The following is a 103,515-nucleotide window of genomic DNA, read 5'->3' as shown; positions in this document are numbered from 1 at the left end:
TGTGAGCCGGAGGAGCCGCCGCACCAGAGAGCCCCGCCGTCGGTGAGTTTCGATTTTTTGTGTTTTTTCGACAAATCGAAGCCTTTTAACGTATTTTATCACAGGGATCGATGCAGAATCGGTCAAAAATAGCTGATCCGAGGTGGACCGCCGCCGTGCCGGAATTTTAAAATTGGTCAAGTGGGCCATGAGACTGATTTTGGGTTTGTTTGGGGCATTTATAGGTACTATTAGCGCGTTTTAATTCCCAAAAAAAAAATCAAAAAATCCGTTCCCGCAGTACCTACGGACACCCGGTCAGTAGCTCCGATCAATGAGGACATGCCGTGTGGCAGCAGAAGCCGATGCAGTACCATAAGGGAGGCCACACGGGCAATCCACATGCCCGCGATCGAACGGCCCAGATCCGTTCCTGCACACACGGACAGATTCCTTCCCCAAACACAATCGGGCGGTCAAATTTGAACACGATCGAAAGGTCCATATTAGATCTTGATGGATGGTCTAGATTAGATCGCGATGAACGGTCCAGATTCACTCTCTATTTAATCGCGATCGGATAATTCAAATCAAACGCGATGGACGATACAAATCAAAAGTGGACGAATATAAATAACACTTATTCGCACTAAACCCTAACTCTAGCTACCAGAACCCCTCGTCGGAGAAGAAGACCCAGCCGCCGGGAAGGACACCGCCGCCACCCACCACCGCACCGAAGCTTTTTCCGACCGCCAAAGAAGGTAAAAATTTATTCTTTTGCTCGAAATTTAATTTTAAGCGTGTCATGGCCAAATCAAAGTTAAAAAACCGATCAGTTGGTTGAAAAATACCGGCGAAGCCCGGCGGCACCGCCACGGGAAATTTCAAACGCCTCCCATTCCTGATTCCTGTTCTGTATAATTTTTCTACCATTGTGATCACTATGTCCTTCTCTATAGGTTGACCAGACACCCAACCGCAATGTGAGCCAAAGGAGCCGCCGCAACAGAGAGCCCCGCCACCAGTGAGTTTCAATTTTTTGTATTTTTTTGACAAACCGAGGCCCTTTAATGTATTTTTTTGCAAGGATCGATGCAGAATTGGTCGAAAATAACCGACCCGAGGAGGACCGCTGCTGTGCCAGAATTTTAAAATTGGCTAAGTGGGCCTTGAGACTGATTTTAGGTTTATTTGGGACATTTATAGGTACTATTAGCGCGTTTTAATTCCCGAAGAAAAATTCAGGAAACTCAAAAATCGCCCGTAGGCGCAGTTGAACAGTTTAGTTTTTCGGGTATTAAATCGAGTAAGGATTCCTCACCCTATTATCTATCATAGAATTGAAGTCTAAATAAATAATAATACGATATTTGTATGAATTTAAAAAATGTGCATAATTAATTACGGATTGCTAATGGAGCTAGAACTTTCTACTGTTACTTTATTGATTGTCTTACAGTTTAAATTCATGATATTACCTTATTAATTGATTTTATCGCTTTAAATGCATGTATGGTTTATCAAGTCTCCATACCCCGTCTGGTATGAGACAACGTTCACAGTAAGATTTTCTATGTACCTAGTCCGTCCACCATCTCTCAGGGTATCCGCTTCACCCTCATACCGGATAGGGTATTGAGGTTTGATAAATTGGTGCTCATACTAGACGGGGTATGGGTATAACCCGTAATTAAGAATGTTAAATGAAATGATTCACGTATAGTAAAAATATCCCTATGAACCTCCATGGATACCAACAGACTGGTAAAAATAGTGACAGTTATTGTTTGATTCATTAATGATGGATATAGATTTATCATATGTGTTATGATTGCTGATTATACGTAGAATCATGATCTGTATAATATTATTATCTGTATAGATTGTTTTTATAAATCTCACTACGATAAATGAACGGTAAATAATTATTATGATTAATAAATAAATTTGCTAAATTTAGTGCTCCATTAATGGTTTTTGATTTTATACTAACTTTTACTTTTGTGTTGGTGATATAGTGTGATATCCTTACTGGGTTAGTGTAGCTCATCCCTTATTTAACCATTTCAGATCAAGAGGACCAGGTTCCAAAGCCTGATCTGCAAGAGGATTGCGAGTAGATGCTAGATTTCTTTATTTTTCGTTTATTTCCTTATTCTTTTGTTTCTTTCAAAAGGGTGAATTCTGTAACACTGTTTGGTATTTAAAGTTATTTGTGTAAGAAATATAAACCCTAAACATTTATTACGCTTCCGCACTTTAATTATCTTTTATTTCCTTTGAATATTTTCGGGGTTATTACAATTGGTATCAGAGCCGCGTTCCTCAGATCCACTCGTTACATAAAATCCTTAGGGAACACCAAAATAATAAATTATCACTCAACCTTCCCTTATGAAATGCAAATACAGATAGATGAGGAGAGGAAGATCCCCACTAAACCAAGTAGTCCGGGATGGTTCGCTTAGAGAAGATGTTGATCGGATATTTGAGATGCTGGAGAGACTCATTACCACCTAGCAAGGCCAGGAGGAAAAAAAGGAGCTACCTTATCCTCCCCTGCTGTCACAGGTTGAGCCACCCCTGCAACGAGAGGATCCCGAGCCACCTCGGTATGACCCTGCTCCTCCACAGTACCACCCGGCACCACCACAGTACAATCCGGTGCCCCCAGTGTACCAGCAAGTACCACCACAAGGCCACCCAGTCCATCCTTAACATGGCCTAGTCCCTCTTACATGGGACCCAGCTCCTCCCATGATGGACCCAGGCTACATAAAGAGATATAAAAGATTAAACCCATCTACTTTTGCAGGGGTATCCTCTTTTGAAGATGCTGAGTACTGGTTAGCAGAGACAGAGAAGGCCTTCAAGACCCTAGGAGTGACTCCCGAACACAAAGTCACCTTTACTACCTACATGCTAGTGGGAGAAGCAGACCGCTGATGGAGACTCAAACAAGTCACCCTGCCTGTTCTAGTTACTTTGGAACAATTCCTGGCGGCATTTTATACAGAGTACCTTCCAGAGCATCTCCGACATCTGAAGGAGATAGAGTTTGTATAATTGGTCTAAGAGAATATGACTGTGTCAGAATATGCTCGCAAGTTTCTAGAGTCGGACCGATATTCCCCTGAGACATTGTTGGATGAAGGTAGAAAAGCTAGAAGGTTCGAGTGGGGTCTCTGCTAAGAGATCAGACAACAGTTGTTTATGCTGGAGCTCAGGACTTATTTGGTTGTTCTGGTCAAGGCACAGTTAGTGGAGAGGAGCTTCCGCACCTTCTCTCAGGCAGCAGGGAACCTCAGACCCTCAGGTCCACCCCGCAGACCAGCACCTACTGCACCTGTTCAACACAACAAGAGACTCATGCTAATGATCTAGGCTCCCTTTCAGGCTACAGTGGCAGGACACAGTACGATCTGTCAGCATTATAACAGGGATCATGGGGACCGACCCTACTATCGCATCAACAACACATGTCGCATATATGGTAGTGCCCAACATTATGCAAGGGAGTTTCTGAAGAACCAGAATCAGGCCAAACCTCCTATCTATGGTAGAGCTTATAATCTCACCTAGCAGGATGCAGAAGCCAACTCGAACGTGGTACAGGATATGTACACTATCTGTAACCATCTTTCTCATGTTTTGATTGATACTAATGCAACGCATTCATTTATTTCACCTATTTTTGCATCAAAATTTAATGTATTACCTGATAAATTTGATTCTGTGTTGTTTGTGTCTACTGCTGGGAGTATGACACTATTGGGAGAAGTTGTATACAGAGCCTGTGTCATAGATATAGCAAATAGGAAATTGAATGTGGACCTAATAGAATTAGACACGGAGGACTTTGATGTAATTCTAGGAATGAACTGACTAACGGCGTATCACGCCACCATAGATTGTTTTAGCAAGAATGTTGTATTTAATCCTTCTAATGAAGAGCCATTTACAAATTAATTAAAAAATTTGTTTAGTATTTATTCCCTCACGATAAATTTTCTTATTATCGAGTACTTTAACCCTACTATTTTCTCTAACTAGGGAAACCCAAGAAAAAGATTTATATTCAAGAGATTCTAATAGTCCGAGACTTCCCAGATATGTTTCCGGATGAACTGCCCGAACTACTAGTGGACAGAGAAGTCGAATTCACCATAGACCTTCAGCCAGGTACCCAGCCCATTTCAGTTGCTCCTTACCGCATGAGTCATGTTGAGATGGAGAAACTAAGAAAATAGATCACTAAATTACAGGACAGTGGGTCTATCCGATATAGTGTGTCCCCTTGGGGTGCCAGAGTCACCTTTGCCAGAAAAGGAGATGGGACGTTGAGGTTATGTATTGATTAAGAGGTCTGAACAGAGTCGCAATCAAGAATATGTATCCCCTCCTTAGGATTGATGACCTCTTTGATCAGTTGCAGGGTGTCCAGGTCTTTTCTAAAATAGACATGCGTTTAGGTTACCATCAGGTAAAAATTAGGACAGAAAACATCTCCAAAACAGCCTTTCGAACTAGATACGGACACTATGAGTTCCTAGTCATGCCATTTGGACTAACTAATGCCCTAACCACCTACATGGACTTGAACAGAGTCTTCAAAAAATTTCTGGATCAATTTGTTATTGTATTCATCGATGACATCTTGGTTTATTCAAAAAGTAGAAAGGAACATGCTCACCATCTCACTCAAGTTTTACAGGTTCTTAGAAAAAAGAAGTTGTATGCAAGGTTGAGTAAGTGTTGGTTCTGCATTGAACAGACTACCTTCCTATGACACATCATATCAAAGGATGAAGTATCAGTGAACCCCAAAAAGGTTGAAGTAGTGTTCAGTTGGAAAAAATTAACATCAGTTAAGGAGATTCGTAGTTTTATGGGGATGATGGGTTATTACCGCAGGTTTGCGGAAGGGTTTTCTAGTTTAGCTGCTCCTTTGACTCAGCTCACAAAGAAGAATGTCAAGTTTGAGTGGAACGAGAACTGTGAAAGAAGTTTTTTTGAAACAAAAGAAGCGGTTGACTATTGCACCTGTGTTGGCCTTGCCGAGTGGATCGGGTGGATATACAGTTTACAGTGATGCCTCCTATTTAGGTCTGGGTTGTGTTTTGATGCAGTATGGGAAGGTCATAGCTTATGAGTCTAGATAGTTGAAGAGTCATGACAAAAACTATCCCACCCATGACGTAAAGCTTGCCGCAATCATACACACCTTGAAGACTTGACGTCATTATTTGTATGGGAAGATCTTTCAGATGTATACTGATCACAAGAGTTTTAAATACATATTCACTCAAAAGGATCTCAACATGCGTTAGAGAATGTGGATAGAACTTCTCAAAGACTATGATTGCAACATCTTGTATCACTCGAGTAAGGGTAACGTGGTAACTGACGCACTCAGTAGGAAAAGTGCAGGTACATTACCCCATTTGATGGTTTCAGAAAGTAGAAAAATAGGGGTCGCACAACAAGTACGACTTCAGGACCTGAGAAGAGTCACATGTTTGGGCCACTTGGCTGTTTAGCCTGAGTTAATCCAGAGAATAAGGGAAGCTCAGTTCGCCGATTCCACCATAGCAGCCCTTAAGAAAGATGCAGAATAGGGAGTTAACTCAAAATTTTGAGTCTCCGCCAATGGGTTGCTCAGATTCCAAGACGGGGTATGTATTCCAGGTGATAGTGAGTTAAAAAGGGATATTATGACAGAAGCCTATAACTCAAAGTTCGCCATGCATCCCGGAAGTATTAAGATGTACCAAAGTATGCGACCCTAATTTTGGTAGAATGGGATGAAAAGGGATATAACTGACTTTGTTTCTAAGTGTTTAGTATGTCAGCAGGTCAAGACATAGCATCAACGCCCATATAGGCTACTTCAGCCATTACCAATCTTGGAGTGAAAGTGGGAACATATCACTATGAATTTTGTGACAAGATTACTTAAGGCACGCTTAAGACATGATGTCATCTGGGTAATTACCGATCGGCTCACCAAGTCTTTCCACTTCTTGGCCATCAGGATGACCAATCCCTTCGATAAATTAACAAAAATATATATCCGAAAAATAGTCAGATTACATGGAGTGACAGTAACAGTAGTGACAGGGACCCTAGGTTTATTTCTCAGTTTTTGTATAGCTTTCAACAAGGCACGGAAATGAAGCTGTCCTTTAGCATTGCATTCCACCCTTAGACCGATAGACAGTCAGAAATAACAATCCATACACTTGAGGATATGCTCCGAGCTTGTGTTATTGACTTTAGGGGCCATTGGGATGACCATCTATCCCTTAATGGAGTTCGTCTATAACAACAGCTACTAAGCGAGTATTGGCATGACTTCATATGAGGCGTTATATAGACACCCATGCAGATCATTGATTTGTTAGGAAGAAGTGGGTGATAAAAAGTTGTTCGGCCCAGATTTGGTAGAGGAGACTACATCAAAAATAGTTAAGATCAGGAAGAATATCCAAACGGCTCAGAGCAGGCATAAGAGTTATGCGGACACCCGAATGAGGGATTTAAAATTTGAGAAAGGCGATGGGGAGTTCTTTAAGGTCACTCCTTTCAAGAAAATCAGTAGGTTTTGCAAGATAGGGAAACTGAATCCTCCCGATTTATTGGACCATTTGAAATCTTAAACAGAATTGGTACCTCCACCTACAGACTATCACTGTCTCTAGAACTTTTCAACGTTCGTAATGTATTTCATGTGTCTATGCTACGCAAGTACAACCCAGACCCCTCTCATGTCTTGACCTACGAGCCTCTTCCACTCCAGGAGGTTCTGTTCTACTAGGAAGTACTGGTCGACATTGTGGATCGAAAAAGCATATTACTGCGCAACTGAAAAATTTTCTTTGTAAAGGTCATATGGCATAACCACACACCGAGAGAGGCTACATGGGAGCTAAAATCAGACTTTATAGTCCAATATCCCTAACTATTTGATTGAGAGTAAGAGACAAATTCAATGGATTAAATTTCTTTTAAGTGGGGAGAGTTGTAACACCCCAAAATAAAATTGTATGTAATTTAAAATTTATAAATATAATTTTTTTACTTATTTTTCATTTAATTTAGGGTAAAAATGAAGTAAAAATTGAAGGAGGATGAAATTGAAAATAATTTTAGAAAAAATGGGTAAAAATTTAGGTTCTGTGGGTATTTTGAAAAAAAAATAAAAAATCAGAGGTCAAACTGGAATTTAAGAAAGTTCTACCACATGGGACGCCCGGTCAGCAGCTCCAATCAATTAGGACGCACCGTGTGGCAGCGAACGCTGACACAGTGCCACACGGGAGGCCATGTGGGCGATTCGCGTGCCCGCGATCGAACGACTCAAATCCGTTCCTGCGCACACGAACGGCCCAGATGCATTCCCTCCCCAAACACAATCGGACGGTTAGATTTGAATGTGATTGGACGGTCCAAATTAGATCGCGCTAGATTAGATCACGATGAACGGTCCAGATTCACTCCCTATTTGATCGCGATTGGACAGTTCAGATCAAACGTGATGGACGGCTCAGATCAGAAGCGAATGAATATAAATAACCCCCATTCGCACCAAACCCTAACCCTAACCGCCAAAATCTCTTGCCAGAGAAGAAGACCCAGCTGCTGGGAAAGACATCGCCACCACCCGCCACCGCACCGAAACTTTTTTTGACTGTCAAAAAAGGTAAAAATTTCTCCTTTTGCTCAAAATTCAATTTTAAGCACACCCATGGCTAAATTGGAGCAAAAAGACCAGCCAATTGGTCAGAAAATACCGGCAAAGCCCGGCAACGGCGCTCGCGAAGAATTTTACAAAACGCCTCCAATGAGGCCCCTCTTGATGCCCGTTCTATGTAATTTTTCTACCGTTGTGATCACTGTGTCCTTCTCTATAGGTTGACCGGAGTAAAACACCCAACTGCAATATCAGCCGGAGGAGCTGCCGTATTGGAGAGCCCCGTCGCCGGTGAGTTTCAGTTTTTTATGTTTTTTCGACTGACCGAGGCCCTTTAACGTATTTTTCGCAGGGATCGATGAAGAATCAATCAAAAATAGCCAAGGTGAGGCGAATTGCCGCCGCGGGCGGCGGTTCTGTCGTCGGAGCACAGTGGAGCTGCCGTGCTGGAATTTTGAAATTGGCCAAGTGGGCCATGGGACTGATTTTGAGTTTATTTGGAGTATTTGTAGGTACTATTAGCATGTTTTAATTTCCGAAGAAAAATTCAGGGAACTTAGGAATCGCCCATAAGCGCAGTCGAACAGTTAGCTTTTCGGGCATCAAATCGAGTAAAGATCCCTCACCATATTTTCTATTATAGAATTAAAGTTTAAATAAATAATAATACGATATTTGTATCAATTTAGAAAATGTGCATAATTAATTACGGGTTGCTAATGGAAGCAGAGCCAAAAATTCTCTATTGTTGCTTTGTTGATTGTTTTACAATTTAAATGCATTATAATACCTTATTAATTAATTTTATGGCTTTGAATGCATATATAATTTTTTCTATGTATTTACTACTGAATCGGAAAAAAATAAACGTTAAATGGTAAAAATTATATGATGAAACGGCAGCCTTACATGATATCTTGGGAGATGGTGGACGAACCGGGTACATAAGAAATCTCACCGTGAACGTTGTCTCATACCGGAGGGGATATGGAGACTTGATAATTTGACGCTCATACTGGACGGGGTATGGGGACGACCCGCTTCACCCTCATACCGGACGGGGTATTGAGGTTTGGTAAATTGGTGCTCATACTGAATGGGGTATAGGGACGCTCCGTAATTAAGAATGTTAAATGAAATGGTTTACGTGTAGTGAGGACATCCCTATGAACCTCCATGGATACCAGCAGGCTGGTAAAAAGAGTGACAGTTGTTGTTTGATTTATTGATGATGGATATAGATTTATCATATGTGTTATGATTGCTGATTATACGTAGAATATGATCTGTATAATATTATTATCTGTATAGATTGTTTTTATAAATTCTACTACGGTAAGTGAACGATAAATGATTATTATGATTAATAAATGAATTTGCTAAATTTAGTACTCCATTAGTGATTTTTGATTTTATACTAACTTTTACTTATGTGTCGATGATATAGTGTGATATTCTTACTGGGTTAGTGTAGTCATCCCTTATTTAACCATTTCAGATCAAGAGTACTAGGTTCCAAAGCCCGATCCGTAAGAGTATTGCGAGTAGATGCTAGATTTCTTTATTTTTCGTTTATTTCCGTATTCTTGTGTTTCTTTCAAAATGGTGAATTCCGTAACACTGTTTGGTACTTTAAGTTATTTGTATAAGGAATGTAAACCCTGAACATTTATTACACTTCCGCTCTTTAATTATCTTTTTTTTTTGGATATTTCTGGAGTCGTTACATCTTATATCTAAGTAAGAGCAAAGCTTATCTAAGTGGTTGGAAATCTATACCCTTCTTTCATGAAGATCATGATCCATAAATCAAAGCCTACCATTAATGTCGTGCCAACATATACTGTCTTTTTTTTTTTTTTGCTTCAATATATCTATTAAAAATTTGATTGCCTAGTATAATATCTTAATATGATTCAAATTAGATTTATTTTGATTTCGTGTCAGTTTAGAATTACATTTACTATCATCAAAAGAAAAAAAAAAACGAGAAAAAAAATATCATTACTAGCCAAAAGTCCAAGGTGACTGATAAGCAATACCAACTTAAATCTTCCCCTTTTCTAAATTGTTACTAGTATAAGAAAACATTTTCTTTTCTTCCTTCATTATACAAAAAGAAATATATGATAAGACAGAAAAATAAAATAAAGACGATATAACAAAAAAGAAAAAAAAATGGCATACAAGGTATAAAGTAGAGGACTCACTGCTAGCTCGTATGCGAAAGAGAGATAAATAAGTAAAGCTCCATACACTACCACAATTATAAGCGTGAGAGCGTTTGACAAAAACAAAAGGTTGATGACGTTTAATATCGTCCATCATATTACACTAATTGACATAATTTAGTATACACATTAATGCAATTAGGTCTTTCATCTATTAAAAGATTAATTCGAACATAAATCAAAAGTTCAAGGTGTATGTGATTTGCAAAAGACAAACATGGGCTTACTTGAAGATTTTTGAATAGTAGAAGAATGTTTCACCTATTCACCTATTCTTTTTTTCTTTTTTTTTTTTGGTTAAATGAAATTAAGATTTCATTGTATTTTGTAATATCATGCATAAAAGATATTTTTATATTTATTAATTATTTATTATTTTTGAAGCAACTAATAATTACTCTATTGAATATTTATACACAATTAATATTATAAACTAAGAAGAAAAATATGTTGATAGACTTTATAAATATGAAAATTATATAAAAATTTAAAATAAATTAATAAAGCTCTTGAATTGAATTATTGGTTATGATAATTGAATTTACGTTTCCCCATTAATGTGCATCCTACTAGGTTTAACTTTTTTTGGACAAAGAATGCAATTGGGTAAAATGACTACTCCAACTTTACACGTACCCAATAATTTATCTTCTACTAATGTCCACTAGTTATTAACACTACATCTATCCACATCATTACATACACAAATGAGGAATTCGTATGTAAAGAAACTACATGCCAACACTTTTTTAAAAAAATTATAAATTATAAATTCTATTTAAAGTTATAATTTTGTATGTTTGTATTAATAGTAATTGATACATAATATTTAATTTAGTAAAATTAAAAATTTATTTTATTAATTTGTTAGTAAGACTATAGTAACTAAATTAATCTAAACAAATTTATATTACGTTTTTGAAAAGAAAAAAAAAAATCATTATAACTAGATTTTTTTAATTCAAAATAATTATATGAATTAAAATTTTGATTTAATATTTTAATTAAAACAAAATATAAAAGTTAGGAGATTCTTAAAAGAATATATATATATATATATATATAAAAGTTGGATCGCGAATTTCCAATCAACACGTTTGTGCGGTCTTGCATGGTAAAAAAGATTAATGTTATGCTTTTTTTTTTTTTATATTTTTGTGGATCAATTAATCATCTATCACGAGCTCGGCTTTTAGGGGGTTGACAAACAAGTTATGAGTTCCATAATTTTTTAAGGAATTAAGAGTATTATTGAGTTAGTTTTTTTATAATTCAATTATTATTATTATTTTATTATTTGAACAATTTAATCTTTATATAATTAACTCATTTATCTACTCCAATTAAATTGCTTCGTGTGGTGGTTTTTGACCGTTCCTCCTACCTAGTCATCCAATATATTTAAGTACTACTTCGTTTTATTCTATTAAAGACTTGATAGGTACATTAAGGTTGGTACCTAATGTTATTCAATTATCTATAATACTTTTGACAGAAAGATGTATAAAAGTGTGTGTTCAAAAAGCTAACGTTTATTGACTTACTAATTGGAAGAATTTTTTTTTTAAAAGTGCAACTTGGCGTATTTTGAGATCAATGAATGATTTCATTTATAAAAAGATGTGAGAGTTATGTCGTCCCCATCGAGTATGAAAATCCTAAGGCTCACTTTGAAATTCAAGACGACTCATGCTAAATACAGTCAATGTCCTGTTAGTAGGAGCCATATTCATTACCTAGATATTGGTTGGAGTGTCTCACTAGATGGTTGGTTTAAGGTTAATATTGATGCATCTAACTTTGGTGGTTTAGGTAGAGCAGTTATTGGGCAAATTGTGTGTGTTTCTTGTTTAGTTTCAATAATGTTTTGTTTGGTCGTAAGATTACATGGGATCAGGAAGATTGTTCTTGATATTAACTATCTTGTCATTACCTAGATATTCTAAAAAAGAAGATAATGAATCTACCTAGACATGCACCACAATAAAAAATTTTTAAATATATTATATTTATGACTCAGAGGTTAAGACTATCCATATAAATTGGGAGGACAATTGTTGTATCGACTACCTCGTCAATTGGCATCATCATCTGCCCACGGGCATTATAAGACTTCCTCAAGCTCGAGAAGAGCTCAATTAACTCTTTTATCTAAATAGTCGAGACATTGTATAGACCAAATTAAATGTATAGCTCATTTAACTTGTTTCTTTTTCCTTTATCTAACTATATATATCTAGAACACCCTCGTGACTAACGCTACAAAATCACTTATTTAGCACTTATTATTATATAAGTATTTAAGTAGCATTTGATGTTGCCTAAAATAGTACTTAATGTTAGATAAACAAGTTATCATGAGAATGTATGAGATTATAAAATATATATATCTATATATATAACCACTATTTTTTTTGTCTCATCATCTAACTGTACATAGTTTTTATTTTCACTTATAGTTGTCTTACACATTCTCATCTTTAGTAGAATCAATAAAAACTATTTATGTTATGCATTTTGCATCTTTTGAAGTGCTTCCATATATTTAAGAAGCCAGGATTATATATTTTTCTAAATTTATTATTATTTGTCATTTTTAGGAATCAACGAGTCAACTTTTTAATCATTTATACTATATTGTCATATTACCATGGAGAAACACCATGATATGATCTATTTATGAAGTGTTCTCTTGACTAGTGCATGTGTTTCTCTTAATTATAGTGTTTGTTAATTGGTTTCTATAAAAATATGAAATAATAATATTAAACTCGTGACAAGAGGCTAATTACATAAATTAGGCTAAGTCTAAAATTGAGAAGGCTTCGTAATGTTTGATTTAATTTTATTCGGACATGACTGAGGCGAGCCCCATTAATGCTAGACCTAAATCGAAATTATTTACCAACATAATAAATGGTAATGCTTAGAACTTATTTTCAGAGAAAGTATGATATTCAAATTATTAAGATATAAGTAAAAGATAACAAACATTTTATATACGTTGAAAGTAATAAAATTGTAATATATATTATATATTAATTAAAAAAATTAAATGTGTCAATTAATCCCCTCAAATTACAAAAACCCAAATCTGAAAAATTATAAAAAATTATAAAATATGATTTTCTTGATTTTTTTTTTTTTTATTAAGAACCAAAAAAAATGGGAAACAATATATGATATCTTTACATTTTGGTCATAAGATAATTAGATTTCACTAATTATTACAGTAAATTTTAGTCAAAAAATTGTTAAAAGTAATTAAATCGAATACAATATTCAAAAAATCAGACAAAAAAAGTTTCTAAACAAAAAAGGAAACAAATCATGAGAAAATAAACAATATATTTAAAACGTGTATCCAATATTAGATAAATATATATATATATATACAGAGGGACAAATTTGGAAAGCCAAATTTATTATGGCAATATTGTAATTTACGTCTCGAACAGACGTCCGTAATTTTTGTATATAAATGACTCTCTTTCCCTGCTGTATCTACCCCAACCCGTTTTTCCTCTAAAACCTCCATTACAGACACAGAGAGAGAGTATCTTTCTCTTCCTAATAGCTCTGATTTAGGGAGAGAAAGATTTTGAAACAGAAGTCCAAACGTCGAACGACTGCAAAGCTTTCCTTCACTCTCTCTCTGCAATCGAGCATTCTCGTAATTTCGGTCCAAAGGGGGGAAAAACGAGGGAGAAGAATGGGGGGAAAGAGGTACGCTGTCCTGTTGTGCGCGGAGGATTCCGATTATGTCAAGAAGAAATACGGAGGATATTTTGGTGTGTTCGTGAGGATGCTGGCGGAGGAAGGAGAGACTTGGTTAGTTTATCGCGTGGCTTCCGGCGAGTTCCCTGAAGAGGATGAGATCGATAGCTACGATGGATTTGTGATTACTGGAAGCTGCAATGATGCTCACGGCGATGATCCTTGGATCTGCAGGCTTATCACGCTGCTGAAGAAATTGGACTCCATGAAGAAAAAGGTTCTCGGCGTTTGTTTCGGCCATCAGGTATTTCTTGTTCTTTTCGGACTCATTTTCCTTCTTTTTCCGCCTTTGTTTGTATATATATATATATATAGATATATATCAAATTTACTGTTTAGTATCCATTACTACTTATACATGTCGCTATTTTGTGTATAGCGACGAAATCTAGTTAGTGACGAGGATGGGTTCGGTTTAACCAGAGAAAATCTGCAGTTTACAATAACATTTGAAAACTGTGTTTTAAATTAAATGAAGATTAAAATTTCAAGGAGATCAGATCATCAGAATCTGAGAACAGCAGAATATTTAAAACAAAAAAAAAATCAATTTCCAGAAAATTACTTGATAAGTTTGCTTCATGTGCTTAATCTTTTTCTTTCTTCTTCTTTCCCGAGGAGCAAGCTGTCTCAGTCCTCAAACAAATTTTATAAAATTGTTAACAGTGAAAATGATCTTATACTTCACTTTTAAAAAATTGTAAGTTCTTAACAAATCTTTTTGTTTAAGTGTTTTTCACTTCTAAAAAATATTTGTTAGAAATGAATAAAATGCTTTCTTAATTCACTTTTTTTTTTTTTGTGAGATTCAAAAGTAAAATCCCTTATAAGTCATTGACTCATAGTTTAATAATAAAAAAATAAAATAATTTTTTAACAAAGGAAAAGAACCCGAACCAAACAGACCCCAACATATAATCTTATTTCTGGCAGAACGCAGGACAGCCAGCTGTTCTCGTCCCAATTTGACTCTTTCTTCGAAATCATCCAAAGTGATAATATAATCACCTTGTAGGTCAAATTACCACTCAGGTAAAACGCCAGCGTTTAACTCTGTAACAACAAAAATTCCGGAATCACGTGTTTAAATTCTCTCATAATCCTGTTTGCGATTGGGCTGGAGTGGCTCGCTAAGTGTTCCATCGGGATGCACTTGAAGAGCTGCGTCAATCACAGGTGGAAAGTGTTTGTTAAATTGTTAAAAGCTGGCAGTGAGACAGCATGGAAATGGATGCCCACCCACGCGCCTGGTCATACAAAAACGCTCCATTGCGTTTTGTAGACTTCTCCTTTTTTCTTCAGTCTATAGACGATTTGAATCTCTTTTTTGTTGACAGAAGGCTGCCTTGCAGTCGATCATGACGGGTGGGTTACCCTAGTCTACGGTCAAATCCCATATGATACATATGCCGAACATAGAAGGGAAATTAGACTCGGAATGTTTTATGGGATAGCGGAGACGTATGTCCCGGCAACAAATTTTTTGATCTTTGATAATAATATTTTGTCTAATTGTTATATAATAGTGAGTAATTATTATAGAAAGGTGACTATTTCGAAGCGCCATTTTAGCATCACAATGAGTTAACTTTTTCAATTTGGAAGCAAGTGGGACCGTCGTCCATAGTCGTTTGATCTGTCTGTCAAAGCTCCATTTTTCCCTAGAAAAAGTCTTGTTGGAATCCATGTCGGTGCTATTCCCTTGCTAATTTCCCGTTATCTGTACTTGGTTGCAGTAAAATCTGACCAGCTATCATTCTGCAATTATTTTACAACATATAAAGTCCTCAAATTAAATTAGATGGTTTCCTTACTCTGATATCGATCACGTTCCAGATTGTTTTTAAGTGGTGGGACTTGGGTCCTAGTTGGGGACCATTTGTTGAACTTGATCCTTATTAGCATAAACTCTAGGAACGGAGATGCCATATATGTGATGCAATTTCTTTCTAGCAGCCTGTATAAATGTTGTCTGTCAGTAATCGAAGTTAACTGGGGCCTGATACCCTCAAAGAAAAGACAAACTATAGGATTTTTCTTTCTTTCCTGCAGTGATGTGGCCTTGTGGCTGATTTATTCCGAATCTTGTCCGTCCGTTTGTCATGTCTATTCTTCTATAATCATTTAATGTTATGCGTGCGAAGTTGGACGAAAGAATATGATTATTAAAATATGTTGATAATGTTTCAACACAATGCTGATATGGGTATTCCACCACGTAGGAGTATATTTTGGTTTCCTCCATCTGTGTTTCTCTTTCTTTGATAGATGTATATTGAAAACAACCTAGTTTGCTTTGTTCGTATGCAGCAATATTGCTTATTTCTGATAGAACACGATAGATTTTCACGTGAACGGCACGCCCCCTCACTCATCATGTCTGGAATTTATACAAATAAACATGATAAGCATGATTTCAACCTACATGATTGAGCGCTAGATTACTCGATTATACTAATAATTTTAGTATATTGTATGTCTACAATTGAACGTTGAATAAGAGGGCACATGTAGCTGAATATGGTAAGGGTCTGCACAGCCACAATTTTAATATATTATAGCAGTAAGCAGATAACGATTGTTGGTAGGCAAGTCCCATATCATAAAACACGTGGTGCCACTTCATTTTGTTTGTTCTCTTTTAAAAGTACTTTTTTATTTCTGCATGATGCGAAAGTGTGTGTCCTGCATTTATATGGTCAGAACCCTTTGGTGCGAATTGATGATGGTATCATAAACATTCATATACTCATGCATTTGTACATGAGTAATTGTGGATAGGATAGGTAAATTATTTGATCAGCGATATAACTATGTTCTAAGTGCAGAGATAAAAAGTCTCGTCTCCCATAAAATCACGGGGCAGGGCTTAAGCTGGTGCTTCTGGCGCTAGCGAGACGAGTCACATGCATGCATCATACATATAGACTCAGTTGTTTGTCCTTAAAGTAATATGTCCCAAATAAACGATTGTCTTTTTCATATTTGTCTTATAGCTAGTGTTTTTTAGTGAATAGTCTTTTTCTTTGTATCAGTACTCATTACTTCTTTTATATATATATGTATATATTTTTTACTTTTTTGGAGAAAATCTTTTATGTTTTTTGTTTTTGGTTATTTGTGTTTCCTTGGTAAAGATATGATCCATACGCCATTTGAACTTATTCTTACTTGGACAGAAGAAATCAGTTGGGTTGTGTGTATTAATATACAGCTCAGAAATTGCTTTAAAAGTCGAAATGATGAAAATGGGTTGTAAATAAACCAGGTGATGGCGCGTTCTTTGGGAGGAAAGACAGGCAGGGCTGAGTCGGGTTGGGACATTGGAGTGACACCCATCCATTTATCAGCACCAGCAGTGAAGTTATTTTCGTCTCTTCAAATACCAAGTGTACTCTCTCTCATCGAGTGCCACCGAGACGAGGTTTGTCAATTACTCCATACAATTAGCTTGGTAATGCTTACATCTATATTAAAGAACTGGCAACAATAAGTTTGCAATTTCCTGCAATTAGCAATTTGCGTTGGGTTTAGTACAATTTAGTTCTCTTCTCGTTTAATTAACGAAACTCGACTTATCCTAGGTGTTGGAAGTGCCTGCTAAAGTTGAGGTGCTGGCATGGTCAGATAAGACTGGTATTGAGATGATTAGGTATGGTGACCACATGATGGGCGTGCAGGGTCATCCGGAGTACAGCAAAGACATTCTTCTAAACCTGATTGATCGTCTTCTGCAGCGCAAAGACATTGTGGTATGTATATATATATATATATATATATATATATGTATGGTTGTTAGAATCTTCGGATCATCTTACTTGTTTCATTTCTTTGACTCAGACAATTCTCTTCTTTGTATTTATAGGAATCTTATGCAGAGGAAGTGAAGGCAAATGTAGAGAAGCTTGAGCCAGATAGGGAGGCATTGAAGAAACTTTGCATCAGCTTTTTGAAAGGTAGACTATGAAGGAAAATAATTAAAAACTTCCTATAAGTTAGAACTGAGCAGGAGTGAAGATTGTAAATAGGAACACTTTTTTTTTTTGGTCTAGCAACTTGAATTATCAAATGTGCTAGCACCAATTTCAACAAAAAAAAAAGGTGCTAATTTGTTCTGGTAGGCAGTATTAGATATTGGTATGTTTTCTATTCGGGTAAGGGAGTCTTTTTATGAACAATATTTTTGTACTACTTTTATTTGGATATATCTATCAAAGGAATTTTGGAAGCTCCACTCTTATGATAATTAAATAGCAGTTTCGCCATTGGCAAGATCAATTTTCCCATTTCATGTGTGAAGTCAAGAAGTATATCTAATATTATTTATTCATGACTAAATTAACAAGGCAACCTGACTTATATATATATATATATATATACATACAGAAGTATATATTTGAGTGGTGTGTTACCTACCTATATATATATAGGTACAAATTGCTATGATGACTAGTTATAGAATTCATGTAAAATATTTACTCATGCTGATAATACTAACTCTCCAACTCCGTAATAGTTGTTTGTTAATTCATAGTCTCTTGTTCTTCACCATATAACTTTTTCACCTACCAAGTATCTTGTAGCTTTTCAAGTCTAAGAGATCCAAAAGTACGTCAAGTAATCCAGACATTCTTGTCATCTCCAAATCTGTTTAAAACACCAAAAGGAAAGGTACATATGCAGGTAATACTCTTGTGTCTTATAGCTTTAGGCTTTTCAAGTCTTAAGGTGAGATTTCCCACCACCTGTCGTGTGCGAATGACCTCCTAAATTGCTTCGATTTCCAGCTAATTTATTTACATAAGTATATACCATATATTTATATTACAACATAATATATATCATAGATATGTATATATGACCAAATTAAAATTTTCCAATCCCACCTAGACCAGATCAAAAATAGCAAATAGTCAACATGTTATTCTACTCAGTTTTCAGTAGAATCCCAAGTGATGAACACCTACATTAAATAAATTTAAAAACTCCAATAATCTCCAAAAAGATAAGGAAAACAAAAAAAAAAAAAAGAAACCCACACCAACTTTCAGACTGGTCATCCCTAGTTTCTAATATTACCAAAGAGAAAAAATCAAAGTAGTTAAAAATTAGTTAGAACTAGAAATAAACAATCTCAAACAGATCTACATAAGCACTACCACCATCAAAATAAAGAAAGCCAGATCATGTAAAAGCCATTTGATTTGGGTTCAAGACGCTATTGACAAAACATTCAAGTCTCAGTTTAAAATCAATGGAAACCAGACTTCATAATCCATGTAGCACCAGTTTCTGATTCAAATTATTGATCAATCTTTAACTAATACACAGAATTCGGCTCAATTATAATCAACCAATAAACCAAAGGCAACATATCAAAGCTGATTTTTCCAATTGAATGTCAAAGACTAAGATAGGACTTAAGCACCCAACATAGAGCTTGAATTCTTCCTGCACTCCGTCAACATGTCCATGTAGAACTGACACTTGCTGAGGTCATTTCCATAGTTGTTCAGGCACTGGATGAAATAAGAAGAACAAATATCGGAAGTTAGATATCATACATAACAGTACTCAAAATAGCAAAGAATGAATAAGAATCGTTGCACCACAAAGAATGGATAAGGTATAGGTTTTCTACACAGTAACTAACCTATGTAAACAAGAGACACATTAATCTCAGGCTAATTGACAGATGCTAGTGGATGCCATTAGGTGCTTCACTACCATTAACTCAAAAATCTGTTTTATATAACAATCTACAAATCACAAACTCCAAACTTGTGGTCTTTCTAATTTTTCTTTCTTTAGAAACAATGATCCAGAAGCCAGAAATTTTCTGAATACATTTGATATTAAGTAAAAGAAACCCAACCAAATTTCTAGCACATTTCTGGTTTCTTGTTTTGCTCTTCAGTTAAGCGAAAAAAGAGAATTAAGGTCGGTGAATATTTTAATCATTACTGTTTGCCTACCAAAGACTAAATTAAAAAATAAATGGAGGATCAAGTGGGGAGGAGGGGAGTGGGGCCATTACATCTTGGAAGGCCTTTGTGTGAACACCACAGGCATCAGACCCGAAATTATTTGCAGAAGGGGCTGCAGCAGCAGCCTCAGAGACAACACTTTCATGTTGAATGGTACGAGGACCCATAACAGCATCAACAGCTCTATGTGCTATGGCACTTCCGGTACCAAATGCCATACCTGTAACAAAAGAGAACCAATTTGAGCCATATGCTAATATTCAGTAGACTATAGGCAACCCATTCATAGGAAAATATGGAAGCTCCTATCTTGACAATAGTATATTTTTCCTACATACCCTGAGCTATGGTTGAACCAATGCCACCCAGCATTGATCCACCACCACCTTGAGCAGGAGCTGGAGGAGGAGCATGGTGAACTGCACCAAAACAACACTATTAGATAAATATCATGATTGTCTGAAGTCAAACTTTAGTATATTCACACTTCTTGATGTATGAACTAAAAAGCATCCATGCCATGATACATACATACCCATCTAGCTACTATAGACCTAGTACCTATCTAATATGCATATACAGTCAACATACATATGCATACTCCCAAAGTATAGAGTTCAAACATCATCACCTGGTTGAGGAGGGGGCCTACGTGGAGCAGGACGAGCTGCTGGGCGTGGGGCAGGTCTTCCTGCAATTTAAAATAGAGCAACATTAAAGCCCATGGCTTTCCCTAATAAACAAAATCCAAATAGGTCCATTCTTATTTAACATAATGGAATAGCTTAATCTAGTCAGACTTCTTTTAAGACAGACTTGTTGATCCAGGAAAGATATAAAAGAAGCAGGAACAACCCAGCTAAGCATTTTCAAATGATACACAACGCTTTCGCCAACATATAGTAATTTCACAAGCTTAAAAAAAATCCTTCAGCATATTCGCCAAAACATCAGACCCCAAAAACACAACTAAATCCCTATCCGTGGACAAACATGAAACACCTAAAAATTTCATACAAATAGAGTTGACTAATTACTATTTTTCCTAATCCAAACGCATCAAACGACTTCAAATCTAGATTATTTAAGCCAACCCTTTCAGGTGATGCAAACATGCAACTCCTATGAAAATCCCAAAACCCTAGCCACCAAATGAACAAGAGTAATAAATCGACCGTGTAAACGTATTCTACATGTATAGATCCCAAGGAAGAAAATGGAATATCTGAAGGAAAACAAACCTCCAGAGCTCCGGCGAGGCATCTTCAGAGACTAGGCGGCGAACAGATGAGAGTTTGTTTGACGGAGAAGGAGAGTTTCTACAGTTAAACGCGTCGAGTAGAATAGTCCAGAAACCCTCAAAGCGTTCGTATCTTATAGGACGGACTCTGAATTCACACGTGTCGAAAAAGTAGTGGACTGATAAAGTTGACTTCGTATCATCCAGATCTAGTGTAAACTCAAACTTCGTAGTCTTGAGAATACCAGATCCTTACCCCTATTTTTATGGAGATCTGTATTTTATTTTCGTCAAACAAAAAAAAATTCTAGAGAAAATAAAGTAATATTCGCCATTTTCCTGGAAACGGTCCCGAAATGGCAGTTCAGCGTGTATTTCAAAAAATAAAGCATTAAACAATTCTAGCCTACCACTGGGTCTTTGTTCCTCTATATATTATATTAAATTAATATTTTGGGAGTTAAAACTATTTGCCACTTGCAATTAATTTTTTTTAATTTATAAAATTACTTTAATCTATAATTTTTATAAATATATAATAAATGTTTACAAAACATGGTAATATTTAGTGAAAATTTATTTTAATTATTTTTTTAAAGAGGTAGTGGAAGAAAAATAATAAGGAAAAGAAAAAAATAATATTTAGTGATTCATTTTATTTTTATTATTTAGGGTTAATTTAAAACATTAAATTAAAAAATATTACAAATGAGCATGTTATATCGGCACTAAGTATAAAAAATGACCAAGTCAATAAAAATAAACACGTGTGAGATGTTTCTTTCTCAAAATTGATTCAAATATAATTTATAATTTCTAAACTTAATTGAATATAAATTTTGTATAGAGATTAATATTATAACACTCCGTTTATTATTGTGCTAAAATGATAACTCTATTTATTCAGGGATTTAGTCGCATTAAACTTAATTAATTTAGACTGCTTAATATTTATTATAATTCGTAATTTTAGTTGATTTTTATTTATTTAATTTTATTTTATTTTATTTTAAGTCTAATTCATTTAAATTAAATATAAAAATTAAAAAACGACGAATTTGGAAGAAAATTCTACAAGAAAAATCCTACAGGGAGTCAGGTTGCCTGTGCAAGTGCTGGTCAATGTGCGCGCGCGCATGCCCGTATAGTAGTCGCGGGACGTACGTCCAACGCGTAGTCCTGTTCGCATGCATGGGACGCGCGCACAACGTGCACGTCCCCTCCACCTGCCTGCACATAAGGGACGTGCGCCCAGCGCACATGATGCGGGGTCAAGACCTACGCGCATCCTATCGCACACAGACGGGTCGTGCACGCGTCACCTCGCGCACAGACAGGCGTCACACACTGTGCGCATGCCGTTTGCATAGCATGCATTCGCTGATAGACCCTATGTGCCTAGGGCTTGCGTGCACAACGCCCAGCGCGCCTAAGCCTTGCACGCACAACAAGAGGCTTGTGCGCCTGTAGGCTAGCCTGTATTGTGCCATTGCTGCCTTGGGCAGCGCGCTGCCGCTGCCCGTGGAGGAGGTCCTCCTCTTTTGTTTTTCGTGCTGAGTTTCTTTTTCTTTTCTCTCTTCACCGGATTTCACCACTCAGTGCGAATCAAACGGTTCCACAACGCTATAAATTGTCTTCCCCCTTCCCTTCCTCTCCATACTTTCATTCTTTTATTTTTCAAAGATTTAGAGAGAGAGAAAGAGATAGTAGTCTACTAAGAGAAGAAGAAAAAGAAAGGAGAACGCCGAAGGAGAAAACATCAAAATTTCGATAAGAAATCTAGTATTTCTTTTGACTTCTTAATGAGTATTTTTAGATAAACTAAATTAATATAATTGTTATTTTACCTGTTTTGTATGTCTATGTGTTCATATGAGTCGACTTGTTCTTATTTTCAAGTATATTATGTGAATTGCAGATACTTGATAAATTTGTATATAATAAATATAATATGTAGTCGGTAATAGTAAAAAATATAAAAGAAAAGAAAAAGAAAAAAGTGGAATGAAGCATGTATGGTTCGAACTGTATCTATATTGATATGCATATTGCTTCAAGTGTCTCGTTAGACTTTTTATCTTTGATGAGTATCTGTTCCCCTTACCCTTCGGGGTATTTGCCTCCTCCTCCCCTATTTGGTCTAAAAAAATATAAGAGTATCACTCTCAATGGATAACGGCGTACCATGTGACGATAGTGGTGTCACACTATCTATAGGGGTCACCCGTGGCTAAGTAATGTCGTGACTGTAGATATCTGTTAAGGCCACTACTATAGTACGACCATGGTCATATATCGTACCATGATTTGGCTAGCCGAAAATGAGCCTAAATAAATTATTGTATCTGTATCTGATCTGCTTATTTTACTTAGATAATTAAAAATCTGTGTCCGCCATCAGAGATAGAAGTTGTAACGATTTCGCGAAGAATAATACAAAAATCTGAACATTTCATTATTTATTTGATTTTCTCTATTATCTGACATGATGTATATTTGATTGTTTATATTAACGTATTGTTTTCTTAATAAATAAATAATTTTCTAAAATTTGAGATAGATAAACGAGAAAGTTAAATGGTAAGATAAAATAATTAACTTTTAAAATCTTATAATATTAATTTAATAATATTTTCCTTACTAAGTATATAAAACTCATTCTTTCCATGCCCCCCCTCCCCCAAGTAAGGAAAAAAGTGAGGAGCCGCAGGTTGACCTACCTTTGACAGTCTTTGAGGATCCTGTGGATCCACAAGTCTGAGTGCATGACTGTTCCCGCACTCTGATAAATCCAATAACATAATGAAATAAGTGACCCTTATGTTTTTTTTGCAACCACTTCTTGCATCAGTATATGTATGTATTAGAACTCATATGTATTTATAAGGAATTTGTAATGATTTTGTTCTACTACATAAATTTTATCATGCACTCGTTATTCTGAATCTGTATATGATACACATTTGTCTTAGTTAACACTTGGGATATCACAGATGGTATCAGAGCAGAATTTTGTGGATTAAATCTCTTGCATTGAGGCTTTAGGTAGATGAACCTTTTAGAATACCTACGAAAGAAATAACTCCTCTTTTCGAAGATTAAACCTCCAACTCGTGTCTTCCTTTATTTTGTAGGAATGATGCGAGGAACACCATCTGTAGAGCGTACTAAGCGACCTGAAACTCTGATCATCGGACCAGGGCTGAATTTGTAAAAAAATTTTGAGCCATCCAAAGATTTACTGCAGCCATAGGATATAACCAGGCCAATCCTTGTCCACCCCTATCCCTGAATTCTGAAATACAGATCGATTTATCTCCCACAATATAGCAGAGTTTAGGAAACTTAACATTCATACTTTGAAGGTGGTATTGATCCTTTAGTAGCCGAAGTCTGGATCCTACAAATAGAGAAGATATTATCTGTCTTAGATCTGATCGAAGAATAAAAAGTCCATTTTGTTGCTTTCATGTTAAACGGTAAAGCTAAATACTGGTGGCGACTTATGAAAGAAATCACATCTACCCTTACTACCTGGGAAGTTTTCAAGGATGCTTTCTTTGATAACATTTTTCTTGCCTATGTTCTAGAAAAGAAAGATGAAGAATTTTAGGACCTCCGCCAAGAAAGTTTATCTGTAGCCCAATATGCAACTTGTTTTGTTCAACTGTTTAGGTTTGCCCATTTGATGGTCACCATTGAAAGCTAAAAAGCTAGAAAACTTCTCAAGGGCTTTTGTACCGAAATTTATGACCGGGTCGTAATGCTATGACCCAGATCGTATGCAAAGGTGCTCGAACATACCCAGTTGGTCGAAGATCTTATCTCGGCCAAACACCAATATATTGTTTGAGTCCGTACCCAATAACAACTCTAACAGCTTAGAAGAAGATTGTTTGACCCAATAAGTAACCCTCTAGAGAAATGAACCAGAGTTGCTCTTCTTCCAACCTTGCCCCCACCTACAGCTCCACCTGTCCAAGCTAACCAACCTTGTCAGCATTGTGGCTGCTCGTATGATGACCTGCCTTGTCGGCGTATCAATAATGTATGTTATTAGTGCAGAAGCACCCAACACCTTATTAAGGACTGCACTCAGCAACCAAATGATGTAGCTCGATCTGTAGCATAAGGTCGAGTATAGCACTTAGATAAATCTGAACCCCTTCTTGCTCTTGTTCTCATCTAGGATAGGACAATCTCCCAATAATCTCCCAAACCTCGTCCAGTATAGGACTTCCTAGCCTCGTATGACTGAGGATCGTATTCATGATAGGGATCAACCTATTTATTCCCCTTTATGACATCCGATGATAGCTTTATTTACCTCATTACCAAAATTTATTTCTATTTATAAACTTGTCCTGTAGTTTGCATATTCCTAAGATAAGCCTATATCACCTTTTATTCTTTAATATTTGCAACACATGAATGAACACAAATATTAGTGCCAGAATACGTAGCCTGTAAAATAAAGTATCTTAAAAATACAACATGACGAGATAAGGTAAACTAATTTAGATTCAAATAAGGCAAAATAAAGTGGAACAAAATAAAGTGAGGTTGATTCGGGTGAAATACAATATATGGAATATCATAGTAAAATAATGTTATGTGAAATAAAATAAAACAAACAAATGAAGATAAGATAAGTATATACATAAAATACGTGTAAATTAAATTAAGAAAATGGCAAGATAAATCAAAATAACAATAATAATTTTATTAGCTCCATCGTCAACTTTATAGATTAAATTTAGCGACACGATTAGATTTTTGTTTCTGCTAAGTGTGTTTATACATATATCTACCTACATGCATATCACCTTATTTTGTTTCTATCTCTACCATGCTTCCATTATCATTATTATTACATTTATTATTATTATATATATATTTATTATATTAATTTTAATTTTATTTATTTATTTTACTATTATTATTATTTATTTATTTTCCTTGTTGACCTTCGGTCAACCGTTACAGAGAGAAGGGTTCCAACATCCTTACCCCAAATCGGCCGCTAGCGGCGTGGGTCCTCGAAACCACTGGCCGTGGTGATTCCCACCTTCGGCTTTCACCTATCTCCTCTCTTTCTCTCTCCTTTCATTGCTAAATGGAAAAAACAACGTGTTATTAGTGTTTACAGGAGGGAAAGGACCAAAGGAAGGTGGACGACTTATCGAAATCAGGTCCAACTTTCAGTCACGGTGCGCATCTCTCTTCCTCGGCTTATGGTGCTCTTTGATGGATCTATGGTGAAACTTACAAAAAAAAAAGATCGGAAATGAAGAAAAATGAAGAAAATCATGTTTACCAGTGTTAGTTTGACTTTCAGCACAGTGGCACCGTCACTCTTCGGCATCCGAGCTCCTTCCAACGTCCCGTGTTCATCTTCTTTTTCGGTCAACCTAGCGGCTAGGGTTTGGAGATCGGCCGAAATGAGGTTTAAATACCTTTCATCTTTTAATCTAGGTCATTCGTGTGGGTCTATGTGGCGCGACGATAACTGTCCAATTGCGTTCATTTAGGAAACTAATATGAACCATCCGATTGGAGACACACGAACCGTTTGATCAAGCCTATTCGAGAAACTAATCTAGGTCGTTCACGCGTGTGGGAGTGGCCCTGAGCCGTTTGATCAACCGGACATGTAGATTGTCTGCATAGCTTCTCGTGTGGAGCTTGTGTCGATGTGTCTACCATGCGACGTGCGGCGACTCGTCGTGCTGTTGACTGGGCATCCACATGATCTGTTTCTTCCTTTTTGCAAGTTAACCCCTCCTTTTTTAATTTTTTTTAAAATGGATTCTCTTTTATTTTCAGTTTGACCCCTTTTTTTGAAATTATTTTCAAAGGTATCTAAGATTCATATATTTCAAAGAAAAAACAATAAAAATTAAATTTACACATTTTTATTATTAGAAAATATTAAATCTCATCATTCCAAGCCTAGTTTTCGGGCTCGAAGTGTTACATATACAAGAAATGATATTGTGAGATGGCTAACATAAAGTCATGTTACATGTGAATTCAAGCTATATTTCAAAGAATTAAAAATAAAAATATATAAATTACTATAGCCATAAAATTTTAGAGCTGTGTTTGTAAAACATTAAGATTTTTATTGACAAAAATGTCTTTATATATTCTTCCTATGACGTGGTCATTTGTTAATTAGTTTTGAGATTATTTTTAATCATTTATTATATTGATATGATATTATTTAGGCCTTGTAAAGGATTTTTTTTGTGAAATTACTTTGTGCTGCAGCTTGTTTCCCAAGGCCCATATCTTGAAAAATCTAGTATGGATTCATATCAGATTCAAAAATCTAGAAATGTTTATTGCTCAAGTACTCATTTTTGAATCAATCGATATTATGTTTGCCTATTTATAGTGATTGTTACTCTTGTTTTCTTTCAACTCTCTCCTTTTTATTATTGACTTGTTCATTTTACAATTTCGTGTATGTGTTGTCATGTGTACAACAGTGCTTTGCTAGTCATATCTTCTAATCCAAGGTTAGTTCCCTATTCTCAAACTCTTTTAAAATATCTCATGTTTTTTTTGTTATGGTTTGCTTTTGATTATGATTTGCATCAAAACTTTTGAATACTATTTGTTTATATTTTATTGTTATCTTATTTTTTAATAAAAATTTATACATTTTAATAATTAAGTGTCATACGTATACCAACGATAATACAACTCTTATACTCTTAATACAATCTCTCAACTATAACACACAGAATTCAAAACCCACAAATCAAACCCACACTATTATAGAAAAATGATAGAAGTATCCATCAATCAAGGAATGACTGGTTAATGTTCTATTTTTACTAATTACCTTGTTGTTCTACTAATAAAGAGTACATATTATTGAATGTTTTCTTCTAAGTACTATTTCATTTCATTTTTAATTATAGACTAAATAAAACACTAAAATAATCCTTCATTAGTCCTCATATTTCAAATTTTAATTATCCAACGAAGAAAATATGTTTTTTTTTACAGTTAATATTTTCATTTCATATTTATTCTTTTGCTGATATTTACCTAAACATTGGATAAGCTTCCACATGACCACCTTTGTTTTTCTATCATTGTTTTTGTTCTTTTTTTTACGGCATGTGATTTTATGCATCCATTATAGTGACCCTACTAATTTCATTTAAATACGAAGTAAATAAACCCTAGCTCGATCTACTTATACTCTCTCTACCCTTTGTTATGACAAAATTAGGAATGCCGCAACTTTTATTCAAAGATGAGCATCCTCCAGATCTCGAGCACATACATTTTAGCTTCCTCATCTAATATGGACTACAAGAGCTCTAATGTTTTTTAAGCTTTAACATGCTTTTGTATACTAGATACAATGTAACCAGACACTCGTATAATTAACATAGGATTAAATTTATGTGCTTATTAAATAATTAATTTATTAAATTAATCCATATTTATCACAAAAGATTACTCTATTGTTAAATATAGGATATCTATTACAAGAGTTGTGTCGAGTAATTATTGGAATTAGGGTGACCATCATTATTTTCTGAATGTTGCAACATATCCTGATACAACTAATATGTGGGTATTTGCCACCATACAACTCTATTTTCTCCAGATAGTTTAGATAATTAATTATATTCATGTACAATATTATTTATTTAAGAACTATAGTTATATTTAGTTATGTCTTTAAATATTTTAAATTTTAAAAGATGATCATAAGTATCTATTCATGTTACCTTTCAAAAAAGAATTCTCAATCATTAAGAGTAATAAAATGGTACTTCATCAAATTACATCATTACAAAGAGAAAGGAGAGTTGTTAAGATTGTTTTGCTCTAAAGTCGATTTTATGATCCTGACTTCATGTGATATGCCAGAAAGAAAATAATATAAACAAAAATTAGAGATCATAAACCATATAGTGAAAAAAAAATTGAGTGAAAAACTTCAGCAACGTGACGTATAACATAATTACATTTAATGTCAATAGTTATTACCAGCAACGTATAGTGTATAACGACACATATGACCTTTTTAAGTGGTCTTCCTTTTAGCTTTGTGAATATTGTTTGGTTTAAAATTTTATAGAAGTGTTTTTTTGTTAAAAAATTGTAAAATATTTTCCATCTCATTAGAAAATAATTTTAAATTCATAAAACTAATTTTTTATTTCTATAAATTCCATAAAAATGACTAACATTCATAATTATCATTCCTTATTTAGAGTTAAAAACCGAATAAGAATATATATTATATGAAGAATAAATTTTTTTTTGCTTTATTAAATGTATAACATATGATAATCTTATATTTTTATTCAAAAGTTTTATGAATTGAGTTTAGCTCTTTGTTTTCTTTTGTTAGTTATGTAACTTTTTGATTATTGATGAATTACTAAAGTTATTCTCTTTTTTTTTTTTGTGAGTGTAGTCCATTTGAAGCTTAATGGCACGTATTAAGAGAATAAAATACACCCTTATGGGAGTTAGTGCAAGGCAAATGAAAGAAGTTGCAAAACAAAAAATCAAAGACTTGGAAGCATACTCCATGACCCAAAATTATGATATCATAGCACACATTAAAGAAGTGGACAATAGGTTGAAGGAAATCTATTATCTTGGCTATTATCTCACAAATAGTATGAAGATTTACCTCTTGCTCAAGACCTTGCCTAAGCCGTGGAATCAAGCCGTCACTGAAATTCTTCAAAATCACCCTTTTGCCTTTTATAAAACTGTAATAAGGCTCCTTAGGATAACATGGTGCAGGGAAGTAATGAGAAATGCAGGACGCACAAATATTTTATCGATGAACACTAGTCTTAAAAGAACTCAGTTCTTAAAGGGCAAGACCGCACAAGGTTACCCATGGCTTAATCAAGTTGTAAGACGTGTTGTTAACAACGTTATTTGAAGAAACTCCTAGTTTCTAGTAGCTTAAAGGGTGAAGACATAATACAGATTATGGAAACCTTTTCATTTGTATTTATCTTATTTTACTTTGTATTTAATTATGAAGAAATGTTTGCAAGTATATTTTTATTTATGTATGAATAAATCTTTTATGGATATAATTATATTTATCGAATGCATGTGTTCAAAACTTATTAGAGTTACGATTTACATGTAATTTCTAGATTAATACATTGACACGACGATGATAATGTTGTACACAAACAATAAACTCTATTTAAATCGTAAGTTACAAATTCAAACAAAATCACCCATTTATATCCAAATTCTCTCATTGAGTTGCAAATTTTCATACTCAAAATTCAAAAATTTATGATACAACCCAAAGTTCAACAATAATTTGAAGCTTTGTTTCATAAATTCAAAACAACTACTGCGATACATCTTGCAAACAAAATTCTTCAAACCTTTAAATCTTCCATCCATAGCGAAGATTTTCATTACCTTCATTCACTTTTTAAGAGTAAATTTCAATATTATCTTTTGTAGTTTGAGGGTTTTCAATTGAAGACTTTGTAGTTCATTTTTTCCCCCCCAAATTATACACAAATTAATTTGATTTATTAATATTCATATATATAATAAATATATACATATTAATAATATATATAATAAATATATAAATACTAGTGAATTAACACACCTTCGATAATTCGACGGAACGGCCCTCATCCCTCGACTAGTCATAAGACAATCTCCCCCGTCGTTGTCGAACTATTGTCACTTCAACCTCCCTCTTGGCTGCACTGTTGCAGCTCGTAGCTCGGCGGAGGAACTAAGATGACGCTAGAAATCGAAGCTCGAGAGTAAGTTTTCTTCATCAGAATGCTTTGATTTTCTTTCAGTAATTGTGCAAAAAGTTTCTACTGCCATCGCCTTTTATTCCTTACAGCTACCATTTTCATCTTCTACCCTGAAAATCTATTACTTGCTTTCGCCAAGCCTATTGTCAACACTCTTGGCTATAGGCGATTGCAGCTGCTTCTTTGCTTTTATACATTTGAGAGGAAACTCGTGTTTATCATAATTTTGCAGCTTTTTTTTTTTTGTCGATTCCTTTTGTGTTCTCGGGAATTTAGTTGGTTTGGTTTTCTTTTTTCCGTTGTTATTGTTATCCTTTCAGTTTAAGCTAGTGATAGGGAAAGTCTCTTCAGGTGCTAACTGATTTTGTATTTCTTAATAAATATATTGTTATAGTGGTCATTATATTCATCAAAGTTAGGGTTTTCCATCCGCAGTGATGTTTATTAAACATTTGAATTGTGCGGTTCCCTTAAGGCGGTGTCAGTTGAAGGTTGATGGAATAGCAGTTTTGGTATTTAGCATTTAGCTTTTCTTAACTCCTATATACTGTATAGGTGGGCTATGTGGTTCTCACATGAATAAGCTTGAGGAATGCTATCTATGCAAAATGTTACCATAAAAAATTTATTGTTAATGTTTTGTCTGAAGAGCAGACAGGGATTTCATTGTTCATCAATAAGAATCACATTTTATATGTGTGGTTGGTCAAATTTTAAGAGAGAGGATGGTCCACCAGAATGGCATCAAGATCTTATAATAAAAGTGTGTGAAAAAAGATAGGAGCAGTACAGGAGAAGTTCCAAACATGCATTAGATGCAATATTGGTAAGGGATAGAGTCAGATTTTGGGAAGATCAATGGATGGAAGGAGGCACCCTCAGGGATCAATATCCTCAAATTTTTGCTATAACTCGACAGAAAGGTGTAAACATGTGCAACTTTTACATGAAAGTTGGGGAGGGGGGAGGAGTAGCAAGTTTTGGTTTCGAGGAACCTGAATGATTGGGAAGCAGGCGATTATGAGAAGATGTTAAGCACCCTTTCTTTACTGACATTGGATAGCAGTAATGATAGTCCTTACTGGAATCTTACTAAGAACGGATTCTTCACGGTCAAGTCTTTCTACAAGCAGTTGTTCAAGTGGGATGGTAATGATGTTGGAATTCTGTACAGACAAAATTGGAAAGTAAGAGTCCTCCACGAGTATCATGTTTTACGTGGGAGGCTATTAGAGAATGTATTTTAACAATAAACAAGCTGAGGAGAAGGGATAAGATTTTGGTGAATGCTTGTTACTTTTGCAAGAGGGCATAGGAGAGCTGTAATCATGTATCGCTGGGTGTCCGGTGGTGTACAAGTTATGGATTATGATTTATGAGCTGTTAGGTATCAGTTGGGTGATGACAGGATTGTGAGAGATGAGATTTGGTTGTGAAGGGGCATCACGAGTAGGAGTAAATATGCAGATTTGATACTGCTCACAATATTTTTGACAGTGTGGAAAGAGAGGAGCAGAAAGGCTTTTGATGAGTTGGATGATGTGAATGAGTTTGATTTACTTAAAAACAGATGGTTTCAGATCATTGATTTTTTTTTTTTTTGTTATTGGGTCATTCTCCACAGTTTGGAGGATTTAGAGGACCTAATTAATAAGTTGATAGTTTTGTAAGTTCTTTTCTACATGGATTGGCATCCCTTTGGTGCCCATATTGATATACCACTTTAGACTTTTTATTTCAAAAAAAAGAACTTTTCAATTATGCCATTCTTTATAAAACTATTTCTCCAAACCAAACAGTCCCCATGTTATTAGAAATTCTGATTTAGTTTATATTACTTTTCAATGTTTCAGTGTCATAAAGATAGTGCTTCAATTTTGCAAAGAGAACTCATTGCACCAGACATTTCAGACTCTACAGAATGAATGCCAGGTTTCTCTGAATACTGTAGACAGCATTGAGACATTTGTAGCTGATATCAACAGTGGCAGGTGGGATGCAATATTGCCTCAAGTGGCCCAACTTAAGCTTCCCCGGAATAAATTGGAAGATCTCTATGAGCAGGTGAGCAGTATCACTTAAAATATATATGCTTTGTAAGAATTAATCTCCATTGTTACTCGATCTCATTGATCTCTTTTGTAAATGCCTTTTTGTGGTGGCAACCTATTGCTGCCTTGTGAATGTATTATTCTTCTCATTTTCAAAAAAAAAAAAAAGAAAAAAAAAACAAAAATTGCTGTCTAAATGAGAACTTCACTGTTGTATAAAGAGATTCTTGAGAGAAACTTCTTGTTTACTAGATAAGCATTCTAATGTAAATATGTATATCGACATGCCACCGGAAATATCCAATGCACGAGTTTATTTTTACTAGTTTGGAATGACTGGGTCAAACTCATTTTCTGTAGGCTTCCTTGAGAAGGAACCTTATATTTTCAAGGTATAGACATTTATGTTGCTATTTGCATAAAAGATATATAAGTTATTTTTTTAAAGATAAAAAAGATATGTAAGTTATTATTTGTTTTAAATGCACTTTTATAGTGAAGTTTTTTCTTTAAATGTAAAACTTCGAATATTTTGGAGAGGATGGTAACTTTGGCAAATTTTTGGGCAAGAGCACATAGTTTCTTCAGGAGGGATTCCTTTACCTACTACATGAAGGGATCAGATGCATTTTTGTATTCACTTTGCTAGTTTTTCATTTCTTTGCTGTTTTTTCTCTCTTTCTGTCTGACAAAATATCCTCCTTTAGATTGCATTTTTTGTTCTTTCTTTGTCTAGTAAATTTCCTCTTTGATCATAAAAGAGAGGCTAGAATCAACTCTGTCCTTTGAGTTGGAAATTTACCTTAAAACTTTGTAACTTGTTCTTTTTATCTTGAGTTTTGCAGATAGTTATAGAAATGATTGAACTTCGAGAATTGGACACTGCACGAGCTATTTTAAGGCAAACTCAGGCAATGGGTGTTATGAAGCAGGAGCAACCTGAAAGATACTTGAGGCTGGAGCATCTCCTAGTCAGAACTTACTTTGACCCCAATGAGGTTGGACAAATAGCTTTAATGTGATTGCTTGTGGGTCATTACTTTATTGTCATGTTGAGAACCGTTTGCATGCCGTGTTTGTGTTCCAATTCTGCTCATTCTATTTTGGACTTTGATATATGTTCTTAAAAAATAATGCTTGTCTTTGCTTATTCCCAGCTCCTCCCCCTTCCCCCTTTGCACCCAATCAAGAAAAAAAGAAACCACGATGACTTGCTTGGTGCGTAATTCTAGTTTTCTTTTGGGTTTGAATAGGGCACATCAGTAGTGGCGGTATCAGAATAGTGTTGCAACTCTAGTTTTGTTATTTCTTTATGTCATTATAATTTTAATAACATTAAGTATTTCAAAAAATAAAAATTTAGTAGCATAGTATTTATTTATGTTTTGAATTCCTCTAAATATCCTATGAGAATTGATAGTTATAGTTAGATTACTATTAAATTATAAGCACTATAAATGCCTTTATAATTTCTTTATGATCAATCTTTAATTTTATTTCATAGGAAAAGAAATCAATATTAAGAAAGAAAGAGATTTTAAAAGACACTGATAAATTATCTTCTCAAAAAAAGGATTATTAGGACAAGTTTACTGATCTTTGTATTAAGAAAAGGTCTATTCCTTAGCAAGATAGATGAAGGTAAATCCCAGAAAAAATCACGTGTCATTGCCCATAAACCCCAAATAACATGAGTTTGATCTTTATTAAATAGTTATCCTGAGACTTTTCTCAATATCCTGCTTTTGGTGCTGCAATCAATTGCTAAGTTTGGTGCTTAAGGAATCCCCATGCACTGATGCTTAGGGGATTCTATGTGTGACTCTTAGTTAATTTTCATTATCTCATCCCCATTCTTAGATGTGGTATCTGATCCCATTTCTGGTTGGCAAATTAATCCATATATCATGTTTTTGAATATCAAGTATTTTGATCTCTTTTCATTATGTTCCATATCATGCTAGTGTCAGATTATGGCTTGAAAGGTATTTCATTTCTTTTGTAAACTGGAAATTCATTGTAATGCATTTTGGTCATTGGTCATTTTCCGTACACTTCTAATAAATTGCAAAGTTTACTGCAATGGATTTTGATTTAATTCTATCATTATCAGTGGTATCTGATGGCACATCTGAGCTTATCTGAAGCTCTGCATCTGACATTTTTCCTGTATCGGTAACATTGGGGAAAAAATGGGATTATATGTGGCTTGATTATTCCAAGTGTGCCAAATTTATGTGGCTTGTTGTGATTTATGACTTGCGAGTAGCAAGTATTATGAGGGGAGTTTGTGATGCTTGATATTTCACGTCAATAACCTTGAGGAAATTGATAGCATACATATGTGGCCTGAACCTGATAATTCCGCGAGTACTATCAGATAAAAATTTTAGGTGACATGTCCTATGGCTGTGTGGCATAAGCTTTCATTTACATTTTCTCTCAGTAATCTAAGATTTGAGTATGTTATCTCTCTATCGGTAAATCTTTTCATGTGATCTGGAAAATTTTTAAACAAAAATTCTATTAGAATGGTTATGTTTTACATGGTCAGTGACTTGCCTTTGAAGCATGGTTCCATTTAAGTTATATGCCTTTCCACTAATTGCATCTTATTTGACAGGCTTATGGAGATTCAACTAAAGAGAAACGCCGTGCACAAATTGCTCAAGGTTCATCACTCTTCTTTCATACTTTCTCAGCAGGCATTGTATATGATTGTCTGGTTGCTAATTTTTTTGTCTGTTTGCTAATTTCATGAATTAGTTTATCTCCATGTTTTCTGATCGTCTTCTTTGAGTATGTGTCTGTCTTTGTCTTCTACTTCTGTGCCTTTTTCTTTTCTTTGACAGTTTCAATAAATTCATTATTTGTGAGAAGAAAATAATGTTTTTTAAATGGACAACTACAACTAAGAAGTTTATTTGGGTTATTTTTGTTGGTTGAATGGTTGGGCCCAATTAGCTGGTGTCTAAAGTGAGAAATTTCTTTCAGCATTTTGAAGGGCTGAAGACAGCCAATATATACCTAATTACAATTAATTACTTTCCTTTTGGAGGAAGATTTGACAATTAATTTACAGAATCTAATGCTATCAATAGCAAAAGGTACAACTAATAATAACTGGATTTTCGACCCAATCAAGAATTAAAGACTGAACATATTTCTATTATAATGAATTAAATTCTGAGAATATTCCCACAAGTGGCCTGTCCCACCTAATATGCGAGCAGGTGTTTGTGCATACAAATGCATTCGGATTGACACATAAGAGGTAACGCACTTGCCATTTGCTAGAGAATTTTATGATGGCAAAAAATTCTAGAAGTGCAGAGGATGTCATTTCTTTCTCTCGGAGAAAAATTCAGCAATGTCAGAGAGATAACCCATTTGCTGTTTGTCAGAATTTCCCAGAATTATTGGTTAAATTACTGAGTCTGCTGTGCAATCTAAGTAATATTTATTAAATGGCTGAAAGTAGAAGATCTAATTTTTCAGTTCTTTATTTCTCTATCCTAATATCAACTAAGTAATATATATTAGATGGCTGAAAGTGGATGATCTAATTTTTCAGTTCTGTTTTTTTTCTCAACACTAATATCAAAGCTTGCTCAAGGCATTCATTTGGTCATTGCTGTAGAAAATGGGAAATGGGGGAAATTTAAGGTCTTAAAATGCTTAGTTTTAATGTAAAATGTGCATTGCAATGAACCTTCATCACTTTTAACATCAACATGTATACTTAAGAAGATTTTCTTTGTTCAGCTCTCGCTGCTGAAGTTACTGTTGTTCCACCTTCGCGATTAATGGCTCTAATTGGTCAGGCTCTAAAGTGGCAGCAACACCAAGGTTATCATTTACAATTATATTGTACAGTCAATATGAATATTTGGTCCAGGACTTTTATTGAGTTTGTTGGAAAAGCTTCATCTCTCTCTAATGTTCTATAATATGCTTCATTTTCTATGTTTTAATTTGTTGGGTGACAATATAGAGGTCCAGGACTTTTATTGAGTTAATTGGAAAAGCTTCATCTCTCTCTAATGTTCCATAATATGCTTCATTTTCTATGTTTTAATGTGTTGGATGACAATGTAGACGAGTTCATGTTTTTAGAAAATATTGGTTTTTACATTTTATTACATCCACCAGCAGTTATATCGAGTAATAATATAATACGCATATGTGGCAACTATATCAGTAATGATATGCATCTGCACATATAGGTGTAAGTACTCATTTTAGTGATTTCTTCTTATTGATTAAGCTTCTCTGTTTTTCCTTATCTAGCTTTGAAAATTCCAGTGTGTGTCTTTCAGGTTTGCTTCCTCCAGGAACACAGTTTGATCTATTTCGAGGAACAGCTGCTATGAAACAAGATGTAGATGACACATACCCGACAACTCTTGGACACACCATTAAGGTGAATTGCGACATCCCTTGGATTATTTTCCTTCGGTGGAGCAGCTTTCCACCTAAAAGGAAACTTGTCCTTACGGCATATTGCTTTTTAACTCATTTTGCTTTTTATCCAGGTTTTGCTTTGTACCTTTTTCTGATAGTTGTGTTATTATTTTGACTCCAAAATTGAGCATCTTCTGTCTGATGTTGTTCTGCTACAGTTTGGTACAAAGAGCCATGCTGAATGTGCTAGGTTCTCGCCAGATGGGCAGTTTCTTGTCTCCTGTTCTGTTGATGGATTTATTGAGGTATTTATAAAGTCATCTCGCAATTTTAAAAAGTTTCTTTAAAATAAATTGAGGAAACTTAGGGTGTGTTTACATAATACTTGCAGTGTTTTCCAGGTAATTTAAAAGCTAAAAATAATTTTAAATTAGTAGATTTTTTAAAACTCAAATTTCATAAACAAGGTTTTCCAATATGCCAAAATGGAAAATTTACAATTTTTTTCCCAATGTTATCCACAAAATTAAGAGACAATAATTTGTCTTGCTTTTGATTTAGTTAAGATAAAATTACCATTTCATACCCAAAAATTTAGAGAAAAAGAAAGCAATATTGACAAGGGCACTGGGGGGTACTTATGCACAAACATAGATTGCAAGAGAACCAGACAAAATATTTTAAGTTTTCTAAGATCTTTATAGAGGACATAGTGACATTTAAACAAAATACTTGAAGGTATGGAATTGATAATCTCTAAAGCTAGCAAAATTAGGAAATACTGATTCACCTGTTCCTTAATCTCCAAATATTTGAGAAAATAGCATGAGGAATAGAGGATAAAAAGAAAAGCTTTTGATAGCTGGGATTTTATAGGAGCTGATAATAATTATCCTACTAAACTGTTATGCAAATGGGTGGTACCCCTTTGGTACCAATGAATAGACAACACTTTTATTTCGTTCTTCTGTTCGGGAATACCAACCCATACAAACAACTCTCCCTAAATTGTATCCACTTTGTCACCCACTTGATGCCTAATAAACTATGAGCCAAATCCCATAGACTTCTTCCCTCTGAACACCATTTTTTCTGAAATAAAAAATGTTAAGTTTAGTATTAATATGGACACCAAGGAGGTGTCAACCCATATATAACAAAATTTACATGTCTATCAACTTGTCAATAAGGTCCCTTAAATCCTTTTATCGACTGTTGAGAATGACCCAATAACAAAAAATTAAGGATTTGAAACCATATGTTCTTGAGCAAATCAAACCAATTCACGTCATCCCCCATCAAAAGCCTTTTTGTTCATCTTCTTCTGCACTACTCAATATATGGTAACCAGTATTAAGTTGGCTTGTTTCCTCCATCCCCTGATGCCCCTCCATGCCCAAATCTCATCTCTTACAAATCTTGTCATCATCCAACTGATGCCTAACTGCAGGTAAACCATAGTCCAAAGCTTATACACCACTGGATGCCAGAGTAATATATGGCAATTCTCCTCTGCCTTCTTGCAAAGATAACAAACATTCACTAAAATCTTGCCCCATCTCCTCAGCTTGTCAATTGTTAAAATACATTCGCTGCTAGCCTTCCTCACAAAAAATGATACATGGGGAGAAACTCTTACCTTCCAAATTTATCTGTCTGAGAATCTAACACTATTGCTATCGTGTTTAAATAGTTGCTTATAGAAAGACTTGACCATGAAGGACCGGTTCTTAGTAAGACTCCACTGAGGGCTATCATTGCTACCGTTCAAAGTCACAAGAGAAAGAGTATTTAACAACTTCTCATATCCGCCTATCTCCTAATCGTTCAAATTTCTCGAAGCAAAAACTTGTCATTCCTTCTCTCCCCCTCCCACTTCCAGGAAAGAATCACAGATTTTGCACCTTTCTGTTGAGCTATGGCAAAAATATGAGGATACTGATCCTTGAGACTACCTCCTTCCATCCATTGATCCTCCAAAAATCTGACTCTATTCCCCATGCCAACCTTCCACCTAATGCATGCCTCGAACCTTTCTTAACTTGCCTCGATCTTTTTCCTCACACTTTTCCCATGAGATCTTTACTCCATTCTAGTAAACCATTCTCTCTTTTCAATACCAAATTTAGGCACCATACAAAGGGATGGTTAGGGGATTTGTCGTAATACAAACACATTAGGCACTGGTCATAAAGTAGCCTACTCTTCTGCAAGTTATCCATATTGAAAATATGAACAGGGGGGTGGGATGCTTTCATTTCAAAATAAGCTTATATGAAAAACTATCCGAAGTTTGCTATCCACACAATTGTGAAGAGTAGAAAGTTTTAGATGAAAAAGGTGTCATTCTTGGCAAGATTCCATACTTAGAGATCATCACTACTTGGGATCACTGAGGAAGAGTTTAGAAATGCAACAAGGTTCACATACTCCATCTCTCAAATTTTGAAACATCTGGAGATATTAATAATGATGTCTTGTTGAAATAAAAGTGTAGAATAATATTAATGTGTTGGTGCCAAGAGGGCATGACCCATGTACAAAAGATTTATAGGTCAATTAGTATATCTACAATAAGATCCAAGTCAGCCACGTTATCAAGATTGTGTCTTAAAACAATAGAACCAAAATAGTAAATCCATCTATCCTTGATGTTGACAAAGTTATCTTCTTTATCTTCAAAAACCCTTTTGTTTCTTGTTGATGTGATGAAGATTTCTTGTTACTTTTTGTTGATTTTGTGAGAGGAGCGAGTTTGCAGGCTCCCTGAACTACCTTTCTTGTTTTGATTCCCAAGGTAGGTAGAACTATGGATGTCAAAGATTTCAGACTGTTAGCTTGGTGATAGTATCTACAAATAGATTGCTAAGGTCTTTGCTAATTGTTTGAGCCCTGTTATAGGACATGTGGTTTGCAAGAGTCAATATGCATTTGTGAAAGTTGCCAAATTCTTGATGTTGCTTTAACTGCTAATGAGGTGGTGGATTTCCTTAAATCTGCTGAGTTACCTTGTCTAAGTTGGGTATAGGAAAGGTTTATGGTCATGTTTCTGGTCTTCTTGTTCTATTTACTTGACTGGGTGGGTTTCGGTGAGAAGTTGTGCACGTGGATCTAGAGATGCATCTCTTCTTCTTATCAATGGGGGTCCTATGTATTTCTTTTCCTCTTCCAAAGGTCTGAAATAAGGGGATTGCCATTCCCTGTTTCTCTTTATTCTTGTTATGCCCTTGCAGAATGCTTCTGAAGGCTATGTGGCAGTCTTATCCTATGTTTAGGGGTTTGGTAGTGGATCTTTTTGAAAGGAGATCACCCATTTATTATCATTGATAATACTTACTATTTTGCTGGCCAAAGAAGAGTTCATAATTAATATTAGGTGTATTTTGATTTGCTTTGCGGTTGTCTCAGGGCTTAGAATTAATCTATGTAAGTCTGAGATTGTCTTCTTTGAGGAAGCTGTTGATGTTGATGAGCTGCCAAGATTTTAGGATGTAAAATGGCTTCCATTTCCCTCGAGTATCTCAGCCTACCTATAGATTTGAAGCCGATTGGTGAGTTGTTGATGAGCATCAGAATCCCCCTTGTAGCACTCAAAGCCAATTGATCACGCCAATCCCTTGCCCCAAACCAATGCCTTGCCCCCCAATCTTTTGGCCACACTGTCATACATGCTCCAGATTGTTTCTTGTGGACAAGTAACCTCACCACCCCATTTCTGCAAAGTCCCTTTTAATGACTGCTCTATGTCCATAGCATTAATTTCCCACCGATTTTACAATTGGAAACAATAGAATTCAAAACTTTGGCACAAGCTGAGTCCCCCTCAAAACTCTCTCATTTCTTATAGTTGACAGAGCATTTAATTGCTCTTAGTCGGCAATTTCTACAATTTATTCCCTTCCTAGGAGTGGGGATCCACTGCTCCTGTCGTTCTTGATTTGCTTTTCTTCAACTTTGAGCAACTCCATCACCTTTTCCTTAAAGCCTTCAAACTGCACCCTGATGGCTTGCTTTCTTCACCATTCTGAAGGTCGTTGAGTTTCCACACACAAAGGGACAATGTAGGCTGGGTTTTTGGAAACTATTTCTCCACTAACCTAATGTGATATATGTGCATTTATCACAGCTTGTGTTTCTCCATTTTGGTAGGCCCATCAGATCACTCAAAAAACCAACCCAGAAAAAAGAAGCAACAGATTGGGGTCCATTTAGGTGGTTGGGGGAGGAGTCTGCAAATGGATGATGGCAATATAGAACTTCAGGAAGAGCCTCATTCTCATAGGAACTGCCCAAGGGAGATTTGCAACTGCTTGAATCTCCAAACTGGAAACAGCTCCAAACTGGAATCTCCAGGCACCTTTTAAGGGACAATCAATCATCAGATGAAGAAGTCTGTGAACAAGAGCCCATTCGCTGAGAGAGATCCTCTTCTTGCTAGCTAAATTGGACTATCCAGAGTCTTTTAACACTGGATTCTCAGCCCTTTTGAAGAGCCCAGACCCATCACCCTATTGCTTCTTATTAGCTAAGAATTTAGCAGTGGAGGTTTTGCAAGTGTCAGTTAAGACATTTAGAAGCCAAACTGACTACTTGGAATAACAGGCTGGGTCTGAGGCCCACTGCAGTGGCGCTTCTTTTCAGACCCAACTTTCCTCTTCTGACCATTTTGAATCTTGAAACTCGATTGAGGCATATATTTTGTATCAGGCACAACGAGTGACAGGTCTTCAGCATAAGAAATAAAGATTGTTGCAGCCTTGGAAAGAAGTTCCAACTCCATGATGAAGGCAGCTTCATAGGCTGGGCAAGCTGCACTATATCTATTATTATTATTTTTTGAAATAAAAAGTGTAATGAATGTATTGATATGGTACCAAAATCAGGAGTACCGCCCGTGTACAAAAATATTTACAGCGAAATTAGCATGTTAATGACAATCCCAAAATGCACATCACTATTAATATCATGACCTAACAATACTGACCCAAAAGTATGTAACCACCTATCTTTTAATCTATTTAAACTACTCTGAACACTATCAAAAGCTCTCCTATTTCTCTCTTTCCAAATGATCCAGAAGACAGTTAATGGGATAATGTTAACAAAGCTTCTTTTTACATGTAGACCCTTCCAAGCCCAAACTTCCTCCAAAGTCTATATTTATTATGTTGTTCATGACTACTTCTCCTATTTCTCTCTTTCCAAATGACCCAGAAGACAGTTAATGGGATAATGTTAACAAAGCTTCTTTTTACATGTAGACCCTCCCAAGCCCAAACTTCCTCCAAAGTGTATGTTGTTCATGACTACTTCTCCAAAGTCTTAGGAGAAGAGGGCCTTGGCTAAGAAATCACTGAAGGCAGCCATTATTTCCAATATACCTTTGCAAAGGTGAAGATGACAGACCTGATCCCCAACAAGAAGCAAATTCAATCACCTTCTGTGCCCTATGGAAAAAGGATTCTTCTTCTACATCCTGAGTTCTCTTCCATTAAAGTAGTTACCCCTAGACCTCCCGGCCATCCCCTTGAAGATTACCCTGCTAGGGCATAGGTCCCTTCAATCATTAGGTCCCTGCCATCCCCATGAAAAATAAAAAAGATTCTAGGTTGAAAAGGTAGAGAGAGAAGCAAAAATCTTACCCATTTTCTGTTGTCTTGAGGATATTGTCAGATTCCTCTTTATGGATGACACTGAAAGACTTCTTCTCAATTACTAACAGTTTCCAAGAGAGAGGAACAGAAAATTAGCCAACTGAAGAAGAGAAGCCTTCTAGGCCAGGACTTTCTCTCTCTAGGGAGAGAGAGAGAGGGGAAAGAAGATTATATGTATCTATGTATGTATATATGGAAAATCTTCTTAATCTCAGCAACTAAACATTTCTTTTTGTTTTTCAAGCATAAAATAAAATTGTGTTAGGTAGGGAAATATGCATCTTTAAATGCTCTTGACTCCTTTATCTTTTCCAGGTCTGGGATCACATAAGTGGAAAGCTCAAGAAGGATCTTCAGTACCAGGCTGATGTGAGTAATTTATCCATTTTGTTTAAAGTTATTATTTCCTTGATTGATCACCTTGTTAGATACTAAAAGGGCTGAGAAAACTGATAATATTCTTGTATATTTTGGTGGTTAAGTTAATTGGAATTCTTGTTGATAACATGATATTATCTCACTTTACCTGACGGATGTGGGCTTTGGGGTCTACATTTTGTTTTTAACCAGAATCCTTATTATTCATATCATTAACAACCTACAGAATCAACCACATTACTTGTAATCTGTAATAATATTACAATATATGAAGGAATTCCAAGTAAGACATGACATAACCGAATCTAAAATTTCTTCAATGGCCAAACGTTATGGAGAAGACTGCAAGGTTTAAGCAAAATGGTGTTTAAGGCTGGCTGAGACAAGCTGGCAAGAATGAGAGAATTGTTACTTTGTGTGAGCATAGTGCAATGCATCAATGTTCTTTTGAGTAATTGCATCTTTGTTGTAACAGTCAGCAATAATTGCTGCTTCATGTAGATGTAAGCAACTACATCATGCATGAGTCTACTGATGTGGTTCGTAACAGCATATCTGTAAATTCAACTGCAAAGATCCTTCAGCGAATATTGTCCATGCAGATAATTTTTTGAAAGCAATTGCCTCTTACGATGCTGATGCCAATTCTTTTTTGTTACATAGAGAAGTTAGTTATATATTTGGGCACCTAATATGCAAAATTTGATCTCCATCTATTCATTAGAAATATTTTGGTGCTGCAATTTTGGTTGTCAAAATCTTGGATAGGATGTGAAGTTGCAAGAGGAAGAAAATAAATAATGCAAAGACAGTTAAGCAATTTCTGTTAACTGAGGACATGTCTGGCGTGACTTAATTCTAAGTAAAGCAGGCGTCTTTCATTTTGTGTGATTATTGACATACTGCGGAATTTTACAGGACATTTTCATGATGCATGATGATCCTGTCCTTTGTGTTGATTTTAGCAGAGATTCAGAAATGCTTGCATCTGGGTCACAGGATGGGAAGATCAAGGTAAATGTTAGCTGCATGTGCTAGGACTAATATTCTAATTTTATATGGTTGAATAATTTAGTATCTGCTCGTTGTTATCATCCCTTAATTATAATATTTAATTAAGATATTGATGTGGCCTCCTTTGGCCTGTATATAGTGCTGGGTAATAAAAATTAGTTAAGGAATGTGTTTGGAGGAACATGAGAACCCTATTTATGAGACAACATCCAATGAATTCTGGTCTCTTCAGGACAGTTTAAAAAATCTGCCTATCCATGTATTTTTCTTGTTGCAGTATGCATGTAAATTTCTGATTTTTTTACTATAACTTGAATGCTTTTTTTTAGTCCCTGGTTGAATGCATTTGCTATTGACCTGTCAAAAATTTTGTCTCCTCTTAGTTTTAGTTTTCTTAAGCTGGAATTTTGCTTGATGTAATCGAAAATTTTCAGTTATTTTTGTTAAATATTATTAAATTTAACCTGTATGCTTGACAAATAATAATGGTGTAGGAAGCCTCTAAATTCTGATACTGTTCTCAGGTTTGGCGGGTAAGAACTGGTCAATGCTTGCGTCGTCTGGAGCGTGCTCATTCTCAAGGTGTCACGAGTCTTGCCTTTTCTCGGGATGGAAGCCAGTTACTAAGTACATCCTTTGACAGCACTGCAAGGTTTCATTGAGTTCATTGTCATTTGTTGTAGCATATTTTCCGTAATCTGACACAGCCATGGTTCTCCTGTCACTGTTGCCCTTATCTGTTGTTTTGCTTTATCTTTGGCTTATTGCATAATTTGGTTAACAAAATGAATTCTTCACACCACCAAAAATATATTTGCCAATTAGTGCCTGCTAACAGCTTGAACGAGATGACATTTGAAGTTTGGTAAGATTTTTATTTTCTAACTTATTTTTGGTGCAGAATCCATGGATTAAAATCTGGGAAGTTGTTAAAGGAATTTCGTGGCCACACATCTTATGTTAATGATGCCATCTTTACAAGTGATGGAAGTCGTATTATTACTGCTTCCAGTGATTGCACTGTGAAGGTTAGTGACATAGACTTTTTGATTCTTCACCGTCTGTTTGTTTCTTATCTCCACTAGTCACTTAATTTTTTTTTTCAATCATTATGTGTGAGATACATTTTCGTTTCCTGTATGATAGGTCTGGGATGTGAAGACCACAGACTGTCTACAGACTTTCAAGCCGCCTCCTCCTTTGCGAGTATCTTCTTCTTACATGGAAATTTTATCTCATTTGTTCTGCATTAAATCTTCTTTATTCATAACTAATTGCTATTATTCTTTTCAACGTAAATCTTTGATCATTAGGGAGGTGATGCTTCAGTCAACTCTGTTCATCTTTTCCCGAAGAACACTGATCATATCATTGTATGTAACAAGACATCATCGATATATGTAATGACACTTCAAGGACAGGTATATATCTCCCGTGTCCATGATTTATTATCCTCTATTAGTCTATCATTCTGTTATATTTCTAGAGCACTGTTTTCTAAATTTGAGAAGGAAAAGACAAAACAAACACCTGAGGTCTTGAGTACTGTCAAGTCTATTTTACGTATATCATACATTAATTAGTTTGTGGCCCACTAGTATGACACCTATTATCCTTCCAGAAGTATACCTTTGTTAAATATGTACCAGTTTCGCTTGGTATATTAATTGATTTGTATCTCTGGTTTGAATTTGTTTGAACCTTTTTTTCCCATTACAAGAAAAGTTTTCTTTCCTCTTTTGCTGTTATATGCAAGCTAGAAACCAGACTTCATATCATGTGGGCGCAAGACATGATACTAGATTCTTGTGCATATTTTGTTTGGACTTCTTAGAAGAATTGGAACTAAAATCTTCCAAAATCAAAGTTATCCTTGACACCTTTGGACAGGGAAGTGATGTGGGATTGGCTAGGGTTTTTGATGTGTCAGAATACATATGTTTTCTAGCCCATATAAGGGCCACATTTAGTGCTTGTGGGTTAAAGATCTTAAAAGAACCAATAACTGACACTTTTGAGTGATGAATCAGACATGTGTTTGGCTTGTGGTTTTGCAAATTATATCAGAACTGACACTGGACCCACAATCATGTTGGATGTACAAGTTCTGTTTAGATTGATTCTGATTTTATGTTTGGTTCTATTTGTTTGAGATTGCAATGACATTGAGCCATTTAGCAAGAAGACTTTGTCACATGCATCTGATATTGGCAGTGCTATGAGGAAATTATCTATTTGTAGTTTAAAGATCTCCAATGCAAGGTAGTACTCTTGAGGATATGTCAAATGTTAGTGGACTTGTGCTTTTACATGTTTATCATTCAATTTGGACCAGAAAACCAAAAATTTTGGTCTGGTCCAGTCTTTGATCTAGACTGAAAAATTGAATTGAATTTTTTAAAAGTGTAAGTTATGGACTATAATATTATGAAAGTCCTAGATTTTGATGATTCTGAATATAAACAATTATGGTTGTGTTTATATTGTTGAATTTATTTTGGATTAACGTAAATTAGAATTGGATGAATAATCAAAATGGATTTAATTTGAGTATAGTTTGAGAGAATAGTAATTATAAATGTAATGTAAAAGTAATTATGGTTTTATTATTTGATTGAGATAATTGTAATATATATATTAATGTGGATGATTGATTTTATGAATTTATTAATAAATAAATTATATATATTAATTTGGTTAAATTTTAACTGGATTCAGTCTAATTCGGTACAAACCAGACTGAACTGATTGAAAAGGGTCTGATCCGGACCGAAATTAATATGGTCTGTTTTCCGGTTTGGTTTGTATCCAAAGTAAATGTTATATTCTGGTCCCATCTGGTTTTAGACCAATGAATACCCTGCCATTAAATTCCATTCTGTTCTTAATGTGCTGCCTGATCACCTTGGTACAGGTTGTGAAGAGCTTCTCATCTGGTAAAAGAGAAGAAGGAGACTTTGTTGCAGCTTGTATATCTCCGAAAGGCGAATGGATATATTGTGTTGGTGAAGACAGGTATTAATACTTCATTTTCTGATGAAATTTCCTTTTATGCATTCTCATGCTACTGGCAGAGACTTTCTTTTCATTCATAAATAATAAGAATTAAATCTTGAGACAACTGGACATCATACTTTTTGCACTTGAACTGAAGCCCAGCTTCAACAGTTTATACTTGTATGGTTATAATTTTTTTCTTTTTACTGAGAGTATAAGGTAAAATAGTATTTATAAGGCATATAGGTGGTGCAATCAATATACAAATATCTTTACTAATCTATCAGGAAGTTCCAAAGTCCAAGTACTCAGAAGTATAAAGAGGATGACATTTAGTTACAAAATCCAATGTTTATAACCTTATTTCCTTAAATCTATCAAAAGTTATTCCTATGCGTTGAAAGTCCTTTATTTCTTTCCTTCCAAATCATCCATAAGGTAGTCAAGGAGGCAAGACATAAAGTCTGGTTGTAACACTTATTCCCCACATGCCTCTCCATGCCCATAACTCCTCTTTGTCAAAACCAACCATCAACATTTCATCCTCAAAGGACCATAAACCATCATCCATAGCCAGTAAGAGAGAAGATACTGAAGGAGAAGATGATTGCTTGACTCTGTCTCTTGCAAAAAATAGCACCTTTTCATTTTTTCCTTTTAATCAGATTGTCTATGATCACGTACTACCCTTGCCGCACTCAATGTAAAAGAGTCACTCTAGAGGTGTTAATCTCCAATATATGTTTTTGATGTGAACTTCCCACTAATTATATTATACTTCGCCGAATGAAAGTAAGAATTTTACCCAATAGGTCCATTTGACCGGCTCGTTCAAGACCTCATGTGTCTTGCACACTTGGAAAGAAAATGAAATAAATTAGCATGTTCATTAACCTCTCAATTTTCGGTATTCCTAATCAGGTCCATTGTGCAAATACCATTACTGAAAGCACAGGAGAAAAATACGCCAGCATTACCTCGTTATTGTCAGCTAAGTAATTAATTGTGGAAAAACTTTGCTCAGTTTTCCTGCCTTCACTCCATTCATCCAGCCAAAACCTCACCCCCTAACTCGACCCAGATTTTCCATCTAATGCAACCATGAAATTCTTCTTTCCTGTAGGAATTTTTCTTCCAGAGCTCCACACTACATCTAGAATAGACCACAATACCCGTTCCAAATTTTGTTTCGATCACTCTAGCCCAAAAATCGCCATCGTCCTTCACGAATTTCCAAGGCCACTTGCTAAGAAGAGGTTTGTTAAAATCAACCACCAACCTGATCCCAAGACCACTCTTCTGGAGAAAACGTTTAAGCACATTGTAGGCTACTAAGTGAAATCTCCTTTTGTCAGCAGAATCTCCCAGCAGGAAACAACGTAAATAGATTTCAGCTTTTTCACCCCACTGAACAAAAGGATCAGCAACGACAGATAGTATATTGGTAAATTAGCAAAACTACTATCAAATTAATCTCCCTCCTTTTGAGCAAAACTAATTTTCCACTTCACGAATCTATATTCAGATTAGGTTCTAATCCCATACAAGGACATCTTTGAACTTAGATCCAAGGGGCGATTCCAGATACTTCAAGGGTAAGCTAGAACTTCACCCAAAATTCTCGCTAGAGTAGCCGAGTCCCGCCCATCCCCAATTGAGACTGGCTTTTTGCTTTGCCAAATTAATCTTGAGACTGGATACAGCTTGTTATATTTTTTTTAAAAGCCACTGGATACAGCTTGGAAACACCAAAACACATCTAATGTTTGCTTGACGATTAGATTTGCGGAACAACAAAGTTTAATCAGCAAATAATGAGTCACCTCCGCTGCATCCTCCCGCTTCCTAAGCATTAACCCCTGAATGATTGATCATCTCTTCCTCTGATAATCAGTATGTTAAGGGCCTCCATCACAATTGTAAAAAGCAACGGAGAAAGAGGAAGTAATGCAAAAGAAGAGGAAGTAATGCAAATACTCATGTATGCGCACCCTTTGTCACCAAAACCAATCACTGTAGGATGTAAAATAGGAAATTCCAAGAAACATGATCGTAAGCCTCCTCCATATCAAGCTTATAAATTCTCCTTGTGCCACCTCTTCTTAGTAAGCTATTCACCACTTTGTTCCAAATTAAAGTAGCATCAAGGATTTGTCTACCTCAAGAAAGCATATTGACACCCCCCCACCAACCTTCCCTGGATGCTATGCAACCTCCTAATTGGCACCTTTGCAGTGAGCTGTAGATGTAGCTCGCTAAGCTACGGGTTTGAAATCCCTTATGTTTGAGGTCTCAAACAATTTTTGGTATAGACAAAAAAAATTGTGTTGAAGCTGGATACAAAGGAACCTCTTTCAATAAGTTCTTGAATATTGTCATGAAGTCCTCCTGGATAAAATTCATGCTGAAACCATTCAACTCAGGAGCCTTGTCACCCTTACAACTCATATGAGTTCAAATCTCTTCCTTGGAAAAAGAAAACTCCAACTATGTCTGCTTCAGCTCTTCCAAAGCGTTGGACTCTGGACCATCCTGAGTAGGCTTCCATGAGAAGGCATCAGCATACAGCTCCTCAAAGTTAACTCCACCTTTTCCCTCAGTTCCCATTTCCTTTGACAACTTGGACCATTAATCTCTAACTCCTTATGGTTGCATCTTCTATGATGAGTAACCATGATGTGAAAAAATATGGTATTTTTGTCCTCTTTCTTGGCCAAATGGCCCTCAATATCTATCCCCAATCAATCTTCTCCATGAGGAACAAATTGACCAGATGAAGACAAACGTTGATCTGCCTCTTAATGTCTTCAGTAATTTGATAAGATGGAGTCTTGCTTTATGTTAGTCTTCTGAACCTTCTCTAGTTTACCCCCTGACATTTACTTAACATCCTGGGTGATATCAACTTTGCAGTTGCTTATCTTGTTATCTGATAATTAGAGTTCTGGTGGTGTACTAAGCCATTGCACAATTTAAAAGTTCTGTTTCGTATATTTATTAGAATGGATATTTGCTTTATTTTAGTCTTCCTCATTTCTTTCATCACATTAATCTCTAATTTAAACAAAACTAAATGTGGGTTATTTTGTTAGCTCAGTTACCGGATTTCCATAAAAAATGTTTGATTCCAATAGAAAATTCATTTTTAGTTATGTAACTTCGAATTTTTTACAGGAAATTGTACTGCTTCAGCCACCAAACTGGTAAACTAGAGCATCTGATGACGGTAAGTTTTGGTTGGTTGAGGCTAGGAGCATAAGAAATTAGGTTATCATGCTATATTTGTTATGCACTTCCCCTCCACAAATCAAGGGAGACAACCTGGATCTAGCTACTCCTTTTCTCAAAATATTTTGGGTTTACCTCTTGTGGATTGACATACTTCCAGCAATGTTTTATAACCTTTCAGTTTCTGGCCCTTCTACGATTAGACAATATGGTAAAAACACAAAGCTTGCCACACTTTTAGTTGCAGGATGTGTTTATACAACTTGTCAGAAAAAATCTTTCTACCTATTCTACTGTATGAATGGAAACTGGAAGGGATGCTGTTGTAATTTGTTAAAGAGTTATTATTTGCCAATGTGACTATCTTGGATTTTGGTCTCATCATAGGTCCATGAAAAGGATGTAATTGGAGTCACTCATCATCCCCACAGAAATCTCATTGCTACATATGGTGAAGACTGTACCATGAAGTTATGGAAGCCTTGAATTTGTATCCGTGTAGATCACATGTTCATCCTCTTAACAAAGCAGCCGTTAGTTCTAAAGGTGCTATTCTGTTATTTATTAGATTTTTCTTAGAAGTTTTGACTTGATTTGGTGCTAGAATCTGTAAATCATTGCATCGAGCACGTACTGTTCAAACTTGCTGCCTGACAAAAAAGTAGGTTCCATTTTTTATGTAAGCTAAGGAGAGGCTGGAGGCTTGTTCTTACTCATGGCTTGAGAGAGTTGAAGAGTATATTTGCTCTGCCATCCTTTTTGTAGCCCCACTAGATGCGGATGAACCTCTATTTAAACCATTGCTGATGTTTTATTGTTATTTAGAAGCCTAAATGTTTCTTTCTTTTGTGAACTCATAGCCAGCAATTTAACTCAACGTACGCTTATAAGACTAACACCTATTAAAATAATCTGGGGCTGATTTTTTGTCATTCAGTTTTAATGAAACTATATGCTGTAAAGCAACTCTTATTTTTGTCATGAAAGTTGAACCCAATTTTTTCAATTATTTTTATTTCATATTTGTAACAGTGCGAGAGGAAAATTTAGCTCTAAATTATTCAAATATTGGTGACATTTGAGTTTATCAATCTTTTGATTTGGGATTAGTTAGTTTTATTTTTAATGGAGAAAAGATATATAACTCAGCGACAAAATGTTATTTTGATGTGGTAGAAATAATTAGTTCGAATTTGATTATTTTTAAATCTAAGGAGTATAGATTTTTCTATTTTGGCATGCTCTTCCATTGTGATTAAATAAGAAAGAATGAGAGGTTTGTGGGATTGACGTGAAGGGATATGAATGATTATACTTCTCCTGAGCAAAATTTAGATAAATATGAAAGTACATGGATGTAAGTCATGTATGGAAATAAAAGATAGTTCTTAGTTCGGTTTTTTTAATAAGGAAACTATAAGTAATGCAACTGTGGATTTTATGAAAAGTTTTTTAATTAATTAATAAAATTACTTTATAACCATTGTATTTAATTATGAATTTTTTTATTTGACTGATTAAATAATACTTTTATAAAAAATTATAAATTTTGTCCAAAAGATATATAATTTAATATATTGAGTGCGTATTAACACGATAACAAGTTTACAGTACAATTGATCTGGATATGTCCTTTATTATTACTCTTGCTGGACTTGTGAAAAATGCATGGAAGTTATATGCTATGCTGTTTATTCTCTTAACATTTCATGTTATATAATAAAAATTAATATTTTGTTTTTATATGTAAAATTTAGAATTATATTAAATAATAAATTTAATATTAAATATTTTTTTAAAATGTACGCGCAATTCGACTTTTTCTTTAGTACAAGATAGTTCAGTTTGAATCTTAATAAATAAAGAAAAAAGCTGACAGTGATTTAAATCTTGCTCGGATCCAACGGCACAGAAGTCGCCAAATTCATGCAACTCGGCTTCGCCATGCTCAAACACAATGAACATTATGCTTCCCGGCGTTCTAACTTTAACTTCAGCTTCCCCCCCTCTACCAATCGACTTTTGCCGTAGCCACGGTTGGCATCACCAGCTGCTCCATAACTGACATCTACTCAGCTGTCTCTCCCTGGTTCTAGTTCGTTGACGGCTGGGCTAGCACCACTAGCGTTGATGGAAACCTCCATTCGTCGCTTGCAGGAAAATTCGTGCCCTAGCGCAAAAGTTGAAAGTCAACATGATGGAAGAGGAAGAAAAGATGGTTAAAGGCATACTCATTACATTAACTGTATTTTTTATTTACAAAAAGATTCATCATTAAGAATAATTGAGTAATTGGATTAAATATATTTACATTTGATTTTTTTTATAAAAAAGTAAATATTTTGATTCATATAATTTCATTATTAAATTTGGTAATCAATTAATATTTATTTTATTACTTGTATTATTAAAATTAAAATATAATATAAAGATAGATTTAATATTATCAAAATTAAGCCACATTAACATAATTTAAATCGTAATTTTAAATTATTAATAATGTAAATTTATGATTATCAGTATTCAGTAATTAATATTTAAATTTATAATATCAGTATTTGTTAATTACTAAATAAACTTGTGTATAAATTTAAGAATATGTAATTTTTAAAGTTTTCTATTTCTATAGTTTTATATATAAAAATATATTAAAAAATAATATTTAAAAATATCGCATAAACTAAATTATAAGCCTCCTCCTGGGGGGTCCGAGCCCATCAGTGCACCAAAACTTTTTTGATTTGACGATTCGAAATTTAGAACTGATTAGTAATTCTATAAGTACAAGATTAATTATTTTTACTTTCTCTCCATTTAATTTTAATAAAAATTATTTATCTATTTTATTATTAATTTTTATTTTTTATTCAAAGCAGGAAATACAACTCAGATTATTAAGATTAATAAATTTATATTAAATTTAAATACTTAAAATTATTTAAAATACAAAAAAAAAAAAAAACACTAAAGAAAAATTGATTAAGCTACTAAGCACCTTCCTAATCATAGATTAAATACATAAATTATTTAAAATACGCTCCTTCCTAATCATTCGTTCAATATCCCTCGCTCCAAACACAACGCGCTTGACACTTTCCTTTCCTGTTTCTCTCTTGTTCGAACTCCTCCAAAACCCTAGGCTCTGATTTTGCTTCTTCTTCTATTTGATCTTCGATTACACACGCAATCCGCTCACCCATCCATCAATGGCAGGGGAAGAAGCAGTATCGCAGTCGGTCTCTTCCTCGGCCGCGCCGTTAGGCTCGTCAGTGATTCCCATAGTCAACAAACTGCAGGACATATTCGCTCAGCTCGGGAGCCAGTCAACGATCGAGCTTCCTCAGGTGGCTGTTGTTGGTAGCCAGAGTAGCGGCAAGTCTAGCGTCCTTGAGGCTCTTGTCGGCCGCGACTTCCTTCCCCGTGGCTCCGACATCTGCACCCGCCGCCCACTCGTTCTTCAACTCCTGCAGACCAAGAGGAAGCCCGATGGCTCCGACGAGGAGTATGGAGAGTTTCTTCACCTTCCAGGCAAGCGCTTTTACGATTTCTCCGAGATTCGCAGGGAGATTCAGGTACTTCATTTCAAACAGGAGATTTGATGATTTCGAATTGCGCTTACATTTTAATGGAGTAGGGTTTACTGGTGTGGTTGTTAAACTAGTGAAAGGCATGACTTCTTGTAGCTTTCACTTTGAGTTGAGGTATATCATACTTCTCATTGCGTATTGTTTTTGGGATTTTTCCTCATCATGATCCATGACTCGATTGTACCTGAGGAATTTTCATGCGGAAGTTTGGCTTAAGGAAGAAGCGAATAAAATATAGAAATGCTATCCCCATGGATAGATTCTTTGCTCTAGTTTCTGCTAGTATAACTTGCTATATTGCCTTTTTCACTGGGTTGATGAATGCTTTGTATCTTGCTTACGTGCTACCCAGGGATGATGTGTAGATAGCACTTTGGGGATTGGTAAGGGAATGTGAGAAGAAGCTTTTTTTTTAATTGTTGTTGAATAATGTTGGTCAGGGGTATCCCTGGTTTGCATTTCATCTGGAACATAACAGAGAAATATTAGAGGAGGCAGGTTTAGATCGGTTTTTTAATTTAAGTCGTTTTTTTAATTTAAGTATTCCCGTATTATAAACTGTAATCCTCTTCCTCGCAATATGCATATGGTGAAAATATTAAATAAACAAATATTTCTTCTCGCAACAAATGTCTGCTTAAAATATCCAAAAATCTCATTTTATCCTCCATTTTGAACTTAAAGCAAAAAGTGGTCGAACTTTTACATCAGGGTTTGCATCAGTTGCATTTAGTGTAATACTAGAGTAGTTTTTTATAATGTCAATTTCATATTTCTCCTGTTATTTTCCGGAATTAATTGAACTTGCATTTAGGCTGAGACAAATAGGGAAGCAGGAGAAAACAAAGGTGTATCAGACAAGCAGATCCGGTTGAAAATATATTCACCAAATGTACTTGATATCACTCTTGTGGATCTGCCTGGCATAACAAAGGTTCCTGTGGGTGACCAGCCCTCTGATATTGAAGCACGCATTAGAACAATGATAATGTCTTACATTAAACAACCCAGTTGTCTAATTCTGGCTGTTACACCAGCAAATTCAGATCTAGCAAACTCAGATGCTTTACAAATTGCAGGAAATGCCGATCCTGATGGTATGTTCTGCTTTGTATTAGTTATGCTTGTAAGGTGTTTCAAAAGTTTGAGTCTTAATGGTAATTTTCTGGTTTCAGGTTATAGAACGATAGGCATAATCACAAAGGTGCTTGTTCCCCTGTAAATTTTGATTTCAAAATTACTATTTTCAAGTTACATCTGTGAGTACTCTTATTTTCTAAATATTTGGTGTATTTCGTGTGTGACTTCAGTTGGATATTATGGACAGAGGTACTGATGCCCGGAACTTATTGCTTGGGAAAGTAATTCCTCTCCGACTTGGTTATGTGGGTGTGGTGAATCGTAGTCAGGAGGTAAACATGTCAATGATATTTTTACCCCACGTTAATATTATATGTATTTCCCTTTTCTGTATTAAGAAATGTTTTAACCATTATCATCATCAGCATTGTATTGCGTGTTTTCTTCTTGTCTGTTTCATGACGTCATGGGACAACGTGAGAGTAGGCATAAAATGCTTTATTTGTTGAACAGATCTGAGGTATCTGTCTCAGAGCTAGATAAATGGTTATTTCTGTCATTTGATACTTGACATTCTAGCTGGAGAAGAGGAAATGTCTAATCATGGACCTGGTTTAATGAGTGCAAATTTGAAGTAACTATAGTCAATATTTTAAGTCATGAAAGTTGTTTGCAAAGTCAATTGGCCTTGAATAGCATTCCCAAAGCTTTTTTGTACTCTCTTTCTTCTTTGTGGAAAATGGAAAAGTAACTGAAGTGTGTTTATTCTATCATGTAAGATGCTTTATTTGTTACACTTGATCCATTATCATGCTCCTTTTCTAAATTCTCTTGTGCATGTACTTCTCGTTCAAGTAATTGATTTCTTCTGAAGTCTGTAAACAAGGATTATCGTCAGTGCATCTAGAATGGCACCTAAGTATGTGGGAACCTATTGGTTGCACATGCATAGGAAAATGTAGCGCAAACACCAACTTCTATTGTTGTGGGGATGTATACTGATTGTTATAGTTTTGGTTTAGAAGATGCATATGACCAATTAATGATAATTTATGTTTATTCCTTCTGTTTCTATATGTACATCCATCAGCCATGTTGGCTATTTTACTAGCATGCTAAGAAATTAACTTGCTTGTTAAATATTGTGCTCTAAACAGGACATTATGCTAAACCGGAGCATCAAAGATGCTCTTATTGCTGAAGAGAAGTTCTTCCGGAGTCGTCCAGTATGACCATAACTTGCTCCTAATGATTGTTTATAACTTCTTAGTGTTTTGATTCAGAAGGTGATTTATATATTTCAATGCTCTTGTAGGTATATAATGGTCTTGCTGATCGGTGTGGTGTCCCTCAATTGGCAAAGAAGTTGAACCAGGTAAATGTTTGAAATGTTGAGTCCCTGAAGTTAATCTGGACTTATGATTCTCTTAAGTTCTATGCATTCTCAAAAGAAACAAGTTGTGTTTGGCATACATGTGCATGCAATACCTCCCTAATGTTGTTATTTATCCTTTACTTTGTTGACGAACAAATTTTTTCTTTCCTATCTTTTTAGATGATTTTTTTTAATAAAAGGTATACAGTGTATTATTGATTCACAGGAAAATCCATTGATGGTGATTTATTTGAGCAATCTTGGCTCAGCTTGGATGAGTTTTAATCCTTGTTGATGGAACCATTTACGTAAATGATCAATTATTTTGTGCTACTTTGCCTTGTTAAGAGAATATCCTTCATTAATGATATTCTTTTTTCTGTCAAATTTTTTTTTTTGTTTATTTTCTCTATGTCCTTTTGAGCAAGGCTCTTGTTTCTAGTACCTTTTTGTGATGTAGAATCATTTTTGCATGTTGGACACTGGTGTTTTTTGCCAATGTCTTTACCTTGTCTTGAACTGGCTGTACGAGGAAATGAAGCATTTAGTCTCTGGCATTGCAGTATAAAATCTTTATATTGCTGATTGAATGGATGATCATTATTTTTTCTTCTTTTCAGATTCTGGTGCAACATATCAAGGCAATACTTCCTGGCCTGAAATCAAGAATAAGCAATGCGTTAGTTTCTGTAGCAAAGGAGCATGCAAGTTATGGAGAAATTACAGAATCAAAGGCATGTACCATATGTCAGGGAGTGCTATTTGGTTGAGATAACTGTTTAGTAACCAAGGATTGGGAGTTCAGCCATGGCTTTGTTTTTCCATATTTTAATGTTTAAGTATGAACAAAATCTCTTTGTTGATGATCTTTAAACTTGGGTACTTATTGCTTGAGCTTAATGGTTTTTTCTTGAATTTCCTTAGCAACAGCTTCTTGTTTTTCTCCTTTTGCTCGTCAGAAAAAAAAGTCAACAGATTTTTCTAGTTACATACAAATTTCTTTTGTTTACTGGAACTTTGCATTTATGTTTTTGAGTAATTAATTATTTATTCAATCCATCTTTAAAAGTTTACTTTCTCAGTCTTCTGGCAAATGTTCTCTTTTCATCTCTGTGCTGACTATATTAGCATATGATTTTGTAATCAATAGGCTGGTCAGGGAGCTCTGCTTTTGAATATTCTTTCAAAATACTCCGAAGGTAAATACATTATGCCTATGGTTATCCTGAGTCTATTATTGCATTGTACTATGCTGTTAGCTTTGTAAATATGTAACTATCTGTGCTCCGTCTTACTAATGATTTAGTCAAATTCTTCTTTAAAACAGCATTTTCTTCGAGGGTAGAGGGAAAGAATGATGAAATGGCAACATCTGAGCTCTCAGGAGGAGCACGGATTCATTATATTTTTCAGTTAATCTTTGTGAAAAGTTTGGAGGTGTGTTTCATTGATTCAGATAAAATTTCACTTTATTTTGTTTAATGATCAATATATAGGTGCATTGGAAGTGCTTTCAACCTGTTATAGTTGTTCCAATCATTGTGTTTGATTTTTTGCACCAATTTTCATGGGCTGGTGGCGCTAGTCTTATTGCTTTGGCTACTATTAGCATACTTAGTGTTTCTGCTATACCAGGTGATGCTCCAATTGGTTGCTACAGGGAGAGGGGAAGATACAGTATGGAAATGATTCTAACTTAAGATATTGTTTAAAAGTAACTTCTGATATTCATTCTCATTTTAGCAGTAAAAAAAAGTGCAGTGTGTTGTATAGTGGTCAACGTAGCCATTTGACAATTTTATATGCTGTTATATAGACGCATAACAGAAGGGGAAACTACTTTTTTTTTTTAAAATAAAAGAAGATAAGATAACAGAAGGGGAAACTATAAGGCCAATGATCTCAAAGTTAGGTCCTTAGCAAACTGTTATATTAATTTCCTTCCTTTTTTCCCCCCTCAAAAAATATGCAATAGGGAGGATGTTGCTTGCAGGCGTTGACCTGGGTCTCCAGTGAGGAGAGCCCTGGATCTGCCTCTAGGCCAGGTGGTATAATGAAAATTTGAAGGTAGTCTTGCAACATTGATGTTGACAAATGTCTAGCCTTCTAATGAGTCTGGTTATGGAGTTTTACGTCATTGATTCCATGGTGAAGGTCAGGGAACATTTCTAGGTCATCTGTTATAGGCTTTTTCTATTGTCCTTTTCTTACAAGTTGGTAAATTTACTGATACTAGTTGTATTTTTTGAAACAGTTAGTGGATACTTTTAGTTTGGAGGCTTGTACCTTAAACTTTCAATTTTTGCGGTTTACTGATTGAATCTGATGCATTCTTCTCGCAGGAGGTTGATCCTTGTGAGGACTTGACTGATGATGATATTCGAACTGCAATTCAGAATGCGACTGGTCCAAAATCTGCATTATTTGTGCCTGAAGTAGGTATTACGGTTTCTTAAATTTTTAGAAAACATAGTCTCAATTGTATTATATTTTTGCAAAATCCAATTTGTTCTCTTTTTATCAAGAACATCCAAAATCTGGTACTTTACAGATTCCATTTGAAGTTCTTGTTCGGAGGCAGATTGCTCGTTTGTTGGATCCCAGTCTTCAGTGTGCTAGGTTCATATATGACGAGTTAATAAAAGTAAGCATCTCTTGGCTGTATTTGTGATTTATTACTGGACTTGCCTTCCTGTTGCTCTCTGAATAAAATTGTAATTTCTCCAGATTAGCCATCGGTGCCTAGTAAATGAATTGCAGCGTTTTCCTGTTCTAAGAAAGCGTATGGATGAAGTTATTGGAAACTTTCTCCGAGAAGGTCTTGAACCTGCTGAGACAATGATTGGACACATTATTGAAATGGAGGTATAGTGGAATTGGTACAGCTTGTTTCAAATCTTGATTGGACACAATTCAAATCTTGTTTCATTATAGCTTTTCTTAGGAAGCCACATAGATGAGGTGAGGCAGTATGCATCTGATCCTTACTTTCTTGAAATACAAAATACATATCTGATACAAAGATTTACTCTGTACATTTTGTGCATATATGTACTGTGTAAATGTAGAAAAAAATAACTTACTAAAAATATTAACATAAAAGGAGCATTTTGCCTTGTCAAAAAACCATATTATGTTGAATTTTTTAGAAAATCTTGAATTTTTAAAAGTTGGAACTCTAACTACTGCACTTTTGTTTTTTCTTTCCCTTAACGGCATCCTTATTTTTCTTATTCGTTGATCTTATTTCCTTTGAATGTGACTGAAACTTCTCTCCCTTGCACATTTCATCATCATGTTTGCTGCTGTTTTACCAACATGATGTTAGTCGAGAGTCCTTGAATATTGTTATGAAGCCTATATTTGTTTAGCAAACATGTGATTGCAATAAGCATTATGCTTATTTACAGATGGACTATATAAACACTTCTCATCCAAACTTTATTGGTGGGAGTAAGGCTGTAGAAGTCGCAAGTCAGCAGGTCAAGTCTTCCAGAGTTCCCCATCCGATAACACGTCCAAAGGTGTGTTTAATTCTCTGCATTGGTAGCCACTATCACCATTATATCTATAATTCAAGTTTTTATGCAGTTGGCAACGTACTCTTTATTGTTGTATTTTTCTTGGCTTAATAGGATGGTGTAGAGCCTGATAAGGCGCCAGCTTCAGAACGAACTCTAAAATCCAGAGCTATTCTGGCAAGACAAGCTAATGGAATTGTGGCTGATCAGGCATGGATTGCTGGCTTTTTTTTGTTGGGGGGAGGGGGGAATCTTGCTTCACTCTGGCTTTCAAGCCAATTAAAAATTTCGTGACTAGGAATAATTGACTTAAATTCCTCCAGGCACTAATGGGTTTATGATTTCATTTGCATGCTTAACAGGGTGTACGACCTGTGACAGATGCTGAGAAAGTTGCATCATCTGGTAATGCATTGACTGAAAAGAGTTCTTTAAATTTTCTATCTTTCTATTATTGTATGGAAGAGCAATGCATTCTAGTGTACATGCACATTGACATTATATTTTTTAACGTGAACAATAAACCAGTAATGTGAAGTTCTTTGTAGGGAATGTCTATGGTGTAGGTGCATGTGGATTAGGTTACTGTCTTAGATTTTTATGTGGTAAAATTATCTGGATTAGGAGACTTCGTAATCTGTTTCGGCCCTCGATTTGTCAGCAGGGAGCACAAGTATTTCAACTTGGGGAATTTCATCAATTTTTGGTGGCGGCGATAGTCGTTCAACTGTTAAAGAGACTCCATCAAACAAGTCCTTTAACGAACCTGCTCAAACCATGGAGCAAGCCTTCTCTATGATCTATTTGAGAGAGGTACGTGTGGATTTATCTACCCAGGTTCTAATGCTAAAATTACCAACATATTTTATTTAAACTCGATTTCAAATGAAGATATATTTTTCTTTCTGAAGCCTCCTACTGTCTTGAGGCCATCTGAAAGCCATTCAGATCAGGAGACAATTGAAATCATGGTAACAAAGTTGCTATTGAGATCGTACTATGACATTGTTCGGAAGAATATTGAGGACTCTGTGCCTAAAGCCATTATGCATTTCTTGGTAATTTTCTAACTCAGCAATTTAGCAGTAATTTTCCCTTCATGTTCTTTAACAAATAAAAAATGCTTCCATAATTCCACATTTCCATTATAAATTATTTGCATTTTTTTCTTTATTTTAAAAAATAAAATTAAAATAGTAATCTTAACAATGTTGCAATTGACATGCTATAAATAACTTATGCTATTTGTCCAGAAGTTCTGTTCAACTCTTTGAATTGGCTCAGGTTAGGTATCTGTAGATTACCATGCCCCTGTTCATTTTTGAACCCTTCAGTGCTCCAGTTCTAGTCCGTCCTGCCCTAATATCTTGGCATCATATTTTCAATCAGCTTACATATTGAGAATATTTGCTACATATGATTTGAAAAACAGTTTCTAGGCACCCCCTCCTTCCCCCTGAAAAAAAAGGTATTTACTATCAGTAGTTTTATTAGCTATGTTCTCATCCATTATCTATACTTTGTTCATTTTTCCAGGTTCAATTTTTCATTAAGCTGCTTGAGTTTCTGGTTTGTTTATAAGCATCAGGTGCAATTTCTGTTTTCAGTAAACTAAAAAAGTGCTTATAACCACTTTCAACCCTTATTTGGATCTTCACACGTGGTATAAGTTATTATTTTTTGGACATGTTCATTTGACTAGTAGTCTCCATATGTCTCTTCTGATTATTTACTGGACATGGGTAATTGCTCAAGTTTTTTTACTGCCAGGACATATCCAACTAGCAGTTTATTTTGTAAATCACAGGGTAATTGCTCAAGTTTTTTACTTCTAGGACTTGTCCAACTAGCAATTTATTTTCTAAATCACTGCATAAGCTTCTAGTGCTTTAAGCAGCTTCCGTCGCAAAGCCAAATGTGTTTATGGACTGTTTGTAGGTATTAGTAGCTAATTGTCTATATTCAGGTAAATCATACAAAACGTGAGCTGCACAATGTCTTCATCAGGAAGCTTTACAGGTGACAGTCTTCTCTCTAGTTTGAGTTACTGTTTTGTATTATATGTTAATTTGATCCTTATTCGATTGTCTTTTGCAAAAATAGAGAGAACTTGTTCGAAGAGATGTTGCAGGAACCAGAGGAGGTAGCTTTGAAGAGAAAGCGGACACGAGAAACGCTCCGTGTTCTTCAACAGGCTTTCAGGGTGGGTTTGTTTTTTAAAGACTAACCAGTTTGGTTGTGTTGAAATGAACCTTCTCAGATTTTATTATAAATTCACAACAATTCAGGGTTTCTGTTCCTAAGTATTGTTACCTAAGCTGCATACTTCCATATCTAATTGCTTTATGTATGGGAGCCCCTCTGTCTGCGGCTGTGAAGTTCAATTTCTTACCTCAGGATAGAGAATCTGAAAAGAAAACAACTTTTAACTCATTCCACTGGAGTCTCTTATTTCTGATTCTTTCTGGAACACAGTGGACCAGCGATTTATGCAAACACAAGAATTATATCTGCACAAAGCATGTCATGGCATTGCTTAGTTTTGTTTCAAATTTCTTTCTCTTTGATTTTAAGTGCTAAATACACTATGAAGAATCGTTCTTACTATGATTTTTTTATAACAGACGCTGGATGAATTGCCACTGGAAGCTGAATCAGTTGAGAGGGGTTACAGCATGGCTGCTGATCCGACTGGGTTGCCAAAGATTCATGGATTGCCGACATCATCAATTTATTCAACAAGTAGTGGTTCTAGTGATTCATATGCAGCTTCTCCTAAAAACCTGAAGTCCCGAAAATCATCCCACTCAGGGGAACTACCATCACATTTATATAGTAATGCAGAATCTAATGGAAGTGGGCGTATGCCAAGCCTTTATCCCACCGTTGATCTGTAGGCCTTTTCATTCTTCTTACAGTGTCAAAGGCATTATATTCATTTGATTGCTGTTCCAAGTTCTCTGCCAATGCTAATGAAAGAATCTTCTTGGAAAGCTGGCGCATTAGGAAATTGGTATTCTTGTCTAACTAGTTAATGCAAGTTTATATTTATATGTTGCTTACAGCCGTATGCCCTTTTGGTTCTCTTATATAAGATATAGGGTTATAATTGCATTTTTTAGGAGGCTTCAAAAAGAAATAATAAGGGATTAAGTAACCCTCGATTTTTTGTTCCAAGCAACAGCTTTCCACATTTTTCTAGGCAAGTTTTTATATTTTGAGGTTTTGTAAGTCAAAGGCAGCAGAGCTGCAAATATTTGGTTGGTGTTGTTTCTTGTTACTTGGTTTCATATTGTATTATGAGATACCCATTTAGCAGAGGCCTGCATTTTTGTAAAGAAGCATTTAGAATTTCTAGTTTTTAGCAAGCAACTGGGTTGACTCTCTTTGCTTTACTGATTTACTTTTACTGTGAACATCATAGATCAGATCATCATCAGTCAACTGATCTATATTATACATCTGTTTCCATGGAGTAATGTGGTTATAGCAATTTCTGAGGGAAATGAAAAAATGCAGTTGAAGTTCCCGATGAATGATTCCCAATTGCATCACTTTGAAACCGGTCGATCTGGTCAGTCCGTCCTACTTTGGACACGTTGTTCTAACATCGATTTAATGTTAGTGGAAAATAAGTAAATGACATTTTATTTTTTAATTGAATAATTAATATTTTATTGTGAGGTAGATTTAAATTTAAAATTATTTATTTTTCGTCCTAAGGTAATAAATAAAAAAAATTAAGAAAAAATTAAAGACAAGTGAATGAATAAATTAGAATTTAGCTCAATTTGACTTATGGTTCTCGATGAATATCATTGCATTCTAATATTGCAAAAGTTCCTCTTTACCATTTACAAATCGTTGAGTCCGAATTAGTAATAAAATGCAGATGGTTCTTAAACTTCGCCAAATGAAGTTCGTAATAAATAATTATTTCAAATTTAACAATATAATGCTTAACAAATTATTTTTTTAATGGCCGTAAGGTGAATTGTGCTTATATATTTTATAAATAAAATTTCTTATTCTAGAAAGATAAGTACTTTTTATATTTTTATTTAACATGATACCAAAACAAAAGCAAGTTAGTGTACAAATGAGCATATTTTTTTATTCTTTTTTTTTTCCTAGAACTGTTTGTTTAGAAGACTTCTAATGTATTATACATCTCCCGTCTTAGTTAAAGTAATTAGAATTTGCTGTGCACTTAAAAATCATCTACCATTACATTTTCAAAGTGGCAAAGAATAGGGCATTGTCAATATCGCAAATATATAAAGTTTTACAAAATATCAAATAAAAATTTATGCAGCAGTATAAACAGACAGGAGCCTTACATGGACTTGAACAGAGAAATTTATCACCTTTTTACCTTTAAGCATTTCTCAATTTTCTGTTGTCCATGAGTTTGGGCTAGTTAGAAAGTAGCCACTTCAAGCAAGAAATATACGCATATAATTTTGTACCTCTACTACTCAAATACTAATTTTTCAAATTAAAAGAAAATCAAATACTGATTTTTTAGAATTATTTGTTATCTTCTTGTTATATTCAAATTTTATTGACTTACGTAATTCTTGTAATGCTTTAAAAGTTATGAAAAGGTATTAACCCGAATCTCCCACATGCAATACCTTAAAGAAAACTAGTAGCATTTGGTTTCTAGTTTTAATCCTTATATATTTTTATATGTTAGAAGATCACTTATTTTATTCAAATTATCACCTCACTATATTGAATTATTTAATAGTAAAAATTCAATTATTTCTTCAAACACAGAAGTTAGATCCTTACCATTAAAGAATACCTAATGAAATAATGATAAATTGAATACAAGAAAATAACAAACTATCTTATATTTTTTTTTTCAAAACAAAAAGAACTCTTCTAATAATGCATACTACGACTAACAATTAAAAAAATGAAACGAAAAATGAACTAACATCCGTCCATGAGAAGAAGAAACAAAATATTATTGACATCAGAAACTAACAGCGGTACACCAAGATATTAGGCAACTTGCATAGCAAGAATATTCTATGAACATAAAACATCTATGTTAGTAGAGACTCTAACTGCAACTGCACCATGGAGAAGCCATAAACAGCATATAAGGTTCACTACCACAGCCAAAAAACATGATCTCAAGTCCCGGCCATTCAGTTGCCACGGTGGAAACATCGATAACAACCTGTAAGTTTTTGTATTCATGAACTTGCAGAAGTAACCAACATTTAGAGCTTTTAAACCCAGCTGAAGCCTACAGTTAGTCTCCTATATGGTTGATTCCAGGTTGCTAAAAAACCACCACGTGCTCATCAAAACTTGCAGGGATCTCAAACTCTGAACCTGAAGTATTGGCTAGCTCATTTAGAGTTTCCTGCAATTCCTGAATACGAACAACAGAAAAAAGCTTTCTTTAACTTTTATTAAATTCAAACTCCGGCCATAACAGGAAACATAACCTTCCTTCACTATCCAAAGACATTGCCTAGAAGTACAATTCATTTTGATACCTGTCATATAGACTTTGAAAAATAAATACAGTAATTTGAGCTAGATACCCTCAGATAAAAGAGATAGGTAGATATATTATTGTTTCTATATAGAAAGAGATAGGTAGATATTTTATATGCTTACTGTGGTTATGTACAATGATAATGTATGGAGTCGCACTGGCTTTCAGAAATGTGCATCCAATAAACAAGAATAAATATCTCCAAATGCCTTGAAGATCCATTATGAAGGATTGGAAGAGATCACATAATGTGGTTATGTACAGTGACAAGACAGTTTTATTAAGATAATTCTCTTGCAAATATAAAATTTTGAGTTTGGAACAAATCCAAATTATCAATTTCATGTCAAAATGAATTCTATATTAAATTGAGCAACTGCATTTCAAAGCCCTACAACTGTAGGAAATAGACTTGAGAGATTGGAGAAAAAAAAAGCTCGGGATCTTCTTTTTTTTTTCTCTCTTCATAATGGTAGTAATATAGAATTCCATAAAAAATTAAAATTTATTTTGAACATAGGAATGAACTAATTGTTAAATTCATTTGCAAGTTAAATGATCTCTTTTTTTTGCTTGTTTGTTTAAAACAACCCTTCAGTTCAATTTACCCACTACATTATCTGGTTGTGGTAGGAAAAACAAATATCCATTAATTGAAATTTCCAATGATTTTGTTAGTATTTAATGCTTCATGTTTCTCTAACTATAATAATTTAAATGGTATATCGCAATACATATCCATTTATTTTATAATGTCACTGTAAAATTTGAGGTCACAGACATAGGTGCTGAAAGCAGTGCTAAAGTACTAAACCTAGAGATTTATGAAAGGCCTTCAAACAACATATTTACCACATGTAGAGCTTGCTCAAAATTAACGGACATATTAAGGTTCAAAGTTGTTTATACAAAATTACCTCTTCCTCAAGGTCAATGGATGGATTCTCCATTTCTATGGGCAAAGTATGAATAGCAGCTTCATCAATATCTAGCAAACCCTGTGCAAGAGATGTTTATTTGGCAATCAGCAAGTATAAAAGGCCATAGACTCTAAATCCAATTTGTTATACTTGCAGCATGGACATATCGAAACTATACTTCCCATGATTCCAGCTGTGATAACCACTTCTAAAATATTTGCTGGTTCTCTATCAAAGCAAAAGTAAGACTGATAGAGTGATGATGCCATGTTAAATTGCTTTATAAGGTTAGAGTTAAACAAGGTTTGCCTTGGCAAACCCAGTATCTGTCACTATACTTCCCCTGATTCCAGCTGTGATAACCACTTCTAAAATATTTGCTGGTTCTCTATCAAAGCAAAAGTAAGACTGATAGAGTGATAATGCCATGTTAAATTGCTTTACAAGGTTAGAGTTAAACAAAGGTTGCCTTGGCAAACCCAGTATCTGTCACAATAGATTAGGGTTTTTAACATATTGATTATGAGAATCGCAACTCCCTTCCTAATTCCCTCTTAGCTCTGGCTCTTGCCATCTCAGCCTTGCGTCTCTCTCCCCCTACATGTTGGCCGCCATGCTGCACTCTCCAGACTCCACTCTACTCTCCCCTCACTTGCTACTTGTTAGTCCTCTCACAGGATTGTCTCTTTTGTTGCCTGACGACTAGTGTTTGCACTCTGCTCTCTGTAAGCCTGTGGCTGCTCCACTCCTGATCTTTGAGGTGACTGGTTAGCTCCTTTCTCTTATTTTGCTGCCATTGTTCTGTCGCATTCATATGGATATACATTTAGTGTTTGTATTTGTGTCACTGTGTATTTTTTGTTTTCTGCACAATAAAATTTTCTTACCACTGTAATTCGTTCTCTATTTTGCATTAGCTGTTAGTGTTTATTCTGTTGTTTATATGGGAGTGTAATTTCTTTCACACCAGATGTGAATATGCAATTAGGTAACCTATACAATTGAGGTTGCATCTATGACGTTTCTAAATGGGTTTTTAATTTTGGTGTTTGGTATAAAACTGAAGCGGCCAAACTTCTTCTCAATTCAGTTTTATAAACTAATCAGTTCAGTTTGGTCAGTTTCCATGGTGAGCTTTGTTTTTCTGATTTTCGAAATCAAACCAAACGAAACAACTCAACACTATCCTACTAATAATCCTTATTGAAGCATCTTTGCGACCCTTAACTCTATCTCATCTTCTTTTATAAGTGGTTGTTGAACGTTAAGGTGATAGTCCAGTTAGAATTCAAATGATGGTTTCGTAGCCCGATAACAATTGGTGCAGGTCCCTTGTTTATGCCTTTATCTACTTCGCTTCTCTTTTTTAGTGGAGACCTTTTTTAGGATGTGTTATCTTCAATTTTTAAATAACTTCTCTTCTATATTAGTTTTTTTAAGATAAAAAGTATAAAAAAATTATTCAATCAATAGCACCAAGGGAATGCAATCCATATACAAAATATATTTATATCTCAGTAAGACTATCTATAACATGCCCAAAATCTTCTACCCTACATGCCATGCCCTAAAAATAGAGTGTCAAAATAATGCAACCATCTATCTCTAATTTTCAAAATATCACTCTCTACCTCATCAAAAAGCTTTTCAATTCCTCTCCTTCTAGATAATCCAAAAGATTGTCAAAGGAATCAACTTTACGCATTTTTTCTTTTTAAACACACTCTCCCAAGCCCAAATCTCTCCTTCCACTGAAATTTCTCTTCTATATTAGTAACACTTCTTTTTCTGTCAAAAAAAGGCAAAGGTTTTGAAACTTCACATGGTTTAGGAAAGGATGATTTCACCTTTGGCTAATTCTGACGATATTTTAAGGGATGCCTTTACCTACCTTGCCTAAAGATTAGATATCTATTTTCTTAAGGCTTTATACTTTTTTTTTGTATTTCTCCATTTCCTTTGCTTGGAATCTCTTTATCTTCAATAAAATTATTTTATTAAAATATAAAATATTACCTATTTCTTAATAATTTAAACTAAAAAAAGTAGAACATCATAAAGTTTATTCCATAGCACCTTTATGCTTATATTTCATCTCAAAGAAGGTTTTCCTTCAAAATTGCAGGCAACAACAAATTGTAAAAATATATTATTGCTTATCAAATGGCAGTTGTTAACTGAATAAAATTTATATCACCAAAAAGAGACGTGTTTTCTCCGGTCACAAAAAGTAGATATACCGGTATTTGAGGCCCAACAGAGTTCTTCTTAGAGGCTAGAGCAACAGGTTTAGTCTCCTCTGGGCTTCCCTAATGAGCAACAATACAAATTACATCAAAATAAAAATCAATGACCATCTCATGGCTTAAGCTGCTTTTGTAAATAAAGTTTTTGAAAAATCTTGCAGGCAACAGGAAGCATTACCAAAAATCAACATACAAGTGAATAGAAGCATTCCAAGATCTACTACTATTAGAAAAGTTAACATTGACAAAAATTAATCTTTCAAGCATGCATATATAACATATCTTTTTACTTATCCGACTTAATGCTACCTGCTCTTTTCTGTCAGTACAAAAGCTTTCCGTTAATATTGCCAAAGGTTTTAAGTCAGTAGGTGTTTCCTGGAACATGAGCACATGAGATGGTCACCATAAAGGAAAATGTTACTAAAAAAGGGGGCATATTATCTCATAAAAGAGAACCATTAAGAGAGCTTTTTTTTTTAAATAAAAGTAAAACAGTATTATTAACAAAGTACCAAGTAGGTACACCCACGTACAAGTGATTACAAATCAATCAAAATATCAAAAACAGCTCCAAAATCCTCGAGCTCTCTAATATTATGACCCAAAGGTATAGAACCAAAAGAGAAGATTCAAGTATCTCTAATAGAGTAAACTCTTTCTCAATACTCTCAAAAGCTTTCAAGTTTATTTCCTTTCAAACCACCCAAAAGATAGAAAGTGGAATTAACCGTAACAATTTGTTCTTTTTACACAACCCATCCCAAGCCCACAACTCCTCCCTCACATTCCCATTCACCACCCAATTTAACCCCCAATAAGTTGTAAACCATAGACCAAATGTCATAGGCAGCAGGGCACCACAACAAAATATGATTACAAGTCTCCTCTTTTTTGCACAAGCATCTATTAATCAGAATGTTCTCCCTCCTTCTAAGCATATCAATAGTTAAAATACGCTCCCTGACAGCTTGCCACACAAAAAAAGCCACTCTAGGTGGAGCATTCAATCTCCAGATTTGTTTATGCGGAAAACAGCCAGCCTCCCCAATCCCCTGACTTTGCTCAGTTTCCATATTCTTTCATCCTTCCCGTTCCCCAGGCTGAGGCCAGCCAGTAAATTAAGCAGATTGCAATACTCTTCCACCTCCCAGTCCTGAAGGTTTCTTCCCACCTGGACACACCAATCCCCACCCGTACCAGATCTCATAAACAACTCATTCACATAGGCCCTCTTATTCGTAGCAATTGCAAAAATGGAAGGAAAACGATCCTTTAAATTGGAGTCGCCCATCCAATTATCATCCCAAAATCTGATTCTGTCCCCACTGCCCAATTTCCAGTTCAAGCACTCAACAAATTTGTTATACCCCTCTCTAATTTTTCTCCACATACTCAACCCATGAGGTCTAGACCTGCCAATCTGTGCATAACCCCCACCGGTCTCCCCCCACCTGGCCAGGACAACTCTTCTCCACAGTTTTCCTTCCTGTTAAACCTCCAGAGCCATTTTCCTTGTAAAGCAGTGTTCATCTCCCTGATTGATCTTAAACCCAATCCCCCAGCCCTCATGGGCTTTTTCACCTCCTCCCACCTAAGCAAGTGATACTTCCTTTTCCCCTCCACCTCTCCCCACAAGAACCAACATTGTATTTTTCAATTTTTGCAGCGATGCTAGCCGGTATTGTAAGTAATGAAAGAAAATACACAGTCAGATTAGAGAGTGTACTTTTTATCAAAGTGAGTCTCCCCCTTTTAGAGAGAAAGTTCCTTTTCCAACCAGCTAATCTTCTCTCCAATAAATCCAGAACCGGGTTCCAAACATTAACATCCTTATACTTCGCCCCCAGCGGCAAGCCAAGGTATTTGATAGGTAATGTAGCAACACCACACCCCAGAACCCCAGCCAGCGTCTTCTCATCACTTCTATCTCCTATTCTAACCAACTCCGACTTTCTTAGATTAATTTTCAAACCAGATATGAGCTGGAAACATAAAAGGATACACTTCAGATGCAACATATCATGTCAGGTTTACAAACAATAAGAGCGTCATCAGCAAAAAATAAGTGCGAAACCACCACAAATCTTCCCCCCTACCCACTGGAATGCCCTCAATCATTTTGAGATCAACCGCTCTTCCCATTAACCTGCTAAAAGCCTCCATCAAAATGATAAACAGCAATGGGTATAACGGGTCACCTTGGCGTGGCCCTTTGGATGCCTTAAAAAAAGATTATGGGCCTCCATTCATCATCATGGCAAAAGAGGCAGTGGAGATGCAAGTCTTGATCCAACATCTCCACCTTCTTCCAAAACCAAGTCTTTTAAGCATATAATCTACAAAATCTCAACAAACATGGTCACAGGCCTTCTCCATATCAAGTTTGCATAAAACACCCTCCCGCTTCTGCCCCACCAGCTCATCCACAACCTCATTAGCCATCACCACCGCGTCAAAGATTTGTCTTCCTTCCACAAACACATTTTGGCTCTTCCCGATCACCTCACCAAGCACCCTACTCATCCTTCTTGCCAATAACTTTGCAATTAACTTGTAGATACAACCAACAAGACTTATCGGAGGGAACTACTTAATCTCGTTGGCTCCCTCAACTTTAGGAATTAGAACCAGGAAAGTATCATTAATGGCCCTGATAAAGAAGCCCGACCTGTGAAAATCCCCAAACACATCCATCACATCAGCCTTCAAAACATCCCAGAACTCTTGAATAAAATTTCATACTAAAACCATCAGGCCCCGGGGACTTGTCCCCATCACAACATTTTAAACATTCAAGCACCTCATCCTCAGTAAACCTGCCATCAATCCCCTCCCTGCTCTCGGCACAAATCTGGTTACATTCCAGATTATCCAACCTTGGCCGCCAGCTCTCTTTTTCCTCATAAAGCTGCTGGAAATAACTCCTAGTCATGTCCCTCACCTCAGCATTTCCTCTGCACTCCTTCCCATTTATGGCAATCTCCTCCACATAATTGCATTTTCTTCTATAATTTGCTAAACAGTGGAAGAATTTAGTGTTGCGGTCGCCGTCTATAAGCCACTTTTCCTTGACTTTTTGTCTCCAGGAAATGGCTTCTAAATTTAAATTATGAGCGATTTCTTTTTTGACCACATTCCTTCTATCTCTGTCATTAATACATAATGACCCATTCATTTCCTTTAAATCCAGATCAACCAACTCTTGTATATATGCTTTAGTACTCTCCTCAATTTTGTCGCCCACCTCTTTACTACATTTTTTGATTTCATCCTTGAGCATCTTAAGTTTAGAATGGAGAGAAAAACTTGTTGTACCCTTCACCTGCACTTTTTTCCAATAAAAATCCACCATTTCTCTGAACCCATGCACTTTGAGCCACTTATTGTCAAATCTAAAAGGAACCGGTCCCCAATCGATACCATTCGGCTCAAGACAAAGCAGGAAATGATCTGAGATAGTATGCTGCAATATCGTTTGACACAGTCCAGGGTACAGGCCAAACATCTCATAAGACAGTAGAAACCGATCAATTCTAGACCAAGTAGGATCCTCCCAAGAATTAGACCAAGTCCATTTTCCATCCAAAAGAGGTAAATCCACCAGGTTCAAACAGTCCACCATCTCCCTGAACTCCTCCACCTCCCCATTGTAGCTGCCCCCACCTGACCTCTCGTTCCTATTCAGGATCATGTTGAAGTCCACCCCAACAACCCACCTATCACCCCACTGCTTCTTACATTGCTCTAAGTCCTCCTACAATAACTCGCTCTCCACCCCCTTACCTCGACAATATACACCTATGAAAACCCACTCCTTCCCCTCTCCCAATTTCCTCAAATTGGTAAGACAGCGACACCCTGCCAAGCATTGAATTCTTGCATCTGATTAAGTCCACATTCCAAGCGGTTAGGATACCACCAGCTACCCCAGTAGCTGGGAGGCAGCTCCACTGGATGTTGTGTTCAACCCACATACTATGAATAATCCCCCTCCCAATTTCCTCCATTTATTTTTCCTGAAAACAAATTATCACAGGCTTCCATCTCTTTAAACAGCCCTGGATCACCCCTCTCTTTTTACAATCATTCAAACCCCGCACATTCCAAGATAAGATATTCCCTATCATTAATTCAAATTCAGAGACACCACACTCCCAACCTTCCTTTTCTCCTTTCTCCCATCATAATTCACAGAGCACTGTAGTCTCTTCAATTCTCTGCTACCCCTTTCTCCTTTTTTCCTGCCAGATATCCCGCTTGTGTTTGTCACTCCCATCCCCGACAAAGCCATTTTACATTTCCTGTATTAAGTTCAAAATTCTTTCCTCAAAATTCAAGGAGATCCCAAGTGTTTTGCTTACCTAGACAAAATTCTTCATGACCCAGTCAGCATATTGTTGTCTCATCCTTTCGGCCATCATAGGATTGATATGGAGCATCAACTTATCAGCATCCTCACACCGGATCGGTGTCACGTCCAACACCTCCTCTGAGGCATCATCCTTGACCTCCACTTCGACCAATGAATGTTCATTATCCGCGAGATTGCCCGAAGGGATCCCATCATTCGCCTCCGCTAGACAAAACACCTCCACATCATGCACCTGGGGCTCACATAACACCAAGCCAGCTTCACTAGCCAAGATCTCATGTTCCTCTTCACCATTGGGAGTCAGCTCCTCTTCTCTCTGTATAGTCTAGAATCTTCCATCCATTTCTCTAAGCTCCACTTCAACTTCATCCAGAAACCCTAACTCTGACTCATCTGATCGAGTCTCCCCTTCAACTTCACATATTTTAACTAGTTCTTTGCTCGGGCTGGCCCTTCCACAAATCGGTCACCACATAGGCTTTCATTTTAATCTCCGGCCCACCACTTTACTAGGCCCAGGTTGGTCCACCCATTCTCCTTTTTCTGCCCACATATATCTCTTACTGTCCTCAAGGCCCAAACCTTTCCTGCTGAATGGCCCACCTGTTTTCCTCACCCCATTTTCCCGCCCAGTCCTCCTCACGCCACTGATTTGAATATTAAATTGTACCCGACCAGGTCCCGCCAACCCAGTCTCAGGCGTCTGCCCTACCCGACTCAATGTCTGTGAACACAGAGCTTCAGCAAATGTCAGAGCATTCCCCATCTTCAACCTAACACCTAACTTCAGATTACATCCTGGACACTGAACAAGCAGTCTCACCATGGGATTTGGCTTAGTCGCACAAGAAATTACGCTTGTCATCTTCTTTGTTACACATTCTGGAGGTACAAGCTTGACCCCAGCAACCTCATGAACAGCAACCATCAACTGCCATCAGCCTTCCACCCTCGGCCCCTCAGGCAAGAACAGTCTGTTCATTCTCCCCCTTGGGCCCTCCTTACCTTCCGAGAATACCAAGAATTTTCCATAGCTGTTATGACTTAGTGCCATCCAAAGGGTTCTCCAACTGCTTCTCCTTCTCCATCCCCACGGCCTTTCCCCCTTCTTCCACCAAAGTTCTCTAAAACATTGAATTAACCATTGCGCATCCCCTTCCTGGAAGAAGATCGATTTCCGAAACCTTGTCCCATTCTCAACAACCTTAACCCCCTTCCCTTCCCCTACCACATCAACAGAAACCTTCTCTGTCCTACAACCATTACCTTAAAACGAGAGTTTGCACCGCCCAAAAGGCGTGGCAGCGCAGACGTAAACGCTCTTGGCCTAGAGAGAAAGTGGCTAATTTGTCTTTCTAGAACAACCATTAAGAGAGCTTTGTGATTGATAATTGGTTTTTTCTTTAAAAAAGTTACAAAAAGAGAGGATAAGGCAATTTATGATTGGGTAAGTTGCATAGAAGTGCTTAACATCGGTATGATAACAATTGAGTCTTTTATTTTTTAAGTATAACAACCTAGTCCTTCTGTCATCTTACTCTTGTCAACATTGCAAGAAAAAAAATAAATAATTAGCTCTTTTCTATATTAGCCATTTACACAATTAACTACCCTGGCACTCAATGATCTTCTTACACTCACTTTAATCTCCTTTTTACTATATGAACCAAACTCTTGGCTCTTTTTTTCCCAAAACAAAATCACTTATCATCGTGTTGGTTTTGTTATTTCATAGTCATGTGATTGTCACGTGATACATTTTACTATTAGATTGAGCTGATAAAAATATTTACAATACAGGACGAGCAACATTTAACCAATTTGTCCTACATAAAATTTTAAAATAAAGAAAATTTAGATGATAAATATACGAATAAAGATATGAAAAAAGAAGTTAGAGATTAAAGTCAAGAAATACAAGGAGAAATAGAATGAACAAGATAGGTTAGACAGAAGAATAATAATAGCAATAAACACAGAGAGATATCAGGAACAAAATCCTCACAAAAAAATTTCTAAATTCATTATTGTCCATTCTCTTTTTCTTGGTAGGAATTAGCCTTTATATAGGCAATAAGATAAGAAAAATTATAAAAGAGAAAATATAAAAACTTCTAATTCTTATAATACTTAAGAGATATATATATATATAAATAGAACTAAAATCTTATAATGCATAAATAAACCTGAAAAACAAATTTAAAATACAAAATAATAATTATTATTACAAAAAGACTTTTTTAACTAAAGATTTTCTTCAAAAATAATTTCTTGTTTTTTATTATCTACCTCACTTGGTGAGATCTCGAACTAAAGTTTTGAAGTGGCGAAGCATCAAGGAAGGAAAGGCTTTAAGCATGCTCTTCAAAATCTTAAAAAGGTTGATGGTTTTGATAATTTCCATAGAAAATTTGGAAGTTAACAAAATTATGGTTCCTTAGTATCATAAAACCACGATTCAAGATAAAAAATTCCAAAAAATCTCTTTAATTCAATCGTCATAGATAGAAACCACTTCAATAGTAGCAACAGGAGATAGAACAAAATTGTTGAAAGAAGTTGCTCAACTTCATTACCATGAACAAAAACAACTTCATAAGTAACAAATTTTTCTTGAGCTATAATTGGCAGTTCAAAAGGAACTTCCAGTTGTTCATCTTCTAACACAAGAGACGCACTAGTTCTACCCTTAAACTCTGTTTATTTCTTACAGAACATCCTGTGCTTTCATAATTTCTGAGTGTCTATTTCAAACTCAATATTTAATCAAGAATAATGATCATATATGCAATGACCATTGAAATAATCTTTAGCATACACAACATTTTAATATATTGATACTAGACACGAACTAATTGTAGATGTATCTCAATACACTACATGCACCAGTATGGACCAAAAGAGTTGGTACAACATGTCATGTATAACCAGGTAGATTATATGATGATATGCTCCAAAAGTGACTGTAACGAGCAAACCTAACCAATTTAAACTCAAAAATGGACAAAAAACGTTGGAAAACATTAGGAACCAATATGAACCAATCAAGAACCAAATAACATGGTTCTCCTTCATATCTCCTACTATTAAAATATGCCTAACTTAGGAGCTTCCTGTTCTTCATCATTTTGGCTTGACTAAAACCTCTTTGTAGATGAAAAAAGCTTCATAAACATAAAGTTCTTTCGAGTTCTCCAAAACTTGAGCTCTTCTTTTTTCTTGGCAATATCCCCTCGGTACATTGGTGAATAATCTATTTCCCTTATAGAAAAGCTATCTTCCAAACATAAAATGGGTCTGTTACCAAAAAAACATACCAGGTCACTCTGATTGAAAGAAATGTTCCTCCCATTCTTCGTGAGATCTCTCAAAGTTCCCTGCCAATGGAGGATAATAAGACTATTATATCACAATCCATGACAGAACAAAATAAATTTATGAATTTCAATACTTTAGACAAGGAAAATGAGTTATAAGCTTCATGACATACTAATATCTGACGAACACTAATTTCTTGTAAAAATGACAATATCGTTTTTTATCATGAAAAGGCATTTGCAAAGAGCTTTGCAAGCACAAGAAGAATTAGATAGACAATATAAAAAACATAACAAAACATTCAGGCAAGCTGCAAATGATAATAATGAATACAATTTCAACCATTCTAGGAGAATGTGTTTTTTTTTTCTGAAATAACATTCTAGGAGAATATGTATATAAATATTAGCAACCATACTACCAAGAAGTCTAAGTGAAGTCAAGTGAAGAAGTTTTTCCTTCATCTTTGTAAAAGTAGAAAGAACTCCAAATTGGTTCCCAGCTGGGGAATCCCCCTTTCACCATTGTGGAAGGAATTAGATGCACATCATTAAACAATAGCAGTAGTAATTTGAGCTTTTGAAGACTCTACAACCTCTTCCTTGAGTATCACGGACCATTGTTCTAAAAACCTAAATCTTTTGCATAGAACTCTGCCCACTATGAGGCTGATTTTGTAAACCTTATGATGGCTGGGGACTCTGTAATTTTTTCTTTTTTGTATATTGCTGGGGAAGTCCCTTTTTCTCTATGAATGGAAGGAAATAACATTAACAACTCACCATGTAATTCACAAACTTTTCTATTGGGCCTTTGAAGTTAGGTAAAAGACTTTCAGTTTACTATTTGTTTTCCCACCACCCAATGCATTTAATCACATCAGAAAACAATAACAGCAATTTCCAAATTTTTATCTTCAACCACCCCTAATTACTTGATGAAAGGCTTTATGTGAAAAAAAAAAATCAATTAAAGGACTAGTCCTGAGAAAGGCCACATGAATATAGCATGAATATACAGAAATCTTATCATTTCCTCATAACGAACCTTGTTTGCCCACATAAGGCCACACGCATTGCAAAGTGATCTTGGACCAGCTGGACCCCGACGCATTGCTGGGGTGAACTTCTCACTGACCCCACAATGCTGACATCTCCCAGAACTGATAAATTTTTTCCAAAGAGATAGTTAGTCTTAACAAGTAAGTGCAACTGCACAAGGCTCAGCACCATTTAGTACTTGCAGAATCAGCAATTTAAATTTTTTTTTGAATTAAAAGTGTAAGAATATTGAAATGTAATGCCAAGGGAGCACCACCCATGTACAAAAAATTTACATGTCAATTAGTATATCTACAATGGTAATAATTTAAATATTAACATTTTAACAGCTGATATTGACTTTTTACAGAAAAAAAGAAAATAAAGAAAACTCACCAAGATTCAGAAGGTGTCCTCACATTTGGATCCCAGTTTCCAGCAGCAATATCATGACACTCCACCAATGATGCAAACTGTCCATTCTTTCGGTGCATCCTAGGATACAAATATTATTAAATGAATAGAGAGCTTATTACAAATAGCAAAGCCCAAACTTTTCCTCATCAGTTATTTTCCGCACCCTTTTTCAACTCCATCCCCCCCTGTCCTTAACCCTTTTCAGTAAAGGGAATCAAGAGCATTGTGTTTTCTCTATTTTCCCCCTTATTTATGATGCTCTCTTCTGTTTTAGTACAAAATAATAAAATCTAGGAAATATGTTTTTTTAAGATAAAAGAAGAAGATTTATTAGAGAGAAAGAGAAACAATACAACGCAAAACTGGAAGTTAGGAAATACGTTAACTGCTCTGAACTTTTACATTCCCAAAAGCTTTGACATGTAGAGACATTTATATTCACTTCCTTCAGTCCAAAGCATAAGGTATCAAATTATCAGGCATCTTACCTCTGTGCAACTTCTTTCCGGCAACTGTATCGAATTTTCTTCTCGAAACACCTTTCTTTCCGCTTTTCACGAAACTTCACCAATGAGGCAATTCTTTTAGAAAGTTTCGAGTCTTGTGAAGCCTCACCTACAACCTTGTATATTATAAGAAAAATATTAATCATCTAAGATATCAAAAAATGTGTCTGCAGATCAAAAGGGGATTTTAACAGGAAATACCCTGATGTTCTGTTGCAGCAGAAAATCGGTTATAGGTACACTAGTAGGTGTATCAGCCCCTCCCAGAAGTAATAGCACAGCTTGCACCTGTCATACACATTCCAATAGATCAACACGCATACAAAGCCAAGTGGAACACTTTACTCTACAAGGTCAACATACAAATGGCCTCTCCAGTTTAAAAAATTGTACATCTCCTTAGGCAAGCAAAAATCAACAAAAGTTATTAGAATTTATTGACTCGCCTCAACATGCAGCAAGGATATCTATCCAAGTTTTACAAGCAGTGCACTTTTAGAAAAAAAAATTAAATGTCATTTCTGCCAAAATCCATTATGTATTAGTTATTTATATAACTTGGCCACAGTGAGAACATATTTCTTAACAGAAAGTTTCAAAATTCTCCTAATTCAGCTTTTCAATATCAAATCAGACCATCAAACAACTCTTGAAACGAACAGATCTCTCATCTCTCATTTTATCATCCAAGGCAGCATGTGAAGTAAAAATCCAAAACATTTGCATTAATGGAAAAACATCATATACATTTTTTTTTTTAAAGAAAAGTAGGAAGAGTTGTATTAAAGTGGTGCCAAGGGGGCACCACCCATGTATAAAAGGAATTTACATGTCAATTAGCATATCTACAATGTAGGCAAAATCATCAATACAATCAAGGTTATACCCTAGGACACTGGAGCCAAAATAATAAAACCAATTGTTCTTGATAGTATTAAAGTCAGCTTGAGATCAAAATCATCAATACAATCAACGTTAATCTAAAACATCATATACTGGAAGAGATGTAAAAACGGTTGATGCTCACAGCAAAGCTTAATCTTTAACCACAAAAAGAAATAAATACATATATATATATATATATAGATATTAGCAATGTTAAAATATGTAACAGCAAATTTAACATCTACACCACACTGACACATAAACCTGGCTTAATCATTTGGAACCAGAACAAGCTTAAAAGGAGCCCCATTAACATTGATCTCAAGCATGATTCATCTCTAGAATACAAATACTAGGTCTAGACTTTTTCTCCCTCAACTCTTCAACACCTAAAAATTCTGGCAGGATAAACGTGCAGTAATGAAGCTTTGAGCATCTAATACCAAGTTTTGTTTAGTCTTTTGGTATGTATGTTCTGTCCGCGACATCAAAGGTTGAGAGGAGGAGATGGCAATAATGCTGGCTTTTTACTTCTCTTTAGGGCTGCCATCATGCCTGAAATCACAGACAAGCTGTTTGGAAAATGTCCAAGAAAGGAGTCTTTGAGGTCAGAAGCTGGTACAGGGAGCATATGAGGAAGTTCAGTGCTGTCAGCATCAATAACTTCCCTAGGAAAGCTATCCTAGAGACTCGTCCACCATCTAGAGTGGCTATATTAAGTGGAAAGTCACACGGCAGCGTATTCTAACCATTGATAACAATATAAAAAGTGGAGCTTTTTGGCCTATGCATGCTACTGCTGCAAATATGCAGCAGAGTCTCCCTGCCATCTCAACCTTGGCATGCTTGGTCTAGAAGGCAGTGGGAAATGGCAACCAAATTTAAGCAGCTGTTTTAGAGTAGCTATTTTAAGTGGAAAGCCACACCAGCATATTTTAACCATTGGTAACAATATAAAAAGTGGAGCTTTTTGGGCTATGCATGCTATTGCTGCAAATATGCAGCAGAGTCTCCCTGCCATCTCAACCCTGGCATGTTTGGTCTAGAAGGCTGTGGAAAGTAGCAATCAAGTTTTTGGGGTTGTTCTGGGTGGTGTTTGCCTCTTTTGAGGGAAAGATTTGGTCTTGGTACAGCAAAGCTGCTCTGAACAGCAGAGGAAGATTTTGGCTCTCAATCAATTTTCTATTTTCTTGATTCATTGGAGAGAGAGAAACATGAAAGCCTTTGAAATAGTGTGTTCCTCCTCCCAAAGAAGTTCCAGGATTTTGGCTAAGAAACTTATTCTTTTAGGTTTCTGGTCACTTTTTATTCAGAGATGAGGGCTTCTCAGGCCTAGTAGAACTTCTGAATTGTAACTTAGACTGTTCACACTCTCTTTGTACATGGAAGAACCCCTTGGTATCTTCTTTATAATACTTTTTTTCCAAAACGAAAAAGACCTAGCCATACCCTTAAGCTATGAATTTTTCTGTCACTCTATACAAATTTCCTTGTTATAGCCCACTTTAAGAACTATATTTTATCATTGCACATGTTACTTCAGCAACTTTCTCATTGCAGATTTCAACTGCTTCAGCAGTTCCACTAACCAGGAACTTATTGTAAGCAGAACTTTATAGAGCCTACTAATGCATTGTAACATATATAATACCTCCATACAAACTAATTACTCAACGAAGTTCTGTGCGTATGTTCAATCCGTAATCCCCCAGGATACCCATGGGTTGCTTTGACTTAGGTCATGTGCCACACAAGGAGGCATACTATGTTGCTGGTGCTCACAGTTAATCTTGAAGTTCCTTAGCATAACCAAGGAATCCTAGATTTGACCAAAAAAAAAAAAAACTATTTCTTTTGGAGGATTGGGCATTGGGAATTTTAAATCCAGGAACTTGTCAATATTAGTTATGTGGTTATGATGTTTTTTTGCAGGAACCTAATTCTTTGTGGCATAAAGTAACCAACAGTGTTCACAGTAGTTAATAGAATGGTTAGGATGTTGTGACCACAAGATCCACCAATCATAAAAGTTCATGGAAGGTCATTCCAAATTTCCTTAACATCTATAAGATTCTTACCAGGTACAAAGTGGGGGACAGTTACAAGGTCCTTTTTCCAGAGAATCTTTGAAGGGGTGACCAACCCTTGGACATCCAATCTCCACATCCAAAGTGGGGGACAGTTCTCTGTGGTTTTCTCATTATTATAAAAAATGAAACTATAACAAAGTAGTGGAAAGAAATAACTCAGAAACTATTTAGTACGAAGTTGTCAGCACCATGTCAAAGCTCCAACAACAAGAAGCACAAATATAAAGACCCTTTACAATTCCAAAATGATAAGAAAACCACAGAGAACTTATCAAAATTGTTATCTGATTGAGCAAGGAGAGTGTCGAAGTTATCTTTGGTTCCTCAAAGGAAAAAGAAAGAAATTTGGAAAAACAAATTAACAAGGATTTCCATCATCTAGAACTAATTGTACGTGCATCCCCAGCTTGTTCATATTCAATTTTGGGTTCTCTTTATCCGCATTTCAAAAAATAAAAAATAATAAGTGTGATGTGTACTTTCTCCGCATTGTTTCTCATAACAAAAGAAAAAAATAGATAAAGTCGTCCCATCAACATGCCCCAAATTCAATTCTTAGCGGCAAGCCGGACAGAAGCACTTGTTTTAACTCAGTTCTCATTTTAGATAAACCAACTAACCAAACCAAGACTCAATTATTTTCCATACCTAACTTCAAACATTAGTCCGCAACAGCAGCAAAATATTTGGAGCACTGCCAATAAAAATCAACCTATAATTTCAACATTCTTTCTGTTCTCCAAGCCGGAGGGGGAGGAAGCATTTGGCCAAGACAAGTTCTTATAAATCTCCTACCCAGACCAACACAACCTAACAGAGAAACAAGACTAGAAAACACATTTCCCTTCTCTCGTTACTACATCTTCTCTGCAAGCAAAGAAAAACAAAACAAAATTTTCCCAAAAAAAAAAAAAGTTGTTGTAGTACTCTCACCTTTTGAGGTGTAACGGCAGGGAAGACGTAGACCTCGCCCTCAAACGCTACAGTGAGCTCACTGGTTCGATTCGTCCGCGCAACAGCTCCATCACCATAGTTTACGGAGCTTACCCCAGTTTCTTCCACACCGTTCATGGTGTCAATTTGGCGTCCATCTAATTCGTCCTTGTCGATCTGCATCGGTATCTGCGCTAGTCCGTAACCTTTACCACCGAATGATCGCGCTTGCAATGGCTGCGGGTTCACCATCTCCATTTCTCAAGCATCACACCCAAAAAGCACGCACACTCTCAAAAACGCAGCTCGAGCTTTTCCTCTCTAAATTTTTCCCTCTTAAACACAAACCCTAACTCCACCCCACCCCCAAAACTGAAACTCTGTCTCTCTATAAATGTTTGTCTCTTAACACTTCAGTATTCCGTTCTGCGAAATTCTTCCGTTTTTCACCCTTGCGAAATCTCTGTCCAAAACTTTTTGCTCTCTATCTCCAAAAACAAAATACTTGGATAGTGTAGCCCCGAACTCAATGCACACCCTTGGCTATGGCTTCAAGTTAAAATTTCAAATCTGCAGGATAATACTAAAACCCTAGTACATGACAGTTTTGTATGTATAAAAACAGTGTATATGTACATACACCACCAAAAATGGATAAAAGAGCAACTAATCTGTCTGTGACTTATACGTATATTTATAATTTAAAAAGGAAAAAGAATGAAAATGGAGGATTGAATTCTTGTGTTTCCTGGAAGAGACTCCATTGAGCTACAAAGGAAAACGGAGAAGTACTAAATGTTGAAGCCTTTCTGGTTTCTTTTTCTTTTTTTGGAGGCGAAATTTAATTTCGAAAAGAGGGACGATCAGAGCCGTCGGATTATGGGGCCCACATGACGAAAGCATCACGTGAAAGAAGAGCTGTTTCAGGCCATGAGCGCATGATAACATAACGCCTTGCATCAGCCGTTGAAAACTGATCTAACGGTTACCATAAGTTGATGGGTTTTTCCATGGGTGTGAACGCGGGGACTCTAAAAGGTAACTGAAATTATTAATGTACTTGGATTTTTCTCCGGTATTACGTTCTTAGTATAATCTTGTTATAATATCTAATTAAAATTAAAACAATTCACTCTTTATATAAAAGTTATTTTATTTATTTATTTCATCACAAGCGAAAAAAAAAATATTTAGACAATTAAGATAATTACAACATTAGTTTTATTAAAATATTTAGTCTAACGTGTAAAATAAATTTGGCTGAACAGTTTTAATTTAATAAAATTATTAGTAAATAGTTTCTATTCAAGTAAAACTCTTTAATTATAGAGTCATTAGAATTTTTAATTAAATGATGAATGAACTTCTTAATTACATAATTTAGATTTATTAATTAAATAAAATTAGAAAAATCATGATAAATATTATAACACCCGAAATTTTTTTTTTTTGTAATTTAGGATTTTATTTCAAATATAATAAAATAATTTTTTAATTTCTTTTTATTTTTATTTTAATTTAAAGTAAAAAATGAAATAAAATTAACGAAAAATTTAATTGAAAATAATTTTAAGAAAAAATGGTGAAAATTTGGGTTCTTGGTGTATTTTTGAAAGAAAAATCGAAAAATATGGGCCAAAACGTAATTTTGAAAAGTTTCGCTATGTCAAACGTCCGGTCAGCAGGTCCTGTGAATCAGGATGCGCCGTGTGGCAGCGGACGCTGACGTGGTGCCATGCAGGAGGCCACGTGGGCAATCTGCGTGCCCGCGATCAAACGGCCCAGGTCCGTTCCCGTGCGCATGGACGGCCTAGATGCGCTCCTTCCTAAACGCGATCAAACGGCCAGATTCAAACTAGATCGAATGGTTCAGAGTGAATCGCGATGGACAGACCAAATTGGATCACGATGAACGGTCCAGATTCACTCCTTATTCAATTGCGATTAAACAGTTCAGATCAAATGCGATGGACGATCCAGATAAAAAACGGACGGATATAAATAATCCACATCCGCACCAAAATCTAACCAGCCGCCAAACCCCCTCGCCAGAGAAGATGACTCAGCCGCCAGAAAGCTGATTGTCGCCACCCGCCGCCGCACCGAAACCCTTTTCGACCTTTAAAAAAGGTTGACCGGAGCAAAACACCAAACTGCAACGTGAGTCAGAGGAGCAGTCGCACCAGAGAGCCCTGCAACCGGTAAGTTTCAGTTTTTTGGGCCAACCGAGACCCTTTAACGTGTTTTCTCACAGGGATCAATGCAAAATCAGCCGAATTCGGCCAATCCGAGGCAGACCACCGCTGTGCCGAAATTTCAAAATTGGTCGAGTCGGCCATGGGACTGATTTTGGGTTTGTTTGGAACATTTATAGGTACTATTAGCGTGTTTTGATTTTCGGAGAAAAATTCAGGGAACCTAGGGACCCCTAGTAGGCGCAGTAAATAACCTAGCTTTTCGGGCATCAAATCGAGTAAGGATCCCTCACCCTATTTCCTATCACATAATTAAAGTTTAAATTAATAATAATATGGTATTTATGTAAATTAAATAAATGTGCATAATTAATTACGGATTGCTAATGGAGCCCGAACCAAAAATTATTCTCTGTTTATTTATTTTACAGTCTAAAAGTATGATGTTATCTGGTTTATTGCTTTTATGATTTGAATGCATGAATTACTGCCTTACGTGACTACTGTTTGATTGAAAATTTGAGATATGATTGTATCCCTTGATGCATGTTTGTTTGCTTATGTGATCATGGTTGATTTGGAAAATAGAGACTGAAGGAAAACGAGAAAGTTGTGCGATTAAATAAACAGATGGAATGACAACCTTACTGGATATCCTGGGAGATGGTGGACAGACCAGCTACATAGGTAACCCTACCGTGAACGTTGTCTCATACCAAACGGGGTATAAAACTTGATAATTTAGCGCTCATACCGGACGGGGTATAGAGACGGCCTGCTTCACCCTTATATTGGACAGGGTATTGAGGTTTAATAAATTAATGCTGATACTGGACGGAGTATGAAGACGGGCCGTAATTGAGATTGTTAAAAAGAAGGGTTCACGTGTAGCAGGGACATCCATATGAACCCCAATGGATACTAATAAGCTGGTGAAAAGGTGATAGTTATTCTTTGGTTATTTGACGATGTGTATAGATTTATGATATATGCTATGTTGTTGTTCCAACTGATTGCATATGAAATTATGATATGTGTTATGTTATTGACTCCATAGGTTATTTTTTAAAATATCGCTACGCTAAGTGAACGATAAATGATTTTATTTATGATAAATAAATTTACTAAATTTAGTACTCCATTAGTTGTTTTGGTTTTATACCCACTTTTATTCTGTGTCGGTGATATAGTGTGATATCCTTACTGGGTTAGTGTAGCTCATTCCTTATTTAATCATTTCAGATCAAGAGGACCAGGTTCTAGAGCTCGATCCGCAATAAGATTGCGAGTAGATACTAGATATTTTCTATTTTCTATTTATTTCCTTAGTTCTTGTGTTTCTTTCAAAATGGTGAATTTCGTAATACTGTTTAGTACTTTTAAGTTATTATGTAAGGAATGTAAAACTTAACCCTTTTGTTTCGCTTTCGCACTTAAGTTATTATCTATTTCCTTTCGGTATTTCTGGAGTCGTTACAAATATAATCTTAAAATTGAAGAATTAGTGGAAGTAAAACACATTTCCTTTTTAAATAAGTTGTTTATTCTGAAATTTTTAATTAGATATTAGTAGAATCTTAATTAGTTATTTTGAAATACCATAAAAATTTTAATTAGATATAGGACTTTCTACTAAAACTTTCTATTAAAATTTTAATAACTTTTAAAAAATTAGTAGAACTATTACATATATAAATGTTTATTAGCCAAGTAATGTAGTTGTAACTTTACTAATATTTTGATTTCTAATATTTTTGTAATATAAAAACATGAAAGTCCTCAAGTTGCTTCTTAAACTCAAAAAAACTAAGCATCAAGAATAACTCTCTAGCCATCCAAGCATGAGGAAATGCTTCAGTGACTAACTTATACTTAGAACAACAGATTCTTTATTCACATCCTATCAAAGTTCGAATTAGTCAAGAAGACTTGATATCTTGTTTCAGCTATCAGAATGTATAGATCTTCAAACAGAAAATCAATCCATGCTACATCAACCGATGACCAATATGAATTTGATTTTTTTTTTTTTTATAATCTCTGGATTGTAAAACGTAAAAAGATAAATATATTTAAGTCAATATTATATTATATCGAAAAAATAAACAGTGAATTTATTTTTAAATTCTAATAACTTAATATCGAACATATAAAGGGCAAAAACACATTTTTCATATTTTTTTTCTTTTGCTGCTGAAAAATCATGATCGTATCATAACAAGGTTTTAACTTACATTAGAACTACTTTTCTTAAAATTCTTGCTTATGCAATAATCTTTTGTTTCTTTCTTAATAGCTTTTCCCATGAGATTCATGACAAGATGCTAAAGATAGCTACATATATGTGTGATATATAAAAATTTTGTTATACTATAAAATGACAAAATCAGTATGCAATATCAATGAATAAGATTTCATATGCACTTCACATTAATTAAGCATGCTATCTGCTCATAAAAAATATTTCAATAATTTTAACAGTTAACATAAATTAGATAAATTTCTCTTAATCTTTTGTCTTTCCATCACTTGAAAAATATATAGAAAAATGTGTACATCATACTTAGTATTCTCTTTATTTTCACTTTTCCAAGTAGCAATATAAAAGCAAATCTCAACATTCATATAAACAAATTTCAAACAAATATGACTGCAACAAGTAAGAAAGTTTTTATTCATAACTCTTTGTTATTTGAAAATAATATAATCTAAATATATGGCTAAATGTTTTAAGGACGTATTATCACCTGGCAAATAGATATCCACATGTAAAATTCAGTTTATTCTACAAGTTTAGCATTATTTTCAGTCTCTCACTCAGGATTTATAAAGATTTCTTTATAGAAATGTAAGATATCAAATTCTCTATTTGTGTAGCTTCCCTTGTCCATGTCTTCTCTACCTCATGTCGCCATGAAAATGCCACAATCGATACACATCCACTCTTTTTTACCATCCTTAAATTCGTATCAACCTTATTCAAACTTTTTAAAGCTATTTTCATCCCTAACCTTCTCTTACTTTTTTTATTGTAGCTCTCTAATCACCTCAATATGATTAACATAATATAGGATATGAAAGCAGCTGGAGAATACATGGTTTGAGTTACATTTGGATTTGCCTTCAAGGTGAACTTCTGCAGCTATGTCATGACTGATTTCTTCATTTATGGAAAACTCCTTTAAATATAATATATCAAAACTCATGAAAGCATCACAGGATAACTACAACCATAAACCACAAATTTCATCTAAATTCAAGTCAAGATATAATGTTCTCAAAGAGAGTATCACTGGAAAACATATAACTAACTGTCTATTATTTTTATCACACACATATAAGTATCTAAATGGTTGTGATCAATAATTTATTAGAAGACAAAAAAACTGTTGATGATCACACACACAGTCATTGAAAATGCACATATGGTAAAATTAATACCAATAACATTAAGTATAAATTTTTTTTCGAGTATTACCAATCATGTTTTAAATATTAGTAGTCATTATAGTAGGTTGCGCTAATAGCTTGTGTTAATTGGTGCGTGGAGAAGAGTTGCTTTAAGGGAAACTTGAATAAAGTGGATTTTACCAGGAAAAAGAAGAGATTTATGGAAGGAAGACGTGGCTAATTACCAAATCCGATGGACAAACTTTTCTCTATTTATGGAGAGCCAGAGTTTGAGCTCAAGATATTTATAATGCTCCAAGATTAGTACTTAAATCTCATCACTATGTTACAGTTTTTCATTACTTAATTTTTTTTTCCTTGAAACAATAGCAAATAAATGCCTGATATGGTAAATAATATTTAATTACTATTATAAATAAAAAATATTAACAATAATTATTTTACTAATTGTAGTAATTACAGGAAAGTGAAGAAGTCATGCAATATGATAATAAAAATACAAAAGATTATATTGTGTACATGTAATGACCCAAAATTTAAAGGAAGTAAATTATAAATTAAGTGCGGAAGTGAATTAATAGCGTTAGGGTTTATATTTCTTACACAATAATTCTAAATACCCAATAGAATTACGAGAATGATCCTTATAAAAGAACAACTAATAATTAAAGAAATAAAAGAAAAGTAAACAAACTGAACATTCTACTCGCAACCCTCTTGTGGATCAGGATTTGGATCTTGGTCCTCTTAATCTGAAATGGTTAATGAAAGAGTGAGCTACACTAGTTCAGCAAGAATGTCACACTATTCACCGATACAAAAATGAAGGTTGATAAAAATTATGAAAACAACTAATGGAGCTCTTATTTTAAGTAAATTCATTTATCACAAGTAAAATCATTTATTGTACACTTACCATAGCGAAATTTTCAAAACTGACCGATAGAGCCAATGGCATAACAATCTCATAATCTCATGTACAATTAACCAGAGCAACAAATTTTACTTTTTATTTGCCTACTGGTATCCGTGGGGGTTTATAGGAATGTCCCTATTACGTGTGAACCCTTATTCAACTTTTTCAATGAACTAGCCGTCCTCATATCCTATCTAGTATGAGCACCAAAAATATCATCACTCAATACCCCACTCGATATGAGGGTAAAACGGGTCGTCTCCATACCTCGTCCAGTATGAGCGCCAAAGTACCAATCCTCTATACCCCTTATGGTATGAGACAACTTTCACGGTAGAATTTTCTATGTATCTGGTCCGTCCACTATCTCTCAGAATATCCAGCAAAGCTACCATTCTTTCACTCACTTAATCCAATCATTTTCCGTTTACATTTAATTTTCAGTTTTACAATTGAACTTTAAATCACGTAAAACAAGCAATACATGCCTCAAGAAAATATAGCTACATCATCATACCAACTCCAGTATAATATTATGCATTTGAAATAGTAAAATTGATCAAACAGGATCAACAGTGAATAATAACCAGTTCCAGCTCCATTAGTAACTCGTAATTAATTATCGAAATTTTTTAAATTGTACCAAATACCACATTATTTATAATTAAACTTCACATAACAGGGAATTGAGTGAGGGATTCTTACTCGAATCGATGTTCGAAAGCTAAGTTTTCAACTGCGCCTACTGGTGGTACCCGAATTCCTTGAATTTTTCTTCGGAGATTAAAATACGCTCTAATTACCTAAAAATACCCCAAAAAATCTAAAATCAGTGTTAGAAACCATTTTCAACCAATTTTAAAATTCCGGCATGGTGGCGCCATCGTGCTCCGGCAACGGCACCGTCATCCGCAGCGGTGGTTTGCCTCAGGTTGGCCTTTTTGGGCCAGTTTCGGTCTATTTTGGCCGATTTTGTGCTCATTCTTGTGAGAAAACACGTTAATGAGCATCGGTTGGCTGGAAAAATTGAAAAACAGAAGCTTACCGGTGGCGGAGTTTTTTGGTACGACAGCTCCACCAGCTCACCTTTGTGGTTGGGTATTTTTCTTCAATCAACCTGTGGAAAGCAAAATGGTGAATACAATGATGAGAAAATTACACGAAACGGGAATGACATCATCGAAGGCGATTTTTAATTTTTCTCGCGGCGGCACTGTCGGGCTTTACCTACAATTTTCGGCTCATCCGCGGTTCTTTTGCTCCGATTTGGTCATGAGAGTGTTCAAAATCGAATTTCGAGCGAATGAAAATTTTTTTATCTCTTTTGGCGGTCGAGGTGGCTCCAGCACGGCGGTGGGAAGCGGCCAACTCCCTTCCCGGCGATGGCTTCTTCTTCTCCGACGGGGGGGTTTGGCAGCTAGGGTTAGGGTTTGGTGTGAGGTAAAGTATTTATATCTGTCTCTTTTTAATCTAAATCGTCCATCGTTTGATGTAGACCGTACGATTGCGTTTAAAGAGGAAACGGATCTAGACTGTCTACATGCGCGGGAACAAATTCGGACTGTCCGATCACGATCACTGGATTGCCAACGTGGCGCTCCGCGTGCCACCGCGCCAACGTGCCTTGCAACGTGGTGCACTCCAATTCGTCAGAGCTGCTGATCGGGCATCCTTCGTGACACATTTTTTTAAATTGCGTTTTGACTTATAGTTTTCTATTTTTCTTTCAAAAATATCTCTAGAATTTAAATTTTCACCCTTTTTTTCCAAAATTATTTTCAATTTCATCATCCACTTATTTTTTTTCTAATTTTTATATCAAATAAAAATTCATAAATTAAAAAAATAAATTTGTATACATTAATTTTAAATTTATTTAAAATTAATTAATAATATTATAACTCTCCTCCTTAAAAGAAATTTGATCCCTCAAATTTGTCTCTCTTTCTCACTCAATCAAATAGTTGGGAATATTGGCCCTTGAAATTTGATTCTAGCACCCATGTGGTATCTCCCTTTGTGTGATTCTGCCATAGGACCTTAACGAAGAAAATTTCTCGGTTGCGGAGTACTATGCTTTTTCGGTCCATAATACTTACCAATATCTCCTCGTAGGACAGATCCTCCGAGAGTAAAAAGAGCTCATAGGCCAAGACGTGCAAGGAGTTCGGATTGTACTTCTGTAGTATGGACACATGAAACATATTATGAACTCTGAAAAGTTCTGGAGACAGTGCTACTCTGTAGGCAGCAGTGCCAATTCTATTTAAAATTTCAAATAGCAAAATAAACAAGGGATTTAGTTTTTCTCTCTTACCAAACCTACTGATTTCCTTGAATGGACTGACCTTAAAGAACACCCGATCACCTTTCTTAAATTCCAATCTCTCATCGAGTATCCGCATAACTCTTCTACCTACTCTGAGCCGTCTGGATGTTCTTCCTAATCTTAACTATTTTGGCTCTAGTTTCATCTATAAGATTTTGACCAAACAATCTTCTATCACCCACCTTTTTCCAACAGATCGACGATCTGTATGGGCGGCGATACAATGTCTCGTATGGAGCCATGCCAATACTTATTTGGTAACTGTTATAGTAGGCGAACTCTATTAGGGGTAAATGATTATCCAAATGGCCTCCGAAATCAAGAACACAAGTTCAGAGTATATCCTCCAGTGTGCGGATTGTCCTTTCTAATTGTCCATTGGTTGGAGGGTGGAATGCAGTACTAAAAGACAGTTTCGTTCCCATGGCTTGTTAAAAACTAAACTAGAACTGAGAAGTGAACCTGGGGTCCCTGTCAGACACTACCGTCACTGGTACTCCATGTAACCTAACTATCTCTCGAATATACATTCTTACTACCTTGTCCAAAAGGTCGGTCATCTTGATGGCCAAGAAGTGGGAAGACTTAGTGAGCCGGTCAACAATTACCCAAATGGCATCATGTCCCAAGCGTGTTCCTGTCACGAAATCCATTGTGATATGTTCCTACTTACACTCTAAAATTAGTAATGGTTGAAGTAATCCGTTTGGATGTTGATGCTCTGCCTTGACTTGCTGACATACCAAATACTTGGAAACAAAGTTGGCCACATCTCTTTTCATCATGTTCCACCAAAATCAGGTTGCATACTTTGATACATCTTAGTGCTTCCGGAATGCATGATAAACTTTGAGCTATGAACTTCTGTTAAGATGTCTTTTTTCAGCTCACTATCACATGAAATACACACCCTATCTTGAAATCTAAGCAACCCATCGGCAGAGACTCTAAATTCTAAATTAACTACCTGTTCTGCATCTTTCTTGAGGGCTGTTAAGGTGGAATCGGTGGATTGAGCTTCCTTTATTCTCTGGATCAACTCAAGTTGAACAGTCAGGTGGGCCAAACATGTGACTCTCTTCAGGTCTTGAAGTTATACCTGTTGCGCGGACCCTATTGCTTTGCATTCTGAAATCATTAGGTGAGCTAATATACCTACACTTTTTTTACTGAGTGCATCGGCTACCATATTGTCCTTATCTGGGTGATACAAGATGTTGTATTCATAGTCCTTGAAGAGTTTTATATATCTTCTTTGACGCATGTTAAGATTCTTTTGAGTAAATATGTATTTCAAGCTCTTATAATCGGTATAGATCTGAAAGGTCTCCCCATACAAGTAGTGTCACCAAGTCTTCAAGGTGTGGATAATCACGACAAGTTCTAAGTCATGGGTGGGGTAATTTTTCTCATGACTCTTTAATTATCTGGACCCATATGTTATAACTTTTTCATGTTGCATCATAACACAACTCAACTTCAGGTATGAGACATCACTATAAACTGTACATCCATCTGTCCCACTCGGCAAGGCCAACACAGGTGCAGTAGTCAACTACTTCTTTATTTATGAAAAACTCATTCCACGGTCCTCGTTCCACTCGAACTTAACATTCTTCTTTATGAGCTGAGTCAAAAGAGCAGGTAGACTAGAAAACTCTTCCACAAACCTACAGTAATAATCTGTCATTCCCAGAAAGCTACGAATCTCCTTGACCGAGGTTAATTTTTCCCAACCGAGCACTGCCTCAACCTTTTTGGGGTTCACTGACACTCATCACTTGATATGATGTGCCATAAAAAGGAGTCTACTCGAGCCAAAACCCAAACTTGCTCAGCTTTGCATACAACTTCTTTTATTTGAGGATCTACAAAACCTGAGTAAGATGGTGAGCGTACTCCTCTATGATTTTGAATAGAACAGGATATCATCGATAAATACAATGATGAACTGATCCATGAAGTATCTGAAAATCCTGTTCATCAAATCCATGAAGGTGGCTGGTGCGTTGGTTAGTTCAAATGGCATAACCAAGAATTCATAGTGTCTGTACCTTGTCCGAAAAGTTGTTTTGGGAATGTCTTCTGTCTTGATCTTTACCTGATGGTAACCTGAACGTAACTCTATTTTGGAGAAGACTTTGACACTCTGCAACTGATCAAAAAGGTCGTCGATCTTAAGGATGGAGTATTTGTTCTTGATCGTGACCATGTTCAGTCCTTTGTAATCAATATATAACCTTAACGTCCCATCCCTCTTCCTTACAAATGTGACTCCGGCATCCCAAGGGGACACACTATGTCGGAGGAATCCATTATCCTGCAATTCATTGATCTATCTTTTCAACTTTTCGATCTCAACACGACTCATGCGGTAAGGGACAACAGAAATAGGTTAAGTGTCTGACTGAAGGTCTATGGTGAATTTAACTTCTATATCCACTGGTAGTCCGTGTAATTCACCCAGGAACACATCAGAGAAGTCTTGAACTACTGGAATATCTTGAATATAAATTTCTTTCTTGGGTTTGCCTAGTTAGAGAAAACAACCGAGTTAAAGCACTTGTTAATAGGAAAAAATTGCTATGAGGGAACAAATGTTAGAAAATTTTATTAATTTGTAAATGTCTTCTCAATAGGAGGGTTGAATACAAGTTTCTTATGAAAATAATCTACGGTAGCATGATATACTGCTAACTCGTTTATTCTTAAGATTACATCAAAGTCTCCCGTGTCAATCTCTATTAGGTCCACACTCAATTTTTTATATGTTATATTTATGACATAAGCTCTGTATATAATCTCCCCCAATAGTGTCTTACTCTTAGACACAAATAATACAAAATCAAGTCTTTCAGATAAAACATTCAAGTTTGATGCAAAAGCATGTGAAACAAATGAATGTGAGGCACTACTATCAATAAACACATATGCAAGATGATTACAGATAATGTACGTACCATGTATCACGTCTGGGTTGGTCTCTGCATCTTGCTGAGTGAGGTTATAAACCCTGTCCTGAATAGGAGATATGGTCTGGTTCTAATTCCTCAAACACTCTCTCGCGTAATGCTGGGCACTCCCACATATGCGACATATATTTTTGAGGCGATAGCAGGGTCGATCCTCATGATCCTTACCACAGTGTTGGCAAGTCCTGTCGCGTCCTGTTGTTGGAATCTGATGAGTAGTCTGAGTCATCATCCTGGGTCTCTTATTCTGCTGAACAGGTGCAGTAGATGCTAGACTGTGGTGTGAAACCGGGTGCCTGAGGTTCTCTACTGCTGGGGAAAAAATGCGAAGGTTCCTCTCCACTACCTGTGCTTTGGCCAGAACAGCCGAGTAGGTACTAAGCTCTAATACATACAACTGCTGTTTGATTTCAAGACGGAGGCCCCAATCGAACATTCTTGTTTTCCTGCCTTCATCTATCATGCTTTTAGGGGAATACTGGCCCAACTCTAGGAACTTTCAGGCATATTCTGATACAGTCATGTCACCTTGGACAAGGTGTGCAAACTCCATTTCTTTCCGATGTCGGAGATGCTATAGAAGGTACTCTGTATTAAAGGCCATCAAGAATTGTTCCAAAGTGACTGGAACGGGTAGGGTGGCCTGCTTAAATTGCCACCAGCGGCTTGCCTCTCCCACCAGCATGTAGGTGGCAAGTATGAATCTCTGTTCGGGAATCACCCCAAGAGTCGTGAAGGCTTTCTCTGTCTCAGCTAACCAATATTCGACCTCTTCAAAGGAAGATCCCCCTGCAAAAGTAGATGGCTTTAGTTTTTTATACCTCTCAATATAACCTGGGTCCATCATAAGAGGAACTGGGTTCCATGGAAGAGGGACTGGATTATGTTGGGGATGGACCGGATGGCCCTGTAGTGATGCTGAATGGAACGACGGAGGCACCAGATTGTACTGTAGTGGTGCCGGGTGATTTGATTGGGGCACCGGGCTATACTGTAGTGGTGCTGGGTGATACTGTAGTTAGGGCACTAGATCATATTGTAGTGGTGCCGGATGGTACTGTGGAGGAGCAGGGTCGTACCGGGGTGGCTCAGGATCCTCTCACTGTAGGGGTGGCTCAACTTGTGGTAGCAGGGGAGGGTCATGTAGCTCCCTCCTTTCCTCCTAGACCTATTGGGCAGCGATAAGTCTCTCTAGTATTTCAAACAATCGGTCAATATTCTCTCGAAGCGAACCCTCCCGGGCTGTTCAGTTTACTGGAGGTCTTCTTTTCCTCATCTATTTGTACCTCTATTTCACAAGGAATAGTTGAATGATAATTCATTCTTTAGTATTTTCTAGGGTTTTTGTGTAAGGAATGGTTCCGAGAAATGCAACTCTGATACTACCTGTAACGATCTAAAACTTAAAAAAAATAAATTATAAATTAAGTGCGGAAGCGAATTAATAGCATTAGGGTTTACATTCCTTGCACAATCATTCTGAATATCCAATAGGGTTACGAGAATGATCCTTCTAAAGAAACAACTAATAATTAAAGAAATAAAAGAAAAGTAAACAAACTGAACGTCCTACTCGCAACCCTCTTGTGGATCGGAATCTGGATATTGGTCCTCTTGATCTGAAATGGTTAATAAATGAGAGAGTTATACTAACTCAACAAGAATGTCACACTACTTACCGATACAAATGTTGGTAAAAATCATGGAAACAACTAATAGAGCTCTTATTTTAAGTAAATTTATTTATCACAAGTAAAATCATTTATTGTATACTTACCGTAGCGAAATTTCTAAAACTGACCTATAAAGGCAATGATACAACAATCTCATAATCTCATGTATAATTAACTAGAACGACAAACTTCCCTTTTTATCTGCCTATTAGTATCCCTGAGAGTTCATAGGGATGTCACCACTACGCGTGAATCCTTATTCAACTTTTTTAATGAACCGGCCGTCCCATACCCCGTCCAGTATGCGCACCAAAAATACCATCCATCAATACTCCGTCTGGTATTAGGGTGAAACGAGTCGTCCCTATACCCCGTCTGGTATGAGCGCCAAAGTACCAATCCTCCATACTCGGTCCGATATGAGATAACGTTCACAGTAGAGTTCCCTATGTACCTGGTCCGTCCACCATCTCTCAGGATATCCAGTAAGGTTACTATTCTTTTACTCACTTAATCCAATAATTTCTCGTTTACATTTAATTTCTAATTTTACAATTGAACTTTAAATCACACAAAACAAGCAATACATGCATCAAGAAAACACAACTACATCATCATACCAACTCCAGTGTAATATTATGCATTTGAAATAGTAAAATCAATCAAACAGGATCAACAGTGAACAATATCCGGTTTTGCCTCCATTAGTAACCTGTGATTAATTATCAAAATTTTCTAAATTGTACAAAATACTATATTATTTATAATTAATTTTCAATTTCATAACAAGGAATAGAGTGAGGGATTCTTACCCAAATCTATATTTAAAACGGTAAATTTTTAGCTGCACCTACTAGCGATCCCCAGATTCCCTAAATTTTTCTTCAAAGATTAAAACACGCTCCAAGTACCTAGAAATACCCCCAAAAAACCTAAAATCGATGCTAGAAACCCTTTCTGGCCAATTCTGGGATTCCAGCATGGCGGTGCCGCCGTGCTCCGGCAATGGCACCGCTGCCCGCAATGGCGGTATGCCTCTTGTTGGCCGTTTTCGGCCAGGTTTGGCCAATTTCTGCTGGTTTTATACTTATTCATGTGAAAAAACTCGTTAAGAAGGCTCGGTTGGACGAAAAATTCAAAAAACAGAAGCTTACCAGCGGAGTTTTCTGGTGCGACGGCTCTGGCGGCTCACCTTCGCAGTTGGACATTTTTCTTCAGTCAGCCTGTGGGAAACAAAATAGTGAATACAATGGTGAAAAAATTACAAAAAACAAGAATCGGAAAGGACTTCATCGGAGGCAATTTTTGATTTTTCTCGCGGCGGCACAGCCGGGCTTTACCCGCGATTTTCAGCTCATCCACCAGTCCTTTTGCTTTAATTTGGCTATAGGAGTGTTTGAAATCAAATTTCAAGCGAATGGAACAAGTTTTACCTCTTTTGGCAGTCAAAAGTGGCTCTGGCACGACAGCGGGAGGCGGTCGGCTCCTTTTTCGGCGACTGGTTCTTCTTCTCCAGCGAAGGGGTTTGACGGCTAGAGTTAGGGTTTGATGTGATGTGAGATATTTATATCCGTCTCCTTTTAATCTGGACCGTCCATCATTTGATTTGAACTGTCTGATGGCATTTAAATAAGAAGTAAATCTGAATTGTTCATCGCGATTTAATCTGAACTGTCCAATTGCGTTTAAATAAGAAGTGAATCTGGACCGTTCATTGTGATTTGATCTGAATCGTACGATCGCGTTTAAAGAGGGAACGAATTTCGGACCGTTCACACTCGCGGGAACAAATCCGGACCGTCCGATCGCGGTCACGCAGATTGCCAACATGTCCCTCTTCGTGGCACTACACCAGCGTGCCTTGCCACGCGGCACGCTTCAGTTCGTCAGGGCTGTTGACTAGGCATCTTACGTAACACATTCTTCTTAAATTGCGTTTTGATCCCTAATTTTTTATTTTTCTTTTAAAAATACCCACAGAATCTAAATTTTAACTTGTTTTTTTCAAAATTATTTTTAATTTTATCATTTACCTATTTTTTCTTAATTTTTACATCGAATAAAAATTTATAAATTAAAAAAAATAAATTTTTATACATTAATTTTAAATTTAATTAAAATTAATTAAAAATATTACATTAATTTCTTATACAAAAACTGAAGTGATTCCAGCAAAGGAAAATTCTTCTCGTCATATCGTATGGTATTTGGGATCCTAACTCTGTATAAACAAAAATTCTTCCAAAAATCTCCCAAGTACCAAGTACAGTTCAAATTTACAACTTATATTCAGAATTTACTAACCCATAACCACACAAAAATAACCTAATCTTAAGATCAAGAATAATATGATCCAATACAAAACTCTTGACAATTTACTATTTATAACAAAATTTCTGCAAATGGAGACAGGCTCAGAGGTCAACACTTTGACGGCAGAGTGGGCAGGAGTTTTTCGTCTTCAACCAGCTAAAGATGCATGACTCGTGAAACATGTGACAACACGGCATGTCAATCAGCTCTTTGGCCGACAAGAAATCTTCAAGGCATATGGCGCAGGGGCCTTCAATAGCATGACAAGCGTCGGTACGATCAACCCTCCGTTCTGCTCTCAGTTTCTCAAGCAGGGAGGTCGATACCCCATTATTTGCAGAACTATTTCGGTTGCCACCACCAAAATCAAACTCGCTATAATAAGTGAGAACTTCCTCAAAATTTTGGATTCTCTGTCCTGTGACCCCTTCGTCAAAAATAACATCAGTCCAGACACTCCGCGCGTCAAACGAGAAGTGATTGGAGGAGCCGGCAATGAATATCCCTTGGAAATAAACGAGCATTTCGGTAGCTATTTGCTCAGCGAACTCATTACCGAGACCGTTATCGAGACTGAAACTTGTGAGTTGGTTGAGAATGTGGTGGTGGGCTGTGGATTGCGAGAGCAGGTCTATTGGGAGGTAGAGGACTGTATGGGTAGGTGGAAGAAATTGTAGTCTATTCAAGACGGTTTCCCTACCTTCAAGATGGCGGAATACCCCCTCATAAATGGGGGTTACTCGAAGTCTGACTGTCAAGTACTCACGATCATCAGTTATTGGCGGCAACCTAGTTGCGTCAAAATTCAGTGTCCCGGACTCCATGTTTCTTGAAATAATAAAGAATGGAAAACAGAGAGAGAAATAAGGAAACAGAGAGCCTAGATTGAGGAAGAAGACCAGAGTGAGAGGGAGATATAGGTGGAGATAAAAACCAGCGAGAAAGATAAGCGGAGGTTGCTAATTGCGTCCAGGTGTAGTAAATGTAACTATATATATATAGGAGAAATTGTTTCGATTTTTTTGAACTTTTCCGATTCAGAAATTGTAATTACAACCTTGTTTCCTTTTCCGATAAGGAATTGTAGTTACCAATCCAAATTTAAAAAATTCAGGGAAGATCCAATCTTGATCTTCTCTGGTTTCCTTTTAAATGGGGTGGGTTACGAAGAGAGCGGAAAAACTGACCGTTGGGAGACTTGCATCGAAAGTTTATATTTTTGATTTTATTTTCTAACTCAACATTTTTTGCCGAAAAATTAACGCTCTGATCTCCTCCTACCTTTCTTCTTCTCCCTTCGCTTACCCTAAATTATTTCAAGAACAGATGAAACTAGGTTTAGCTTGAATATATATAAACATAAAGAAACACTTCTGTCCAATATCAGCATTAACTAAAGAATGATGCCCAGAACGCACTCGTTCTTTTGTGTTAAATATTGTAATCATAAGAAAGAAAATTCATAATCGAACTGAACTAGTAGTTTTTATAATATCCAGTATATAAAGATCATGAATATGTATCTCCTAAAAATTTATCATCTAAGTACACGATATTATGATATTAACTTCCATAAATATCTCACATAGAAAATTGGATAAAACGGGGGATATAGAAAAAAGAGTACAAGAAACTTCGCTCACTGACCTCACTGAAGAGAAACGTATGCGGATGGCAATTTCCTCTTGGCCAATCGAATCCCTCAGAACCAGGACCGATATAAAGGTTTTCCATCATTCCTTGTACTAGAACAACATAATCATCCTTCATGTACCTTAGTGAAGAACTCAAATGCCGATAGGAAAATGCTAGAAGGACATCGGCGTTTGAGTTGAGAATCCAAAATTTTCCAAGAAACGGACAGAAAGTGGTATAGAAACTGAAAAGGTAGAGGACGATCTGAATTGGAAAACATACTTTACCTGTAGGAGATAGAAGGAGAGCCAGATCAGTGGGCCGGCGAGTCATAAGACAGAGAGGAAGTTCAAACTGGAAATAGAGGGAGAAAAGGAGGGAAACGCAATTTGAAACCAGCAGTGGAGTGGCGAGAGAACAGTGAACGTGGAGGAAGATGATTGGCCAATCGGTATGAATGAAACTTTTTTGTTTTATTTTTTTAAGAGTTTTTGAGAATTTTTTCCTCTTAAATGTTTAATTAATAAATATTCCTATAAAATTTATTCTAACAAAAATATATATATCAGTATACATTATTTATACAGTGTTTTTGTGATTGAAAGCTTCTAATTTTCAATTGATAATAATTAATTTTATATATTAAGTTATTGGATTTTGATTTTTCTAATTTATTAAAGTTATTTGGTTAAAAGTCTGTGCAATTTAAAAAATTAATTAATATTTTCTTATTTATAATATATAATTATATATTTGAAAGCATACTTTGAGAAAGTAAGCTTTTAATTTTGATTCTTACAATTAATATTTCTGAGTATTTTAAGAATTTATTTAATGAATTTTAAAAAGAAATTGAATATTAATTCATACTTTAGAATGTTTTCTAAAATTTTTAGACAAAAAGATAAGTTACTACTAATAGAGAAAAATAGTGAAAAGTAATATTTAATAAAAATTTTATTTCAAAGTTGATTATAATAAAAAGGATAAAGAAATGATTGAAGTTAAAGGATGTGTATATGTGAGTGTTATTTACTAGTGTGTTCCAACCTATTTTAGATAAGAATTTATAATTAACAAGTTACGAGATAGGTATAACTAAAAATTTATAATCTTAAAACGTACATATAATTAGATAATATATCCACTCATTAATTCTTTACTCAACTATATATAATTAATGCATTGTTAGTTCTATTTAAAATTATTAATTTGTATTAATAATGTTTATTGCTATATTTTTTATATTAATTATTAAGTATATTATGTTTAAAATTTATTTTAAATTATTTTTTATTTTTTTATTAATAATTAAAATCTTTTAAATAAGTTTTAATTATCAGTTACCTATTTTATAAAAAATTTTAAAATTTAAATAATGAATAAATAGAACGAATAATGAGTCAAAAAATTTACCCGTTGACAGGTTGTTGGTAAAAAATTTTATATAAGTTTCGAGTATGAGGTGAGTATAAATTATTATTTTTATTAATCAAAATAATGCAGTAATACACATGTCTAATTCACATTTATTTTGAGTTGGACTCTAATTTTATTTGATTAAATAAATTAGAATAATATTTTTTTTAAATAACATCAAAATATCTTCAATTATTAAAAATAATTATTATTTTGTACATATATTTAAGCATTTAAAGAATTTAACTTGAAAAATATTAATGGAACTCTTTAAATTAATATCAAATCCTCCAATTTAGAGAGTTAAATACATTGTAGTTTAGAATTCTTGAAGTTTTTGGGGTTGCTCTTGGTGTTGTCTGCCTCTTTTTAGAGACATATTTAGGCTTGGTTAGGCAAAGCTATCACAGAACGACAGAGGAAGATTTTGGCTCTTAATCAATCTTCTATTTTCTGAATTCTTTGCTGAGATAGAAACATGAAAGCCTTTTAAGTAGAGAAGTTCCTCCTTCTAAAGAAGTTTCATATTTTTTTGTTAAGAAACTTATTCTTTTACGTCTCTGATTATTATCTCTTCAGAGATAAGGACTTCCTAAACCTCGTAGGTTTCTAAATTATAATTTAACTGTTCACATTCGCTTTCTTCGTAATATCCCGATTGATAAATTTTTTTGTCTTTCGAAAAGTTCTTTGACTTGAAACTTTCATTTTTAAAGTTGCTTGAATGATAAAGAAACCATTTAACTCTTTACCATGTTAAGCTTATCACAACAGTTTCAACCTTCACAATAGCTTGATTGTAGAATATGGACCCTAAACTCATTGGTTGCATATACCTGTAAATCATTTTCGTATAAACAAAATCATGATCATTACCGAAGTACCTTTATCAAGGGATTCTGACAAGTCAAAGCTCCTTCCAAGTGAAAGTTTTCATACGGACTGCAATTATGAATTAGTTTAACATCAATGAGTTGGTATAAATTTATAGGCTTAACTGAGTTTTGTCTCCTACCATGTGTTTTACGTGCCATGACAGAGGAAAAATACATATTAATATCTTTCTAAATTGTGAAATACTATAGAAATCATAGTCAGACTCTTTAATACTTTTAGCTTAGTATTAATTACTCCTTTGAATTATTTCATCAACATTAATATTAGTTGTTTTGGGTTAAGGTGATATCCACACCACTATGACAATAGGTTGTTTGCTCGCCTTTGGACTATTTGAATAGAAAGAAATCAATGAATATTTGACAACTTTTTGTACACAACAACCTCATTCAGAAAAAGATGACCTTTCTGTCTTCCCTTTGGGCCAAGGCTCATGAGAAACACTCTGACATCCTCCTTATCCTTTATAGGAGCTGGGATACTATAATCATATGATTTGTTTTCTCTTTGGTTTTTTCTCTTTTTCCACCTTTTGTTTTGATTTCCTTTTGTTTTAGGTAGATAACTTACCTGATGTCCTAATGTTTTTTTCTTCTCTTAATAATATTCCTTTTCCTATTAAAAAAAAAAAAAAAGATGTGGAGGGAGCAAGATCTTAATGCATGTATTGCACCATTTTCTTCCACAATGTACTTATAGGTTACCATCCTAAAGAAAGAAAATATTGGTTCTCCAGAATCATATAAGGACAAGTCACACCACACCAGTAAGGTGGAACAGACATTGATACCCTATTCAATCCTAATACTAAGATTAATAAGAAGAAATAAACAGATCTCCAGAAAATATAAGTTTGCAAAAAGTTTAAAAGATGAAAATTTATTAAAATATAAAAAAAATTATAAAGCTTGTCAATAATAACTTACGAAGAGTCTTATAAACAAATCATAGATTCAGTACTTTCTAAAATATTTAAGAATTTTTTAGTATCATAGTTTATAAATTTTTAAAACATTAAATTTGAAAGATAATTTTTTCTTCCTATATGCAGGACTTCTTTATTTAGTTTATTTTTATTACCTTATGAGTAAATCTTATTTATAATCTCATGAAACTTTTAAGTTATAGAAAAATATAAAAAAATTTATCTTTTGTTAGGACATTCATCTTTTTACTACAAGTTCTATATTAACTGTTAATGTATGTTAAAAGAATGTTATGAAAAGTTAACAAAATGTCGAAAAATGACAAAAAAAAAATTTAATAATCTATGATAGGGGTATTTTGGTCAAAATTATATAAGATAAAATTGACTTTTGGACATGCCTTATAAGCTAAGAAAAAAAAACATCTCTGTGAGCTTTTTTTGGCTCATCAGTTGACAATTACTAACGAAATCACTTATACTTATTTTCCTGTCAAATCAACTTATGGGCTACTTAGACTAAAAAAGTAAGACACATCAAACACACACACAACCACATATATGCATATATAGGTATAGATAG

At 35.5% G+C, this 103,515-nt stretch overlaps 6 protein-coding genes across 13 annotated transcripts; 3 read left to right on the top strand and 3 right to left on the bottom strand.

Moving 5' to 3' along the window:
- Positions 1-13,412: 13,412 nt before the first annotated feature.
- Positions 13,413-17,911, top strand: LOC110819018 (gamma-glutamyl peptidase 5-like). Its single transcript, XM_022048097.2, has 4 exons — positions 13,413-13,927; positions 16,952-17,107; positions 17,268-17,435; positions 17,549-17,911. Exons 1-4 carry the CDS (start codon positions 13,619-13,621, stop codon positions 17,648-17,650), a joined length of 735 nt encoding a protein of 244 aa, XP_021903789.1. The 5' UTR covers positions 13,413-13,618; the 3' UTR covers positions 17,651-17,911.
- Positions 17,912-18,950: 1,039 nt separating this feature from the next.
- LOC110819114 (uncharacterized) lies at positions 18,951-21,066 on the bottom strand. Its single transcript, XM_022048188.2, has 5 exons — positions 20,912-21,066; positions 20,302-20,361; positions 20,009-20,089; positions 19,721-19,890; positions 18,951-19,202 (listed from the first exon to the last, which is right to left on the bottom strand). The coding sequence occupies exons 1-5, from the start codon at positions 20,931-20,933 to the stop codon at positions 19,104-19,106; spliced, it is 432 nt and encodes a 143-aa protein (XP_021903880.1). The 5' UTR covers positions 20,934-21,066; the 3' UTR covers positions 18,951-19,103.
- A 9,478-nt stretch (positions 21,067-30,544) lies between these two features.
- SMU1 (transducin family protein / WD-40 repeat family protein) lies at positions 30,545-51,253 on the top strand. Its single transcript, XM_088221918.1, has 16 exons — positions 30,545-30,710; positions 32,561-32,771; positions 33,604-33,756; positions 35,382-35,430; positions 36,524-36,607; positions 37,078-37,181; positions 37,381-37,467; positions 43,132-43,185; positions 44,113-44,208; positions 44,733-44,860; positions 45,110-45,236; positions 45,355-45,414; positions 45,522-45,629; positions 47,123-47,223; positions 50,380-50,431; positions 50,821-51,253. Exons 1-16 carry the CDS (start codon positions 30,685-30,687, stop codon positions 50,917-50,919), a joined length of 1,539 nt encoding a protein of 512 aa, XP_088078044.1. The 5' UTR covers positions 30,545-30,684; the 3' UTR covers positions 50,920-51,253.
- A 2,226-nt stretch (positions 51,254-53,479) lies between these two features.
- DRP3A (dynamin-related protein 3A) lies at positions 53,480-63,364 on the top strand. Of its 4 annotated transcripts, none has more exons than XM_088222295.1 (20): positions 53,480-54,005; positions 54,835-55,117; positions 55,196-55,224; positions 55,331-55,432; positions 56,258-56,326; positions 56,416-56,475; positions 57,096-57,209; positions 57,626-57,674; positions 57,803-57,912; positions 58,818-58,910; positions 59,027-59,119; positions 59,203-59,340; positions 59,886-59,999; positions 60,111-60,206; positions 60,359-60,401; positions 60,661-60,809; positions 60,908-61,054; positions 61,963-62,015; positions 62,100-62,199; positions 62,621-63,364. In XM_088222295.1, exons 1-20 carry the CDS (start codon positions 53,640-53,642, stop codon positions 62,891-62,893), a joined length of 2,481 nt encoding a protein of 826 aa, XP_088078421.1. In that variant the 5' UTR covers positions 53,480-53,639; the 3' UTR covers positions 62,894-63,364. The 4 variants fall into 4 exon arrangements, with proteins under 4 accessions (XP_088078421.1, XP_088078420.1, XP_088078419.1 ...); XM_088222294.1 differs by having other exon boundaries at positions 60,658-60,809; XM_088222293.1 differs by having other exon boundaries at positions 58,818-58,914; positions 59,001-59,119.
- Positions 63,365-64,951: 1,587 nt separating this feature from the next.
- Positions 64,952-82,655, bottom strand: LOC110818909 (GATA transcription factor 19-like). Of its 5 annotated transcripts, XM_022047936.2 has the most exons (10): positions 82,248-82,655; positions 78,541-78,627; positions 78,322-78,455; positions 77,813-77,911; positions 77,424-77,538; positions 76,376-76,435; positions 68,993-69,061; positions 68,678-68,746; positions 66,435-66,515; positions 64,952-65,388 (listed from the first exon to the last, which is right to left on the bottom strand). In XM_022047936.2, exons 1-10 carry the CDS (start codon positions 82,503-82,505, stop codon positions 65,296-65,298), a joined length of 1,065 nt encoding a protein of 354 aa, XP_021903628.1. In that variant the 5' UTR covers positions 82,506-82,655; the 3' UTR covers positions 64,952-65,295. The 5 variants fall into 5 exon arrangements, with proteins under 5 accessions (XP_021903628.1, XP_021903630.1, XP_021903629.1 ...); XM_022047938.2 differs by lacking the exon at positions 66,435-66,515 and having other exon boundaries at positions 65,164-65,388; XM_022047937.2 differs by lacking the exon at positions 68,993-69,061 and having other exon boundaries at positions 65,164-65,388.
- A 15,218-nt stretch (positions 82,656-97,873) lies between these two features.
- LOC110819051 (E3 ubiquitin-protein ligase RDUF1-like) lies at positions 97,874-99,775 on the bottom strand. The gene is made up of 2 exons (XM_022048134.2): positions 99,704-99,775; positions 97,874-98,845 (listed from the first exon to the last, which is right to left on the bottom strand). The coding sequence occupies exon 2, from the start codon at positions 98,578-98,580 to the stop codon at positions 98,158-98,160; it is 423 nt and encodes a 140-aa protein (XP_021903826.2). The 5' UTR covers positions 98,581-98,845; positions 99,704-99,775; the 3' UTR covers positions 97,874-98,157.
- Positions 99,776-103,515: the final 3,740 nt, after the last annotated feature.

This window comes from Carica papaya, chromosome 6 (genome assembly GCF_054855325.1).
Source record: "Carica papaya isolate Zhongbai chromosome 6, ASM5485532v1, whole genome shotgun sequence".
NCBI lineage: Eukaryota > Viridiplantae > Streptophyta > Magnoliopsida > Brassicales > Caricaceae > Carica > Carica papaya.
The sequence above is the reverse complement of the archived record's forward strand: the minus strand, read 5'-3'. Positions and strand labels throughout refer to the sequence as shown.

Coding starts and splice junctions, on each gene's coding strand:
- LOC110819018 (XM_022048097.2), top strand. CDS start 13,619: ATGGGGGGAAAGAGGTACGCTGTCCTGTTGTGCGCGGAGGATTCCGAT. Junction 13,928..16,951: donor GCGTTTGTTTCGGCCATCAG/GTATTTCTTGTT, acceptor TAAATAAACCAG/GTGATGGCGCGTTCTTTGGG. Junction 17,108..17,267: donor TCGAGTGCCACCGAGACGAG/GTTTGTCAATTA, acceptor GACTTATCCTAG/GTGTTGGAAGTGCCTGCTAA.
- LOC110819114 (XM_022048188.2), bottom strand. CDS start 20,933: ATGCCTCGCCGGAGCTCTGGAG. Junction 20,090..20,301: donor TAGGCCCCCTCCTCAACCAG/GTGATGATGTTT, acceptor GTTTTGGTGCAG/TTCACCATGCTCCTCCTCCA. Junction 19,203..19,720: donor ACACAAAGGCCTTCCAAGAT/GTAATGGCCCCA, acceptor TATTTCATCCAG/TGCCTGAACAACTATGGAAA.
- SMU1 (XM_088221918.1), top strand. CDS start 30,685: ATGACGCTAGAAATCGAAGCTCGAGA. Junction 44,861..45,109: donor TCCTTTGACAGCACTGCAAG/GTTTCATTGAGT, acceptor TTTTTGGTGCAG/AATCCATGGATTAAAATCTG. Junction 45,415..45,521: donor AGCCGCCTCCTCCTTTGCGA/GTATCTTCTTCT, acceptor TTTGATCATTAG/GGAGGTGATGCTTCAGTCAA.
- DRP3A (XM_088222292.1), top strand. CDS start 53,640: ATGGCAGGGGAAGAAGCAGTATCGCAGTCGGTCTCTTCCTCGGCCGCG. Junction 56,476..57,095: donor TGGCAAAGAAGTTGAACCAG/GTAAATGTTTGA, acceptor TCTTCTTTTCAG/ATTCTGGTGCAACATATCAA. Junction 60,207..60,358: donor ATGGAATTGTGGCTGATCAG/GCATGGATTGCT, acceptor CATGCTTAACAG/GGTGTACGACCTGTGACAGA.
- LOC110818909 (XM_022047936.2), bottom strand. CDS start 82,505: ATGGAGATGGTGAACCCGCAGCCATTGCAAGCGCGATCATTCGGTGGT. Junction 78,628..82,247: donor CTGCCGTTACACCTCAAAAG/GTGAGAGTACTA, acceptor TGTGTATGACAG/GTGCAAGCTGTGCTATTACT. Junction 76,436..77,423: donor GCCTTATGTGGGCAAACAAG/GTTCGTTATGAG, acceptor CTCCATTGGCAG/GGAACTTTGAGAGATCTCAC.
- LOC110819051 (XM_022048134.2), bottom strand. CDS start 98,580: ATGCTCGTTTATTTCCAAGGGATATTCATTGCCGGCTCCTCCAATCAC.